This window comes from Microtus pennsylvanicus, chromosome 1 (assembly GCF_037038515.1).
Source record: "Microtus pennsylvanicus isolate mMicPen1 chromosome 1, mMicPen1.hap1, whole genome shotgun sequence".
In the NCBI taxonomy this organism is placed as follows: domain Eukaryota; kingdom Metazoa; phylum Chordata; class Mammalia; order Rodentia; family Cricetidae; genus Microtus; species Microtus pennsylvanicus.
Genome location: NC_134579.1, coordinates 133,840,293 through 133,979,196, shown reverse-complemented (window position 1 = coordinate 133,979,196; position 138,904 = coordinate 133,840,293). Strand labels below are relative to the sequence as shown.

The 138,904-nt window shown below is 50.0% G+C and overlaps 8 protein-coding genes and 1 long non-coding RNA gene across 17 annotated transcripts; 4 read left to right on the top strand and 5 right to left on the bottom strand.

Annotated features, from left to right (window-relative positions):
- Nucleotides 1–7,428: 7,428 nt before the first annotated feature.
- On the bottom strand, nucleotides 7,429–23,476 carry Cd22 (CD22 molecule). 2 transcript variants are annotated; one of them, XM_075985110.1, is made up of 14 exons: nucleotides 23,399–23,476; nucleotides 19,853–19,910; nucleotides 19,282–19,665; nucleotides 17,088–17,378; nucleotides 14,486–14,743; nucleotides 14,084–14,347; nucleotides 11,902–12,159; nucleotides 11,384–11,650; nucleotides 11,038–11,301; nucleotides 9,953–10,049; nucleotides 9,736–9,811; nucleotides 9,183–9,301; nucleotides 8,770–8,854; nucleotides 7,429–8,163 (listed from the first exon to the last, which is right to left on the bottom strand). In XM_075985110.1, the coding sequence occupies exons 2-14, from the start codon at nucleotides 19,887–19,889 to the stop codon at nucleotides 8,032–8,034; spliced, it is 2,532 nt and encodes an 843-aa protein (XP_075841225.1). In that variant the 5' UTR covers nucleotides 19,890–19,910; nucleotides 23,399–23,476; the 3' UTR covers nucleotides 7,429–8,031. The 2 variants fall into 2 exon arrangements, with proteins under 2 accessions (XP_075841225.1, XP_075841234.1); XM_075985119.1 differs by lacking the exons at nucleotides 14,084–14,347; nucleotides 14,486–14,743.
- A 19,181-nt stretch (nucleotides 23,477–42,657) lies between these two features.
- Nucleotides 42,658–43,124, top strand: LOC142857236 (small ubiquitin-related modifier 2-like). The gene has a single exon (XM_075985095.1). The coding sequence runs from the start codon at nucleotides 42,743–42,745 to the stop codon at nucleotides 43,028–43,030; it is 288 nt and encodes a 95-aa protein (XP_075841210.1). The 5' UTR covers nucleotides 42,658–42,742; the 3' UTR covers nucleotides 43,031–43,124.
- A 3,814-nt stretch (nucleotides 43,125–46,938) lies between these two features.
- Nucleotides 46,939–62,754, bottom strand: Mag (myelin associated glycoprotein). Of its 4 annotated transcripts, none has more exons than XM_075985071.1 (12): nucleotides 62,669–62,754; nucleotides 60,770–60,833; nucleotides 59,823–59,895; nucleotides 59,337–59,705; nucleotides 57,230–57,526; nucleotides 56,618–56,875; nucleotides 55,100–55,360; nucleotides 49,390–49,677; nucleotides 48,793–48,889; nucleotides 48,396–48,495; nucleotides 48,102–48,146; nucleotides 46,939–47,457 (listed from the first exon to the last, which is right to left on the bottom strand). In XM_075985071.1, exons 3-11 carry the CDS (start codon nucleotides 59,866–59,868, stop codon nucleotides 48,114–48,116), a joined length of 1,749 nt encoding a protein of 582 aa, XP_075841186.1. In that variant the 5' UTR covers nucleotides 59,869–59,895; nucleotides 60,770–60,833; nucleotides 62,669–62,754; the 3' UTR covers nucleotides 46,939–47,457; nucleotides 48,102–48,113. The 4 variants fall into 4 exon arrangements, with proteins under 4 accessions (XP_075841186.1, XP_075841194.1, XP_075841166.1 ...); XM_075985079.1 differs by having other exon boundaries at nucleotides 62,575–62,688; XM_075985051.1 differs by lacking the exon at nucleotides 48,102–48,146 and having other exon boundaries at nucleotides 62,669–62,742.
- Nucleotides 62,755–69,962: 7,208 nt separating this feature from the next.
- Nucleotides 69,963–73,360, bottom strand: Hamp (hepcidin antimicrobial peptide). 2 transcript variants are annotated; one of them, XM_075985021.1, is made up of 3 exons: nucleotides 71,535–73,360; nucleotides 70,246–70,401; nucleotides 69,963–70,159 (listed from the first exon to the last, which is right to left on the bottom strand). In XM_075985021.1, exons 1-3 carry the CDS (start codon nucleotides 71,619–71,621, stop codon nucleotides 70,055–70,057), a joined length of 348 nt encoding a protein of 115 aa, XP_075841136.1. In that variant the 5' UTR covers nucleotides 71,622–73,360; the 3' UTR covers nucleotides 69,963–70,054. The 2 variants fall into 2 exon arrangements, with proteins under 2 accessions (XP_075841136.1, XP_075841146.1); XM_075985031.1 differs by having other exon boundaries at nucleotides 70,246–70,305; nucleotides 71,535–71,770.
- Nucleotides 73,361–73,477: 117 nt separating this feature from the next.
- Usf2 (upstream transcription factor 2, c-fos interacting) lies at nucleotides 73,478–82,889 on the bottom strand. Of its 3 annotated transcripts, none has more exons than XM_075984996.1 (10): nucleotides 82,706–82,889; nucleotides 82,396–82,442; nucleotides 82,161–82,279; nucleotides 81,893–82,012; nucleotides 81,284–81,434; nucleotides 81,109–81,196; nucleotides 80,751–80,809; nucleotides 74,450–74,544; nucleotides 74,223–74,351; nucleotides 73,478–74,140 (listed from the first exon to the last, which is right to left on the bottom strand). In XM_075984996.1, exons 1-10 carry the CDS (start codon nucleotides 82,765–82,767, stop codon nucleotides 74,051–74,053), a joined length of 960 nt encoding a protein of 319 aa, XP_075841111.1. In that variant the 5' UTR covers nucleotides 82,768–82,889; the 3' UTR covers nucleotides 73,478–74,050. The 3 variants fall into 3 exon arrangements, with proteins under 3 accessions (XP_075841111.1, XP_075841104.1, XP_075841121.1); XM_075984989.1 differs by having other exon boundaries at nucleotides 81,812–82,012; nucleotides 82,706–82,888; XM_075985006.1 differs by lacking the exon at nucleotides 81,893–82,012.
- A 905-nt stretch (nucleotides 82,890–83,794) lies between these two features.
- Nucleotides 83,795–99,105, bottom strand: Lsr (lipolysis stimulated lipoprotein receptor). Of its 2 annotated transcripts, XM_075984970.1 has the most exons (10): nucleotides 98,752–99,105; nucleotides 97,536–97,880; nucleotides 91,748–91,867; nucleotides 88,425–88,481; nucleotides 87,717–87,863; nucleotides 85,171–85,335; nucleotides 85,014–85,073; nucleotides 84,789–84,920; nucleotides 84,007–84,635; nucleotides 83,795–83,923 (listed from the first exon to the last, which is right to left on the bottom strand). In XM_075984970.1, the coding sequence occupies exons 1-10, from the start codon at nucleotides 98,843–98,845 to the stop codon at nucleotides 83,888–83,890; spliced, it is 1,785 nt and encodes a 594-aa protein (XP_075841085.1). In that variant the 5' UTR covers nucleotides 98,846–99,105; the 3' UTR covers nucleotides 83,795–83,887. The 2 variants fall into 2 exon arrangements, with proteins under 2 accessions (XP_075841085.1, XP_075841091.1); XM_075984976.1 differs by lacking the exon at nucleotides 88,425–88,481 and having other exon boundaries at nucleotides 98,752–99,102.
- A 121-nt stretch (nucleotides 99,106–99,226) lies between these two features.
- On the top strand, nucleotides 99,227–100,292 carry LOC142857224 (uncharacterized). The gene is made up of 2 exons (XR_012911788.1): nucleotides 99,227–99,439; nucleotides 99,742–100,292. It is a non-coding gene; the product is annotated as an uncharacterized LOC142857224 (long non-coding RNA).
- A 2,748-nt stretch (nucleotides 100,293–103,040) lies between these two features.
- Nucleotides 103,041–103,757, top strand: LOC142841221 (protein FAM187B-like). Its single transcript, XM_075958038.1, has one exon. The coding sequence runs from the start codon at nucleotides 103,041–103,043 to the stop codon at nucleotides 103,755–103,757; it is 717 nt and encodes a 238-aa protein (XP_075814153.1).
- A 7,655-nt stretch (nucleotides 103,758–111,412) lies between these two features.
- On the top strand, nucleotides 111,413–118,477 carry LOC142841212 (protein FAM187B-like). The gene is made up of 2 exons (XM_075958027.1): nucleotides 111,413–112,137; nucleotides 118,090–118,477. Exons 1-2 carry the CDS (start codon nucleotides 111,413–111,415, stop codon nucleotides 118,475–118,477), a joined length of 1,113 nt encoding a protein of 370 aa, XP_075814142.1.
- Nucleotides 118,478–138,904: the final 20,427 nt, after the last annotated feature.

Below are 138,904 nucleotides of genomic sequence, written 5' to 3'. Positions count from 1 at the left end.
AACACTCTAACCTACTGAGCCAAATTTCCACACACCCCCAATTGCAAATTTAAATTTACTAAATGCTTGTCATACATATGAATAAATGGATTAGCTAGAGTATTGCTGGAATTCACTGTGAGTGTAAGAGCCTCTAAAACTTTATTTCATTCATTCAAGGTTTTTTTTTATTTAAATGTAAAAAAAAAGTAAAAAAAATTGGGGACATCCAGAGAAATAGCCTTGAAAAACATCAAGTATTCTTAACTGCTGAGATACCTCTCCAGTTCTCCCCTCAAATATTTATTTTTACATTTGTGTGTGTGTGTGTGTGTGTGTGTGTGTGTGTGTGTGTGAGAGAGAGAGAGAGAGAGAGAGAGAGAGAGAGAGAGAGAGAGAGAGCCATAGTGTGCACATAAAGCTCTGAGGACACCTTTTGGTGGAGTTGATGCTCTCTTTCCACCATGTGGGTCGTGGGGATCAAACTCAGGTTATCAGGTTCAGAGGCAGGCGCCTGTGACTACCGAGCCATCTACTCAGCCCTCCATTTAAATGGCATTTAAAGTTCCATTAGCCCCCCAAAGAAGTTAATGGTACTCACAGGAACTCAGTTGGGGACTAGAGGAAACAAGTGCCATGCTCTGGCACTTGGAAGGATGAGAAGGGAGAAAGGAAAGGAACAGAACCCTTTGGGGGACCCTCTGGTGTGCCCTGTTTGCACATTGCTTCCCTCTGTGGTCACTGAGCACACTTTGGGGGACCCTCTGGTGTGCCCTGTTTGCACATTGCTTCCCTCTGTGGTCACTGAGCACACTTTGGGGGACCCTCCGGTGTGCCCTGAGTTGCACATTGCTTCCCTCTGTGGTCGCTGAGCACAGCTTGCTCTGCTCTCTGGCTGAGTAGGTAAGCAGGTGGATGCAATGCTGGACCTGGAATCAGTGGAGCCTGCAGTGAACTGGGGAGGTCTGCGCTGTTTCTCTGGGTGGACTTGGGCTGTGGAAGAGTCTGACCGGCCCCCTGTTGAGAATGAGTCCATTTCCTCTCATTTCTTCTTTGCTGTTTTTGAGGTTGCATCTATGTAGCCCGGCTGGCTCCTGTCTCCGTGTTTCTGCCCTCCCAGCTCTGGTTTACAGGACTGTAGCTCAGCACCTAATTCTTTCCCTTTTATCCACTCTTCAAGAAATGTAAAAGATGGAATTTAAGGTTGAGGTTTTGGGAGATTTGCCTTCTACACTTGGCTTTAGTTTGTTGTTGTTATTTTTCAAGACAGGGTTTCTCTGTGTCAACAGTCTTGCCTGTCCTGGAATTTGCTCTGTAGCACAGGCTGGCCTCAAACTCCCAGGGATCCGCCTGCCTCTGCCTCCCAAGGGTTGGGATTAAAGCTGTGCGCCAGCCTGGCCATCTGCCTATGACTTCAAAATGTTACTCCATCGAATATGAGACTGAACTTTCCTTCCTTGAGCCACATGTGTAGTAGAGGGTGACAGACATCTGTCATGGAGAAACTGAAGTGGTGGTAACGTTTATTGGTTTTTGTTAGAGTCTGAGAGAAGCCCCCAAAGAAGCCTAACATCCACGTTTGCAATATCAAGAGCGCTTTATTGATTCCAACATTGGGCTGGCAATTGGCGACCCCTAAAGGTCATAAGCTCCTTTTAAGTGGAGTTAGGGGAATTCCAGAGAGGAGGGATTAATCTGGGGCTGATTGGTAGAAGGTCCTAGTGGTTAGGGACCTCCCAACGGCAGGGTAGGGAAAGCTATCTTTAGCCTGCAGAAGTCTGGGGCGTGTCTGCTGAGCTAGCAGAGGGGCTTTGGGGGTGTTTGCTGACGGTCACCCATAAGTTGCAGTTTTTATGAGACCTGCTTGCTCAGCTCTATCCCATTTTAGTGAAGTGAAACTAAGATCTGGTCTGTACCAGGACTCTGCTCTACTGCCCCTCCTTCCACCCTTTTCATCCCCCCTCCCCTCGAGTAGTGGGTCATCTCAAATCTTGGAGATGCTTTCTCTGGATCTGCAGGCTTGTATGGCTGTCTCAGAACCATCGGCGGAGCTATAGAGATCTGTGATGATCATCAGGTCCCCTGACCAGAAGAACCTGTGGGGCACAAGAGTCGGTGTCTTCTCACAGACTGCACACAGCTGAGGCCAGAGTTGTTTCCACACCTGAGACAGAACTTGTAGGGAGGAAAGAAATCATTGGTCATCAAAGTCAGCCAGTAATTCTGCCCTAAGATTAGGCTGAGTGGGTGGTGGCCTGACATACGTGACCTCAAATGGGGTCAGGTCTAGGGTATAAGAAGAATTGCAAACCTTGTAGAGAGCAAAGGGGAGGAGAAACACCCAGTCACTGACAGTTTCAGGGGTTAATTTGGTTAAGGTCTCCTTTAGCATCCGGTTTATCCGTTTTTACCTGGCCTGAACATTGGGGACGATGAGCACAATGAAATTTCAATTAGTCCCCATAGCCTTTCCTAGTGTTTGTGTTACCTGGGAGATGAATGCAGGTCTGTTACCTGAGCCCTAGAGCACAGGAAGGCCCCACCTTGGGATAATCTCTTACAGTAGCTTCTTGATCTTCATGGCAGTGTCTTGTGCTTAGCTGAGAAAGTCTCAGTTCATCCTGAACAGGTATTTATAAAAACTAGCAAATACTTATAGTCATACAAGCCTGGCTTTACCTCTGTGAAGTCAGTCAGCCAATTGGCACCAAGTTTTTCTGCCTCCACTCTTTGCACTGACGAGACAGTTTGTGGGACATTGGCCTACAGCTTCTGCTGTTTTGGCCTTAAGGTCAAAGACCTTAAGAGGTGCTCTTTTCAAGAGGCCCTGTAGTTTTCCTTTTTCCCAAGTGAGTGCTTTGGTGTACTGATCAAACTAGTTGAGTGGCAAAGTCTGATAGGAGCATGATCCATTTACCCAGGGTCCTGAGCCATCCTTCCTTTTTGTAAGTTTTTGTGCATAAGTGGATTTTTTTTTTTGAGTTCTTGACCAGCGTAGGTTGGAAATTCTGGCAAAGTGGGTGTCACCATCTTTGGTATGGCCAGCAGGATGGCTGCTGTCTGGAGGGCAGCCTCCTTCGCTGCCTTGTCCACCCAACTGTTTACCCTTGAGATTGAGTCTTTTTTTCCCTGGTGCCCAGGGCAGCGGATGACAGCTATGTCTTGGTAGCCATATGGCCTGCAAGAGGTCTAAAATCTCCTGTTTGTCTTTAATAGTCTTCTGTAGTCAACAATCCCCTCTCCCTGTAGACGGCACCATGGACATGTAGCGTGGCAAACATACTTGCTGTTGGTACAGACATTAAGTCTTTTTCCCTTTCCCAACTGCATTGCATTTCTTAGAGCTATCAGCTTGGCCCTCTGGGCTGATGTCCCAGGAGGTGGGGTCCCTGTCCATATGACTTCTTCCTCAGTTGTAACTGCTGCCCTGCATATCTGATACCATGTAGATGAAGCTCCTGCCGTCTCTATACCATGTTCCCTCAGCCCTTGACAAAGGAATGCCCTTGAGGTCTGGTCTGATCCCACGGAAATGGCTCAGGATGTCCAGACAATCGTGGAGAGGCTGATCCAGGTTCGGGTCTGAAAGCAGGATGGTAGGGTTCAAAGGCACCGCTGTGGGTGTATTTGATCCTGGGTGGGTTAAGAGCAAAGCCTGATCATGAGTCAGCCCAGCGTTAGGAAGCCATCTATCAGGAGGATGTTTAAGGACCCCCTTCATAGCATGGGGGTGTCCACTTTAAGAGTTAGTTTGTCTGGGTCTTTAACTAAAAAGCTGTTGCTGCGATTATGCAGAGGCAAGGAGGCTAACCAGAGGCCACTGGATCCAGCTTTCGGACAAGAAGGCTGCTAGTCATTTTTATGGCTTGCATCAATACCCCTTTGACCGTTCCCTTCTTTTCATCCATAAACACATAGAATGGTTTGGTGACATCTGGTAGATTTGGTAGTGCCAGAGCAGGTGTATTCGGTAGAGCTGCCTTAATTTCACTGAAGGCCTTTTCCATCTGTGGGGTCCAAACAAGGGGAGTCTTTCCCCTCCTCGTGGCCTCATACAGGGGCTGAGCTAATTCAACAAACCCAGGGATCCAGAGCCTACAGAATCCAGGAATTCTCTGACCTCTCAGTGGTTGCTGGGTCTGGAGACCCTCAGGATGGTCCCTTTAATTGACAAGATGAGCATGTGTAGTGCTTTCCCTTTGATCAGTTGTTGATACTCCAATCTGATCAAAATGGATGTAGGCTCCCATCTTAGTTAATAAGACTTCTCCAAACAGTAGGTATGGTGTTGGGGACCAGCCACAACAAAAATGCCTCTCACCAGGGTAAAGGCATGGGGATTAGAAATAAAGTAAAAAATATGAAGAGGCTAATGAAAATAATAAAACAGAGAAGCATATAGGATAGTATTGGGAGGGAATTCCAGTGAGTACTGAAAATTCACCTGTGTTTAATTTCCAACTGCTTAAAATACCCCTGACACAAGAGTTAGGAGTAAGACAAAAGACTGCATTAACATGATACAAGGAAATGAACATTACTAGAACAAAACAAGTCACCAAGTCACGCTCCCGCCCTAGAGCAAACTCTGTAGGCAAACCACTCCCTGGGTGGAATCCCAAATTATTTTCATAAAGGGAACTGGAACTTAGTTGGATCCTTAGACTTTTGTTTGAGGTGGGAACAGATCTACTTCTCTATTCCTGGAGCACAAGGTCTGGCAGTTAGCCACACCTGTAGACAATCACCTTGAGAGAGTAGAACTCTCTGGTCAGCATCTAGGTGGGGCCTTCGTCTGAGGTAGAAGCACTGTATCCTTGAAGGAGCTAGAGCTAAGCCCAACTCTCTGACCTTTGGTGGAAATAGGCTCCTAATTTCGGGCCTCCACAGTATGGGCACTCAGGCATGACCATAAAAGAGTGCGTTACTCAGTCCCATTTTATGTCCACTATCTTTGAGTTGTCCATGAGTACTGGTTCATCCCCGGAGCCCCTGGCACCCAGTATCATTTTGGTGGCATTTTGCCTAGGGTTTGCTTTAGAATGAAGTGTTGTATTCCTGTTTCCAGCAGAAAATCTATGGGTTTCCCCTCTGACTTTAGGGTTACTCAAGGCTTGGGGAAGGGCTCCCCTTTAATCATTTGTTTATTTTTTTCAGTTTTAATACCTTTGTTTTTGAACCCTGTCATTTAGGGCATTTATTTTTTCAGTGGCCCGACTTTTTACAGTAGGCACATTGGTCTTTTTGCAGACTAGGTCTATTGCACAGTCTCTGCTTTAGGCCTTTCCCTTTACCTGGTGAGTCTCCAAAGGCCAATGCCTGTGTTTTAACCTCTGGGCTGCCTGATGTAGCTACAAGGACTTTGGTGAGCCCCTGTACCTGTCTGTCTTCTGGGATCTCCCTATTATTGATACTAGCTCCGCAACCGCAGTGAGTTCAGCCAACCTCTTACCCTTAAAACCTTCTCTGTAACTTACGGCAGCTATCTGGTGCTGACTGATTGACAAAAGCCAGGCTGGCTGCAGACCAATTCTCTGGTGCTTCCGGATCCAAGGGTGTATAGGTCTTATGAGCTTCATTCAACCCTCTAGGAATGCTCCTGGTGTTTCTTCAGGCCCCTGGCATACCTGATTAACTTTAAACAAATTTGTGGGCCACCTCGCAGCAGCCAGAAAGCCCCCAGTTAGAGTCTGGTGGTAGACTTTCAGCCTCTCCCTACCTTTCTCTGTGTTGAAATCCCAATTGGGTCACATCACAGGAAACCCAACATTTATGAGGTCTACATTGGTGGCTGGTCTTCCTTTTGTGTCTGGAACCAATTTCCAAGCCTCTGTTCTAATCCAGTCCCTCTCCTCAGTAGTGAAGAGGACCTGGAGCCCTTGGAAACAATCATCCCATGTGGTCTGGTGAGTGAAAAGGACAGACTCCATCAGGTCAACTAGCCATGCAGGCTTCTCAGAAAACTTAGGATTTTGTAATTTTTAATTATAAAGCTTGCTAATGTCAAAGGACCAATGGCCTAGCTGCTGCCTGCCCTCAGCATCAGGTTGGTCCAAAGTGCAGTATGGAAGGACCATGGAGTTAGCTCCAGCTGGCAGCTCCTCCCCTGAGAATGTATGCCTATGTGGGGGGCTCCTCCACTCCTCCCCTTCTGCCCTCCAGGGCCTCTCATCCTGGGAGTGGGGTGGTGGCATAGAAAAGAACTCCTCCTCCAAGTCGCGTGGAGAAGGAAAGACAGGGTACAGGGGTGCGGCAGGCAGTGGTCTATCCTCCTCTCTCCTTTAAAGAGTACGACACAACTTTTTGTGGTGAATTAGCTTTGTTTTCCTTTTTTAATGAAGAAAACCAACTAGAATTAGCATAACATGCTCAAATCTCATCTGTGCTTTGGCCTTTTACAACTTACTCTACTCCTTAGTTCCTATCGCTGCCCCTCTGGTTCAGCCAGACATTTTTACTTTAGACAACTTTTTTCCCCCTCTTTTCTTTATTATTTTAGTTTACCATCTTTTTTTCTTTTTAAAAACAACATGAAAACTTTTATCAAAGTCCCTTTTGTGGTTTTCTTTAGTAGTCTAGAATATTGTATGGGTATAGTACTTTAAACAAGAACAGAAACATACATATACTGTAACAGAAATAACGCTACATAAAAACCTGTACCAACAAGAAACATCTGAGACTAGCAGTTTTTTTCTCTTACCCTAAACAATGATAATTTGTAACCAACCGCTATAATGATGACAAATATTTATAACCCATTGGATCAGAATGAACGAAAACTACACTTTTTGTGGAAACGAAAGCGTAGTTTAGTTAGGCTGTGTCAGAACAGGAAGGATAAGGGGAGTAACTGGCAGTGAGGATCTTGGTCCACAGTGGAGAATTTGACTCAGGAAGGAAGGGAGGGGGAAGCACAGCAGCTACTCCCAGGGGCAGCTTGCAGGTACAAAGCACCTGCCTGGCAGTCAGTATCCTACAACAACAACAAAAAAAAAAAAAAGAGGGAGGGGAAGAGGCTCAGGGTAATCTCATGATCAAATTGGGATACCATTGCCATGAAGTGTTGGTATTGAACTTAGGGCTTCATGAGTTACAGGCAAATATCCTAGAGCCTCACCCCAACCCTTCACTGTGGGATTCTAGTAAGAGATCTACCACTGAAACCACGCCCCCAGCACTGGGGGGTTCTAGGCAGGTGCTCTACCACTGAACCACACCCCAGCCCCTCACTGGGGGATTCTAGGCAGGGGCTCTACCACTGAACCACACCCCAGCCCCTCACTGGGGGATTCTAGGCAGGGGCTCTACCACTGAACCACAACCCTAACCCCTCAGTGGGGGATTCTAGGCAGGTGCTCTACTACTGACCACGGCCTCTTTCCCTCCCTCCAAGTTTCAAAAAACCATTCCCACCACAGGTTTCCAGTAGTCACCAGTGGGGAAGAATTCATGTGGACATCTGCGCTATTTTTATTATGAAGCACTTAGTGGATTATACATAGGTCCATGTCGTCCTGCCTGGTCAGTGCCCAGGACCCCAGAGGGAAGGCACCATCTGCACAGAAGGCCTGACTTACTGGTAGACATATTTGTAGAGGAAAAGCCAGCTGAGGACAGTGCCTCTTGCTCCCTTAGTTCTACGTTTCTTAGGGATTTCTCTCCAGGGCCAAAAACTGGGTAATAAGATTAGTGAGTGCAGGTGGAGTATCCAGGGGACAGAGAAGAAGAAATGTTGCTGACAATCCCAGCTGATCACAGCAGGAACACATCTAGTGGAAGTGAGGCTCGAGATGAAGTGGATGGTGGCAGATGGCTGAGCTTGGAGAAGCCGGCATTGTACATGTGGGTGATCATCATCAGTGCGGAGAAGGCTGGCTGGCTCTGGCCAGACCCAAGATTTTAAATGATTGTGCAGGCCGGCACACCCATGTGTGTGCCTAGGGAGCTGCCTTGGAAGTTATAGGTGACTTAGCAGCTGAGCCGCGGCAGATAATTAAGTTATAGGTCTTCCTTGAGCTCCAGAACCTTCTACTGCAGCTACTCCCAACATCAGTGCTTGAGGGTCACATATTCTACATCTTCCTTTGCCTCAGGCCGCTTCCCAGCCCCAAACTGAACCAACTCTGAGTAGTGGATGCTGTCATCCTCAGGGCAGCTTGGAGTCACATTCTCATAGTCACCCTGCAGAACAGATGAAGGTAAGCCAGGTCTCACGTGACCAACCTCTGTGCAGTCTCTTCCAATCCAATGCCTTCTCTCATTGGTTTCCCACTGCAGGGGGCCCAAATGTACAGATGGGGTCATCTTGTCTATAAACGGCTATGCTCTGTCCCTTAGACACCTGTCTTGGCTCCCAGCCCAGCTCTCTGCCTGAACTGCTGTGGTCTGAATGCCTGCCCCTTGAGTTTTCTGTGTCAGATACGCACAGATTGTGGGATCTGTAGAAGGCGATTAGATTGATGGATTAATAGATAATCAATGTAGAGACTTTTTTTTTTAGAAAGTTGGGTTCCCTCTGACATATGCCCCCTGGCATGAATGTTTTGTGTCACCTCAGGACTCTGCCATGAACAGATATAGCTCTTTGATCTTAGATTTCCAGAACCAACCATAAGCCAAAATAAACCTCGTTCCTTTATAAACCACCAGGGGTAGTCAAGTGTAGCAATGGAAAACGGACTGAAGACAGCCACCCTTCCCAACTTCACTATCTGCCAAGCATGTCCCCCGAGGAGCTCTTCATTGAGGCCCCAGGTCCCCCAGCTTTCCATAGCTCTGCCTCCTTACCACGTGACGTTTCTGTATCACCGAGTAAGTGACCGTGTCATTGTTGTTTGGAGGAGAACCCTGTGTGTCTGAGGTCCCTGCATCACTGAGAGAGAAAGAAGAGGGCTACACATGAGCTCTCGCTAGCAGCAGCACCTGGACTTCAACCCTTGGGGGGAAACGCCTTGTCTCTTGTGCTCACAGCACCACGGCAGCCGCCAATGAAAACGGGCGTGTGAATGCATCATGCAGCCGGGCTCGGGCACCCACTGCTGATCTAAGGAAACAGGTCCCGTTGTCACGGAGCGAGAATGATGCAACGAGTGTCTGGTGGTGACTGGCATGGGCTTAGCACAAGAGGGCAGGCAGGGAAGCAAGGTTTCCCCCCACGCTCCCCCTAAATCGCAGGTACCAAACTCCAGTATCCTCCGTACCCAGCTCTAGGTGCGCCAGTCTCTGGAAAGCGCAAGATGGCATAGCTAACGCTGTCATCCATCATCGGATTGTGGCAACCCTGGGACTGGGGGCCTTCTGAGAGAGGGGTCCTTCTAGCCTGGAAGACACAGGTTGCAGCTGTCACCCCCCCCACCCCGATCATTTCTTTCTCCTGGCCTTTGACCCCCAACAACTCCCTGGAGGTTTTTGGTTTGTTTGTTTCCAACAGGATTTTACAAAGTGTAACCCAAGCTGACCTCAAATTCGCCCTTCCCCTGCCTTATCTTCTCCATCACTGAGATCTCGGATGCCCATGTACCCTCAGCCTTTCCTCACCTCTTGTTTTCAAAGGCTACTCTGGGTTCACCTTCCTCCCGTCTTAACTTCTGTTTGTTGAGACAGGTTTTCTCTGTGTAGCCCTGTCGGTCCTGGAACTCGCTCTGTAGACCAGGCTGGCTTTGGACTCACAGAGATCCACCTGCCTCTGCCTCCCGAGTACTGGGATTAAGGGCGTGCCCCCCACCACCATCAGGTTCCATCTTCCCATCTTACCTTTTTATTCCTTACAAAAAAGCTCTGGCCACTGGAATTTTCCTGAAGCCCCTGCTGGCTCTGATTATGCTTCCATCTAAGGATCAAGGATGTGTGAGGGTAGGTGGGATGACCCAGCAGGCTAAGGGCTGGGGGTGGGTGGGGATGACCCAGAAGGCTAAGGGCTGGGGGCGGGGGGGGGGGGAGGCGGAGGGAGGAGGGACAGCGGACAGCTCACTTTTTCTGGAGTTTCATCCCCCAGATAGTCAGGATACAGACAGCGAGGCAGAACCCTAGTCCCAAGGCAACCCGCTTGCCGATGGTCTCTGGGCTATCTGATGAAGAAAGAGATAATGGCTCACCCCACCTTGTAAAGACGGTGATGCGCAGAGCATCCTCCCGTCCCCCTTCACAAAGTCTACTCCTTCTTGTCTGCAGCTCTATGGTAGAGTGTTGTGGAGAGAAGGGCCAATTCTTTGTCCTAGTAAGAGCTATTTCCCAGACAGGTCACAAAGTCTGTGACCCTTGCCCTAGAGCAGTTTGATCAGACAGTCAGAACTTCAAGGGCACCCAAGCAGACCCAGCTCCCCAGGAGACTGTGCCACACTCGTCCTTGCAGGCTTGCCCAGAGCAAGAGGCTCAGCAGTTCTCTGCCTGAAGAGGGTGCTAGAGAGATGGGATGGGCTACAGTCATTTAAAAGAGGCAGGGCACAAACCTAGCATGGTGACTCATCTTTGCAATCCCAACACCCAGGAGGCTGAGGCAGGGGGATTGCCTGGAGTTCAAGACCAACCTGGGGTGCATAGCAAGACCCCAATATCAAACAAACAGAAAGAGTATGGACAGGTTTCCTAGAGGACAGAGATGGGGTTGTTTTGTTTTTGAGGCAGTTTTTTCTACGTAGCCCAGGCTAGCCCTGTAGTTTCGGTGATATCCCTACTTCAGTCTCTCAAGCGTCTGGGTTCAGTTTCCTCTTTGTTCTTGAAACCGTTTTTAAAAACCATGCACTTGTATTATCTTGTTTAAAACACTAAAATATCACAAGATAAGCGAGGATCTTAGTCATCAAGGAGATACACACATAGAGGGAAGAAGCGAAGGAAGGCAACAGAGAGACAAGGAGCGCCCAGAGCTTCTGCAAGGCAGGCCTCTTGAGGGAAGAAGGAAGCCAGGCCCGTGGAGCAGGACAGGGTGACCTTCCAGCCAGGAGCTACTGGTTGGTCACAGGGTATGCCTGGGCTGAGCTGGACACGGGAGGGGTGGGGGAAGAGGGCTGTAGCCTCCAGGACAGAGGAGGGAACTAAGAAAGGATGGGAACTTACAGTAGACAGTGAGGGTACTGGGCGGCGACACGTCCTTGCCCAGCATGTTGCTCCCTTGGCAGCGGTAAGAGCCCGTGTGTTGGACCTTCAGTGGTTCCAGCCTCAGCTTCTGGCCCGAGACGTGGAGGTCTCGGTTACTGGGGTCAAACCAGACATACTGCGAGACGGGTGGGTTGGCATCACTCTCGCAGGACAGAGTCGCCTGTTTCCCTTCCATTATGCTGTCCCCGGGGCTAATAGACACGCGCAGCCTCCGAGGGGCATCTGTGAAGGGGAAACCGAGTCAGGCCAGGACTGCCGGTCACCTCATCTTCATTGCACGTGGCCCCCAGTTCCAGCCACTCACACAGCACGTGGAGGTACCAGGTCTGCGACGGGGTCTCTCCGATGGAGTTGTTGACTAAGCAGTTGTAATTTCCAGAATCCTCTGGGGAGATGGGGCTGAAGCTCAGGTTTCTCCCCTCCTGCACAAGATTCCCGTTCTTCTTCCAGAAGAAGCGGACCTCTGCTGGGTGGCTACTCAAGAATTCACATCGGAGGAGGACGGGCTCCCCAGCACGGATTTCTGATGACTGGGGCCTCACTTTCTGGACCCACACGTCTCTGGGGGCATCTGCAGGGCCACAACCTTGGGTGAGGTTTTCATTTCCTAACCTTCTTGATGTCTCCCCAAAATGTCCTGTTCCTTTGATTAGGACTTCCGACACCTTTGTTTGGTGTTCCTGTTCCCGAGGATCAGAACTTTCTGTCCTGAGTCCTACATCAATCCTCTCTCCCGACCTGTAGTCCAGGTTCCCAACCCCTCACCCTTCCTTCCCCATATCTCAGTGTAGCCTCCTGGTCACCCCTTGCCCTGTCACTCACAGTGGACATTCAGGCTGACGGGGGAGGCCCACGAACACCACTCGTTACAGGCAGCACAGCTGATGGGCTTCGAGTTCCATTCGACCTTCTGAATCCTCAGCATTCCAGGTGTGATCTCATCCCCAGAACCTGGAGGATTCCACCTATAGGAGGTGACTTTGGGATTGCTAGAGTTGTAGTGACAGGCCACGGTCACGCTGTCTCCTTCCCGAATTTGTGTAGAGGTTTGAATAACTGTGGTTACCGCCTTGGGGGCATCTAGGAGAGTGGAGAGGTTAGAAAGTGTGGGCCCTGTTGTTCCCCTTTGCAGTGCCAGAGAACAAACTCATGGCCTTGTACGAGCTACGCAAGAACTCTGCCACTGAACCACGTTGCTCCCAGGCCAGAGAACAAACTCGTGACCTTGAAAAGCTAGGCAAGAACTCTGCCATTGAACCCCGTCGCTCACCCTACCCTATTTTTATTTTTATTTTTGAGCTGGGATCTTGTGTATTTGTACAGGCCAGCCTTGAACTGTGATCACCCCTCCTTAGCCTCCTGCATAGCTGAAATGGTTGGGCATCCACCACCCTGAGCCATTTGCAAGGCTGGTTTTCATTAAAGCCTTTGCACACTATTGCCCAAATGAAACCTCTCCTGCATCCCTCTTGCAGCTCTGAGGTACAGGGCTGGAGCCCACGCTGTTTAAAGCTGTGTGACTGTGGGCTGCAGGCCTCCATCTACTCAGCTGTTGAGTGGGGGACCGCCAAGCTCTTCCTAAGGAATGCCAAACAATGGCGGGATAGCTCAGCATCCCTTCTGGCTCTTACATCTTTCAGTATTTCTTCAGGGCCTCTCCTGATGTTGTCTCCATGTCCCTGTGAGGCCCCTAGCATTAGCCCAGGTGGGCCTCGAACTTGCTATATAGCCAAGATGACCTTGAGTTTATGATGCTCCACCTTTAGGTCTAAGCATTCCACCTACTGAGCCACGCTCCCTGCCCCTCACTGGGGGATTCTAGGCAGGGGCTCTACCACTCACTGAGCCACGCCCCAGCTCTCACTGGGGGATTCTAAGCAGGGGCTCTACCACTCACTGAGCCACGCCCCAGCTCTCACTGGGGGATTCTAGACTAGTGTTTGGTTGCTGAGCCATGCTGCCAGTCCCTTCCTAGTATGTTGTATGAAAGTATTCTGTCACTGAACTGCATCATGGGTCCTTGCTAAGTGGCCTAGGCTGACCTTGAACTCACTCTGGAGCCCAGACAGTTCTCACGTTTGTGATTCTTCTGCCTTAGCTTCTTCAGGAGCTAGGATGACAGATTTGGGACACCAGGCTGGTGACGTTCATTCATTCATTCAACAAACATCTACTAAGTAACTACCACAAGCCAAGGCTCTGGTCTGCACATCTAGAATGCAACTATGACCTCCAGTTCCCTAGTTTTCTGTTTGTCTTCCTTTACACCCCCACAATCCTTACACCCCCATACCTCCTGCACCCCACACCTCCTAAACCCCCATGGCCCCTACACCCCCACATCTCCTGCACCCCCACACTCCCTACACCCCACACCTTCTACACCCCCACACCTTCTACACCCCCCACATCTCTTGCACCCCACACATCCTGCACCCACACACGTCCCGCACCCTCACAACCCCTACACTCCCATACCTTCTGTACCCCCACACCTCCTGCACTTCACATCTCCTACACCCCACACCTCCTGCACCCCATACCTCCTGTACCCCCACAACCCCTACACCCCATACCTCCTACACTCCTACAACTCCTACACCTCCACACCTCCTGCACCTCATACCTCCTGCACCCCTACAACCTCTAAACTCCCATACCTCCTACACTCCCACACCTCCTGAACCCCCACACCTCCTGCACCCCACACATCCTGCACCCCCACATGTCCCGCACCCTCACAACCCCTACACTCCCATACTTCCTGTACCCCCACACCTCCTGCACCCCCACACCTCCTACACCCCCACACCTCCTGAACCCTTATACCTCCTGAATCCCCACACCTTCTGCACCCCATACCTCCTACACTCCCATACCTCATGTACCCCCACACATCCTATACCCCCACACCTCCTGCAACCCCACAGCCCCTAAACAATGTTTTCCTTCCTTCTCTATTTCCTTCTTTCCTCCAAGAACCAGAAGTCAGTTGGCTGCTCACACTGGACATCCAGTTCAGCTTCCTCTTTTTTCTGTCCACGACCCAGGCGGTTCTCTGCCAAGCAAGAGTAAGTCCCAGCATGCCTCAGGGAGACTTTAGGAATCAAGAGCTTCTCCTGTGTCTCTCCAGGCACTTCTTTTCCATTGTGGTACCAGGTATAGTTTGTCGCTCTTGGGCTGGCCAGTGAGTCACAAACCAGCTCAATTGACTGCTCCTCTTTAGCAGGTGGGTGGTAGATGTGAACCCTGGAAGGTTCTGGAGGAACTGGAAGAAGTCACAGAGGCAAACGGGCAGGTGAGCAGAGCCCACAAACCCAGGCAGGCAGGCAGGTACCAGTGCCTCCATTATCATCCCTCGAGGATCCATTATCCCACCTCCCCTGCCAGCTTCAAGGGAACTCACACAGCACTGTGAGGGCCACTTCTTCTGACTGTCCTAGGCCCAAGTCGTTTAAAGCCCGACAGCGGTATTTCCCACTCATATTCTTGGTCACTTCACTCAGAGTTAGTGTGGGTGTCTGTTCCTGCAGGGGGTGCCCATTCTTGACCCAGGACACCGGCTTGTGTTCTGGGTTGCTGCTGGTGACTTGGCATGTCATGGTCACAGAGCCGCCCTCCATGACCTCTGTAGCACTGACCTTGATCATGAGCTGCGGCACGTCTGTGGGAAGAGAGGAGCAGTGGGGAAAGGACAGGGAATTCTCGGCGGCTCTTTTCATTCGGGTGGCAGCAGCTTGCACATCTCTGGTTCCTTTGTCCACCCAGGTAACTGTCACAGCCCCTCGCTCGTCTCCCTGCTCCCCTTTCTCCTCTACCACCTTGTCTCCGCCACCACCCATAGCGCTGTCAGAGAGCGACACCAAAGCTGGCTGCTGGGCTCTAGGAGACCCAGTGTCCTACTTCCTCTCTTACCTCAAAAGGGGGCTTGGTCCTCGGACACTGCCGTGAGCACACTACGCTTGCACCTCAGCCCCTTTCCACTTGTTCTTCCCCCTCCTTAGAATCTTCTTTGCCTGCCTTAGTCCCTCTGCCTCGTCAGCCAGGGTCTTCACCTTCTTCACAGAAGTCTCCATCCATCACCCCGCTTTCTTTTTAACTTTTGGAGGTATTTGTGGGTTCCCAAGTGGAGGTCAGAGGACAACCTCTGGTACTGTGCTGCTGGAGCTTCCCGTCCTGATTTTACGTTTTTCGAGACGGGGTTTTCTACTGACCTGGAGCTAGTCAGTTAGACTAGACTGCTTGGCTCATGCATCCCGAGGATCCATCCGGACCTGCCTTCCCAGTGCCGAGACCACAAGCTCATGACACCGCTCAATTTACATTTTGTTGTTCTTCCTACCCCTCCTCTTCCTCCTTCTCTTCTTCTCCTTCTTCTTCCAGATAAGGTTTCTCTGAGTAGCCCTGGATGTCTTGGAACCCACTCTGTAGACCAGGTTTGCCTTGAACTCAGACACCCGCCTGCCTCTACCTCCCCAGTGCTGGGATTAAAGGTGTGTGCCACCATGCCCAGCTTACACTGGATATTTGAATGTGAGCTCTGGGTATCAAACTCAAGTCCTCATTCTTGTCAGTCAGAACATTTTAACAAAGATTTGTTTTCTTTGTGTATGTTCGTGCTGGAAGGGCTAGAGGCTTCAGAGCCTGTGAATCTGGAATGCCAGGTAGTTGTCAGCTGTCTGATATGGGCGCTAGTAATTGAATTCAGATCCTCTGCAAGAGCAGTAAGTGCTTTTAACCACTGAGCCATCCCTCCAATAAAAAACAAAAACCAGAACTGTAACATAGAGGCTGGAGAGATGGCTCAGCCGGTGAGAGCTCTCACTGCTTTTCGGGAGGACTCAGATTCAATTGCCAGTACCCACATGGAGGCTCACAGCTGTTTGTAACTCCAGTCCTAGGAGTCCAACTTCCCCTTCTGGCCTCCAGGGAAACCATGCATGCAATATGTCTGTACATATATGCAGGCAGAACACCCACACACATAAAAATGAAAGTTAAAAAATATTTTTAAAAATTCATGTAGTACTAAGTTTTTGGTTTGTGTGGGTTTTTTTTTTAACTATTAAGAAGGGGATTTATTAGGTTGGCTAGAAATGCTCTGAATTATCTACCCAACCCTCTTTTAATATATACATCTCCTTCCGGCATTTCTGTTCTGTATTTATTGACTAATGTGTTTCTCACGTGTCTATTCCATTGCAATGCATACTCCACACAGACAAAACCTGGCTCAGTGCTGTGTTCTCTTCTCCACCTAAGTTGGCATCCAAGACAAGACCTGGCGCCTAATCAGTTCAGAGTTTTCTTTTTTGTTTTTGTTTTTAGGTAGGGTATAACCATCTCCTAGATTCACTACTTAGATCAGGCTGGCCTCCATCTCACAGAGCTCCACCTACCTCTGCCTCATGAGTGTTGGGTTTAAAAGTGTGTACCACCATGCCAGGCTCCACAGTAAATATTCATTGCATGGATTAATGACTAAATGAATGAACGGGGCATAAAATAACGCAGTGCAAACTTCCTTGTATGGAAAACAGAGAAACCTAACCAGATGATCCCCAAAGTGTGCTATGGCGTGAGAATTGATTGATGGACTGAGTGGTCCTGGAGGTTGACCCAGGGTCTTACACGTGTTAGGCAAGCACTGTACCCCTGGGATACATCCCCAGCCCTTAGGTTTCTGAGACAGTCTCTCACTATGTAGCTCAGGCTATCCTCAAACTCAAGAGTCCCCTGCCTTGTCCTCCTGAATACCCATTTCCAGGCCTATATCTTCATACTCAACTAGATTACTTTATTTTTTAGGTCAAGGCAGAGACTAAAACGAATCTGTGTCTTGAGACCCAGGACTGACAGAGGAGACAGTGGAGGAGCCTGTGCCAACACTAGAAACAGGTGATTGATAGCTGAACCTTCTATGGACACAGACTCCTCTTACCTTAGTGGGGCGCAATAGGATTTAGGAAGAAGGTGCCAAAATAGTGTCCTTCCACATAGAGACTCACGTTTAACATCCAGGCGCACTGTGTTCTCGGAGAGCACATCCGTATGGTGCAAGACTCGGCACGTCACGTTCCTTCCGTGGTCCGTCCATTTTGGTTGGAAGGTGAGCTTGCTCTCTGTGTAGACATTCTTAACAGAATAGCTGACGATGGTGATTTCAGGCTCTTTCAGAGACCACTCCAAGCGAATGGGGTACCGAGGGCAGGCATAATTCAGTGTACAGGTCAGAGTGACGCTTTGGAATGCCTGGATTTCTTCTGATGGCAGCTTGATATAAGGTGAGAAGGGTGTCTCTGGAAGAAAAAAAAAGAGGAGGCCTGGGAGCTGGGAGTAGGGCACAGACTAACCCTTCCACCCCTGGCTTCAGGCATCCTAAAAGCTGGGGAACAGGGTGCCCGTTAGCATTTGACTGCTGACTACAGGCATCCTTTGCGAGGCCACTCTATTCCCATTCAGTTCAACTTCTCTGTGGAAGGCCTTGGGGGACACTAAGCAAGCTAGGAAATTGTATTTTATATTTACTCTGTTTTTTACTTCCTCCTTTTGTTTACTTTCTAAATGGCCTCAGGATCACCCAGAGTGAAATTCTTTGGCTTGGTTCTGCATGCATGCTAAGCGTTGATGTCTGTGCCTGTGCTTGTTTGGCAGCCTCCTTATTGCAGTCAGGCAAGCAGACCTCCCTATGGTGGGGTGATCCTGAGACCCAGGACTCAGACCTCCACCAGGCTAGCCCACCCCACAGACGTGAAGTTAAGATACATAGCCCTGGCAGCTCTAGTATGGACTAATGATACTACCTAGGGTTGAGGCCTCTGGCTGTTGTCAGCCATGTCTGAGCCCTGTGCTCTTGTCATCCAGCCTAAAAACCAAGCCTTAGACTTGGTCACTAACAGGCTCAGAGATCTGAAAATCGAAACCTCTATCTTCTTTGGAAAGAAATATTTTTAAAAAAAATGCTTGTGCTGCCATTGATCTCAGTGCCATCAACATTTCCTATTTGAGTGAAAAAGAGAAATAAATAGGAAAGGATATGACAGTTCCCAGGTATGTATGGTGGAGGAGAGGGAGAGCAGAGGCAGAGGCAGAGAGACCTGGGAGAGTCCAGAGTGAACAGGACCCTGAGCCATGTGAGAGGGAGATGGGGAGAGAGAGGGCACAGAGGGGAACCAGGTGCAGCATCCAAGAGGGCAGAAGGCAAAAAGGTGAGTAACCAAAATGCCTGAGTTTCTAGGAAAGGGCCTGGGCGAGGGAGGGGGGAATGACGACAGCTCAGCAGCTGGGCTGGAGAGTTCAGGGTAGTGGGTGGGGTTTGCTGGCCACACCCTGGAGATGTGACTAGTAGAGACTGAGCGGGACAGACGCTGGGAGAACCTGGCTGCCATTTCCACTTAGATCTGTTAGTAGGCACCTTGCTCGGCCATTGGTCCCAGGGTTTGAGACTTCACGGTGAGCAGGCAACTCAGTACTCCCACCTCCCTCTTTGCCTCTGCCAGAATTGGGTGTGGTGTGCATTTACTGGGCTCAGTGCCACTGGGCGCAGCATCCTGCTTACACTCACTGGGCACAGTGTCCCGTGCACTCACTGGGCACAGTGTCCCCGTGCACTCACTGGATGCAGTGTCCCCCGTGCACTCACTGGGTGCAGTGTCCCCCCCCCCCCGTGCACTCACTGGGTGCAGTGTCCCCCCCCCCCCCGTGCACTCACTGGGTGCAGTGTCCCCGTGCACTCACTGGGTGCAGTGTCCCGTGCACTCACTGGGTGCAGTGTCCCCCCCCCCCGTGCACTCACTGGGTGCAGTGTCCCCCGTGCACTCACTGGGTGCAGAGTCCCCCGTGCACTCACTGGGTGCAGTGTCCCCGTGCACTCACTGGGTGCAGTGTCCCGCGTGCACTCACTGGGGCAGTGTCCCGTGCACTCACTGGGGGCAGTGTCCCGCATACACTCACTGGGGGCAGTGTCCCGCATGCACTCACTGGGTGCAGAGTCTCCCGTGCACTCACTGGGTGCAGTGCCCCCCCCCGTGCACTCACTGGGTGCAGTGTCCCGTGCACTCACTGGGTGCAGTGTCCCCGTACACTCACTGGGTGCAGTGTCCCCCCCCCGTGCACTCACTGGGTGCAGTGTCCCCCCCCCGTGCACCCACTGGGTGCAGTGTCCCGTGCACTCACTGGGCGCAGTGTCCCCGGTGCACTTACTGGAGATGTTGAGGTAAATGTGCTCCATCCACTTGTCATTACCCGATATCATCCTCAACCCCAGCGGCCCTCGGTCACTCTCGCGTATCTCGAGGATTTCCAGGGTACAGTTAGAGTTTGTGTTTCCCAAGAATGTTACCCTTTCATCCTTAGAAGGGGATGAAGCAATCTTTGTGTTGTTATAGAGGACAGTCCCGGTGAAGTCCTTGGTCTTATTGTCAAACTCGTATTTCTGATACAAGAGGATCTTGAGCTGTCTGGCACCGGAAGCTGACATTTTGTATGTGCAAGGAATCCAGATGCAGGCTCCCTCCCAGGCGAAGAGGGTTTGGGGATGCTCAACCACCACCCATGTCTGTGATGAGTCAAACAAAGCCACATGTCCTAAAGAACAAAGCACTGGTGAGAAACTATTATTGAGGGGTGAGAACTTTCACAGGAGGTAGGAGGGGGAGGAGGAGCTTGGCACCTCTGTGTGCACCGCCTCCCAGCAGTTCCCCTCATGCCCCAGATCCATTCCCTTTCATTGTCCACTGACCTCTCCAAAGCCAGGTGCTAGTGTAGGTCTTACCTAGAATCAGGAGGAGCCACGGGCAGTGGACATTCATGGTGTCACGTCTGGGTGGCACCTAAGGATAAAAGAGTTAGTCTGTAAACTTGGTGTGTGACTATCATCCCAGCATTCAGGAAGTTGAGGCAGGAGTGCTGTGGGACAATGGTCTTGTACCCTGTTACTTATATTGCATTGTTTTAATAAAACACTGATTGGATAGTAGCCAGGCAGGAAGTAGAGGCGGGACAATGAGAACAGGAGAATTCTGGGAAGAGGAAAAAGTCAGTCTGCAGTAGTCACCCAGACCAAGAGAAAGCAAGATGAAAATGTCTCACTGATAAAGAGTACCAAGCCACATGGCTGACACAGACAAGAATTATGGGCTAATGTAAGTTATAAGAGGTAGTAAGAAGCCTGAGCTAATAGGTCACCCAGTTTATAATTAATGTAGACCTCTGTGTATTTATTTGGAAGTGAATGGCTGCTGTACTGGGTGGGACAGAAACCTCTGTCAACACAGGAGAATTGCTACAAGTTTGAAACCAGCCTGGGCTCTATTCTGAGGCCTGTCTGAACAACAACAACAACAAAATTGCCTTTGAGCAACGAGGCTGCTTTTGTTCCATCCTCTGAACTCTGATCCTTTTTTCTGATTCTGGGTTGGGGGTCGCCGTACCCGGTTATAGGATGGAGGTGTTTGGGGTGCTCATAGTGCCTTTTCTGGGTATACTATACTTCTTCAAGCAGAGACCTTTCTTTCCTTTCTTTTTTCTCTACCTCTCCTATCTATTTATTTGTTTTTAACTTTTACTTTATATTATTAGTGTGTGTGTGTGTGATGTATGGGGCATGTGCAAGCTATACTACATGTGTGGAGATCAAGGACACCTTGGTGGAGGATTTTGTGGAGCTGAATCTTTCTTTCCACCTTTGAGTGGGTCCCAGGAACCTAACTCAGATGGTCAGGCTTACGCAGCAAACACATTCTCCCACTGAGCCATCTCACTGGCTTTTCTAACTACTACAACTCCTTATCCTGTTCTTAGGCTCTGTGGTGCCAGACTGTTGTATGCCTTCAATGCCAGGCCCTGGAAACAAGGATCTCCCAGGCTAATGGTGCAAGATTTTACATAGAAGACAGAGAGATGTAAAAGACGTGGGTGGGGGAAATCACATTAAACCAAATCTGAGCCAAGTGACTTAGGCCTGAAATTCTAGATGCTCCAGAAGCTAAGGCTAAACAATTGCAAGTTCAAGGTCAGCTTAACTACAAAGCAAGTTCAAGTCCAGTTTATTAATTTAATAAAACCTTGTCTCTAAACAAAAAGTAAAAAGAGGGCTGGGGGTTTATCACTGTGATAGAGGAATCTTCCAGTGGGGAAGTAAGTATGTGGTTCAGCAGTAGAGCCCCTGTCTAGAATCCCCCAGTGAGGGGCTGGGGTGTGGCTCAGTGGTAGAGCCCCTGCCTAGAATCCCTCAGTGAGGGGTTGGGGTGTGGCTCAGTGGTAGAGGCCCTGCCTGGAATCCCACAGTGAGAGGCTGGGGCGTGGCTCAGTGATAGAGCCACTGCCTAGAATCACTCAGTGAGGGACTGGGGTGTGGCTCAGTGGTAGAGCCCCTGCCTAGAATCCCCCAGTGAGGGGCTGAGGTGGGCTCAGTGGTAGAGCCCCTGCCTAGAATCTCCCAGTGGCTCACTGGTGGATCACTAATCTAGGTGTGGTCCCTAGGTCTAATCCCTTGTACTATCCCAAAAACTAAAACTAAATTCATAGTGAAGTATGACCTCAGGAGAACATTTTGAGGCAGTTAGAAAGCCTTAGAAACAGAGGATGCTTCAAAGGACGCCCTCCTGACAGGAGATAGGGCAAAGGTACTCCTTTTCTAACAGCACCAGCCAGTTGTTAGCAGGAGGGCATAGAACCTCCCGTTGTCCAGCCATCCACTGTTCGCCATAAGGAAGAAGGCAGATGGTCATGAAATAATACATAGGACCAGCTATGGTGGTGTACACCTAGAGAATATAAGTTTGGTGCTGATCTGGCCTCCCAAGCCAGACCCTGTCTCAAAAAATCTAAACAACAGGAATATGGAGTGCTGATCTGACAGAACTTAACTGTGTATTTAGGGGCTACCGATTTACAGCTGGTACCCATTATCTATCTATCTATCTATCTATCTATCTATCTATCTATCTATCTATCTATCTATCTATCTATCCATCGATCTATCATCTATCGATCTATCATCTATCTATCTATCTATCTATCACCTATCTATCTATCACCTATCTATCTATCATCTCTCTATCATTTATCTATCTATCATCTATCTATCTATCATCTATCATCTATCTATCATCTATCTATCTATCATCTATCTATCTATCTATCTATCTATCTATCTATCTATCTATCTATCATCTCTGAAATGAGTTTGCCCCCCACCGCCACCATCCTGCACTTTACATAGAGTTAAATTTAACTCTATTGGCGGGGCTGTGATATGTGTCAGCCCCCAGGGATCTTGCAGGATGTGCCAACCGAGTGTGTCTCCGGTGTCAGGGCAGAGCTGCGTCCCTTCCTCCCACCCTACCTCACACAGCCTCAGCACCTCTTCAACAATTTCCCTCCCAGGCAGCAGGGCACAGGGGGGGAGAGCTGTTGGGTGACAGGAGCAGGTATAGGGAACGCTAGCCCTCTGCCTGAAAGCCGGCTGACTTCTATCCCCAGTGCAGTGTTGGCCTGGCCTGGGTGTGTGAGAGGTGAGGGGGCAGAGGCTGGGGCAGGTCATCGGAGGCAGAACTGCTTGTGGGTTTCCAGGTTCAGGGAATCGTCAAGGTCACAGTCCCTTGGGAAAAGCCAAGTTCAACTGAGGCTTTACTGTGGGACCTCCCATGCTCTGTAAGTGACACATGTCACTAGACATGGAGTAGACCGGCAATTCTCCTTACTTCCTAGGCCGTGAGTCTCTTAACCCTTTGCAGCACAAGCTCTGCAGGGGTGTTAGCTCTGCTCCGAGGGACTCACTTTGAGGCCCTCGGGGATGTTACAAGGGTTGTGGCAACAATCAGGCCCAGGTGCTGGGCCACTGTGCCTCCCTGGCAGCACCTCCAGCTACACCTCAGCAAGGCTTGACTAGAGAACTTGATCAAGAAGGGGGCAGCTCCAGAGCAAAGCGACCTGCCCACAGGATTTCCAGCAGTCATCATAGCACCAGAAGCAGAGACCTGAGCCTGGGGGCTGGATGAATAAGGAGGTAGCGTGGGGTAGGGCATCAACAGTTACTAAGTCCAGAAACTTAGAAGAGGACCACACTGTTGAGACCTATGATCCACTCAGTTCAGACCTGCTGAGAGTCTTGGGGGTTGGCTTCCTGGCCCTACCATTCCCTCCTGGGCAGCCAACAGCTTCTTCCACCTCAGAGGACCCAGAAAACCTGGCTAAAGGGATGCTGTGCCTATTGTACATTAGGAAAACAGGAACAGCTGGTCTTCATGGCCAGCCCACAAAGGCTGCTCCATATTTACTTGCTGACAACAAGAAAAAAGATTAAAATGGTGTTTACCTGTCTCCTCGTGCGCTCTTCAGGGTCCCCAGCAGCCTCTGAGAGTAAAAGAAAGTGAAGTCTCCCGAGCTTGGCCACACCCCCTTCCTCTCTGTAGCTCTGAGACCAGCAGATGGGTGATTGGCGAGTGGGGAGGGAAGAGAGGCCATGGCGGAGAACAAATTGGAAGGGATGTTTGACTCTGCAGTCAGGTCTTAGTTTGTGGATCTGCTGGGTCTGTTGAGCCTCCAAGCCTCTATGAAAGCTCGCTCTTGAGAGCTCCCACCAACTGCGAAGGAACAAGTCTTCTTGAAGGTGGTGTTAGTTTGTTGATAGCATCTCACTGCCATCAAAGGCAGGAACAGGGAATCTGGCCCTGGGCCTGGATGCCTTAGCATCTCCACAAGCTGGGGAAGAACCAGAGCTCTGGGGAAGGAGGGGTTACTGGATGGAAGTCTTTTCTGCTTGACATTTATCTATCTATCTATCTATCTATCTATCTATCTATCTATCTATCTATCTATTTATCTATCTATCTTGGAACTTTTAAGGCAGGGTTTCTCTGCATAATTCTGGCTGCCCTGGAACTCACTCTGTAGGCCAGGCTGGCCTCGAACTTACAGAGATCCACCTGCCTCTGCCTCCCAAGTACTGGGATTAAAGACATGTGCCAACATGCCTGGCGCTTGATTTTTATTTCTTTGAAATGGTATATAGGCACTTGTATATGTTTGTGTGTGTGTGTGTTATGTGTTGTAGGTGTGTTTGTATGTTGTAGTATGTGTTTGTGTGTTGTGTATATTGTTTGTAAATGTGTGTGTTTGTATTTGTGTGTTTTGTGTGGTATTTGTACGTGGGGTGTGTGTGTATGTGTGTGTGTGTGTGTTTGCACCTTCACTTGTGTAGAAATCAAAGGAGAACTTGTGGTCAGTCTCCCCTTCCACCTTTATGTGAGTTTCAGGGGTGAAACTTAGGTTGCCAAGCTTGCCCACACCCACTGTCACCCACTGTAAGTGGGAAAGTCTTGAGACTGAAATCTCATCACTTGTATCCTGTTTCTTCTCCAGCAGTCAGCAGAGCGGTGCAGGGACGGGTGACATCAGAGGCAGAGCTGACCTCAGTCTTTTCCAGGCACAGGGACTGTGCTGCACAAAAATGTCTTCAAGGTCACGGCTGGTTGGGAAAAGAAGGCCACAGTTGTGGGGAGTGGGGGTGGGAGAGGATTGTGTCCCTGCAAGCCTCACAGTAGGTCCGCAGGAAATCAAACCACAAAGAGTCAATAAACTCTTTGCAAAGTACACGCACCTGTGAAGGTGGATTCTATAGCTTAAAGGCCTAGGAGCTGGTGCAGCCTCTGATTGAGAAAGCAGAGAGGTCAGCGGGGCATAAAGTACATGCAACATCTTCCCCAAGGACGGGTTCTAGTAACTGAGAACTGAGGAGGGGGAGTCTGGGATAGACAACCTGAGGGATTTGTATGAGGTGTGCCTCTACAGAGAGCAAAGGTCACCAGGATGTTATATATAACATCCACTCCTAGTTGTCTGGGTGGGAAACAGGAGACACCCCTGCGTGATTAACATTCCTGGTTGCTCTGGGGTTACCTGTGATGACCTGAAGACCTCGTATCCTCTCCTCATCAGGAGGCTCTACTGGGGGCCTTCTCACTCTATCTAAAGAACTCTACATAGGGTACATGTCACAGGCATGGCTCTACACGTGATACATGTCACAGGCATGGCTCTACACGTGATACATGTCACAGGCATGGCTCTACACGTGATACATATCACAGGCATGGCTCTACACGTGATACATGTCACAAGCATGGTTCTACACGTGATACATGTTACAGGCATGGCTCTACACGTGATACATGTTACAGGCATGGCTCTACACGTGATACATGTTACAGGCATGGCTCTACACGTGATACATGTCACAAGCATGGTTCTACACGTGATACATGTTACAGGCATGGCTCTACACGTGATACATGTTACAGGCATGGCTCTACACGTGATACATGTTACAGGCATGGCTCTACACGTGATACATGTTACAAGCATGGTTCTACACGTGATACATGTTACAGGCATGGCTCTAAATATGATGTGTGTCACTAGGCGTGGGAGTAGCCTGAGAATAGCCAGCCACGCAAACAGAATCAGAAAGGGTTAAGGAGAACTGCAAAAGATAGTGATGGGTGGTGGGAGTGGCCACAGAACTGTCTTTAAAATTATTCAGGAAGTTGAAACAGGAAGATCAAAAAATCAAGGTCAACCTAGGTTCCAGAGTAATTTCACAAGACCAGTCTCACCAATTTAATGAGACCTTGTCTTGAAATAAAAAATGGGAGCCTGGGGGCTGGAGAGATGTCTCAGAGGTTAAGAGCACTAGCTGCTCTTCCAGAGGTCCTGAGTTCAATTCCCAGCAACCACATGGTGGCTCACAACCATCTATAGTGAGATCTGGTGCCTCTTCTGGTGTATTTATGCTAACAGAACATTGTATGCATAATAAATAAATAAATCTTTTTTAAAAATGGGAAGCTGGGAGTGTGGTAGAAGAGTAGAATCTTCTACCTGCCTAAAATCCCCCAGTGAGAGGCTGGGGCGTGGCTCAGTGGTAGAGCCCCTACCTAGAATCCCCCAGTGAGAGGCTGGGGTTGGCTCAGTGGTAGAGCCCCTGCCTAGAATCCCCCAGTGAGAGGCTGGGGTTGGCTCAGTGGTAGAGCCCCTGCCTAGAATCCCCCAGTGAGAGGCTGGGGTTGGCTCAGTGGTAGAGCCCCTGCCTAGAATCCCCCAGTGAGAGGCTGGGGTTGGCTCAGTGGTAGAGCACTTTCTAGCGGGTATGAGGACCTACTTTTAACCCCCAGTACTGCCTCTCCCAAAAGTAGTAATATAGCAGGGACATAACCAAGGTGGAGAAACTTCACAAATCAACTGCAAATACCTGGATTTGATCCCTGACAAGAGCTGTGCTTGAGCCGTGCGGTGGTGGCGCACGCCTTTAATCCCAGCACTCGGGAGGCAGAGGCAGGTGAATTTCTGTGAGTTCGAGGCCAGCCTGATCTACAAGAGCTAGTTCCAGGACAGGCACCAAAAACTACAGAGAAACCCTGTCTCGAAAATCCAAAAAAAAAAAAAAAAAAAAAAAAAGGAACTGTGCTTGAAAAAGAGGAAATAACTGGGCATGGTGGTGCACACCTTTAATTAACAACCAGGAACTTTTCGGGAGTGAAGCCTCATGTGCCCCTCCCCATCAGGCTAGATTCTAATTATATTTTTGTCTCACTACGTAGCCCTGGCTGTCCTGGAGCTCACTCTGTAGACCAGGCTGGCTTCTAACTCACAGAGATCTGCCTCCCGTGTGCTGCGCCTTACAACATTTTTGACGCATGTGTGGCCGAGTCCATAGATTCCAAAGTGAGGAATGTGGAAAACTTTTTTTTTTTTTTTTTTGGTTTTTAGAGACAGGGTTTCTCTGTGGTTTTGGAGCCTGTCCTGGAACTAGCTCTTGTAGACCAGGCTGGTCTCGAACTCACAGAGATCCACCTGCCTCTGCCTCCCGAGTGCTGGGATTAAAGGCGTGCGCCACCACCGCCCGGCAATGGAAAACTATCTTTTTCCATATTTCTCTTGCTAAGTACAACTAAAAAACCCCAGCCCTTATTTAAAAAGAAAAAAAAAGCACAGGAAGGCACAGAGGAGCAGAGAGAAGGCTCACGCCAGTTAGAAACCCTGAGTGTTAGCCAGGCAGTGGTAGCATAGCCTTTAACCCCAGCACTTTGGCAGCAGAAGTAGGAAGATCTCTGAGTTCAAGGCCAACCTGGTCTACAGAGTGAGTTCCAGGATATCCAGGGCTACCCAGAGAAACCCTGTCTCAAAAAGCTAAAGGCGGGGGGGGGGGGGGAAGAAGACGAAGAAAATGAAAACTCTGAGCCCCAAGGAATAGTACAGCAGTTACTTCCCTGGCTCTTCGCTTCTTTTCTTGTACTTCAGGCTGACCCCAAACTTGCTATGTAGTCAAGAATGTTCTTGAACTTCTGATCCTTATACCTCCACTTCCCAATGCTGTAATTAGAAGTGGAAACCAGCACCCCTGCTTTCATGTGGGATTATGGCTTGAGCCCAGGGCTTCCCACATGCTAGGCAACCACTCTACTAACTGGGTCACACGTGCGGTGCTCTCTTTGCCTTGTCGATACCAGACCACATGCTGGTGAAGCTAACACATGGACAAAAAGCTCCAGCAAAACTCTGCTTTTTCAGTCAAAACGCAAAAAAAAGGGACACCCTCAGGGTCAGAACCCTGCATCAGCAACTTCTGTGGGTCAGCCAAGGAGTACAGGAAACCCCAACAGTGAATTGTTCATTTGTGTCTGTGCTGGAGAAGGTCCTGTGTGGGTCTCAACCTTTACCTGTACCAGGCCGGAACAAATATTCAAGAAAACTCTCCACACTCTCCAAGTGGCAGGATATAAAAGGGGGATATGGAAATGATAGAACAAAAGGGTAGATCGTTAAATCTACTTTAATCCAAAAATCAACTATTAATCTTAAATATTTCACAATGGTATAGATTTTGGTTTATTGATACAAATTTAAAGTTAATTTTGTTATACTGTATGTGTGTTTCTACTCTTGTTTGGGGTATTGTGCTTATGCAACTCTTTTAAAATGCAATGTATAATTAAAAATACAGATTATTTAGTCATCTATAATAGTCAAATTTATAGTCATGTTAGGTGTGTTTTCAAGGTCATACACAGATATTTAGATAGATGATAGATAGATAGATAGATAGATAGATAGATAGATAGATAGATAGATAGACTTCAAACACTTCAAAGATCTACAAAATATGGCATTGAATATGTTTAATAACTTAAGACTTTTCATGACAGTAAGACATGTCTGTTCCTGGCAGCACAATATACTACAAAGAAGATGATGGGCATCAAAGAAACTCTGATGGAGTTTGTTTTCTTTATGGCAAAAGCTAGCCATGTAGACAAAGAAACTGTCCTTGCCTCAGTTGCTGGCAATATACTATCCAAACTGGGCCAGCAGGACACAAAAAAAGGCAATTGCCAAACTTTGCCAAGACAACATAGGACATTACTTCAAAATTCCCTGCTTCACAGGAAAGTCTGTTAGATATACTAGAGCTGTAGGCCAGAGCTGGATACCCCAACGATACAGAGGAACTTTGGGTGACTGTCCAGGCAACCAGATGTCCCTGTCATTAGCTAACATTTCACCCTTCTGAGGTCACTGGTAGAGTTGAAGACTAGATATTTATAAACTTTTCCTTAGTTATGAAAGTAAATTAGGTATAAACCTTTAGACTCACAAAGATAGATAAGATATTTCCTCAATTTTGCTAAATACAAATAAACTAGGTATTGTAATTCTTACTTGAAAATTGTTTTTCTGTATAGAATTTTACTATGTTAAAGTTAAAACCTTCCTTTTTAATTAGACAAAAAGGGGTAAATGCTTTAAAATAATTCTTCTATACACTATGTGAATATATATTTCTATGACTGGTGTAATAAGCAAGCTGATTGGCCAATAGCTGAACAGGATAAAGTTAGGCAAGAAAGCCAAACTGAGAATGATGGGATGAGGAAGGACAGAGTCAGAGGAATCGCCAGCCAGATGGAGAATGAGTCAGACACACAAAGTGGGCTAGAGTTAAAAGCCATGAGCCTCAGCACAGCGCAAAGATTAATAGAAATGGGTTAAGTTGTAAGAGCTAGTTAGTAACAAGCCTGAGCTATTGGCCAAGCATTTATATTAAATCTCTGAGTCAGTTATTTGGGAAGAGGCTACTGGTCATTTGGGAGCAAGCAGTCAGGAGAGGAATTTTCACTTACAGTGTGCTGCTTCTTTGGAGCAATTGGGAGGGGATGAAGACTGCTAATAAGACCCCAGTGCTTACAATGCTGAGAGCTGCTCATCACAGCAAGACAAGGAAATCTCAGGCCAAGAGAGAAAAAGCTTTACAGATGCCGGTGTCAGGATAGCAATGGAATTGAATTATCTAATGTCAGGGTGTTTGGTGTTGCGTGAGTCAGTCAAAGAAAGAGGTCACTCCAGCAGGAATTATTTTTAAAGATTTATTTATTTTCAAGTTTATCTTCAAGGGAAAAAAAGATGTATTTATTATGTATGCAGTATTCTGCCTGCATGTACCCCTGCACACCAGAAGAGGGCGTCAGATCCTATTACAGATGGTTGAGAGCCACCATGTGGCTGCTGGGAATTGAGCTCAGGACCTCTAGAAGAGCAGCCAGTGCTCTTAACCTCTGAGCCATCTCTCCAGCTCTCCAAAATGAAATTTTAAGGCCCATGTGGACTGAACCTTGAACAGCTGTACAAAGATATTTTTAATGATTGCTATCAAAAGTTGTTTTTCGGGTAAAGTATTTCCTCATACTGAGGTCCCTGATCTATATGTCTCTCTAAAGGAAAGCATCACAGCCCCTCATGACTTTAGTCCTTTACTGTGTATTGATAGCAGAACACAATAATCCAAGAGTCTCAGGGGTGCCAGAGGCGTCTTGTGGCGAAAGTCATAAAAAGGCTGTAACACCCCGTCAGAAAAACAAGTCCACAAATCACAGAAAATAATCTCTATTTTCCACAACGATTCTTCCAGGCCAAAGTACTTCCAGAAAATGACAATGCACTCCAATGTTTACCCTGGATACAGTTGACTCTGCTAGATTCCTACAACAGTCTGATAAAGATTTCAAAGGACCCTTTATAAAAGAGCTTCGAGGAGCATCATGCCCTGACCAGGCTGAGGCGAGAAGGTGGCTGGCTGTCTTGACACTTTCATGGCAGTGTCAAAGCCCCGAGACCAGAAGCAACTCAGGAAGAGTTAGGTTTGGTTTAAGGTCCCAAGGGAGAGGTCGTAATGGTGGAGGAGACACGGCAGCCGGGAACTGGAGGCTGGAGCAAGAACGTGCATGCAAAAACACATCTTCAGCCAGAGAGAACCTCCTGGAAGTGGGACGAGGCTCTGAATTCCCAAAGCCCACCCCCCTCCAGTGACGTGCTTCCTCCAGCTGAGTTGCACTTCTTATGGCTCCATAACCAGGATCCTAAACAGAGCTACCAACTGGAGACCCGGTGGTCAGATACCTGAGCCTAAACGTATTTGAGGAAATAATGGTAGCAAATTTTCTCCATTTGACAACATCCCACACGATACAGCTGCAGCAGATTCAGGAAGTCGAGTGAAGTGAGATAAATCTCCAACAACATACCAAGACACCTCATAGTCAAATTTCTAAAAGTATCTCTAGATTTAAGAGAATTCTAGGAAAAATATAATCTTTTTTTTAATATTTATTTATTATGTATACAATATTCTGTCTGTGTGTATGCCTGCAGGCCAGAAGAGGGCACAAGATCTCATTACAGATGGTTGTGAGCCACCATGTTGTTGCTGGGAATTGAACTCAGGACCTTTGGAAGAGCAGGCAATGCTCTTAACCTCTGAGCCATCTCTCCAGCCCCCAGAAAAATATAATCTTAAAAGCAAAAGAGAAGTAACACCTCAGTGGGAAAATCGCACACACAGTGTTGAGGTTTTTGTAAAAGCTGTAGCAGCTGTAGGGAGGTGGCAGAGGGCTCAGTGGCTAAGAGTGCATATGGTCTTGCAGAAGACCCGGGGTTCAATTCCCAGCACCCACACGATGGGTCACAACCATCTGTAACTCCAGCTCCAAGGGATCTGACGCCCTCTGCTAGACTCCAAGGGCACCATGTACATGGTGTACATATATCAGGCAAAACACACATACACATATGATTTTTTAAAAGCAATCTTATTTAAGGATTACTGTAAAGCGGGACTGGAGAGGTAGTTCAGCAGTTAAAAAGCACCAAGAACTTTTCCAGGGAGTCTGGATTTGATTCCCAGCACCTACACAGCTGCTCACAACCACCTGTAACTCCACCTCCAGGGGATTTGATGCCCTCTTCTAGGCTCTGAAGAGGCTGCACGAATGTGGCATATACCCATATAGACACACACACATGCATACAAATAAAAATAACAAACAGAACTCTTATATTAAAAGAAGAAGAAAGAAAGAAAAGACAAAAGCACTCTCAAGACCCAGGCAGGGCACGCTCATCTATCACCCTAGCACTGGGTAAGCAAAGGCGGGGTTGCCAGAAGTTTGAAGCCAGCCTGGACTAGGTAGTAAGTTCTAGGTCAGCCAGAATTACACATGAAAGCCTTGTCTACACACAGACACACACATTCACACATTAAACATTAAAAACTCAATGTAAGCCTGGTGTGGTAGCTAATATGCCAGCATTTGGAAGGCTGAGGGCAACAGGCTTTCCATGAGTTCAAGGCCAGCCTCGACTACATCATGAGACCCCCCTGTCTCAAATGCTGACTTGTAAATTATCCCACCCCCCGCATCCTGCCCCTGTACTCCAGGGCTGAAGCAGGAGGGTTACAAATTCAACACTGGTTTGCCTCGAGAGAGAGAGAGAGAGGTGGTGTGGTGGTGCACATCTTTAAACCCTGCATTTGGGAGGCAGAGGCAGGTGGACCTCTGAATTTGCAGAAAACCTGGTTTACAGAGCAAGCTCCAGGACAGCCAGGGCTGCACAGAGAAACCCTGTCTCAAAAAAAAAATGAGATGGGGGGGGGGGCAGAGAGATAGTTCAGGGGTTGAGAGCACTGGCTACTCTTCCGGAGGACCTGGGTTTAATTCCCAGTACCCACATGGCAGCTCAACTGTAACTCCAGTTCCAGGGCACCTTGACACCCTCACACAGACATACACACAGGCAAAACACCAATGCAAATAAAAATAAATAAACCTTTTTTTAAAATGAGGGTTTGTGCCTGGTCTTGTCCCTTGCTATGCTGTGTTTGGTTGATGACCCCAGGAGGCCTGCTCTTTTCAGAAGGAGCGCTGGGTCTGCAAGAGAGGGGAAATGGGGCCGCGGCAGGGGCATTGGGAAGAGTGGAGGGAGGGGAAACTGCAGTTGGGAAGTAATATATGAGAGAAGAATAAATTAAATAGAAAGAAAGAGAACGTTTCGTTCAGGGATGAGGGGACAGGTTCATGGTACAGCAATTGCGCAGCAAGCCCCAGTTCTGCTAACAAAACAGGAAGAAAGCAACACTTGGTTTAAAAGCTCCCACCTGGATGTGGTAGTGCACCAAAGGCAGAGTCAGCTGGGTCTTTGTGAGTTCAAGGTCAGCCTGGTCTACAGAGCAAGTTCCAGTATAGCCAGGGCTATGAAGAGATATTTTACCGAAGAGGATATATAGATAGAAAATAACCACATAAAAATGTTAAGGTCAAACTGGGCGGTAGTGGTGCACATCTTTAATCCCAGCACTCAGGGAGGCAGAGGCAGGTGGATCTCTTTGAGTTTGAGGCCAGCCTGGTCTACAGAGTGAGTTCCAGGACAGCCAGGGCTACAAAGAGAAACTCTGTCTTGAAAAAAACACAAAAAAACATCATAAGAAAATTGTTAAGGGTGGGATGTGGCTCAGTTGATAGTGTCTGCCTAGCATTTAGGAAACACTAGGTTTCATCCCAAAACACTGCATAGTCTAGGTGCGCTGAAATTTCCTGAAATCTCAGCTCTCAAGGTGGGGACAGAGTTTCCAAGTCATTCTTGACTGCCCAGCCAGTTCAAGGTCAGCAGCCTGGGCGAGGCGAGACCAGGGGGAGAGTGGTCAACGGAGAAAGGCCCTGGTCACTAGCCTTTAGGAAATGAAAATGGAGTGTCACCAGAACACACTGATTAAAAACCACCAAAACAAGAAGTGGTAGGCCTATGAAAAGCTGGAGAGCTTGAGCAAAATGGCAGGTTTTATATGTGGCTAGTGTGAACATAAAATGGTCCCAGCACTCACTTCAAAACAGTTGTTCAGAGATGAAGCAGGGAGCTGCTGCTCCTCCCCCCCCCCCCCCCCCCCCCCCCCCGCCGGCTAGGCATATAAGAGAAGTGAGAATGTGCCCACCCAGAAACACATTGCACGCTGTGGCGGTGTTACTCATGAAAGGCAAAGGGTAGGAACAGCCAGGTGTCGTCCATCAAGCGAGACTGAAGGAACAAAAACATGGCATATCCAGACCCTGGAATATTCTTTGACAATGAAAAAGGAGCGAAGCCCTGAAAATAAAAGCAACAATCTGAATGAACTTTGAATGCAGTACAGGAAAGACACCAAGCACACGATACCACATATTCAGGATGCCAGTAATGTCAGAAGTCCAGAAAAGGAATGCAGATTCAGTGGTTAGCTGGGGGAGGGGTGGGGAGCAATGAGAGGAAATGGAGAACGGATGCTAATGGGACAGGATTGTTTAGGGGTGATCGAATGTTCTAAACTTGGAGATGGTGTTACTTTCACAACTCCATTTATATACTTTAAACCACTGAACTGGGGCTGGAGAGACGGCTCAGTGGTTAAGAGCACTGGCTGATCTTGCAGAGGAAGGTTCTATTCCCAGCACCCACATGGCATCTCACGACCATCTGTAACTCCAGCCCTGGGGATTTCAGTGCCCTCTTCTGACCTCTGAGGGCACCGTATGTGCTTATAGCACATAGACACACAAACAGACAAAATACCCACACATAAAATAAATACAAAAATCCATGTACATTGCCACCAACGTGTCCTTTTTAAATGGATGTGATGTATGGTCCATGACTCGTTAAGTCAACCCAGTCAGGAAATGAGCAAATGACTTGACACCTTTCACTGAGGAAGATGCACAGATGGTCCATCAGCACCAGGAAGGACATTCAGCACCATTAGGCATTAGGCAAATGCACACCAGGATGTGACAAGCTATCAGAACAGCTCAAAGAAAAAAAAATACTGAACTTTTGAGCTGGTCTTGGAGGAACAATGTGCAATCCCAGCACTTGGGAGATGAGGGTAGAAGGATTGGGTCATGAGTTCAGGCCCACTGCATAGTGAGACATTGTCTCACAACAACAGTAATAATGTTGATACATAGTCTCATTTATTCAAGATTGACTTTAAGCCTGTTATGTAGGGGAGGATGACCTTGAACTCCTGATTCTCCTGGCTCTACCTCACAAGGGCTGGGGAACAGCCCTGAACTACTATGCCAGGATGATGATGAAGATGACTATGATGACAATGATGTCAACGCTGTCGATGATGATGGCGGTGGTGATGATGATGGTGGTGGTGATGATGGTGATGGTGGTGATGATGGTGATGATGGTGATGATGGTGATGGTGGTGATGATGATGGTGGTGGTGATGATGGTGATGATGGTGATGATGGTGATGATGGTGATGATGGTGATGGTGGTGATGATGATGATGGTGATGATGATAATGATGATGGTGGTGATGGTGGTGATGATGATGGTGATGATGGTGGTGATGATGGTGGTGATGGTGGTGATGGTGGTGATGATGATGATGATGTTGGTGGTGATGGTGGTGGTGATGGTGGTGATGATGATGGTGGTGATGGTGGTGATGGTGGTGATGATGATGATGATGATGATGTTGGTGGTGATGGTGGTGGTGATGGTGGTGGTGATGATGGTGGTAGTGATGATGGTGATGGTGGTGATGATGGTGATGGTGATGATGGTGGTGATGGTGGTGATGATGATGGTGGTGATGGTGATGGTGGTGGTGGTGATGGTGGTGATGATGATGGTGATGATGGTGATGATGATGATGGTGGTGATGATGATGATGGTGATGGTGATGGTGGTGGTGATGATGATGGTGATGATGGTGATGATGATGATGGTGGTGATGATGATGATGGTGATGATGATGATGATGATGATGATGGTGGTGATGGTGGTGATGATGATGGTGGTAGTGATGATGGTGATGGTGGTGATGATGGTGGTGGTGATGATGGTGGTAGTGATGATGGTGATGGTGGTGATGATGATGATGGTGATGATGGTGATGATGATGATGATGATGATGGTGGTGATGGTGGTGATGATGATGGTGATGGTGGTGGTGATGATGGTGGTGATGATGGTGGTGATGATGATGGTGGTGGTGATGATGATGGTGATGATGGTGGTGATGATGATGGTGGTGGTGGTGGTGATGATGATGGTGGTGGTGGTGATGACAATGGTATCAAACACTGTTGAGGATGCAGAAGCCTGGATCATTCATACACTGCAGATGGAATTGTAAACTGCTACAAGCCAGCCCAGATGATGGTTTGTCAGTTTCTTGAAAGGCTGAATGAAATGTACCTGTCATTGACATAGCCATTATATTCCTAGGCATTTTGTTCTCAATAAAGAAGACAACTATGCCTATGTAGAGAAGCCTTTGTAAATTACTTATTGCTACTTTCTTTGTGGCAGCCAAACACTGGGAAGAAGGAATACGCCTTTTGATGGATGGGAAGTTAAACAAACCCAGTTGCATCCGTAGCATGGAATACAGCCAACCCTTATTATCTGTGACAACTGGGCCAGGGTCCTCTGCAGGAAGTCAAGTCTTCCAATGCTGATGTTTATTGTATAAACACTTTGTATACAACTTATGCACAGCCCCTTATTATATAGATTTTTGTCAATTTCACTTTTTTATTTCACTGTGGTCCTAGGAGTTAACCCCACGGCCTCATACATGCTTGACCACTGAGTTATACCGCCCTCCACTGCCTGCTTTAATTAAATTATTCCATTATAATATAGAACATGCTGTAAATGCTAGGTAAATTGTTATTGGGCTGTGGTGGCACATTCCTTTAATACCAGCACTCAGGAAGCAAAGGCAGGCAGATCTCTGTGAGTACAAGGCCAGCCTGGTCTACAGGGTGAGATCCAGAACAGAACAAAATAAACAAAACAAACTCAAATAGTTATCAAAGCCAATTGTTAGGGAGCAATGACACAGACTATGCTTACACAGTTTTAGCATCCCTGCCTGCAATTTTTATTTGTTTGTTTATTTTTGGTTTTTTGAAACAGGGTTTCTTAGTGCTCAGTGTAGCCCTGGCTGTCCTGGAACTTGCTCTGTAGACCAGGCTGGCCTTGAACTCACAGAGATTCACCTCAAGTGCTAGGATTAAAGGTGTGTACTACCACAGCCTGGCTTCTGTTTTTCTTTTTAAAAAAATTGTTGGGTTTTTTTTTTTTGAGATAATCTGTGTAGAGCCAGGTTGCCCTGGAATTCACAATCCTCCTCCCTCAGCCTCTCAAGTACTATGACTACAGGTGTGCACCACCTTCCCTGACTTTTTCAAATGTTTTTAATCCACGGTTTGTTGACTCTGGCTGTGGAATTTGCAGATACTGAGGTTGTACCTTGAAGCAATAAAAACTGGGTGTGGTGACCCAGGCCTTTAATCACAGCAGAAGCAGGGGTCTCTCAGTGAGTTCAAGGCCAGCCTGGTCTACACGGCAAATTCTATCCAGCCCAGGATTACACCGTGAGAGTTTGTCTCAAAAACCAAAACAGCATTCTGGGTAGTGATGGTGCATGGTTTTAATCCTAGCACTCTGGAGGCAGAGGCAGATGGATTTCTGTGAGTGCAAAGCCAAGCCTGGTCTACAGAGTGAGTAGACAGCCAGGGCTACATAAAGAAACACTGTTTCAAAAAATACAAAACAACAACAAAAAATATTTTAATTATATGTATATGAGTATTTTGTCTGTATGTATATATGTGTACCACATGCATACAGACCTTCAGAGACCAGAAAATGATGTTGGATCTCCTGGAACTAGAGTTACAGATGGTTGTGAGCCATGATGCCGGTGCTGGGAAATGAACCCAGGTCCTCTGCAAGAGGAGGCAAGTGCTCTTAACTGCTGAGCCATCGCTCCAGCTCTAAAAAGTGATTGGGGGAAGGGGGCGGGGAGGATATGCATTGAGTTGTGGGGATTTGGGTAGAGGACACAGGAGTTGGAGAGATGACTTGGCCAATATACAGCCTATAAATGTATAAGACTTTCAAAGACTGAGCACAGTTCTTTAAGATGAGGCATTGTGAGAATGAAAAGCTCTGGTAATTCTGAAGGTCTTTTACAGAGTGGGAGTCGGTCTCAAAGGGCCACAGTGATAGCACAATGGTGGAGATGCAGGTGAGACGGCTGGTTGCCAGGGCGCCAGGGCACTAGGACTGGGACGAAGGAGGGTTGAGCACCGGGGGCAGGAGTCTTCGTGGTCACAGAGTGACTCTGTCTGTTGACTGTGCTGTGCACACACCTCACCACCATGAGGTCCCTGCTGTGGATACTGTACTGCAATTATGTAAATCAGGTGACTGGCACACCGATCTCCAGGCTCTACAGTTGTAACTTCCTCTATCTATAATTACCTTAAAATAGAAAGCTAAAAGAAAAAAAGAGCTCAGTGGTGCAGGTGCCAAGGCAGAAGAATCACAAATTCAAGGACCACTTGGGCAGCAAAGTAAGTTCAAAGCCATCCTGAGTAACAGACTGCCACAAAATTTAAACATTTCAAAGTAGACTTTGGGTGTAGCTCAACAATAGCATGTTTTCCTAGAATCTGCCAGTCCCAGTGAGGGGCTGGGGCGTAGCTCAGTGGTAGAGCCCCTGCCTAGAATCCCCCAGTGAGGGGCTGGGGTGTGGCTCAGTGGTAGAGCCCCTGCCTAGAATCCCCCAGTGAGGGGCTGGGGTGTGGCTCAGTGGTAGAGCCCCTGCCTAGAATCCAGCAGTGAGGGGCTGGGGTGTGGCTCAGTGGTAGAGCCCCTGCCTAGAATCCCCCAGTGAGGGGCTGGGGTGTGGCTCAGAGGTAGAGCCCCTGCCTAGAATACCCCAGTGAGGGCTTGGGGTGTGGCTCAGTGGTAGAGGCCCTGCCTAGAATCCCCCAGTGAGGGGCTGGGGTGTGGCTCAGTGGTAGAGCCCCTGCCTAGAATCCCCCAGTGAGGGGCTGGGGTGTGGCTCAGTGGTAGAGCCCCTGCCTAGAATCCCCCAGTGAGGGGCTGGGGTGTGGCTCAGTGGCAGAGCCCCTGCCTAGAATCCCCCAGTGAGGGGCTGGGGTATGGCTCAGTGGTAGAGCCCCCACCTAGACTCTCTCAATTTGGCAATGAGATGGTAGAGGTATGGCTCTTCTGAGAAGTCACTAGTGAGGGGCTGGGAATGTGGCTCTGTGGTAGCATACTTGCGTTGCTTGTAAGGGGTCCTAGGTTTAATATCCCAATTAAGAGAGAGGCAAAGAAAGGGAGAAAAATAATAATAAAATGAAACCCTGATTTTAGAGTGGAGCCCAGGTACTCGGGTCACAACCTCCTCAGGGAGACTCTTGGAACTGAACCCATCTCGGGCCCTGGCAGGAAATCTGGGCCTTCTGCCTCCCAGGGTGCTGAGACTGTGCACAGTCCTGTCACCAGAGGAAATTAGGCGACAGGTCGTGGATGCTTCATGGTAGCCAAGGGCCACTAGAGAATTCCAGGGCATGGAGGCAGAACTCCCAGGAACAGCAGCTTTGATATCATCGTTTTTCCTTCCAATGACATAAATGGTCTCCACTGAAGGTGAAGGTGTCGGTTCCTCCCCCAGGGAAGCCACGGAGCCAGGCAAGTGAGAGAGCACAGGATGTCTCTCCAGAGCTGGTAGGGAGCCCCAAGCCCCTGGGCAGGACTTCGGGATGGGAATAATGTCGGTGCCCACCCACCCAGGATTTACAAAATCATGCATGTGGCATGCTCCACAACATAGAGAGAGCAGCACATGCGTGTGGCAAATAGACCAGGGTTTAGATTCCACTCTCCATCTGCCTGCTGAGACATCCCTGTATCTGGTCTAAGGACACGGCTGATGTTAGTGTGATCAATCTCACAGGAGTGTTGCGTGGTCACCCTTTCCAAATCACAAGCGTGTGAACCACTTTCCTTGTGTCTGTTGTCACTTTGTACGGATGCTCTGGAGAAGGGAGCTGTCGCTGCTGTGAATGTTGCCACCTGCTGTGCTGACTGTCACTCTGTGGTAGCTGTTATGTCACCACAGGCTCATATTTTGAACACGCAGTCTCTAGTTTATGGTGCTATTTTGAGAGGCCATGCCCGGAGCTTTAAGGAGATGGGGTCTGATGGGCAGAGCAGGACACTAGAGGTGGGTCTTGAAGGTTGCAACCAAGCCCTGGCTCCAGTCTCACTTCCTACCTCCTGGCCCTCTGACAACGCCATACCTTCCCCACCATGATGGACTGGAATCTCTTTGAAACTATCAGCCAAAGCAACCCTTTCCTCACTTGTGCTGTTTCTGTGGGTATTTGCTCACAATGACAGATCACACCTGTAATCGGACATTTCCTGTCCTGACTGCCTGTTTCCAATACCTGGCAGCCGCTTCCCAAATTACCACATAGAGGCTTATATTAACTATAAATGCTAGGCTAATAGCTCAGGCTTATTACTAACTAGCTCTTACATTTTAAGTTAACTCATATTCTTTATTTATGCTCTGCCACGTGGCAGTACCTTTATTAGCATGGCATGTCCATCTCCTGCTCCCTCTACATCTGGCTGGCAAGTCTCTGACTCTGCCCTTCCTCTTCCCAGAATTCTCCTGGTCTGGCTCTTGAACTCAGTCTCTTCTTGCCTACCTATTGGCCAATCAACTTTTCATTAACAATGAGTATAATCCACAGCACACACCTCTGACTACTGAGTTGGACAGAAAAACCCTTAAGAATAAAACATTGCTTCCCATTCACTTCCCAGGGAAGATAGTTCAGGGAGATTGAACTTTAGGGTGATGAGGGAATTCCTCCCTGCCTGCTGCCCTGCCTGTGAGGGGAGGTGACCACCTCTTGTATAGGAAGCAGATGAATCTAAGAGTGGGGATGATGGGGACGAATGGATGTGGGTACTTCTTGACTGTGAGTCTTCATCCCACCCCATTGTTGCCAGAGCCCAGCTCTGCTTAGCCATCCTATCCCAGGGAAAGTTCTAGATGTAGACATTGGTGGTCTGTAGCCTTCTTAAAGGCGAGAGTAGCTGAGGTGCCTGCCTGGGTCCCGTATCTAGGATAGGGGCAGGTCAGGGATGAATTGCACCATCTCAACCCAATGTAGCTCGGGAGATATGACATTAGAATCCAGACTATTCTGCTGCTCAGACCACAGCACCTGCAGTTCTTCTGCTCTCAGAGACACCCACAGGCAGCGCAGCGACTGTCTGAGGATCTCCGGTGAACAGACTTCCAGGTGTTCGGATCCTTCGTTTGGGAAGTGAGTTTACATCAAATCAGGTACAGCCAGCCACACATTCTGCTCCCCACCTCTCCCCTCCTTCTGGCTGCCTGGGAATCAGAGGTCCTGGCTGCAGGGTTGTACTGTGAAGCTCGCTTCCTCAGAAAGCTATGATAAGGTATGTGGGTCTGATTCCTCTCTTCGGGGATTCCAGTGTGTTGTCTATCTCTCACTTGGGAGCCTGAACTCAGAGTCCCTGATATGTTGTCTGTCTGTCTATTCATGGCATTAAGCCCTTCTAAAAAAACTTCTTACCCATGATAATCCATCTCAGTGTACATCTTGAACTTGTGTCCAGGACCTCTCAAGTGGGGCCAGAGGCACGAAGAGGCCCGTGCCATAACCAAGGTTTGGCACTGGGTGTCCTCTGTCTAGGACATGCAGTTCGGGCTTCCCAGTCTCTGAGACAAAGAGACCTCCTTGGTCAGCCCCTCCTCCAGTCAGCCCCACCTCATCCCTGGCTAGGTCTAGGGCTGTAAGTCAATGTGCTCTGGTTTCCTCTCCTGTTCGCCAGCTTCCTCTCCTGTCCCCAGATATGGCCCAGACATGGCCAGAGGAAACCACTCAACCCCATTCCTCTCTTTCTTAGCATCCAAGGAAGCAGCAGGGGCCATTCTGGACTGCTCTCACATCTCGCAGGCATTCTGGGTCCCATTGGTTCCTCCTCCATGAGTCCTGACCCCCTTGTTCCCTTTCTCCACCAATGACCATGAACTCTCAAACTCTCTGTCCACATCTGCCAGTCGGTCTTTAACACCCTCAGAACATTCTCCCAAGTATCCTGATCTGCCCATCCTGCTCAAAGTAAAATGTTCATCCTGCCCATGACCTTCACCATTCCCACTGTTCTGATCCCCTTGAACAGTCATGCCTGCTCCATCTCTCTGCTCAGACACATGATTCCCTTCTTCCACAACTACAACGTCATTCTGGCCGTGAGGCTTTGCCCTCGGTTGTGGCTCTCCTTAGAACTTCCTTTTCCAAAAATGAGATACGCTGCCTCTATCCTTCCTCCCAGGCTCCACGTGGACGGCCCCTCTCCCTAACACCTGACCTTGCATCATTTTGGCACCACGTCAGTGTCCTCACTATCTGTAGAAGAGCCAAGGGACCGCTGCTCATCTGAGTATCACCTGTCTCCTTACACTGTCAGCTCCCAGAGGTTGGGAGGGGCTGTTTGGGGGCCTGGCACTGGCTCACTAATCACGTGTGACTCTCTTCTGGGGTTCAAGAGATGTGTGGAGGAAGTCCCAGGCCTGACTTCTGGTCCTGCTAGGGCATCTCATGGGACATCAGCCTCCTGAGAGATGGCCTTAGGGCGTGAATGTGGAAACTCTCCCACGGGCTCCGGTGTTTGTTTATCAATTTTATTCTTGTTTTTTGTTTTAGGATCATGTGTTCGAACACTCTGTCCCCAGCTGTTGACACTCTTTTTGGAAGGATATGGAACCTTCGAAGTGCCGACCCAGCTATCAGAAGTGCCTCCTGTGGTCTCTCGGGCAACGTTTGAAGGTTTGTTTCTGGTTCGGGTCCACGCTGTCTGGTTCCTGGTCTCCACCATGTGCCCGCGCCGTGACAAGCATGGCCGCGCCTTCCCTGCCATGACATTCTGAAACTGAACCGAAAGAAGCTCTTCTGCCCTTACAGTGCTTCTGCCGGGGGTTTGTCACAGCTCTGAAAGAAGTAACTGATACAGGTGATTTTTTTTGTTTAACTTTTGGAGGTTTGTTCACAGCCTTCTTCTCTTCTGCCTAGTCCATAGATGACCTGAAATGTTTCCATTTATTATGTTTTTGTTGTTTTAAACCAAATCAACTGAGGGGCTGGAGAGATGGCACAGCAGTTAAGGGCACATACTGATTTTGCAGTGGATTTGAGTTTAGTTCCCAGCACCCAGCTTAGGCAGCTCACAACCACCTGCAGCTCCAGCCCCAGGAGCACTGACCACCTCTTCTGGCCTCCGTGGGTATACATACAGACGAGCAGGCAAGCACACAGACATATAAAAGCAAACCAATCCTTTAAAAATTCAACTCTGGGCTCCTTCAGTGCAGACCTGGTGCCTCTTTTGTGAAGCGGCAGCTGAGGCGACTCCTGCATTCGCCATGGCTGACGAGACACCCAAGGAAGGAGTCAAGACCGAGAACAATGAACATATTAATTTGAAGGTGGCAGGGCAGGATGGCTCTGGGGTGCAGTTTAAAATTAAGAGGCATGCACCACTTAGTAAACTAGTGAAAGCCTATTGTGAACGACAGGGTTTGTCAATGAGGCAGACCAGATTCCGGTTTGATGGGCAGCCAATCAGTGAAACAGACACACCCGCACAGTTGGAAATGGAGGATGAAGATACGATTGATGTGTTCCAGCAGCAGACAGGAGGTGTCTACTAAAAAGGGAACCTGCTACTTTGCTCCAGAATTGTGTTATAGACCAAGAATACATTGGCAATTAGAAAGCCGCAGTTTGGCTCCACCACATCCTGACTACTACACTATAGTTTTCTCTATTCTTTCATTTCCCTGTCCCCATTTCTTTATTGTACATAAAGGAACTGGTGTGTGTGCACAAGCATATTGTGCTTTTCTTTCTTTTTTCATTTTTAAACTAAATGACCCATGTTCTGTTTTGATTGACAGCAGATGGAGGTGGTCTGGGGGAAAGTACTGGTTCTGTGAAAATATCCCCCTGCTCCATTAGTGGCACGCGCATCAGCTCTTATCTTTATATTCCAGTAAGTTATTTTGTTCTCAATGTTTTAACAAAAGAACCCAACCACAAAATCCTTGCACACCTTGTTCAATTGGAGAATTTTAATGTTTTTCATTTATCATTGTAAAACCAAGGACAATTTTATAACTTTTTTGTATGTAGCTGTTACATGTAGGGCAATCTGTCTTTAAGTAGGGATAAATTACTCTTGAACAAAATGATCCTAGATAGTTTCCCCTTCAAGTCAAGCATCTTGTTGTTTAAATAAACTTGTTTAAAATGAAAAAAAATTCAACTCTATATTGTATTGTAACACCATCTTACTACATAGCCTGGCTTGACTTCGAGCTCAGATCCTCCTGCCTCAGCGCCCTGAGTGTTTGGATAACTAGAACGCACCACCACACCCAATTTTCTTTTGGTTTGGTTTTAACTTTTCTTTCTCTTCTATTTGTTTGTCTTATTTGATGTATATGAGTGTTTTGCCTGGATGTATGTCTGTATACTGTGCTGGATCCCCTGGAACTGAAGTTACGGATGGTTTGACCTGTGCCACTGCCATGGGTGCTGGGAACCCAGGTCCTCTGCCTGAGCAGCTAGTGCTCTTAATCACTTAGCCATCTCTCCAGCCCCTTAACCTTTCTTAACTGGGTCTCTTCCTGTGCTTTTATTGCTAAAGCAATCACTGGTTCAGCGTGCTGCTTTTGTTCCGGCAGACGCTAAATGAGGCAGCAACAAGGACATCCTTTCTAGATTATCTCCCAAACTAGCAGGGCTCAAGACCAGTGGTTCTCAGCCTGTGGGTCAGACCTCTTTGTGGGGTCAAATGACCCTTTCCCTGGGGTGGCATATCTGGTATCCTGTGTATCTGATATTTACGATTCATAACAGCAGCAAGATTACAGTTATAAAGCAGCGACCAAATAATTTTATGGTTTGGGGTAACCACAGCATGAGGGGCTTATTAAAGGGCCGCAGCATTAGGAAGGTTGAAAACCACAAAAGCAGCCTTAAGGGAAGTTGAGAACCACAGGCCCAGACTGCAGCTGCTAGGGCAGAGGCTATCCCGCTAACCCTACTTATTGATATGGCTCTTTTCCCAAGGGCAAAGTCCTCAGGATGCCACTTTACCAAGCCAGACCAGCTGGAGCCAGGGTCTGTTGGTAAGGTGTGTCAGGGTGTGCCCACTAGTGTATGCTGTGCTTGTGGGAATTGGAGCAAACGTCCACGCCAGCTGTCTCAAAAGACACTGGTTTATTCTCAGACTCACCTTGCCACGCTGCCCTTGTTTTAACTCCTGGTGTTGGAGTTGAGACAGGGTCTTCTTATGTAGTCCAGCTGGCCTCAGACACACTTTGTAGTTTGAGGTTAGCCACAAACTCATGGTGATCCTCCTGCCTCAGCTTCTGAGAGCTGGGATTGTAAGTATGTGGCACCACACCCGGTGTACAGCCTGAGATTTTACAAGCTGTCCTACCGCTTGTGGGGAAGGGTCTTGACAAAGATGGAACTCTCCTACAGGGCCCCTGGCCCCTAAAACCCCCAAGTCTCACTTGGGTCCTGTGCTCCGAAAGTCCCACATGTCTCCTTACATACAAGTCTGTTGAGCTGCAGTTCAGTCTTGTGTCTGAGCCCGGTCCCTTCATGTCTTTGACCCTGAAAGACTAAGCTGTAGGGGAGCAGGGAAGACCCAGGACCCTGTGCATTGCTAGTGGTTCAAACCAAAGTGTCAGGGTAGCCCAGTGGTGATAGAGTGGCCAAAGACACAGAGCTTGTGACTCAAAACTGGACTCTACAGGTACCAACGAATGGGGAGATTCAAAGAAGCTACTTAAACCTCCCAGGCTCAGATACTCCTGCTCTTCCAACACCGGAGACCATCAGCTTTCGCAGAGAGCAGCCACGTTTGAGTCTTACAATAGGGGTAGGGAAGGGGATGAATTTGCCTTTCTAATAAGTTCCCAAATCCAAATGCTGCTGGCTTCCCGAGCGCCCCCCCCCCAAGGTTATAGAGCAGTAGCAGCTGTTGGGGAGAGGAGACTCTCTGCCCAGTCATGCTGCCTCCAAGTCTTGAAACAATCCAGCTTTTGTGAGACACAGCCCGTGCTGGGATGGATTGTTCAGGGGTGCAGTTGTCTTTGAGTAACTCGATTCACTGAGCTGGGGTCAGATCGTTTGGTCTGTCCTGGCCGCCCTATCGAGGGTGTATAAATGTCTGTCCGCATCTCCCCATAAATAGTCACACACATTTCACAGCCCTTTTCCTGGGGGTCTCAGCCCTTCTCAGCACAGCCCTGTCTTTGTAAAGGGGTTCAGTATACAACTGGGACCTAACATTTGTTTGGAAAGCTGTTTGCTTGAAGTGCAGTGTAGTGGTGAGGGACCTCAGTGCAGCCAACACACACCTGTGAGATGCTAGGTCTATCTATGGTTCCCACCTTAACTGCAAGGGCCACAGAGCAAGGGAGGGTTAGGTAAAGCCAGCAGGGTGCTGGCTGCCAGGAGTGGTGGGGACTGAGGCATATGGGGAGCCTGCATGATCCTTAGATGACATCCAGGCGGCAGACCAGGACGAGTCTGTGGCTTGCCAGTCGTGAGTCAGGATCTTGCCCCCACACAGGGCCCAGCAGAGAGAAAAGAAAAGCTCTGACACAAGATGGCCAATGCCCATGGTGGTTCCTCTTCAATGTCAGTGTGACTCGATTTAGAATCGCCTAGGAGACACACCTCTAGATAGAGCTACGAGGAATTCCCAGAAGGTTTAACCGAGGGGGGACAACCTACCCTGAATGTTAGAGCGTCACACCGTGGGTTGTGGTCCTGGGCTGGATGAAAAGAAACTGCTTCCTGACCGACTGTAATATGAGCAGCCACCTCGGGTTCCCACTGCCGTGCCTTCCCTGCCATGATGGACTGTACTCTCAAACCAGGAGCCAAAATAACTTTAAGCTGCTGGGGTGATGTGAATGAAAACAGTTCCCCATAGGCTCATGGACTTGGACACTTGGTCCCCAGTTGGTGATGCTGTTTGTGGAGGTGATGGAGAGCCTTAGTGGAGCCTTGCCCCACTTCCTGTTCCACTTGCCCCATTTCCTGTGTGTGGAAAACAATGTGACCAGCCAGCTTCCTGCTCCTGCCATCATGTCTGCTGCCAAGTGTCTCTTACCATGATGAACTCTATGCTGGAACCATAAGCCAAAAGAAGCCCTTTCTTGGGGCTAGAGAGATGGCTCAGTGGTTAAGAGCACTCACTGCTCATCTAGAGGACCCAGGTTCAATTCCCAGCACACAAGCCACAGCTCACAATTGCCTGTGACTCCAGTTCAGGGGGGATTTGATGGCCTCTTCTGACTCTGCAGACCCCACATACACACATGTAAAACACACATACTCATAAAATGAAGATGAATAAAGCTTTAAAAACAAATAAAAGAACAAACCCTTTTTTCTCTAAGTTGCTTTTGGTCATGAGATTCTCTCACAGTTACAGAAACGTAACTACCAAAGTTGTTTTTGCCTAGTATTTTGTTGCTGTCATGAGAAAAATAACTGATATACCCCTTTCCTCCAAAGGATGGGTCTAGACTGGTATGTGACATTAGGACATTTATTTTATGTCCCTTTTGTACAGGTCCCAGGGCCAGGTAGGGGAACAGGAGACAAGGAAAGGGACTGCAATAAATAACATGGACAGACAGAACGCCCCTCTAAACAGCTGAGGTTAAAAGGGGGGTAGAGGGGAGCTGTAATATGGGCATGGTATGTTGACATGGAGGAACAGCTGGGAAGGAGGGGGAGGCCAGACCCCCAGGACCTCACTATCTCCTGCCCTGCCCCTTCCTGCCCTCACCCCTACCACTTTCAAGAGGAAGGGAGCCCACAGCCAGTGGGGGCCAGCGAAGGTCCTGATGAGGGGGTGAGCCACAGGGCCAGCCCCCCAGCTTCACTTGACTCGGATTTCGGCGTACTCAGCCAGTTCCTCTGTCAGGGTGTAGCTGTCCTTGGTGGGCTGTTTACCCAGGTCTGAGTGGGAATAACTGAGGTCCAGCTCTGGGGGCTCCCCCCGAAGGCCCAGCAGCCTCCTCCCAGATCCCAGGCGCCTCTTGCTCTATGGAGGGGAGAAGATAGCCATCAGCAGAGTTCTTTCTGACTTCCCCATGCAAAGCCTGGGGCGCTGGCACCCCTTTCTGCAGGGCCACCAGCTCAGGGAGTTCCACAGTCACAGAGTCCCATTCAGGTTAGGGGCCTTTGCAAGCACTGGCACCTACTAACACCGCTATCTTCTGATTGCGAACCTTGACATTCGCCTAGGAATTCCAGGCTCCAGGAAGCCCTCTTTGAGAAAGTAACCTTAGGGTGCAGGATTTAACCCAGAACACCTCTCTAGATTATATCTTGGTGGGACCACCCTTATGGGAAGTTTCCAAGTTGCCTGGTTCAATAAATATTTATCTCTGTGGATGTGGCATGAGGTCTCCTCATTGAGGAGATCCTGAGGGTGTGACCCCCCCCCACTTCCCCAGCTCTCTACTCCCACCCCATCAGCATCTAGACACACAGTAGGACAGTGGCCACAGACAGAAAAAAGGAAAACAGCGGAGGGACAGACTAGACAAGGCCAGGGCTGCTGAGCGAGGCTGGGATTAACCAAAGAGCGCCACAGATGCCTGACTGGTACACACACACAAGCACACCAGCCCCAAGTCCCGGCTAGGGCCCAGAGGCTGACACACTGAGGCCCCTGGAACCTACCTCCTGGGGCTCTCAGTGACTTTCCCGGGTAGAGACCTCTCTGGACTATTGAAGAAGGAAATGAAGTCACAGGCACAGGCCGGGAGGGCGAGGCTACCCAGGCCCCACCTCTCCAGCCCTCTGGAGCCTCCAAGGTACCTCCTCCAAACCAGCCCTCCAAACACCCGCCCATGAGGCTGGCCTCCCTTCTGCTCTGACTTCACCGCCCCCCCTTCCCCCCCAGCCCCAACCTTGGCAACCTTGACATTATGACATTCCGTAGCTAACCAGGAGCCACAGCGGTGTGGCTCTCACCTCATACTTATCAGGTGCCCCAGAGATTCGGAATTCGGGGGTGTACAGGACGTGAGGGTTGTCCCCCGCCGAGAAGCTGGGGTTCTCTGTGACGTTCTTTCTGCAGGGAGGCGTGACACATCAGTTTTACTGGGGACTCCTGGGTCACCCTCTCCCCACACTCGAGTGCCTCCCTTTCTAGCTGCTTCCAGGGTGCCTGGGCTTGCTCACAGGCGGAGAGCTTCAAACAGGCCAGGAGGTTGCAGCATACAACATGGCTGAGCATCCGGGGGAGACTTCCCAGTACAGCATCTGTTCTGCCCACGCACACAGAACTACCTGGCTTGCTCATCCCAGCCTCCCACAGTCTCCCCCGACCCTACCTGGAGTCTCCACATCTCCAGACCAGCGTACTCACTTTCTGCGTGTCTGGGTGATATAGCACACAATGGCGATCAGGATGGCAAAGGCGACCACGGCACCCACGGGCCCGATTTTGGCCCACATCAGTCGGTCTAGGCACAGAGAAGGGGCAAGAACTCTCAGGCCCATGGATAGACCTGAGGATGCCTGGGAGTCAGAGACCAAACTTTTAGGCAGCCTCTGCTCACCGGATACAAAGTGAGCTTTCTTAGTACTGGTGTTTGAACTCCATGTCCACCCAAGTATTAAGCAAATGCTTGCTCCTTGGGCCCCAACCCTTCACTGGGGGATTCTAGGCAGGGGCTCTACCACTGAGCCAAGCCCTCAGCCCTTCACTAGGGGATTCTAGGCACATGCTCTACCCCCTAGCCACTTGCAATCTTAGTAAGTTGCCTAAGCAAGCTTAGAACTCATAATCCTTTGACTCAGCCTCCCAATAGCTGGGGTGACAAGTCTGGATAACATCTTTTGCTGTTTTATCAGTCTACATGATTGGCCCATGGTTAGCGGCCTGATCATCAGCAGGAATTGGAGTGGGGCAGATCCAAGAGGCCCCGCCCTGTGGCTCCCACTCCCAGATCACATCACTCACGTGCTCCCTGGAAGGGCAGCTCTAGGCTCTGGGTGCCGTAGAGGTTCCTGGAGGTGCAAATGACCCGGGGTGGGGCCTGGGCCTGCCCCCGTAGCGTAAGGATGCTGGTGAGTAGGAGGCCGCTGCGTTCCGAATACACGAACTCCCTCTCCGTCTCATTCACAGTCACGTTCCGGGAAGGCAACTCAAATGCCACGGAGGGTTCTGGGTTCGATTTCACCACACACAGGCACTGCACTGTGTCTCTGGCCGCGGCACAGTGGGACTCCAGAAGGATTATGGGAGCAACTGCAAGATTAAAAACCAAGGCTGAGGGTGAGACCAGGCCTCCAGAATGCCTTGGTAGGGGCAAGTCCAGGGTGTCCAGAGGTGGGCGGGCTAGCTCTGTGTAGTCCTGGCCTAGAAACATGGACTCCCAATCCCTCTGTAACCCTGCCCACTACAAGTTGTCCCTTCAGACTGAACACGATCCAGCAGCAACATGGGATTTCACAGCCCCTGGCAAAGTCCTTAGATTGTCCCGAAGCGCTAAAATACACTAACCAGAGCTGGGTATGATAGTGCATGCCTGCCTTTAATTCCAATACTGGCGAGACAGAGGCAGGTGGACCTCTGTGAGTTCGAGGCCAGCCTGGCCTACTTAGAGAGTTCCAGACCAGCCAGGGCTCTAGAGTGAGACCCTGTCTCAAACAAGCAAGTACACCAGTCTAAACCAACATCCCCACACTGTACACACCATCAGGCCTCCTGTGCTCGATGACAGTCATGGGGAGATTTAAGAGAGAGATAGAGAGTCGAGTCTGAAATGGCAGGCACCTCAGAAGGATACTCGTTTCTCACTCTGCACTCGATGGGGGTCATAGCCCCCTCCCCCGCACACAAGTTCTCCTAATAGATACCTTACATGGACCACCATAAAATCCAATATGGGAATCTGGACCCATATTAGCCCGGGTGTTTGAGATATTCCCTGTGAGACCCTCCTGCCTCTACCTTTGACCTTTGAGGTGACTCCAGCCTTGGTAAGGGGACAGAATAGCCATGTTCTCCCACCTGCGCCATCTCTAACTTTGGCCATGGACTCTCATCATGGTTGGGGGGTGAAGTTTTCCAAAAGGGACCTATGGGCTCTGGCCATTTGACCCCTCCAAGCTACAGCGTCCTTCGGCAGCTTTCCTCCCTCTCCCCTGGCCCTGATGATGCTCTCCAACTTGCTTCCTCACCTGGAGACTCCTTGAATCCCCATCCCCTTTCTCATTACCACCAACAACCCTCTCCTCCCAGGCTTACATGGTTGAGCCTTGCTTCCATAGCTCTGATTCCACATTTAGTCTAGGGTGTTTTTTTTTTCCTTTCATTTTTTCAGAATAGAAGTTATACTAGAACATTGAGTAATGCTTTTTACTTGTTTGTTTTCATTTTGTTTTGTTTTGAGACAGAGCCTTGTTATGGAACTCTGAATAGCCTGGAACTCGCTGTGGTTTTACATCTCCCAAGTGCTGGGATTGCCAGGCTTGTGTCACCATGACCAGTTAAATGATGCAGTTAAATGAACTCTGTGAGTTCGAGGCCAGCCTGGTCTACAGAGCTAGTTCCAGGACAGGCTCCAAAGCCACAGAGAAACCCTGTCGAGGAAAACAAAACAAACAAAAAAGAACGAATACTAGAGGTCACCAATTGGCCACCAAGTCCCCGGACTCCTCCTGTCTCTGCTTCCAGTAGTAAGATTGCAGGAGCCTGCCTTGGCTTTCTTCTTCTTCTTCTTCTTCTTCTTCTTCTTCTTCTTCTTCTTCTTCTTTCATGATGCATGTGATTTGAACTCAGGTCCTCACGCTTGTACAGAAAGCATATAACACACCAAGCCATCTCCCCGGCCCCTAAAGTATGCTTTTAAAACTATGCTCATCCAGGGCCTGGAGAGATGACTCAGTTAAGAGCAATGGCTGCTCTTCTAGAGGTCCTGGGTCCAATTTCCAGCACCCGCACAACAGCTCATAACTGTCTGTAACTCAAGTTCCAGGCCATCCAGTACCCTCACACATACGTACATACATGTAGCAACCAATGTACATCAAATAAAAATAAAATAAGTCATTAACAAAAGCCAAAGAATTAGAAAAAGAAAAAACTATGTTCATCTGTCATGAACTATCTGACACCTCTCTGCTGGTTCTAGACCAAGTGCTGGTACTGAGTGACTTCTGACCCAAATCTGTTCACACAGGCAAAAGACCTTCTGCTCACTGACTCCGCCCATTCCCAAACCTAGAGGACCAGCACCCGCACAACAGCTCATAACTGTCTGTAACTCAAGAAGAGTAGGCCAGTAACAGCAATGGGCAGAAAGTCACAGGAGCAGATGGATCTGCACCGGAGACTGGTCCTTCCAGCTGGAGCCTCACTGCGCATGTCTCTAAGCCTGCAATGCTACAGCCAAGCCCGGTCCACACTCTGCTCGCTGTAGTGCTGATCAACAGCTCAGCCCAGAGGAAATGAGTGACACTGAACCTGAACTAAAGGAACGTTTCTGAAATGCTGGCGTTCGGGACATCACAGCCAACACGCTGCCGACAAGTGCCCACTCCGGACGCCAGAGTGCCGGCACCCTAACAGTGTGTGTGTTCACTATCTTTTCGGCTCCTCAAAAGTTTCAGAATAACTGTATGAGCCTTGGGGGTGCGTGGCTTTGGCAACGCAATTCTGCCATCTACTGGCTGTGTGTGGCCAGGGAGCCTTCGAGATGGGAAAGTAAAGATGGAGGGGGAACTTAGGTGTCAGGGTTTGGGTTTTTGAGTCAGAATCCTGGGTACCCCAGTGTGATAGCGGTCAGCACTGTGGAATTACCTGGGCAGGAGTCTCAGTGAGGGCCTGTCTAGAGTAGGCTGGCCTGTGGGCATGACTCGAAAGCGAACAACATCGGTTCAAGGGGTCATCCATGCCCTGACACACACTGAATGAACAGCAGAGAGAGAACTGAGCTTGGCGTTAACTCTTCGCTCTCTGCTCTTGACTCTGGATGTGTCGGGACCAGTTCCTTCAAGTTCCTGTTAACATGATAGCCCCGCAATGACCGGCTGTAGCCTGGAAACACAAGCTAAACAAACATGTCTCCCCTAACTTGCTTTCAGGAGAGTATTGTATCAACACACACACACACACACACACACACACACACACACACACACACTAAGATATCCAGGCTGGCCTCAGGCTCCCTAGGTAGCCAAGGGTAACTTCTGATTCTTCTCCCTCCACCTCCTGACTGCTGGAATTGGGGGTGGTATGCCAACCTACCTGGCTTATGCAGCACTGGGGATGCAACCCAGGGCTTCATACATGCTCACTAAGTGTGCTACCAATGGAGCTACATCCCCAGTCCCTGGAGAAGAAGAGGTGCTGTTTGCTCACAAGAGGCTATGGGACTCCAAAGACAGGTAAGCGAATGAGCAGGTATGAAGTTCTTAGCATCCCAGCCAAGTGCTCACATCTGTATAGATAAAGCATCTAGCAGAGGAAGCATGCAAAGCTTTGGCTGCAGTCCCAGGCTTGAGTCCCGAGGAAGAGCCAATGGGACAAGACAGTGATATCTAGGAATGCATTGGACACATTCCTTTCATCCTCAGTCATCTTAGCTATGAGGTGTTTTTGTTGTCTCTTTTTGCAGAAGGAGCTTTGGGCATGGGGGGTGTGGTTCAGTGGTAGAGCCCCTGCCTAGAATCCCCCAGTGGGGGGCTGGGAGCAATTGCTCCACAAGCATTAGGCCCTGGGGTCCGTCCTCAGCACTGTTAAAGAGGTACAGTTTAGAGGTCAGTTCTATAAGTCAGGCAAAGCTGAGAAAGAAACCTGGGAACTGGAACAAGAACATGGCCTCTGGGGGGCTGGAGAGATGGCTCAGAGGTTAAGAGCATTGTCTGCTCTTCCAAAAGTCCTGAGTTCAATTCCCAGCAACCAAATGGTGGCTCACAACCATCTGTGACAGGGTCTAGTGCCCTCTTCTGGCCTGCGGTCATACACATAGACAGAATATTGTATACATAATAAATAAATAAATATTAAAAAAAGAACATGGCCTCTGTTGTTGGGAAATTCTTGGAAAGCAGGAGGAAGAGGTGTCAAACCTGGGATTTGGCTGCTACCTCCTGTAGTGAAGACAGGCATAGGGTTGGGCAGAGTGGGGGAAGCGGTCCTCAGTGAAATCAGGCCAGGTGCTAGTTGGCTGTGTAATAATTACTTTCACTCTCAAGACATTAGCTAATAAGATTGTGGGGGAAAGGGAACACTTCTGCATTGCTGGTGGGAATGCAAGCTGGTACAACCCCTTTGGATGTCAGTGTGGTGATTTCTCAGAAGATTAGGAAACAACCTTCCTCAAGACCCAGTAATACCACTTTTGGGTATATATTCAAAGCATGCTCAATCGCGCCACAAGGACATGTGCTCAACTATGTTCATGGCAGCTTTGTTTGTCATAGCCAGAACCTGGAAACAACCTAAATGCCCCTCGATCAAAGAATGGATAAGAAAAAATGTGGTACATTTACACAATGGAGTACTACACAGCAGAAAAAAATAACGACAGCTTGAATTTTGCAGGAAAATGGATGGAGCTAGAAAACATTATTTTGAGTGAGGTAACCCAGACACAGAAAGACAATTATCACATGTACTCACTCATAGGTGGTTTTTAAACATAAAGCAGAGAAAGCCAGCCTATAAACCACAATCCCAGAGAACTTAGACAACAATGCGGACACTAAGAGAGACTCACATAGATCTAATCTACATGAGAACTAGAAAGTAGAAAAAGACAAGATCTCCTGAGTAAATTGGGAGCATGGGGACCTTGGGGGAGGATTGAAGGGGGGAGGGGAGAGGCAGGGAGGGGAGCAGAGAAAAATGTAGAGCTCAATAAATATCAATAAAAAAAAAGAGGAGCCGGGCGTTGGTGGCGCACGCCTTTAATCCCAGCACTCGGGAGGCAGAGGCAGGCGGATCTCTGTGAGTTCGAGACCAGCCTGGTCTACAGAGCTAGTTCCAGGACAGGCTCCAAAGCCGCAGAGAAACCCTGTCTCGAAAAAAAAAAAACCCAAAAAAAAGGCATTGGCTTATACATGTGTCCTTAGCATTCCCCTGCCTGTGCTGTGTCTGCTAATAAGCTTGGCGGCTCCCTGTCCCCATCCCCCGCCACTCCAGCGCACATTGCGACAGCTCAGTCGGTGCATGAGCTCAGGGCAGTAGAGCCTAAGCAGCGCAGAGTAGAGCAAGGCTGCCTCGGTCTGATTCTCAAAATCTGCTCCTTCTTAGCTGCATGGCCTTGGGCAAGTGTCCTAATCTCTCCGGGCCTTAGTTTCCTTCTCTGTAAGGTGGGCATCGATGTCATGAAAATGAAATGGGACCCTGCACAAAGCATCTCCAACAATGTCTGGTACCTAGCAATACTCTCCAACGGACAAATTCCAGAGTTACCATTTTAATTGTACAGATGGGCAGTGACCAAAAGATACTGAACCTCGGCTCGCCCTTGGTCAAAAGCTCCTCCCCCTACTCCCAGAATGCAGTTAGCATGGATTCAGCTTTCCTGCCGTTCCCCATCCTTCTCAGGGAGCAGGGTCAGGCAAAGCAGGCCCTGGTGGGATGCATGGGTGCCTCCCAATCACCCAGGTGTCCCCACTGAGCCCTGTGGTGGAAGCCGTGGGGGAGGGGCACTCACACTCCACAGACAGGTTGAAGGCAGTGGCTGTCTGGCCGTACTGGTTCTCAGCCACACACCAGTACTCGCCATCGTCCTCGGGCGTCACTGCAGGGAGTTCCAGCTGCAGCTGACTTTCATAGATGACCGTGGCCAGGATCTGCTTCTCTTTGAAGATGGTGAGAATGGGGTCCGGGTTGCTCTGTGTGGAGCACAGGATGGAGACCGTCTCCCCTTCTACGGCCACCACCGTCCCATTCACTGTGGGCTTCCAAGGTGCATCTGGGGGGAGACAAAATACCAGAACCCATGGGAACTCTTCTATTTGCTGGCCAGTTCCCACCACTAAATGTGACCCGTGACACCTCAGATCTACAGCATCCAGTCCTGGCTGTCTTATTTACATGAATTGCCATTCTGTATGCAGAGAACCTGTCCCTTTTTAATTTTTTTTTAAAAAATGCTGTTTATTTATTCATTTGCTTTTGGGACAGGCTCTTGCCCTAGCTGGCCTTTTACCTCACTATATAGTCCAGGTTGGCCTTGAACTTAGGGCAATTTTCCTGTCTCCACCTCCTGAACATTGGAATTACATTTGTGACCTGGGAGTTTGTCGTTGGATGCTAGCACTACCTACTCCTTCCCAGCAATGCAGACTCGTATCTTAACTCTGGGACTCACTTTTCCCATCTTGAAGATGAGCTTAGGAATTCCAGCTTCATAGAACAGGGGTGAACATCTAGCATAGGATGAGACCCTTACGAGTACCAGGCACTGCCGAGCAAGGCCCTTGTGGGAAGGTGCTGTGTAAGGAAATCAGGCACATTTTCAGCCAGAGGACTTGGGCTTAAAAAACAAATGCTTATGGAGGAGGAATCGGAGGGCCATGGTTCTAAGGAGGATGGGGAAGAAAGGCTTGAGGGAGCTGAGCAGAAGGCGTAGGGGACGCCAGGGCAAAGAGCATGTGTATGAAGCAGCCAGGAAGTGCTGAGTGAACATTGGCTGGCACTGTCTTTATTATCCCCAGCCCTGGGCACTGTGCCCCAATACATATTTGTGAATGAATGAATGAATGAAGACATGCGCGAATGACCTGTGCTTGCTTCCCAGTTGAGTGGCCTGCTCTAACGGTGTCCATCTCTTATCACAACCAGGTCCATGCCATGGGCTGATTGACACCTGGGGTCCCCTCAGTCTTCCCATTAAACTACAACCGGGGCCAGCCAGATGGCTCAGCCAGTAAGGAAGCTTGCAGTCAAGCCTGCTGGATGACCTGAGCTGAATCCCTGGAACCCATATGATAGAAGACCAGGACTGAACCTCCACACGACAGACATCCCGGCATGTACGAGCTACCCACCCCCACGCACACACAAATAAAAATTAAATACATGTTAAAAAAAAACTTTAGCTGCAACTGTCCTTATTTTAAAATGTAAAAAAGCCCCTGGTGTTTAAAGCTGGTCCCTCTGAGAGTGGCACCTTCCCGATGTCTGTTCCCTGAAAGGGTGTATGGGTACCCCGGGTAGGGGGACTCACACATGACGCTCAGCTCCACCGTGCGGTTGTCCTGGCCATAGGCATTCTCTGCCAGGCAGGCATAGACGCCGTCCTCCCCTGGTGTCACCTCCTCCAGATCCAGGTACAGGCTCTCAGCCACTGCCTCCCTCAACACCATCCCATCCCGCATCCAAGTCAACAGAGGCAGCGGGTTGCTGTCAGCCCCACAGAGCAGGCTGACATGGGAGCCCTCAATGGCCTCCACAGACGAATTCATCTCCACAATCACGGGGGGGTCTGAGGCCCGGGATAAGGCAAAAGGTCAGAGTCAGATCCGGACCCCTCCACCAGCCCAGGTCCCACTTTACAGGCCCCTTCATCGGGTCCTGCACCTTGGGACCCACCAACCAGACCTAACTTCACCCCAGACCCTCATCCCTCCCAGCCTGCTCAAACAGCCTGGGTCCCGCCCCAAACCCTACCCTCCAGGTCTCACCCACCAGACAGGTCCCACCCAAATACACCGCCCACCAACAAGGCCCCGCCCTAGTCCACACCCACACAAGCCCCTCTCACATTCTCCCTACCCGGCCACTCCCCGTCCTGTCTCTTCCAGGCCCCGCCCCTGCCCCCACCCGCACCCAGGCTCACACTTGACATCCAGGCTGGCGTAGCCCTCGAACTGCAAGGTGGTATTGGGGAAGGCGGCCTGGCAGCCCAACCGGTGGCCGTTAGCCTCTCTAGTGGGCACGAAGTGTAGCAGCGACACCTGCACCCAGGTGCCTTCATCCTCACGCAGCCGACCCAGCACAGTGGGCTCCCCCAGCCCCTCATGGCCCAGCCAGCTAAGCTCCGGGCGCAGCTCCGGACAGTTGTCTGGCACCATGCAACTGACTTCCACTTCACTTCCGGCCACCACCTCCGGGGGCACCACGATATTGGGAGTGTCTGTGTATGAGGTAGAGAAAAAGGAGGGTTCTGGAAGCAATCTCAGGCTGAAATCATACCCGCCTTATCCGGCTCCACTCCACCCCAGTGCCCCCACAGCTCTCTCTCCCCTGGTGTTGGTCACCGTCCTACCCACACCACGCCGGCCCTAAGCACTTCACAGAGCATATCAGGACCCTAGAATAAAGCTCAACAGTACTAAAAGGGCGCTATTGCTATGTTCACTTTGCCTATGAAGACGCCTAGGCCACAGCTCAGGCAGCATTAAATTGGGCTTCAGACTTTGTCCCCTGCTTTGGTGGCATCTGTGGGTTCTATTTTATTAGATTCCTCTCTGGATTCCTCTCTGTATGCATCCCCTACCTGAGGTGTTGGGTGGGGGAGGGGGAGCAGTTGGCAGGGTGCCGTGCATATGTGTGAGGATATGATATTGTCCTGGCTGGCTTTGTGTCAACTTGAGTCATCTGGGAAGAGGAACCTCAGATGAGAAAATGGCTCTGTCGGATGGATGGGCCTGCAGGTAAGGCTATGAAGCTTTCCCTGATCGATGATTGGTATGGGAGGATTTCGCCACTGTGGGCTGTGGCGTCTTTGGGCAAGCGGGCCTGGAAGGTATGAGAAAAGCTGCCGAGTGTGAGACTGAGGAGGGAGCCAGTAAGCAGCAATCCTCTGTGGTCCCGGCTTCAGGTCCTACCTCCAGGAGGCCTGGAGTCCCTGCTCTGGCTTCATCAACTGTAATACCCTCCGCCCTCCCATGGTGCTTTTGGTCCCTGTGTTTATCACAGCAGTAGAAAGCACATTAAGACAGGTGTATCACAGAGACGGGGAGCTGGCCTGTTTTGTGGGCCTCTGTGCATGATTTGGGTGTGTGATAAACGGATACTCTGCTGTGCTGTGTGTGTGGCGTGGTTCCTTTCTGTGTTAGGGCTACCCACAAAGACCAAATGCTGCTGGAAAACCTAACCTAAGAACTCTAATTAGGGAGGCCTCTCATGGATCGGGCAGTGGGAGTCCCTGAAGCCAGGCAGGGGCCTCTATTTTAATCACCAAACCTGGCCATAGCTGCCAGCAGATGGTTTTCCCTTTTCTTTCTCTCTTTTTCTCCTCCACAGTTTTGAGGCTTGACCTCATGCATGTAGTCAACACTGTACCACAGAGCTACATCCTTGATCTGTGTTGTCAGACTTCGGGGCAGGCACCACTATCCACTGAATTATTTTGTGATCCCACCTGCCTCTCTCTGTCATATTAGGAATAGAACCATGCAAAACCAGTACAAGAATTCAGCCATTAACCCGAAACCTCTGATGTTGGTTTCTATGGCAAACAGTGTGCCTGACAGCTCTGGTCCTGCATCTACCAGCCAGAGATTAGATCTGGTACTGCAAACAGCTCCCAGCCTTCAAACCGTGCACCCCCCGCTGTGCCTGCTGTTCTCGGTTCCACTTCACACGAGGAAACCAAGGCCCAGAAAACTTAATCAAGGTACCCAAAGTCATCCAACCAAAGAGGCATCTACAGGCCTCACCCCTGACCCCAGGTCCCCTCTGTCTTTAGCTCTAGATGTCTCTAGAAGAATAAGAGCAACCTCAGAGGGCAGCCAGACTACTCAAGGCCCAATTTGTTTATGGCTGTCATCCATGTGACCCACGTGGGCATTGGGGTTTGCACCCACTTAAATCAACCTCTTTTGGGTCCTGCATTCAAAACTGGCGGCACAGGGGCTGAGGACGCCCACCTGTTCCTCCCTCTCCCACCCAGCCTTGCTGTAGCCCCTCAGAGCCCACCCAGCGCTGGGGGACTAACTCACTGATGATGTCCAGAACGCTGTGCTCTGAGAAGGTGTACTGGTTGTAGCCGCCCAAGTCCCCACGGAAATAGTACTTGCCCCCCAGCTCGGGGCTGAGTGTGCTGAGAAGCAAGGTGCAGTTACGGAGACCCAGGTCTCCCAACAGACGGCTGCGGCCCTGGAAGCTCTCGTGGACCACTTGTGTGCGGGACTTGAAGACCACGGGTGGGTAGTTCTTAGGGTAGGGACTATTGAAGTACCAGACGCCGTGTACCACAGCCGGTCGGAGCTCATCGGGGAAGTCAAAGCGGCACGGGATGGAGACACATGTGCCCTCGAAGGCTGAGATGGACGAGGGCATCCAGGCACCCCAGTGGCCTCCTCGAGAAGCTATGGGGGGGGAGCACAGAAGCTGAGGGAGAGAGCCCACCCATTATCTCCAACAGTGCCCAACATGGGCCATTGGGCTGGGATGTGGGGGCTGGGACACGTCTCCCCGGCCATTACCTGAGATCATTATCCAAAACAGCGGCAGCGTGGTGAGGAATATCATGGTGTCCAGCAAGTGAGCGAGCTAGGGCTGAAGAAGAACAAGAGTTTTTGGCGTTGTTGTTTGTTTGTTTTTCCGAGACAGTTTCTCCTGGAACTTACTCTGTAGACCAGGCTGCCCTCTAACTCACAGAGAGTCATCTGCCTCTGCCTCCCAAATGCTGGGATTAAAGGTGTGGGCTGCCTCTGCCACCACCACTCAGCTAAGAGTGAGTTTTAAAAGAGCCACAGAAGCCAGGCGGTAGTGGCACAGGCCTTTAATCCCAGAACTCACTATCTCTGTGAGGCCAGCCGATCTACAAAGCTACAAAGAAAACATATCCTGAAAAAAAAAAAAAAAAGACAAGGGCACAAAATGGAGGGCCTGGGCCAAGGCTATCTGCTATTGACATTTATAAATACCAGACCTCACTGCCTAGTTCTACAATGATCCCCCACATTCTGCTAGTCAAAGTGGGGTGCCACAAGCCAAGCTCAGCAAGCTGCCTGAAGTTACCCAGCTCAAGCAGGGGCCCAGACACCTCATTCCTGCCTCCATTTCTCCCCAGATGTCTCTAGAATAATAGGAACAACTGCTCTTCAGTGGGCAGCTGGATCATTTAGGGCTCCGTTTATCCATTCTGATAGCTCAACTCTGGTCTCTTTGAGATAGGTACAATTACTGGTCACCTCCAAAGTCCAGAGGGGTACAAAGCTTGCCCAACGTCACACCACAGTTGGTCTGCAGACTTAGTGGCCAAGCTGTGTTGTCTCTGGGTGGTAGTGGTAGGTTAACAATGATCTAAGCACCATCATCCTGCTTCTCCACCTCTCAGAGAGTTCTAGGCAAAGACAGACCCAATACTCCTTCTGCGGTAAGAAGCGGGTTGTCAGGCTTTAGAAAACATTGGTATTTTAGCCCTTACCTCAGTCTCCCTGAGTTGAGAATATCTCCTGATTCCACTTGAAATGGCCAGTCAGCCTAGAACACTAATCAGACACAAGTTAGGGGGCGAGAGCCCTAGCGCCCATCCCCCTTGCTCTTCCGTGTGTATTATGGGTTGTGTCCTTGTTGTAAGAAGAACCTTGTGGTCTCTGGTACCCCTGGATACCCGGGATGCTCCCACACAGCCTCAAAGATACTGCGCCATAACAACACCCCCACCCACCAAAGCTGGGGTGTGGGAGAACTGAGGGGTGGAGGAAGGGAGTGGTAGTTCTGGGCTTGGGAGAGCAGCGTGTGGTGAGTGGGGTGAAGGAGCAGATGAGGCCTGGGGGTGGCAGGCAGGGACCCGGTACCATCAATGACTCGGTTTCACAACATCAGAATTCTCAGCATGCCGTGTGAATTCCTGCCGCCCTCTCCCACCCGCAGCAGGCCCCGGGTGTCCCCACCCTCACCAGAGGCCAGTGGCCAATACAAAAGGGCCCTGTTCCCTTGGGGGTGTGGGTGCCCCATCCTAGGGACCTCCTGAGGGTAGGTGGGGCATGAGTGAGAACTTGGTCGTTCCTGTTTGAGCTCTACGAGGGGCCAGAAAGGGCCTTGGTTCCCCGCTGCTCTGTGGGTCCTTTGGGATTGGAGCCAGGATGTTGAAGTGGCTGCTTCCCCACCCTGCCTTCCCCCCCCCCACTCCCCGCACCCGGCCTTGACTGCCCTCTTCCCACTGATGCAGATGTTCAGCCAGAAACATGCGAACGCTCGTAGGAAATGTGGCAGCCAGCAAGAACAGACTCACACAATGGCGATTCGCGCGGATACAGCCCCACCTGTTTCTACAAAGAAGAGTCTGTGCACCGGCAATGCAGAGACCACCTGACTGCCCTCGGTCTTCGACATGCACGCCTGGGCAGTCATGGCTCTAACTGTCACGCTCACAAGTCACAAGGACCTGCACACACACTGAGGTGTGACTACAGAGCTCTCCACCTATGGGCACAGCACAGCTGTGGCTGGAAGGACCTGGAGATACCCAGAGGTGAGAACCAACCAATGACTGTCACGGGTGTGCACACAGTGCATTCTCTACTGGGGCAAACTGTGGTCTTGGGGTGTCTCAGCTAGGACAATGATTTGAAGTTTTCTAAAGAAGCTAGTATTTGTAAAACAAACAGATTCCACATCTGTAGGGTTAAATTTCCTGCGGCGAAGCCAGGCAAAGTGACAGCACACCTGTCAACTCAGAACATGGGAAAGGAGGCAGGAGGATCAGAAGTTCAAAACCAGCCTGGGCCCCTTTAGCAAGTTGGAGGTTAGTTAGCCTGGGCTACGCATGGTCCCATTTCAACAAGCAGAAACAAACCCAAGAAAGGGGTGGAGATAGGGGGGAAAAATCACACCTGCAAATCTCTTTAGAGAAGTATAATGAAAAAGAGTCAAGGAGCACTAATATAGAGGGCTCCACGGGGGAGGGGGACACGCACACTCACCCTTTCACCCCCACCGTGGCTTCAAGTGTCTGACGGCTCTGCGACCTTCCCTTCTCCCCCAGCCCAGACCACTCTCCCGTCACTCCCAATTTTGGGAACCCCAGAGGAGCTGGCACTGCGGAAGCCACCTCCATCACGAGGTGTGCCCATGATCGAGGTCCCCTTGTCTCTTCTTCCCAGTGCCCCGTTGCTGTCTCCACCCTGTCTCCATTGAGATCCCAGTCCGTTCCAAAGCGACACCCTGCCCCATTCCAAATGAGTGACCCTCCAGTTCACAGTGACACTCTTCAGCTTCTTGGCATACCTGGCCTTGCTCATGCCCTGGCTGCCAGTGCTCCCGACCCCCTGGGGGCGGTTTGCCCCTCCTTCGCCTTAGCCATCTCTACCTCAGTACTCACTTGGATGGTCTGGCTTCTGCGCCCTCTGCTCCGCTGGCCCAGCTCACACACAGTCCCTTGGCTTCCCAGGGTCTAGGCCCCCACTTGCCAGCCCCTCCTCTCCCCCCCGGGTGCCAGGGGCCGCCTGCCTCCAGGGCCCAGCTCCTCCCTGCCCTCGGGGGAGGGGGGGTACAAAGGGGCCCTTGTCACCACAAAGCTGGGACCAGGCAGTCCGACGCCTGGGTCCTACTAGCTCCTTCCTAGAGAAAATGGGGGTCTGCCTGTCTTGCTCCTCCCCCTTCCTCCATGAGCATATACCCTAATTTTGGGCTTGGGGACAGACGTAGGAGTGGCCTCATGTTTCTGAAAGTTCCTGGAAAGGTGGAACCTGTTGTCTTCGAGGAGTTGGTAGCAACATTAAGTGTAATGTTGGTCCCAAGAGTCCAGTAGAGAGAAACTGGTCTCTAGGAGGAGGAGGCACGATGCCCTCTCTCCGTTTGGCTCCAGAGTCACCTCCACCATGTTGAGTCCCCTCCATGGGGTGCTTCCCTTCCTGGTCTGTTTTCTCCTTTCTACTTCTTGTCTTTCTTCAATGACCTTAGCCTCTGTCCCCTGGTGAGATCACCACCTTCCTCTGGTGAGATCGCCACCTTTCCCTGGTGAGGACAAGGGCTGTCTGTGTCGTCTGAGTCTCCACTTGCATATGTTCTGCTAAGGCCCTGTGGCATTTGGGACTCAGGTTATTCTTGACCCTCCTTGCTGGAGAGCTGTCCCCGCCTCATCCTTCCTGACCCCAGCCCTGCTCCCCCAGACTTAACGCTAGAGGCAGTGGCTCCCCCTCTTTAAAGTCACATTTATTGATTTGCTTATTTTTGATTTGTTGTGTGTTTTGTTTGTCTGTACATCACTTGGCTGTGTGGTGCTCATGGAAGTCCCACGAGGCACCAGGTCCCCTGGATCTGGAGTTCCAGACGGTTGTGAGCTACCATGTGGGTGCTGGGACCTGAACCCAGGTCCTCTGGAAGAGCAGCAAGTGCTCTTACCTGCTGAGCCACCTCTCCAGCTCCTACTTTATTTATTTATTTAGTGTATGTGTGTGGATTTGTAAATGTACCTCAGCTGGATGTGGAGGACAATCTGTAGGAGTTGGTTCTCTTCTTTCCTCATGGAGGATGGAGGTCCCAGGGATCCATCTAGGGTCATCAGGCTTGGCATCAAGTATCGTTGCCCACTGACCTATCTTGCTGGCCCACTCCTCTTTTTGTTTCTCTCCAATTTGTTCTTAAAGACTGTCTTGATATATTCAGGCTGACCTCCAGCTCACTATGTAGCCCAGGCTAGTCTTGAATACCACATGCCCAAGTCTCCAGAGTGCTGGTATTATAGGTGTGTGCCACCACATCTGGCCCCTGCCCTCCATTCAAAAATTGTCCTTTCTTCCCATAGAACTCAACATGACTGAAGCTGGCCACTTTGCCCTTCGGGATGCTGTCTGGTCCCTAACCTGACTCTACCTTGCCTTCTCATCTAGCCAGGAGCTCTGAAGAGAGCAGACTTCCCATGGAAGCCTGCCTGTGGATTTGTTTGGGATCTTTAAGAACCAGGCTTTTGTGCTCACAGGGCCACGTTAGCTCTCTGAGCTGGGTGAGGACCCTCTGGGGTGGAGTCCACAATGGTCCTGAATCAGGCATGAGCTTTGCAAAGGGGGCAGAGTGGTTGAGGTGGCAGGACACAGGAGTTTCACTGCCATGCAGAGGCCAGAGCAGGTGAGGGGTGTGGTGTGCGGGAGGAGGAGTCCTTTTCTCCAGGAGTGTGGGCAGGGAAATCCCTTAGACTAGGGAGCAGGTCAGGAGTTAGGCCTCCCCCACCTCAGGCTTCATGACGTCAGGCTCTACCCGTGCCTTTCCCAGTCGGAGACAATGGTCCATTGAAAGTGGGGCGGGGCTTGGAAGCCTAGGTTCCGGAGAATAGAGAGCTCTGGTGCCTGGACTCTGGGGGTAGATATGAATATTCCGGGGTGCCCTGTGCCACAGATGTCTAACCAAACAGTGCCACCGAGTTGGTGTTCCTGTGCAGAGGGGGGTGGTCTGTCCGCTTCGGGTGTCCAGAGGCAGCCCCTAGAGAAGGGAAAGGGGCAGGTGAGTCCCACTGAGAGAGTCTTTTGTTGAGCCAGGGACTGGGCACCCACCCATAAGGGAGGAGCAGATGGAATGAGAGCCAGAGAGGGGCTGGGTAAAGGGGCTACCTGTCACACAGATCAGCTGAAGACATCAAGAAAGCAGGCTTTCAGTCTGCAAGGGCTGGGGACAAATTTCTAAACTAGAATGTCTCATGTCACATCCTTTCAGGCATCAATTTCAGAATCAAGCTGCCAGCAGAGTTACTTCCTATTGAATTTAGAGAAAAAGCCCTGCTGCAGTCCCCCAGCCTCCCAGCCCCCCAGCCCCCAACCCCTCCTCCACCCAGCCTGGGACTTGGAGCTTTGCATATTCAAACAGAATTCTACCTGGATCTGTCTTTGTTCAAATCTCCCCTTTTGCAAAGACATCAATCATGTTGGATTAAAGCCCACCATTATGATTTCTTCTTAACTGTTACCCTCAGGAAAGACCTACCACCAAAACAGGTGTCATGGCGCACACCTGTAATTCCAGCACTTGAGAGGTGGAGGCAGGAGGATCAATAAATTCAAGGTCATTCTCAGCTACATTAGACCCCATCTTATCCTCCCTCCCTCAAAGAAGACCCCATCTCTAACTACACATTCTGAGGGACTGAGTTTAAGACATCAGTATATAAATGGGGGTGGACATAGAAATTTTGTGTAGTGTAATGATTTTTGCTCGTTAGCTCAATTTTTTTTATCCAAAATAGCATGCAGACTAGAGAAGACATCTCCAGACGCGTAGAGCTGTTAGTCTCTTCGTATCTTAGTGTTACCTTCTGCCAGGGCCTGGGCTTAGCCAACCCAGAGTCCCTTTGCTGCCAAGGGTTATCACAGTGCGGTTCTCAGGTCAGCAGCAGTACAGGGCTGTATCCTGCTAGTCAAGGGACTACAGTTCAGTTGGTAGAGCGCTTGCCTAGCTTGTATCAAGCCTGGTGTTTGAGTCCCAGCACCACATATACGGGGTATATTGTCATATGTCTATAATTTCAGCACTCAGAAGGTAGAGGACGGTGGATCGGAAGTTCGAGGTGGTCCTCCCAGGTAGAAGACTGTGGATTGGAAGTTTGAGGTGGTCCTCGCCGACCTAGTCCGAGACGAACCTTGGCTACCAGAGACCCTGTCTCAAAAAAGGAGGCAAGGGGTGGAGAGATTAAGATGGGGAGTGAAGTCGGGCAGTAGTGGGTACCTTTAATCCCAGCATTTCGGAGGCAGAAGCAGATGAATCTCTGTGAGCTGGAGGCCAGCCTGGTCTACATAGCAAGTTGCAGGTCAGCCAGGGTTACACAGTAAGACTTTTTCTCAAAAGCAAATATTTCTAGGTCTAGTCTGTCTGCTGAGTGGGAAGCCCCGGGGATGGGGCTCAGCAGTGTGCACTTGAATAGGCTTGCATACGATCCACCCTGATGCATACTAAAGTGTTTGTTGGTGGTGGCTTTTTGGTTTTTCAAAACAGGGTTTCTCTGTCCTGGAACTCTCTCTATAGATCAGACTGGCCTTGAACTCACTGAGATCTGCCTGCCCCTGCCTCCCCTACCTAGTGCTCAGATCAAAAGTGTGTGCCACCACACAGGGCTTGCACACACACTAAAGTTGTAATCCCTCTGCTTTCGGTGCCACAGCGCTAGGACCTTTTGGAGAAATGTATCCAAAAATGAGAGAAGGGTACCCAGAGCTGTTCCCTGTAATCAGCACTGCTACGGGGTAGTTACTTTTTTGCCAATGTAGCAAAACACCCTTGGAAACAGCTAAAAGGAGGAAGAATGTGTTTCAGCTTATGGGTACAGCGATTCCTGTAGTGGTCAGTTGCCTCCATCGGGGACTGTGGGCCTCAGGCAAAGCATCATGGCAGGAGCAGACACTTGTTTCCAACATGGAGCCAGAAGCAGAAAGCGAAATAGACGACTTTCAGAGGCTTCAAACGCACACCTCCACTAATCTGTATTTTTAATTTTTTAGGTAGCAAGAAAGCTTAAAGATGAATTATACTTGGCCACAAGTAAGAACAGAACTAGTCCAGCATGTCCCAGGTGCGGGGCAGGGTGCCAGCGGGACTGTCTTGGTTGTAAGGAAGCTAGTCTTTTTGGTGGTCTCAGTGAGCAGCCGGTGATGTACCAGATCCACTGAGACTTATTACCGACAGCAGCATTCAGGCCAACAACTTGATCCAGCGTCGCAGCTGTCAGCACCCCTCACTTCTGCTCCTTCAGCCTTCTTGGGTACACAAATTTACTTGGACCTTGGCATCCTCTTTCTTCGCTTGAGCTTCAGTTTGCGCATGCGCCTTTTCCTCCCCTTTGCTCTCTTGGCGCAAGAGTTTCAAGGAAGATGTTGCCAAGGCTGAGACCTTCTTTTTATTTTTAAGATTTACTTTCATCAGCCGGGCGGTGGTGGCGCACGCCTTTAATCCCAGCACTTGGGAGGCAGAGGCAGGCGGATCTCTGTGAGTTCGAGACCAGCCTGGTCTACAAGAGCTAGTTCCAGGACAGGCTCCAAAACCACAGAGAAACCCTGTCTCGAAAAACAAACAAAAAAAAAAAAAAGATTTACTTTCATCATTTTAAAATTGAGTGCCTGCACACGTGCAGGTGACTGCGCACATGAGTGCAAGTACCTGCAGAGGCCAGAAGAGGGCATCAGCAGCCCTGGAGCTGGAGTTAGAGGGGGCTGAGTGACTGGACCTGGGTGCTGGAAGCTAAACCCTAGACCTCTGCAAGAGCAATCAATACATGCTCTTATCTATCATGTCACTTCTCCGGTCCCCTAGTCTACTAGCAAGCTCCAGGACAGCTGGGATTACAGTAAGACTCTGTTTTTAAAACAAAAGAAAGTAGGGGGTGAAAGAGACCTCACCTCTGCCCTGTTAATAATGCCTTTGCACATTTTGGGGGCATTTGGCAGTTTTCAAAAACATTCCTATATTCCTGTCCTTGGCTGAATTCAGCAAACAAAAGCACTAGTACCATGAGGAGCCAAGCACTCTGTAGCAGGGTCCTCTCTCTGTCCCTTCTGTCTCCATTCAGGAAACCCCTAATTAGCTTCTGGTCCTTGTCCACTACAGCTCCTAGGCTGCTTGAGTCTTAAGACCTTTCAGTGAGCCCAGCAAACTGGGAATGTAGGCAATATGGTGACCTGCATTCACCCTGGGGTGATTGATTGGCTTATATGGAACCCTGGACCACCTTCATTCGGAGATGCTCGAGTCATACCCTTACATTGTGGGTGAGGAGAGAGGGACTTCTGAAGAGTGTGAAAGGGTAAGCCAGGGGATGGAGCACTTCATGAGCTCAGACATTTTCCAGTCCTGTGTTTTGCTCCGTGTGTGTGTGTGTGTGTGTGTGTGTGTGTGTGTGTGTGTGTGTCTCAGTCATATAACCAGGGGCTATGATGTCATTGTTGGGAGGGGTTTTGCTTTCTGCTGTTCTGAGTACACTGCCTGACCTGGACTCAACCCTACCAGAGGTCGTGATCAGTGCCTCTGGTTTTAGTGTCTCATAACGCCTGCGTTTGTGAGGTGGAACAGAGTAACGGCAAGAGAAGCCAGAGTGGCAGGAATTACACGGTTGTAGAAAAGGAGGCTATGAGTGGGGGTGTCCTCGGTCTTCTCCCCTCCCTCAGATGTGTGGCCTCTTACAGTTCCTGAAGGTAAACGGTGGTGTTGCATGGGATCGATGCTGACTTTAGTTTGACTGAGTTTGTCCTATGGACTGAAATTTTTCTTGTTAACTTCTAGTTGGGCTGAGGTAAAAGGAATGCAGGTTTAGAAGCCAGCCTGCGTACACAGTGAGTTTCAGTGTAGCCCGGCCTACATATAGAGATAGAGAGGTAGGCAAAGTGGGAAGAGTGCTTGCCTAGAATGCACGAGGCCCTGATTTGATTCTCAGCACTGCACACAATGGCACATGCTTCTAAAACCAGAACTCGGAAGGTGGGGGTGAGGGTCAGAAGGGCAAGGTCATCCTTGGCTACTTCGAGAGTGCAAAGCCAGGCTAGACTACTTGATACCCTACCTAAAAAGATAAATAAAAAGAAGTCTCTCTGGGCTCAGGATATAACTTAGTGGTATAAGCATTTGGCTGTTCTGTGTGAGGCCTGCGTTTGATCATCCAGTACTGGAGGAAAGAGGGGACAATTGAGAAGAACTTTCTGTTGTCATTACTGCTACCAGCTTGAACTGCCTTTCCAGCGGAGGTGCCAACATTCAGAGTATTAGTGTATCTCACAAGAAGGGTTTCCAGACTCTCATGACAAAGGTCATGCCCTTCTCAGCAAGGACCTCTGGACATGGTGGCTGGCTCAGAGGGTTCCATGTATTTAGGCTATTATTTCCCTTCTAGGATACAACAGCAGCCACGTAATCAATGTCTTTTCTCAACATTATGGTTGCTGTAGTCATAGAAGCTGGGACGACAGTGAATTACATCTCGTGTCTATGTTCCTATTAAAAGAGAAATTGGGCTGGAGAGATGGCTCAGTGAGTAACGTATTTGCCATACAAGCATAGGAACTGGAATCCCAGCACTCATATTACTAGCTGGTGTGACCGCACATGTCTGTGTCCCCATTGGGGAGGAGACAGGTGGATCCCAGAGACTTACTGGCCACACAGTGAGCTCCAGGCTCAGTGAGAGACCTTGTCTCAAAAACAAAATAAAAGGTAAAACAAACTAACAAAAACAAAAAGCAAACAAACAAAACAAAAACTAAGTGAAATAAAAACTAAGAAAAACAAGTGACCTAGATATGGTAGTACACGCCTTTAATCCCCACACTTAGGAGGCAGAGGCAGGAGGATCTCTGTGAGTTTGACAAAGCAAGTTTCATACCAGCTGTGGCTACTCTGGCTGCTACATGTGTTCACATGCACACACATACACACACGACTTAAAAAATGTTTGTCGATAAATATCTTCTAAAACGAAAGGAAGAACAAGCCTGAGGAGAGCAAGTTTATTCAGCTTTCTTCCTGGGTTGTTACATAAACTCCAGACCTTCTGAAGCAGGAGACACATTGAAGAATAGACAACAAATGCATTAGAGCCGCATCAGACCCTCAAACCCTCCCAAGTGACTGTCCCTGGGCATCAGGGCTTGTACCAAGTCCATGAGCCTTTGTTAAGGAAAAGCAAAACAAAACACCAGACACCATAGTTTGAAAACAAAATCATCACATTTATTTTGAGTTCATAAATAAATGGGGGCTGGGGGAGGCTAGGGGTGCTGAGAGAACTGGACACATGGCTCTATGTTTTGCAACAGATGCCACAGCTAGGATTGTTGCAGCATCGGCAGCAGAAGACGCAGACTGGGAAGTAGGTGTCCCGCTTGGTTCGCGTTGGAATCAGGAGCTGCATGCAATGGAAGAGAAGTGAGCTGCCCTGCCTGGGCATGGGAAAGGTTGGGGGGTCAGGAAGGGAGCCCCAATTGCTCTTACCGTCTCGTCGGCCCTGCCTTCTGCCCTGTGCCCAGGTTGTAGTGCGTCAGGCTGTCTTGCCTGTGAAAGCAGAAAGGATACCTGAGTATTGCAGTCTCCAGCATAGCTTTCTGATTCAACTCTGCCAGCTTGTTCTTTCCCCAGGGGCTTAGGGACCTGTGTTTATATGGAATTCCTGGAAAGGCTTCACTGCCCTGATTCTCCTACCATTCCTTGCATGTTCTGCTTCCTAAAAGCACCCCACCTTTTTTGATGCTGAACCCTCCTCCTGGACACTACCCTCCCAACGGGTCTGCCTGCATCTTATAAACCCTTATAAGCCAACCATCACATAGCACAGGAACTTCTCACCATCACTGCAATGTGGTTTTCCCTTTCTCAGCAACCCAAGGACCAATCATCGTCTGCACAGCTGTCCACAAAGCTTGGCTCAGCCGGAACCACCACCACCACCCTCTCCCTACTCCCAACACTGACTCACTCTGCAGACCCTACAGACCCAAGGATCCTGTGAGTGCCTTTCACCCGAGTGCCCATTCTCCTGTCGCAGCTCCAAGGCACAAATCTGGTGTCTTTGCTGTTGGTTGAGACATGGTTTTCATAGCCTAGGTTGGTACTGAACTTGCTATGTAGCCAAGGATGACTGTGAACTTCTGGTTCTCCCTCCTCCACCTACCAGGTGCCCACACCAAGCCTGGTTCTGTAGCATTTTCTTTCTTCTTACACGTGTATGAATGTTTTGCCTGCATATATGCATGTATACCACATTCATGTCTAGTGCCCATGTAGCTCAAAAGGCATCAATCAGATGCCCTGGAAGTGAGTTAAGGAAGGTTGTAAGCCACCACACAGGTGCTAGGAACTGATCCTGGGTCCTCTGCACAAGCATCAAATGCTCTAACTGCTGAGCCGCCTCTCCGGCCCCTTCTGTATCATTTTCTTATAAAATACTTTTGCTTGGCATTCTGCATCTCTGCCCCAGCTCTGGTTCTTCCTCATGACAGTCATTCTGTCCGTCATCTCTTGCGCTATCCACAAATAAGTGTTTTCTAAACAGTCATTGAAAGCCAGTTTAAGAAATGCCCTGAAGGGGATGGGACAGCCAGAGGAACATTTTGTCTGACTTTCCAGCATGTTACTTCCCATCACAGCTGTGCAGCTAGAGGGGTGCCTCAGCCCTTCCCCTCAGGACCACCCTTGCCCCCTCAGTAGCTGCCCCGAACACTTGGTGCTGAGCCCCTGCCTCCCGGGGAATGGCTCTCCCATTGTAGTAGGCCTGGGGTGCTCACCAGCTGCTGGAGAAAGGAGCTGCTGGCCAGGCTGGCGATGAGGAGAAGCAGGAGACAGGCAGCCTGGATCTTAGTGCTCTGTGCCATCGTGCCTTCTGTCCTGTTGTGCAGTCTAAGGACTTGCCTGGTGTCTGGGACCCAGTCCTAGTCCTTTTTATGGGACCAGTTGGAGGAGGGGACGCCTGAACCCCCTCCCCTTTGCCCTGACCCATTTCCAAGAAGATAGTGGCGCCGAACAGGCGGGAGAGATAAGCGGGAACAGAGTGACAGGGGACAGGGTTGTGTCACCCTCAGCCAGCAGAGGTGCACCCAGGGGGTGGGGCAGCTAGGGCCATGGACACAAGCCTCCAGCCAGCCACCTGTGATGTCACCCTGTGGCTTTCAGAAAAATTCCCCTTTTTTCCCCTAGACACTGCCCCTCACCCTTATCAGTGTCTTCAGTATGGCTGTCACTCACTGGGCTCTTCAGGACACAGCAATGGGGTACACACGTGCAGGGTGCATCTTAGAGTCAGGGCAGCAGCCAAAGGACTGGACAGATGCCCAAGCATAGGCTGCACCGTGGTGTTCAATGTCCAGACCATAAGATGTAGCTGTCTGTTGAAGTCACCTTGTGCCTAAGGTGGTGGCGGTCATTATTCATAGCCAGAGCCAACTCATTTCACAGCCCAGCATATGAACTAGTTCAATCTTTTGCACGCCAGGGTGCATATTAATTCACTGTCTTTCACACCAGTACCAAGTCATGTTCGTGTTAACAGCTGATGCCACTTGGCTTCCAAGTAGATGCCTGTGTCCTCTTGGGCTTTATTAGTGTTTAGGCTTAAAGTCGCCTTCTCGGCACCAACCCCAGGGGCCTGGCCTGATCCAGTCATCAAGCTTCCACCTCTCTCTAAGCACAGGAGACACAGGAGCACGTTAGACTTGGCTTGGCAGAGCAGACTACACACATCACGCAACTCCCAAGTGCAGTGTTTACACCAGAACCTTCTCAATTGCCATGCTGGGAGAATTTACACCACAGAAACTGGTACGCAGATACACCAGGGCATTTGTAGTTTGTTTTTGGGGTACTATCGAATCCTGGATGCCCTTGTTCTGATCTGTTACCTGGATCCTTTGGTGTGCATGGCCATGGAGACATTGTAACAAACTTGACTCCAGAGACAGGCTACTGGACACCATGCCAGACTCACACAGGGACAACCCAGAGTCAATCCTGTATAAAGCCCTGGGGACGATGCTATTCTTCTATTGCTGCTGCTGCTCACTAGGGACCCTCACTTCCTTCACATGCCCCTCAAAGAGAGCATTAGGGAGTGGTAAGACCAAAGACAGGGTTCTCAGAAACCAGAGACCATCAGGTAGGTGTACTTAGGTTGTGGCAAGGTCAAAAGGGCAGCAAGGTGAAACTGAGAGGCAGTCCTGGATCCTGGGAACAGGTGAGCCAGTCTCTTGGGAACATGATGGTATCCCTCAGGCCTGCCAGGCATCACTGTGGTTACTTAGGACAGGTTTCATCATCAGCTGAGGGCAGGGGTCACACACAGGCGCCAGAGAAACAGTGTGAGGCGACAGACTGCCGGGCCAAGCCTCGCTTTCTGGCCATCTGCCCTCTCTTGGGGGTGGGGGGCTCAAGGCCAGGGCCCATCATTGGCTGGTAGAGAGGGGAGGGCTTCAACCCCAGAGCCTAGGGATGCTCACAGGCCCTGTTTTCAAGAAGCTCTGACCCAGGAGACTCCGGCCCCCACCAACACCAGGGGGCATGTCCTTGATCGCAGATCCCACACCCCTAATCTGTACCCCAGGGCCTCAGTGAAGAAATTCAGTCCTTAATTCTCCAGCCATTTTCACACAGCCACAGTATAGCTGAAGCTTAAACCTCAGGACGGCCCTAGGACCCCTGCCTGTCCCCATGCCCAACATGGACCGAAACACAGACAGACAAGGCGGGGCCACACTGGCCAGTTTATTGCAGTTAAATACCTCTCTCTCTATTTTTTTTGTCCATTTTTCCATAAAGAAAATTAAAACACACACACACGCATACACACACACACACACACACACACACACACACACACACACACACACACACACACACCCAGAGGGAGCAGGGATCCAGAAACAAGAGGGATGAGGGACGTGGCCTCCCTGCATAGGTCCAGGCCCCAGGGAAGGCGCCCCCAAAGCTCCCTCCTTCCCATAAGCACCCTGTCTCAATACCCCTAGAGACCAAGGAGGCAGCGGGCAGCGGGGCCTCTGTCCTCCTCCCTTGCTCCTCCTGGTGAGGACTGAGAAGGGAGGGTGGCGGACAGGTGGGCAGGTGGGCATCATTTTCGCAAGGAGGAGGGTAGTGGGCAATGTATCCACAGAAATGCATTATGTCTCCTTGTTTTTGTTAAAAATCTACTATAAAAAAACGCAGCTTGGGGAGGAGCATCTCCCTCTCTGTGCTAAGGGCTGGGGGAGGGGCAGCAGAGGCCGGCAGCAGCTGCAGGGTAGGTCAGTGGGCATCACTGCCGGGTGCTCTCGCCCACCATTTCCAGGTTGTGCTGCTGCAACTGAGCTCGAAGCAGGGCATTCTCATTCTTCAGCTCCTCAATCTGCAGGCACCACAGAGGACACATGAGCCAGGGGCTAGCCTTGGCATCCTGGGCTCCCAGTGGGTTCCAGGTCTGCACCCACCTGCTGCCTCAGGAGCTCATTGTCCATCTGCAGCCGCTCGGCCTCCTTGAAGGTCTCCTGCATTCGCTGGTTGGTCTGGCGTAGCTCCCGGATGTAATCACAGGCCTTGGACAGGATGCCCCCTTTACTCTGAAGAGGGGAGCAGGCAGGAGTCAGAGGACAGGACAGCTCCTGTGCCTGGTGTTAGTTAGACTTCCTGGAAGGGACGGGACACCCGGGCCACTCACCGCTCCTGTCTTGCTGTTGTCTGCATGACAATCTGGAATGATTTTTGAAAGCTGGACGATCCAGTTGTTGATCTTGTCCCTCCGTCTCCGCTCCACTGTAGGAGACAGTGATAGTCATGGCACTAGTAAGGATCTCACAGGGACTCTAGGCTGCCACCTCCCCATGGGCCACATTGCTTCATGAGAAGACCAACCAAGTCTCAATTCTCAAGGGCCACACTGTCGGGACAGGAACCCACACTAACAACTGCAGGCTTGTTTTCACTGCCTGCCTAGCACATGCTACACACTGGAGCCAACACAGAAAAACTACAGCGTCACCCACACTCTGAAAACGCGGCTCTGGGCACTGGGACTCACACCTTTTTTTGAGGGGCAGAATCCCTTCGTGCAGGATCCAGCAACTGCCATAGCTCCTGTAATCCTTGCATTTCATTCTCGGAATGTCCTCAGACTTTGGCTTCTCTAATTTTGCTTTTCCAATCTTTTTTTTTTTTTTTTTGGTCCCCTTGGGGATAGGGTCTCATGTAGGTCAGGCTGGCCTCAAACTGTGTAGCCAAGGACAACTTTAAACTTCTGACCCTCTGGCCTCCATTTCCTAAGTGGCCGGCTGCTCTATATGTGGTTTTCTTCATTGTTGAGATGGAAGCCCACACTCTACAACTGAGCTACAGCCCAGCCCCTTCTCATCTTCAGTGTGAAAACCTGATCATGCCTTCTCTGTTTAAAATTCTACTCCACAGCCTTGGCAAGCTGCACTCTCCAGACCAGGACTATGGTTATGAGGCCTGGCCTTGTGAACCCCATACCTCGAAGACAAAGCATGGCAAGTACAGATTTCACTTCAAAGTGCAGACTCGAGCTTTAATGAAACTCTGCAACCCTACTGATAGCTATACTGAGTATCAACTGTCTACAGACAAGGCCTGTGCCTTCTTCTGGCTTCTCATATGTTCAGGATGCCTGCCAGGAACCACCTGACTTGGAACCAGTTCCACAGCTTGTTGGAGCAGGACTTTGGGGTCCTTCCTTACCTCCAGAGCACAGACCTCCTACTGTTGGGGCACAAAAGACCCTGGCACCCCCAAGTCTCCTCTTAGCCCCCATCCTCTTACAGGAGGACTGGAGACACCTGTCAAATTTGTAGAGGGGAGCTGGGCGTCGAACCTGATGGGCTGTGGGAAAAGGGCAAGAGGGCCACTTCCTAATGAGGGCAGTGAGGATGGAAAATGGGAAGGCTTGAAATGAGAGGGGTGGGTAAGGAGGGCTCCTTTCTCCTCAGACCTGAACTCATACCATGCCCATGACATTCCCTGAGAGGATCTCAGGGCCCAGGAACAGGTAGAGGCCACTGCTTCTGCCTGGTTACTTCCACTCAGGCATGAATGATTTCATTTTCCAAAGCAGACTCTCCCACTCTGTCCATGCCCTCTTCACAGCAATGATTCTTTCTCTGAGATCTCCCCAATGTCCTGCCAAGGATGCAGCTATGCCAAGTTTGGTAACGGCTGGGCTATCTCCACTAGGCTTAGGGCTAGCTCACTGTCACCATCAAGTATGATGGACTCTTCTGGGAACTTGGTGGCAGACTGCAGCAGTAAAGTTGGGTCTAGCTAGGGCCTAGAAGCACTACCACCACATTCCCTGTCAGAGTGCTCTACCTCGGGCTCTACAGGGCTCACTTAGTGCTTCCCCATCTGCTATGTCCACTGTTCTAGAGCCTGGGTATCTGACAACCACACCTCAGCCCGTCAGGGTTAAGGGTAGATGTGTGTGACAGAGCTCCTTTGGTCTGCATTTAGTTCTGCAAAATGTAGCGGTGTGTGGCTTTAAACACGGTGGATTCAACCCTGGCTTTGTCCTGGTGGTGCTCATGACTGAGAAGATATGTGAACGGGGGTACTGTGCCCACGGAAGGGAGGCGTGGAGCAGCACTCTGCATGGGGCCTACAGTAGGATGAAGCAGAAGCAGGCGGATCTCTGTGAGATTGAGGCCAGCCTGGTCTACAGAGTTAGTTCTAGGATAGCCAGGGCCAGGGCTGGGCTGTTACACAGAGAGACCCTGTCTCAACCCGCCCCCCCACACACACAAAAAGAAAAACATTTGGGTTTCTGAGAAGGGTCCCAGACACACGGATAATAAGATCACACAAAAGATTACATGAACCACTTGTCGGGTGTGTGTGTTGTGTTTACATAAGCTAACTACAGCTTGTGTCCAGGTAGTAACATGGTTAGGCCCGTGGCTTGGAAAAACTATTAGGACACACTGGATTGGCAGAAGGCCGGTCTCACAGAAGCCCATAGTTACAACAACACTTAAAATACATCTCACAGTCAGGGGTGGGGGCACATATCTTCAATCCCAGCACTCAGGAGGCAGGGGCAGGACAGAACTCTGTGAGTAGTCTGGCCTACATAGTGAGTTCCAAAATAGCCAAATCTACATAGAAAAATCCTGGCTCAAAAACCAAAATAAGCTTGGTGGTGGTGGTGCACGCCTTTAATCCCAGAATCCCTGAGGCAGAGGCAGGCGGATCTGTGGGTTTGAGACCAGCCTGTAAGAGCTAGTTCCAGGACAGGCACCAAAGCTACACAGAGATATCCTGTCTTGAAAAACAAAAAACAAAACAAAAAAACCCCACATGTTACAACAGAACCTGTCAGGATGGAAGGAAGGATGGGACCAACAGTGGGAGATGTTAGCATGCCTTTCTCCAAAAACAGCAAGAAAACACCCAAGTCGGAAATCCCCAGCCATCTCAGCCAATCCGCCCTCCCTGTGGAGGGGACCTTTCCCAGCAGCAGGCGCACATCCACTAAGGTACACGTGGCACCTTCTCCAAGTTAGACTGGACACAGAGTCCAAGGTAAGCTCCACATCCTCAAATAATTGGAACCACATCAGCTATGCTCCGCATACAGAGATCTGAGAAATCAAACAAAAATGAGATCCTAAGCTCCACATGCCTGGAGTCAATACACTTCCTGAATAACCTGGGTCAAAGAAGAAGTCATAAGAGATCTGAAAAACATCTTGATATAAATGATAATGAAAATATTTGTCCAAATGTGAGAGACAAAAGTCTGCAGCCACAGATCTGCACGAGGAAGGAAAAAGTTTGTCTGTTTATTTCATCTTTCTTTAAGACAGGTTCTTACTATGTAGTCCAGGCTGGCCTCAAACTCACGATTCTGCCTCAGCCTCACCTGTGCTGGGATTATAAACAGGCACCATATCCAGCTTTAAAAAGTAAAGATTTGGAGATCCCTGCTACTAGGGACTATGAAGCAGGTTTCCAAGTTCAAACTAGCGTGGACAAATTAGTTAGACTGTCTCAAAAAGGTTAAAAAAAAAAGTGAAAAGGCTGGGAGCAGTAACTGGAGAGCACTTCCCCCCAGTACCTGGCCCTAGACTCTACCCCAGGGCCATCAGAAAAAGAACCCTCCACAAGACCACTACCATAAATTAAGACCCCAAGTAGAAAGACTACCACAGTGAAATTAACAGAAAAAGCAACCAGGCTCAGCATTTAAAGTAAAGACTGCATTTCCACCTCCAGAAACAAATTCTGCTACCAGTAACAATAGTCTCCCCACATACCCCCTTGGAGCAGCCAAAGGTTCACCGCTCCCTTAGGGCCCTGCAGGCACCCTCTGGAGCTCCCAACCCCCACCCTGCAGAAAAGCCAGAGGGAGAAATGAAAGAGAAGTCTCAGGGAACTCATGCTAGTAGAGTCCTGGGAAGGCAAGGGCAGAACTCTGAAAGCAGCCTCGCCTCATTTGTGGCAGAGAAGCATACATGGAGGCTCTTGGGAGGGCAGACAGCATGTTCTGTGTGGATAAGTTGGGCTAAGTCTCACGGACAGCCAACGTGGAGATTCTGAGTGGCAATTTCCAATGCCCAAGGAATAGAAAGAAACTCCATCCTGTGGTGCCATGGTGCGGGGTGGGGGTGCGGGGGTGTGTGTGCAAGCCCTAGGAGGGTGGGAAGAGGCAACTATCACCTTTCTGGAGAAAAAAAAGTAAGACTTCTGGGTGCTGGGGATGAGTCTTAGGGGAGCTTTTCTGCACCTCTGGAGGGGGGGTAGGAGTGGGAGTGCTTACTAGTAAATGGAAAAGGGACTCAGACCTAGGCCTTCAGGAACAGCCAGTCAAAGCCAGTTCCCAGTTCAGGAGGAAGTCTGCTGTAAGACCTCCCTTCCCCTCTGACAGCAGTCAGAACCCCTAAGACTCAGCCTGGAGAGCAGGTGGCAGGTTAAATGCAGGTTGTTGTGGGAATGGGTGGGGAGGAGAAACAAAGACATTGGAATAAGAGTGAGCAGGAAAAGAAGAGACAGTCCCAAAAGCAGAGGGAGCAGACCTGGGGTTAACAGGCAGGGGCAGATGCTTGGAGCTCACACAGAAAAGGAAGCCAGTAGATTTGGCAATGAGGTCGTCACAGGTGACCTTCAGTGAAGCCAGTCCGGTAGGCCAGACTGCCAAGCCACAAGGAGGACAGGCAGATGGTGGTTCAAACCTTCTACAGGTTAGAAGCCAGAGGGCTGGTTGTAGCTGGAAGGTGGGGGTGGAGAGGTTATGAAAACTGCTTGCTGGAGGATGAAAAAACAAAGGCTCCAAGCTGGATGAATCCAGGGTAAGGCAGAATGAACTGGAGGGCGGGTGGCTGCCCTGCTTAGTGGGAGGCTGCAGATAGGGGTGGGGGTTTAGGACCACCAAGGGTCTTAGTCATTTTACAGGACAACACAGGTGCCAAGGTTGAAACCCCAGCCTGAGTTGGATAGATGGGCTGTAAGGCTGTAACTGCCTGGGTAAAGCACTGGAGGACCCTCAAATGCCCCTGCCTCACTTCCAAACCGACCGCAAGCCCCAGTTCACCCTTTCCTTTCAAAGCCACCTGACCTGGCATTAGGGCATTAAGCATCAACCAAGCTGCTCCAGAGTCTTCTCCTTATGCCCATTCTCCACAGCCAGACCAGCCAGACCTCAGACCAGGCCTCCCCCTTCCCAGAAGTCATCTCTAACATGTGACTTCTTAGTCTCTAGTTTCCCATCACCTTATCATCCTGCTTCCACACACAGACCCCACACTGGTGTCCCCATCACCAGACTATACCCCCAGGGTCAGGACAACTGCTCTGAGAAGAGCTAGAGACCCAGTGTGAGCCAGCCTGGCAGGTCCTTTCCCAGCCCTAAGACCTTCCTCTTTCCCTTCCCCATCTGCTCTTCCTCAAACTTAAGTGTCTATAGCTGAGGGGCCTGGGCATTCCTTTGTGTCTCCTCGGGTCCGGAGAGGACTCTGAAGTCCTCTGCTGCACCCATTCAGCGATCTCTTTCCAGTGCTCAGGCACGCTGAGGGCAATGGTAACTGTACCTCGTCTCCTCCCAGCGATGCTGAGAGCCCAGACCTTGTCTCTGCTGTTCCACTGCACTTGAGGTCTAGATGGGGTGAACGCTTGGCCAAAAGCTTGCCAGCCGCTTAGAACAGCAGTAACCTATACCCCTATTTATATCAAAATACCCCGGAATCTCAGGGTCCGAGGCCTCCATCCTGGTTCAGTCTCAAAGGAACCACACAGAAGCTCAGTGACAAGCAAAGAGCATCACTGAAACATCTTGACTTTCTTTCGCCTGTGTTTCCCTCTACTTGCTAAGTTCCCAGAAAAATCTTCCTGGGGCAACCTCCCTTCTGTGCCTCGGCAATCTTTCCACCGTAAGTTGTCCTTCGTTAGCAATTCTGACTGAAACCTCTAGGACAGGCTGAGTGAGGTCTTGGCACAGGGCCTGTGCTGCTGCCCTGACTGGGATCCAGGGTCAGTAAACATTTGTTGAGTGATGGAGTTTGGGTGTCAGAACTGCCTTGCCTTGAGGGCCTGTTACATGCTTTACAAGGCTGGGAGACCAAGGAACAGCACTAACAGGCAAAAGACCTCAGGGTGAACTGCGTAGCTTCCCGGAAGAGTGGGAGGCTCTGGCTTCAGCTGGTCAGAGGAGCAACTTCCTTTCACACAGGTGGAAGGCAAGGGAATGCGAAGGGTAAAAGCCACATGTGGATGTGAGGTCAGCCATTTTAAGAGGCTGGCCAATAGAACAAATCAAGATCACAGGCTGGGCTTGAGAAAACATCTGGCCAAACCCAATTCGTGTCCTCTATCTTTCCTAACAGCTTACTGCCCCTTCACCCACCAGCCCTTACCCACGCACTCAGCATACACCTCTCTGGCATCTGGGCATGCCACACAATGGGCTCAGAGCACCCTGGAGCCCAGGAGCTGGCCAAGGACCACACCACCATCCTTACCTTCGTTGTGCTGAGCTCTTCTTCTCTCATCTCGAGGAGTTCTGGTTCCATCGATTTTTCTAGAATAGAAGGGGAAATGGCAGATACCCAGTCTCTTCAAGTATTTACCAAGCTATCAGACTTGCAAACACCTTTGATTTCATGGTACTGGGGTAGAGCCCAGGGCTTGCAAAACGTGAGCGCTCCACTACTCAGTCACCTCTCCAGTCCACATTTCTTTTTTTTTAAATGGGTACTTCAAAAGCAAAAGCTAACAAAACCCATACCCCATTCCTGCTCTGTACTGACAGACCCAGCTCTTAGGCCAAAAACACCCTCCCTTTCCTCGGCCCCCCGACAATGGGACTACGGCACATACGGAGAATAGGGGTGTGTCCGGGGTGCAATTGTCCTCTGTGTTCCTGTCTGAAGCACATCCTGGGGTGTCATCATGACATAGAACTGGCCTGCAGGAAATGTGCAGCGAGCATCAGTGAGAGGTCAAGGCGGAACTGCTTAAGTGACTTCCCTAGCTCTACCGTTCCTCCCCTTACCTCCGGCCTGTAGGCTCTGGTCTGTGGTCTGTACAGACACAGCGGTGGTATCTCCCACACTGGATGCTGGGAAATATGCAAACCGTGCCTCCCCGCTGACTGCTTCTGCGGCTGGGCTGCCACCATTGCTGAATGGATTTTGAATTACAGCCTAGGGACGAGGACATAGGCCATCCTTAGCCAGGGTTTCCCCCACCTTTGTTGCTGGGGTCGGTGTTTATTTACTAAGCTGTGAGGCGAGGGGGAAGCCCGCTGTGGTTACCATTCTGTCCAGTATCTCATTTCTGACGGGACTCAACTGTCACTAGCTCAGCTACTCTACTTCTTTTTTTTTCCTAAGTTTTTCCCTGTCTTATAGAGAAAAATAAAATTCAAGAGTCCTGTCCAATGTCTGTGCAAGACATCAGCCTTACACGGCTCGACGGCCTGGAGAACGTGTGTGTGTGTGTGTGTGTGTGTGTCACACACACCCGATCCCCTGGGGCTTCCCCCTCCCCAACCCCTCCCCAGCAACTGCGGGCCACCTACCAGCGGGAAGGGTGCCGCGGGACCTGGGGGTACAGAAGCAGCGGCCGGGCCGGGGCGCTGGGCTGCCCCGTCCACACCCACCTGGGTCACAGCCTGTTGCCCCCCCGCGAAGGCAGCTGTGGACACGACGCTGACGGCGCCGGCCGCGTCGCCCTGGCCGTCCAGCTGACCGTCAGTCACCTGGACTACGCGGTATGTCACCTGCAGGGGGCGGCAGAGCGACGAGACCGACGCTAGGGCCCCGGCAGGGGCCAGGTCGGAGCCTCTCCCTGGCCCGCCGCACGCGTCCACCCTCCCTCGGTTCGCCCCGGCGCTGGCCCTCGGGGCTCCCGGGCCGCGGCCGCCTCACCTGGCCTCCATTATTCTCTGTGCGGAACTGGTACTGGATATTGTGGTCGCCGAACGCCGCCTGCTGGACGCTGGCGATGGCCACCGCCGTCTGCTCCTCAGCCCCCGGGCCGTCCCCGCCTGTGGGGGCAGCAGGGCAGGGGGCACGTTCAGCGGGGCGCGCGGGGGGTCCCCCGGCGTCCCCGGCCTGTAACCCCGGCGCGGGCCGCAGCCCCCGTGGCCCCGCAAGCACTCACCTTCCTGCAGCTCGACGCCCTCCTCGGCCTCGGGTCCCTTGTCGTGGCTGCGGGGGCACACGAGGGGCAGGGCCCGGGGTCAGTGAGGCCCGCAGCCCGGCCGGGGCGCAGCGGCCCGCCGGTCGCCCCTCCAGGCCCGGGCCCCGCCAGGGTCAACAGTGTTGCCGAGCCCCCACCCGGGTCCCCTCCCCGCGGCCTCCATTTTGAGCCGGGCCCGGAGGCCGCTCGGGATCATGGCGGCCCCCGCACGCGGGGCTGAGGGGCCGGGGCCCAGGGCGCGCGGAGGGGCGCGAGCCGCCGGCGCGCTTACCTGGCGGCGGCAGCAGCGGTGGCCGAGGAAGCAGGATCCAGACCCGGGTCCAGCATGTCCATGGGGGGGGCGGGGGGGGGAGGGGAGGGGAGGGAGGGGAGGGGGCGGGCGGCCGGGGGGGCCCGAGCCCGGCGCTCACGCCGCGCGGCAGGAGGGGACGGAGGAGACACGGGAGCCGCTCGCGCTGATCACGGGGACAAACAGTGGGGTCATGTGAGGAGGAGATGCCGCCGCCGCCGCCGCCGCTCCTGCAGCCGCCGCCTCCTCCTGCCGCCTCCGCCCGCCGCCGCCGGCTCCGGGCGGCCTGAGGCTCCGGGCCGCAGCTCAGCTGCCCCCCGCCCTCCCGCCCGTCGGTCGGTCGGTCCGCCGCACGCGGCCTGGGGCCTGCTTCCCTGAGCGCTCGCCGCCGCCGCCGCGACTTGAGCTTTTTTTTTTTTTTTTTTTTTTAACACGGCCCAGCCCGGATGGCGACCGCCCTGTTCCCTGGATCACCGGCTCGCTAGCTCGCCGCCCGGCTTGGCCCGGTCCGGCGGCGAATCGTGGCTGCAGCCGCCGCCGCTTTCTATCTACCCCCCCCCTTTTCTCTTTTTTCCTTTTTTTTTCCTCCTTTACTGGAGCTGCGCGCGCGCGGTGGTGGCGACGGCGCGATCCCGGGTCGGGCGGGCGCGCGCGCAGGGGGAGGGGGAGGGCAGGTCCCGGGGAACGCGCGCGCTGTCTGTCTCTTGGTGGCGGCCGGGCGCGCAAGCGCTTAGGCCCGGGAACTCTACAGGGACCACCGCGGGCTGGAACGCGGGCCGGGCTAGAATGCCCGGCTACACGGACGCGGGGCTCAGATCGCCGGGGTCACAGGGTTTCAAGACTGTAAAGTAGGTCGTGGGGGTAGCCCAGACGATGGGGGTGGGGGGAGCGCGCGTGCGCGCTCCCGGTTGCGGGGCGCATGCGCACGCTGGGGCGGGGCAGGGTGGAGGCGGCATGGGGCACGTACTCCAGGCGGCAGGCCAAGGAGAAGGCAGAAGGCCTGTCTGGTCCTTCCTGCGCCGGTCAACCCCCCCCCCCCCCATGTCGCGCAGCAAAACAGACGCTCAGAACTTGTGATTAAGTACTTTATTAGGCTTGGTAAAGAGTTTCATCAGTACTCCAGTTTTAAAAAAAATGTATAAAAGCTACATACAAAACGTGGAATCAGACGACTAAACTTTCCCGACTCAGGGCCAAATTCTGCAAAAAGAAAAAAGAAAAGAATGTGAACTGGATGGGCTAGAGGAGGGGGGGGGTTGTGAAGTCAGAGGGACCTAGCTAACCTTTTTCATCCTCCGCTCCCGTGAGGCCTGCGAGTCAGTCTCTGAGTAAGGTGGAGGCGCTGGGGGGTAGTGGCCCTCCTCTTCCTCGTCTTCCTCCCTGTAAAGTCTCCTTCTCTCTCCAGACCCCTTTTTCTTTAAGGCCTCTTCTAAGAGTCGTCCATCATACTGAGGGTCCCGGGACCTGGAACCAGCATCCCGAGGATCCCGGGATCTCTGATGAGATCTGGGGTCCGTACGCCGGTCCCTAGACCTGAGGTCGTCATTATAGTGGGGATCTCGGGAACGTGGCAAGTCCCGAGCATCGTCGGGGTCATAGAGATCATCCCGGCTGCGACTTCTGGGAGGTGCATAGGCCCGTCCTCTCCTCCCACTACTTGGGGGAGAAGACCTTCCTGATTCAGTGGAGCCGGGCCTGTTGATGTCATCCAGAGCATCTACAGAGCGGGCCCGAGGCCGCCCGGATCCCCAACCACCCCTTGGCTGTTCCTGAAGGGGTTCCTGCTCCCACATCCTGGGACTTCGAGGCGAGTGGTGACTCCACTCCTCATCCCGAATTGGGGTAAGAGCGGGACCCCTGGAAGGCCGAGATCTCCAGTCATCTTCATGGAGGGAAGTGACTTCACTCATGGCTGTAGAGAAGGGAGATGTCAGTGGGACTAAGGTTAAGTCCAACCTTGTCACCCATAGGCGCACACCCTCCCCTGGGAGTACAGCAGGCAAGGAGTGCATGCAAGATTGTTATCAAGCATGCATCCTCCCCTAGACTCAGGTCTGCAGCTCACCCCGTTCCACTCGGCCATTGGGAAGGCCAGGCCGGGAAGGGTCAAAGTTGGCTAGTTCCTTCTCCATATAGTACAGGACCCTCATGGAGTCGTCCTGCTGACTAGCCTGTATCCTGTAGCCACTTCGTACTTCTGTGGAAAGGAACAAGGTGGTTGTATTTTTGGGGGGGGGGGGTGCATGTGGATCAACTCTCCAGCCACATTCACCTCAAAACAGGCTCTTACCTGAGGATACACTGCCATCCACATCACGCATCAGAGGTACCTGGGAGCTGTGGCCACCGACTAGTAGAGATAGGTTGTCAGTGGTTACTCTTTGGAGCAAAGCAGGGTGCTCCCTTCTAGCCTTACCCCACCCCATTTAGCCTCCCCCAGGTCTTACCTGAGCTATTTCTGTCAAAGTCTCCAGGGTACCTGCCGTAGGTAGGGCCCATGGGAATCATGGCAGGCGGCGGTGGCGGGGTCTTGGCAGGAGAGAGGTGGGTGTAGATGCTGGGGGCATAGATGCTGGGGACACCTGAGGTGGCTGCTTTGCCGGCAGCATAAACTGGAGGGCAAATTGGCACGAGAAAGGTGATTGGGGACTGTGCTGTCTCATGTTGGAATGGGATTCTGGGGGAACCTGAGTTTGCCCTTCATCCCATTCTTGCAATACTGTAGGTTAGGGGACACAGCCTTCACCAAGTCCCCACTTCCTATCTGACTTCACATGGAATTCTGAGAATAGGGGTGCACACTGGTAGATCAGGCCCCCAATTTCATGTGAAACTCCAGGGTGATCTTGTGTCTGTGTTCTGTAAGGATCCCAGAACTTTAGACTTCCTAGGTAGTGGCTTCACCACTGAGCCAGGTTCCCAATACCCGCCCCCTCCTTTATTGTCTTGAGATGAGGCTTCATAAATGACCCAGGAAGATCTTAGACTCATTCTGTAGTCAAGACAGACCTGGATAAGAATGACAGGCTTGCTCTTAAAGGCCATAGTAGGCAAAGTCACCCCCTTTAAAGATCCCCCCATCCCACCCCCGCCTTCTGGGACCACTAGTGTCTCCATAAACTGAGGCACTGAGGCCATACTGGGGAAAAGCTGTGGAGTCAGGCAAGCACACAGGAGCCTTGGAAGTTTACCTGGCCCACACCCTGGAGTAGTACGTACCTCCAGGGTTTCCAATTGCTGGCCACACCCACTCCTATCCCTGCAGCTCATTCCAGTAAATCCTAGGTAAACCCTAGAGGCCGTCCTGGTGGCAATTCCTAACTCAACTCACTGGGTCCATCTTGGCTTTCTGGGGTAGTACTATAATACCAGCTACCTAGGAGGCTGAGGCAGGAGGGTCACAACATGTTCAACGCCTATCAGAGGGTTTTTTGTCTGTTTATTATCAACATTTATGTCTATTGTGTGTGCACCACGGCAGTCTGTGGAAGTCAGAGGACAACTTGCAGAAATCTGTTCTCTCCTTCCACCAAGTGCGTCCCCTTTACTAGTGGAGCCATCTCACCAGCCCTGGGTCCTTGTTATTTCTGGTTTGTTTTAAAGAGTTACCTCTGTTATTTGTCATTGGTATGTATGTGTGTTGGGGATGGGTATGTACATTTGAGTGTAGGTGCCCATGGGACCAGAGGAATAAGATACTCTGAAGCTGGAGTCACACAGTTATGAGCTGCCTGACATAGACCAGGCTGACCTCAAGCTCAGAGATCCACCTGCCTCTGCCTCCTGAATGCTGGAATTAAAGGTGTACTGGATTAATTATTAATTAAAGGCTACCATACTGGATTAATCTCTCCAGTCTTACAGGGTTATAAAGTTTTTTGTTCTTGTTTTTCAGATTTTTAAGACAGGGTTTCTCTGTTAAATAGTCCTGGCTGTCCTGGAATTTGCTTTGTTGACCAGGCTGACCTTGAACTCACAGAGATCCACCTGCTTCTGCTTCCTGAGTGCTGGGATTAAAGGCACGCACCACCACCACCTGGTGGGCTACAGAGTTTTTAGGCCAGTCAGCCTGAGTAATTGAGGAAGTTTTGGGGCTTTTCAAGGGGCCCACGCAACGTGAAAACCCTCAAACTCCTGCTGGGCCCAGCTCTGCCCCAAGCTGCCTCAGCCCGTCAGGCACCGAGCTAGCCACAAAGCCCCCTCTGGCCTGTTCTTTTCTTTGGGTTAAACACCAAGGGGCAGACCTATCTGAACAGAACAGCCTCCCAGGGAAGACTAAAGGGCCAGCAGCTTTGTCCCCTTTGTCTCCTCTTTCCCTCCGCTTTAGGTAGGTGCTTCCTTCATTTCTGGTCCCATTTCCCCAGCCCTCCACAGGTGCTCGCCTGGATGTGAGGGCTATGTCTCAATATAGAGTCTCCATGTGAGGGCAGTTTGAGTGCTGTGTGCTGCTTAAAGTTAGCTGAAATGATGTGCCCTACAAACCCTGCTTGGTTTCTTACCTTGAGGTTTTTGTTTTGTATGTTGAGACAGCTCTGTGTAGCCCAGGCTAGCCTGGAACTTCAGCTTTTCTTGTCTCTACCTTCTCTTTCCACAGTGCTGGGACTGCCTAGGAAAACTGTCAAACCCACCTGGATTTTGTTTTAAAGGGGTCTTTACTTTCCTGTGAATAATATCTCGTAATGTTGGACATTATTACTTTTGGTGATCTTGTTTTTGAGCCACAGCCATAAATTACCCTCTCAAAAGAAAACAACCTCAAGAGTTAGGGCTGTCGTTCAGGGGCAGCTTTTGCCTAGCATGCGCAGGGCCCTTGCTTCAATCCCTAACACCGTAAGAGAAGCCTCAAAATAAAGGAAATGGAAAGCGGAGTTAGGGACTGATAGCGGAGAGTAAGTAAGTAACTGGTCTGCGCGGCCTGCTCCGCACATTGCCTCAGTCTGCAGAGCGGGCGGGCAGGCCGATGTGCCCAGTAGAGTGGGAGAGGGGCACTTACGGGCCTCCGGGCAGCAACACTTGTCTGGGCAGCAGGGACATCTGACATAGCAGCAGCAGGTGTGGGGACAGCACTGGCACCAGCAGATGCCCAGGAGGAGGAAGAGGAGGAGGCTCGCCAGGCAGACCACGACCACGAAGAGCCAATCTGCAGAGAAAGAACAGGCCCTGAGCTGGGAGGCCTGATTAATGATAAAGATGGACAGGGATGGGCAGGGCACCCAGGCTCCACAGGGTGGTGGTGTGGAGCCAACTCTGGGACAAGGGACTAGTTGCAAAGCTCCTCAGAGAACCTGCAACTACCGCTTGGTTCTCTGTGCCCAAGACTAGGGCATAGCGACAAAGGGACACAAACCCCACTGCAGTCAGGTTAAGTCACCACATGGGAGACCTTATCCTGAGTTCAGACAGCCAAAGCAGGAAGCAGGAGGGAGCCTGGCTGGAGCAACACAAACAAAAAGTAGCCTTCAGGAAGGGAAGGAGCCACAGCCAATACCTGAACCCCAGAAGAATACAGCAGGTACCAGTCACTCGAGTCCCTTGCCTGCACCCCGGAACCTGATCAATCAGCCCAGGCCACCCCGAGCCCACAGCCAGGCCACTAGATGTCAGAACGGGACGGGTTTAGTGGAAGTCCACAGCGAGAAGAGATTAGGGGGAGGGAAAGTACTAGAAACAGAAGCAATCTAACGGGGGTTCCACCCCATACCTTCCAAGGGCCCCGCCCGAAAACCAGGTAGGAGCTCAGGGACCTCTGAGGTCCTGCCTGAAGGGACAAAAGAGAAACAAGGTTATGTTGGCCATGGCCAGCCAAAGCCAACACCCTTAGAACGGCCAGCTTCAACAGTGGAAAACATGCCTGGAGCAGAGACAGAGACAATGGTCACCTAGGACAGTCCTGACCGGAGGTATTTGCACGCCTTCCACCCTGCCACAAGGGCCCCATCCGAAGGGTTTGACCTCAGCCTGGCATTCCCATCTCCCATGTATATAAGTCCTGTCAGGCACGGTAGGTATACTCTAGAGGCCACCAAGATATTGTCTATTGTTTGGTTTGAAACAAGGTCTCACATGGTGGCTCAGGTTGTCTTGAACTTGAAGCAAGCTTGCTGCCTCCGCCTCCTTGGTTCCAGGATCACAGGCAGGAGCCACCACTCAGGGCTCAAAATGAGGAACTTTTGGCCAGCTTATAGCTGCTGGGGAAGTCAGTCACTTTTCTTTGGGGATGTGGCTACAGAGCGGGTTTGCCCACACACCCATGAGCGTATAGTTACTAATAACAAGACTCAGGTTAGTTTTGAAAAACAGGTGAATTTGGGAGGGGAGCGGGTTGGGGGTATCTGGGGCAAATTGAAAGTGGGGTGTGGGGCACATGCATGCATATAACCAAAACATTATATATTTGTATGAAATATCAAAGAATAAATAAAGATTATGTCAAAGTTAAAATTTGAATAGTAAAATATTAAGATAAAATGATACCAAGTCCATCATAATAAATTATCTGTACAGCAACATAATTGTGAAATACAATTAGTATATTTTTGAAGTGCTGGGGGTTGAACCCAGGGCCTCATGAATATGAAGCACGTGCTTTACCACCCAGCTACACTCGGGCCCACAGTAGTTTTTCCCAGTGTAGTAAGGAGCCATGAAGGCACGTTAAAATCATATCTGGTCCTACACTTCAAGACCCAGGTTCCATGAGGCCCTGTGCCCCACATACACACAGGAGAGTGCATACGCATGCGCATGCACACACACATGCAGGAGACTGTGGTTCCACATCAACACACCTCCCTCCAGGGCACACCCACTTGGTCGAGGCAGGAGAAACAGGAGTTTAAAGCAGCCTTAGCTACCTGATGAACTGAAGGTTACAGGAGATCCTGACGCACAACAAACAAACGAGTTAAAAACCCAAAACAAGGTGTGGGCCAGGAGGCCAGAACTTGGTCTCATGACACTAAGTGTACTCCCCTCTCCTGGGGCACAACAGGATTTCCACAGACTCCCTGACACCACCATCACCTTGGTGGCTAGTGTCCAATGCCGAGTTACCTTGGGATTTTAAAAACTTGCCGGTTTCCGCCAGTTGTGTGGCACATGCTATATATAATCTAAGTACTCAAGGGAAGAGATACGGGAGGATTGCCACTTTAATTTGGGCCACATCGCCTGTTTCAAACAACATTCCTAGTTCAATTTTAACATAAGATATAAACCACAAACATTGTGAGATCCCGAGTAGCTCTAAGACCTGTTGATGGCACATGCCAATAAAGGTCCCTAGGTCATCGGAGGGCGGATTCCATCACTTGCCCTTTGTCCTGTGGCTCGAGCTCTCTCTGGACCTGATCCCACCATGAGGATAGCAATGCACAACCGAAGCTTCTCTCACATCCAGCAAATGCCATGTAAGACTATGGGATGGCTTCTGATTGGCCCATGCAAGGAAACCACTTGGCCAGACTGGAGACCCTGGGGACACTCTCCCAGGCCCCTGCCGTCCATCTTGTTTAGACACACTCAAATTTCCACACACCGCATAAAGCACACACAGCACCACCCCCAAAAGAACAGAAAACAAACATTTTATTTGGACGAGGGACTCATGGTACACCATGGTCCTGGGAATGTGGCCGAATGTAGGTCCAACTTCGGTTATACAGAGGACCTGGGATCAATTCCCAGCACCCACGTGGCAGCTCATAACTGCAACTCCAGTTCCAAGGGATAGGGTACCCTCACACAGTCATAACATGTAGGCAAAACAGCACTATACAAACTAAATCTTGAAAACAAAACAAAAACAACAAAAAAAGAAAATGCCCCCACTCCCTTTTTAAACAGGCCTCATGTAGTTCAGGCTAGCTAGAGATTCACCGTGTAGCTCAGACTACCCTGAAATTCAATATAGCCTAGGTTGTCCTGAAAGGAACTATGTGGCTTAAGACTAGGCTAGAACTCTTGATTGTATTGACTCAGCCTCCCAAGGGCAGAGATTCCAACGTGGGCCACCTCCCTCTCAGAATACACCCTTTCATCCAAACACCTGTGGACTTTTCTTGCTGTTGTCCTCTCGGAGACGATGTAACAGCTTGCACTGTAACACACTTGCTTTACCAGGAATTCTAAGTAACCTTGAGCAATGGAAAGGTTACGTTTCCTAGCGCAGGTGCGTGCATCCAGGTCACAAGGGACTCAAAACCAACCCCCCCACCCCATTGCGGTCAAGGAAGTTCTCGCTGCAAATCAGCTCTGCCCACCTTCTACTTTTGTTTGTTTTTGAGGTAGGGTTTCTCTGTTTTGTAGATCTGTCTACCATGAAACTCGCTCTGTAGACCAGGTTGGCCTCAAACAGAGGTGAGTCCTGTGCCACCCCCCACGGTATCAAGGCGGTGACCAAAACAGGACAGTCCCTGTAATCCAACTGAAACATATCTAGACTTACCCAAATATTATCCAAAGATAAAAAACCCAAAACTTGAGCCTATCGGAGATGTGCTAATATAACTGCTGCCTGCTTAAACCAATTATGTTTAAGATGACCTAACTATTCCCCTAGCTATGGAATTCCGCTAGCTATACTTTAATGGTGCCTGTGTATTCCTCTCTGGATCGTCATTTTGTACAAATGGTTGACCCCACATGCTTGTTATTTCTATAAAATAAATGCTCTTTGTTTCTGCATATTATTCAAGTTTGGGGTCTTCTTCAGCATTTCTTGGACCCTTACACCACCTGCCTTTGCCTCCATGTGTGTGTCTTTAAAACCAGAGACCAATAGAGTCCTCAGTTCTCTCCACTCTGACTCTGGCTGATTTGAAATGCCATACAGGGAAGGGTTCTGTCCGGGGTGCAAGGCACAGTGAATCCCAAGTGACTGGCAGTGCCACAGAGGGTAGCAAGCAGGCGACAGGGCCCAGCATGATAGCTGGATGACAGAGGGTGAACACACAAGAGGGGACAAAAGGAGTACCGGCTCCCACTCCCCCCACCCCAGGACCCTGGGAACCCAACCTCACTCACCAAGGACAATGAGCTCTGCGTAGGCCTCGTTGTTACCATCCAGATCCTGAGCCGAGACCACAGAGCAGTAATACACCCCACTGTCCCCCCAGGCCGTCTGCTCGAACGTCAGGTCAGCATCTGGGTCAGGAGGAGACAGTATGAAGACACCTCAGGGGGGTGGTACTGAGATCAAGAGGGGCTGGGTGTCCGTCCATCCGATCCCCCCCCACACACACCATGGGAAGGGAGCAAAGGATGGGGCTGCAGAAATGGCTCATCCGCTAAGAGGGGGGACTTGTTGCTCTTGCTGCGTTCCCTGCACACACGCAAAAGAGCTCACAAACATCTGTGACTCTAGTTCCAGAGGCTCCGGTACCCTCCCTGACCTCCCCAGGCACCGGCACGCACATGATGCACAGACATTATAGACGAAAATCATCCATGTGAAGTACTAAATCATTAGGTTTTTGTTTGTTTGATACAGTAGCTCACTGTGTAGCCCAGGCTGGCCTTGAACTAGAGATCCTTCCAAACTCAGCTTCCCAACTGCTGGGATTGCAGACACTGCCCACCCAGTTCAATGGCATCGTTCATCCAAGTGCACACTACCTTTTATGTACGGCTCTAAACACCATACATGGGTTCTTTGAAAATATCTGGGTGCCAGGCATGGTGGCACAGGCTGCTCATCCCGCATCCAGGAAACGGAGGCAGCATGGTCTCAAGCTGAATGCAGTTTGGGCTATAGTATGACCTTACCTCAAATAACACAGGCGAGGGCTGTGGCACAGTGGTAGAAGGTTTGCCTAGCACACAGAGCCCCTGACTTCACCCAACACTGACACAGAAACAAAACCAGCCCAAACCAAGCCCAGGAGGGGGGCACCATTCTCACTGTGGTTTGGGGGTGAGATGTGTGGTGTGGAGTGATGACCAAAGGCAGGGATGGCCTGACTCCAGTGTCTGTGCTTTTGACTCAAGTCTTACCAAGTCTCAAAGCCCAAGTCTCTCCTCCCTCTGCAGGGCAGGCCTTGAGGCTGGGCGCATAACAAGGAAGCCAAACTAACTAGGCCAGATCCCAGATAGGAGATGCCTGGGCACCAAGGAGTGGGTGTGACAGGTGTGGGAGAGACCTTCCCAGTTCCAAGCCCACCCCCCTCCCTTCCTGCCCCCACATTCCAGGCCAGTCCCAGGGCTTGGGGACGCTCTGGTCTGAAGCAGCCCCAGGCAAGGAACCTGCTAATTACACCGCTAATGAAAGTCTTTCAGCACATCCGGTTTCCTCTGGACTCCTCAGGCCCTAATTAGTTACATCCTTTCATCCACCTGACTGGGAAGTCTGGCTTGGAGACTCTGCCCTAGTGGTAAGCATTTTTTCTAGCCAGTAGAACCCCAGGGGATCATGGCTGCGGATCCTAGGCTCCTAATGACCTGCCTGCCACTGGCTCCCATGGACCTAGGAGCCTGCATGACAAACCTGTCCACCACACCCATGTTAACCATGGCTGCCCAAATCATGATACCTGGCACCTACTGGGATACCAGCTACTAAGGGCTAAGCTTCCTCAAAAGAAACCCTTTTCCAGAAGCTACCTAGATCATGCCAAGCACAGTCCCCAGGCCTGCAAAGCCCTTAGCATATTCTCTGGTCACTGGCTATGTCAATGTCACCCCCATGATCTCACGGGCCTTCAGCCATCTTTTCTGCCTACTCCAGCTAGGTTCCTTCCTCCATCCACATAGGCTGCTTCTCCATTCTCAAGCCTCAACCAGGAGGTGCACTCTCACCGCAACTCACAAGGCTCCCCTGCTCGCTCACTGAAGCCTGGCGCCCACTCTTCACCTATGACAATGTCAGAAGAACAGAGTCGGCCTCAGTCACCTGATTCCATGGAGGGCCATCCCTCTCCTTAGCTTTTACTGCTTGTTCCATTCACTCAGCATTCAACATGGCTGGGGGTATGGCTGGCACATGCCTATGATCTCTAGCACTGGGGAGGGTAAGCCATGAGGATGGAGAGTTTGAAGCCAGCCTGGACTACATAGGGAGACCACCTCAACCCCTGCCCCGCAACAAACTGCACCGAATGTTCCGGGAAGTGTTTAAGTAACTTTCACTAGAGAGCAAAGGTTGAACTGAATGTGATGATGGCAAGATGCCTTTTAAAACAAAATAAAACAAAAAAAAAAAAGCGTGAAGGTTCTCAGTGTGGCCAGGGGGTACCCTGGGGTTCCCTGGCCCTTCCAGGGATTCCAGGGTACACTTATTTTACAGAACTAACAGACAACCAGCCTTAACCTCTCAGGAACATTCAAAGACATTTTCCACGTGATATGTAATCTCATAGCAAACCAAAGGTGCTTGGAGAACCTTGCTTTTACTGAGCTCGGCCAAGGAAATGCATGGGAATAAAAAACAATGCCACTTAGCTCATTTAAATAATTCATTTTTAGTTTGGATTTTTTTTTTCATAAAAGGTACATTTAGTTCTTTATTGGCTGACTTGGAACTGACTGTGCAGACCAGGCTGGCCTTGAACTCACATGTTAATTTGTTAATGATAAAAACAAAAGCTTGAGCCAGGTATGACCGCACAAATCTATACAAATATGTTAATTACAGTACTTGGGAGGCTGAAGTAGGATGGTGAGATCAGTGCCCGTCTGGGCTGCTGAGTGAAATCCTGGAGAAGACAAGGCCAGAAACCGTCTCAAGAGTTCTCCAGTAATAAGATGTTCAGAGGTTCTGAGAAGAACCTAGAAACTTCATGGAGCAAAGTTGTCCTTAGAGGGCTTCCGACCAGAGCTAAAACAGGCTCCCTATCAAATGGGGAGCACGGTATAAAGCACATGACCTAGGAGGGATAGAAAGTGCCAGGCGTGGAAGCGGGGAGCCGTTCAACTCTGGGAAGGCTGCCTGGGGGTGACCTTGGAGGAGTGAAGACCGTGAAGACCTACTCGCCCTCCAAGGTCAGGCTTCTGGCCGCTGTTGACTGAGGTTGTCTGCGTGCAGATTCCTCCAATGCAGACTCCCATCCTTTCACAAGGCCCTCAGAAACTCAGACTGTCCTAAGCATTCCAGATTTTTCTGTACTACTCTCTGGAGGATTTCCCATTTATGTATCTGGGGTACAACAATGGGTGTTGGGTGCCGTGAACTGGGGCACCCATGGTTAATGCTCTTGGAGGGGACCCTGGATCCAAGGGATTGTCTGGCAGGGAGGCCCACTGGCCACAGTGCCCATTCCTATGGACTCAATAGCTCTTCCCTGAGCCATATGCTTTATAGCAAGTCCTGTCCAAAGATGAAGGAGCGAACAGGAACCCCCTGGCACAGGAAGTGATTACATAGGCCAGACATTACAACCAAGGGCCTCTAGGACCAGCTCTGGGCCTTGCTGTATTGTATTTGGCCCATTTAATGTTTTCAGAACCCATGAACAGCAAGGCTTTCCGGCTTCTTTTGATCACTCCTGAGGCCTGGGCCCACCTCCTTCCTGTGGGGCACACCCTGTTCCTGGTCCCTGCTGGCCCCTGACATCACAGGGGCTAGGCACTGGTTCCACGGGGGTGAGGTGAGAGGCCAAGATACTGGTCTCCAGTGGGAAGAAGGCTAGGCTCCTCCGTGGCTATGTCCTGACTCCTTATTTGCACACGGCAGAGGGAAGAGTCAAGATTTCAGGTCCTTAGGGTCCTATTCAGTGCTGCTGAGAATGGGGGCACGGTGGCTCTAAGCAACCTGAAGAGATTAACACTAGGGCCTCTGATAAAACACCCCACAACCCCAAATCTGGAGTGGAAGAGAGGCACTGGGAGGTGGCGGACATTTACTTTTCCCATCACTTTTTTCTTGTGCAGCTCCTGGGGACCTATGCCTAGACAGGTACAGTGCCACCAGCTGCAGCTCAGCCCTTTTACTCTTCGCTTTAGGAGACAAGGTTTCACTAAGTGGCCTTGAACTTCCGCTCCCCTGCCTGAGCCTCCTGAGTGGCTGGGGACAGGCCACAGTCACTTCCACTCTTAAAACTAGGAGAGTGGATGACCCTAGGGATGCCACCGAGAGGCCCACCTCTCCTCTCTTTATCCTCAAGGATGAAGAGGAAAGACGTTCCCATGGTTACTTGAACTTTCGGAAGGATGGCCACTTACCTACCACTGTTGAAATAAGCCAGTTGGAGACACCCAGTCTGGTCACGAGGGTCCTCCAGGGTATATCCTGATGGACATTCCCAAGTTTTGTGTCCCTCAGAGCAGACCCAGGTCCAACCAGCCTTTAAGGACAATCTCTGTCTGTGGTGTCCTGATTAGGATTGGGCAATCAGGCCCAGAGTGAGCCCCCAACTTCAAGAAAGCTTAGGATTTCCATGGAGATTCAAGGCAATTCCTTGAGACCTGATTCCTTGGGACCCCGCCGCCCACCTGCGGCCTGATGGGGAGAGGGCATACTCTACGGCCTGGTTTCCAGGGATCAGCTAAGAGTCACCCCGCTGCCTGTGAGGCAAGGAACGGATGTACACATCCGTTACCTGGGATGCCTGCACCCCTGGCCCGCTGCTGTCCCTATGTCCTTCCTCTACCCATCAGATCACACTAGCAAAGATGGCACATCCAAGTAATTAACATCGCCAAATGCTACCTTCTTTGGACCTTGTAAAACTACTGGAAATCTCCCATACTTAACAAAACTCCCCAAGACAGGGGCTCATGTAGTCAGGCTGACCTCCAACTTGCTACATAGCTGAGGGTGGTTGTCCGCCTCCCCAAGGCTAGGTAGGATTACAGGTGTGCACCATCGTGCCCAGGGCTGCCAGTCTTCCCAAGTCTTTTCACTGGCAGTGTTGCTTCTGGAAGGTAATGTGAGGCAGGGACAGGGTCTGGGGGCTGTTCTGCTTACCACTGTATTCCCAGTGAGTCTAACAGCACCTGGGACACAGCAGACCATGGTAAACACCAAGGCAATTGCTGTGGATATAATTCAGTGGTAGAGCCCCTGCCTAGAGTCCCCCAGTGAGGGGTGTGGGTGGCTCAGTGGTAGAGCCCCTGCCTAGAATGTTCCAAGCCCTGGGTTCCATCTACAGCAACACCAGAGAACAAGAATGAATGAACGACTGAAGACCTACAGTGGTGGAGTTAGGACACAGCTGTTATCAACTGGGCGACACCCCAGCAAGTCACTTGTCTCTAGGGGGCTCTGAAAAAATAACAATAATAGAACAGAGTCACTCAATTGCTATGTGGTCTCCCTGAGTTAATCCACTCTAGGTAAATTTGAATCAGGCCCCGGGTCTCACTATACGTAGCACAAGCTGGTCTTGAACTTGAGATTCTTCTGCCTCAACTTCCCGAGTGCTGGGATTACGGTTGTGAGCCACCATAGCTGGCGGAAGTATTATTTCGCACTGTTAGCATGTTTAGTATCAATTATAAAACAACAGGGTTTTGTTTGTCTTAAATCTGCAAGCTTTTGACATTGTATGTTGAGTCTTTCTCCCTTACAACACTGTGAGCTTCATAGGAGAGTGATTGGATGGTTTAATTCTATCTGTGTTCCCGGAGCCTGGAACAAACCTGGCACAGGGTAGGGACTGTATTGTGGGGTAATGGGATAGAAGGCTAGATGGATGATAGGTGATGTGTGGGTGGATGGATGTGTGGGTACATGAATGAACGGATAGGTGGAGGGATAGGTGGATGGACAGGTGGGTGAATGGAAGGATCCCTCCCTTCATTATCCCATCGAGACACTCAAACCCTCGCACTCCCCCCCCCGCCCCCAGCAAGCCTCCTCCAGCCCTGCCCCACATACTTCCTGTGATGGTGATCCTCCTGCCCTGGTAGTAGTCTCCAAGGGTCACGGCGTTGCCCTGCTTGGTGGCCACCACCCTGACAGTGCGCACACTGTCCTGGCACTCCACATAGGGGTTGTAGCCAGGGTTGCCAGCTGCCAGCTGGGCATTTATCTGGTTCTCCACACTGGCGGGGGAGAAGGCGTCGGCCACACGGTCTCTGCAGAATGACTTGTACTTCCAGATCACGATTGGGGTTGAGATGGAGCTGCTCATCTGATAGGTGCAGGGCAGCGTCACGGGCTGGAACAGGATCACCACGTGGTAGGGGTCCGACACAGTCACCTGGATGGTGTTGGCCGGAGCTGGGAGCAGAGGAGCCAACAAGGAGAGCTGAACTCAGTGGGTCCCGCAACAGCAAGGAGCCATGCCACTTAACAGAGAGTGTGTTTTTTTTTTTTCAGAGCACTTGGCATACTGCTCCTTAATCCCTTAGACTGGTGAGGCAAATTGGATGATGTGCCCATTTTACACACCCTTGGGGCTGAAAAGTGATATATATGTAGCCCCATAGGCCAGGTTCCTGGAATACTCTGTCCACCTTTTCCTCCCCAGAGACTCTCCTCAAAATGCACACCCAGACACAAATAGAACCCTTCCTGAGCCAATATTCAATGTAAGCGCGCAATGGCCAGCGGAGGATGGTTACAGGTTCTAAAGTCCACCCTACAGATACCCGGGAGGTGCGTGGGGTAGGGAGTCCCCAATTCCACACCCACTCCAAGCCAGGACTACTATTTCTCGAGCTCTTCTTTCAGGGACCGTCGGATCTAGCCCTCGAGTGCCCTCTCCCCGTTACCCCAACACTTAGAAATCTTGGGATGTGCCCAAGATTCCAGTGCCTGGCCTTTTCCGTGGTGGTGGGGGGGGGCATTGCTCCTGTCCCACAAAGGGTACAGTTCTCAGGCTTAGAATCCCGAGTTTCACTTCCTGTTATCTCCAACAAAGGCGGAGGAGCGGGCTGGACGCGGCAATAAAAGAAATTCCCTTCCTCTGGCACACAGAGGTCTCCCCAGCTAGGCGGAATCTGGTGGTCTCGAATCTGCACCCTCGAACTAGCCATCACCCCCGCCTCTTGGTTCCAGCTCCTCCAGGACCGGTGAAAACCGCAGCCCTCCATCTACCTTCTGTAGTGCCCTCCCGCCGTCCCACAGCACCGGGGACCCCATTCCTTACCTGGACTGTAAGTGATGAGAAAGAGCCACACGAAGAACATAGTGGTCGGGCGAGAGCCAGGCGCCTCAGAAGGCGCGCTGGGCGCCGGCGCCATCGCGGCCGTCTAGCAGCGACGGAGCCCGCGTGTCCCCTCCCAAGTATCCCAAGAGTAGGGGGCGCGGTGAGCACCAAGGCCGAGAAGGGTACTTGATCCGCCCGGCCCTCAATTCAAGTCCATTTTCTCTACACTGAAGGAGTTCTAACCTACAAAAAAAACTTGGACGAAGCTCATGTCTTCGGCTCTCCCGGGACAACTGACCCAGTGCGCGACGGCTCTCTGGGTCACTCCACCCCCTGTGCACTCCCAGGAATGGATCCGCCCAGGTACACAAGGGTGGGAGCCCTGGGGCTGGGCTTGGGGGTGGGCGGCGGAGGAGGGGCTTGCGGGCCTCCCTCCCCGGAAGTGGGCTGACTCAGGTGCGCTCCTGCCCCCAGGGCCTGAACCAAGTGACCACTTAGCCCGGAGGGCGCCCGCACCCCAGGCGACGTGTGCAACCACCTGCTGCTCTGGGCAAAGTTGATAGGACCGTGCTCCAGGAAGACAGAGGCCCCCTGAGGGTGCTCCACCTGCCGAGAGGGGCCGGCCCTGCTGCGCACCTGTTCGCTGCCGGTCCCCACCCCTGTCTCCGGCGCCGTTGGATCCGCCTAGGTGCGCCCTGCGGGGAGGTGCCATGCCCAGCAAGGTCCGGGCTGGCAGAGGCGTGTCGGTGACGCTGCCTGCCTTCCCACTCTCGTCCCGGTTGGGGAGGTGTCGCGGACTTTCTGGGCTCCTAAGTTGGATGACTCAAGTATCAATGAGCGCCCCCACCCCCCTCTGAAAGTGATGCTCTGGCCCCTCAGGCGATGCTCGTGGGGACAGAACTTTTGAAAAAGTTGCAGTCGTTCTTCGGCAGTTTCCTTACTTCCTTGTGGTTCCCTCTCCACCTCCCCTTCGGTCATCCCTTACTCTAGGTCAGGCTTCCGGAAGTTCTGACGCTTAAAGGCGCTGTGCCAAGACTGGAGGCCCGGAGACTTGTTTCGGTTCAAAGGTTCCCAGATCGTCACCTGCACCCCGGGAGCGGCCAGCGCCTCTCGGCCTTCCCGGCGTTACACTGCTGCTCCCTGCTGGCGTCTAGGGGACGCGCATTCTAGGAGATTGTGAACTGGCCGGTGGGTTGGGAGTACTATCATTTTCTTCTCTGTCTTGTAAAACTCGGTCACTTCCTTCTGCTCAGAAATGTCCCGTAGCCCCTCCTTACTCCCAAGAAAATTCCAAAATACACATACCGGGCCTGATTGTCCCTCCCCAACTCACTTTGCATTCTTCGCTTAGTTGGCTTCAGCCACACTGACCTGGCGTGTCCTGAATCGGACACTTGGCTGGTGTTGCTACCAGAATCCCCTTCCTGCTGCGGACACCTCGTCCCATTTTCCTCAGGGCCGCATTCAAAGGCAAACCCTTCTCATAAAATTTCACCCTGCTCATGAGCCATCATGATTAAAAAACAGAGGAAATCATCATAGCCATCATTGCTAGCGTTTATAATTCTAAACCAGTAATACGCATTACCTTGTGTTTTGTACACCCTCGCTATTATCAATATTATCGATACCTAGGAACTTGGTCATCCATCATCTTCAACGTAGGAAAGAGAATCTGTATTAGATTAGAACCCATCCTAATCACCCCATTTTCACTCGACATTTTTACATACCCCATCTCTACACAAAGATAAGATGTGTGCTTCCTCCCAAGGCAGGCTTATTCCCAACTTGTCTCTCCCACTTTTTCCTCCTGTCATCTGATATTTTACTAGCTCTAGTTTCTCCACCTATCTTTTCCTGTCCTAAAGACAACGTTGCTTAGTAAATATTCCACCTCTATATTTCCCGGCCCTCCTGTAGTTATGGGGGGCTGCATCAGGTCAATTATAGTTAGTAGCATCTATACAAAAGTAGAGAGAGAGGGTTCCCCTCCCAGTCCAGAGCCTTTAATCGACAGTATGCCTTCCCCTGCCACCGGAACCAGTGTGGTTTCGGGTGGCATCTGTGGGGACCCTGTAGAGGAGCCCTCTCCACTAACCAATGCTGGGTATGAATGTGAAAAAAGAAGGGTGTTATGGAACTAAGATTTCGGAATGATGGAATCTAGACTGTCACGATTAGTACATCCCTTTGACACCAAGGAGATGATTTAATGATGATTTAAGAATCTGTCCTAGGGGGCTGGAGAGATGGCTCAGTGGTTAAGAGTATTGCCTGCTCTTCCAAAGGTCCTGAGTTCAATTCCTGGCAACCACATGGTGGCTCACAACCATTTGGAATGAGGTCTGGTGCCCTCTTCTGGCCTGCAGACATACACACAGACAGAATATTGTATACATAGTAAGTAAATAAAGATTTAAAAAAAAAAAGAAGAATCTGTCCTATGGCCGGGCAGTGGTGGCACATGGCTTTTATCCCAGCACTCAGGAGGCAGAAGCAGGCAGCAGATCTCAGTGAGTTCGAGACTAGCTCAATCTGCAAAGCAAGTTCCAGGACAGCCAGGACTGTTACACAGAGAATCCCTGTCTTGAACCCCCCCCCCCCAAAAAAAAATCTATCTCTAGGAGAGGTGGTCCTTGTCATGGCTTCCCACTGGACTTCAGTATCTGTGTGTCCCCCTTTTGATGGACACGAAGCCCTTGTCCCATTCCCATGCCAGGCACTTTTTGTCTCTGAGACAAAGGCCTGTGAGAAACAGGGTTTTTATTTGTTTTGTTTTGTAAAATCTTTATTTTTTTGACTCATGTTTTCAAAGGTTTTGGGGCATGTTTGGATGGCCACATCATTTGGGGCTTGCATTTGAAGGCTGGTGAGGCCGAGAACTAAGCATGTTGCTTGCTTCACGGAGGCTAGGAAGCAGTCAGGCAGACAGGAAGGGCCAGGGACAAGAGAGACCCAAGGACTGCCCTACTTCTGCCAACTGAGTTCTGCTTCCCAATGATGGACCAGCCTGACTCCATCTTAAGATTAAAAGCCATACCTGTTTTCTGTAAAACTTGAATTTGACCAGTTGACGTGTCCCACACCTATATCCTGACCCCCACCCTGATATGATGTTCTGCCAAATAATATTGAGATGTTCCTCCATGTTCCTACATAACCAAGAATCCTTGAAAACCCCTTGGCCTTGAAGTTTGGGGCTAATATAAACCTAGCTTTCTCCCATGTTTGATGCTAAGCCCCACCTCTAGACACAGAGCCCTGATATAAAATAAAGCTTGTGTAATCTGACCCAAGAATTTGAGTAATGGTCTTTCCTATCATTTGGTGGGATAAACACTAAGGTTTTTCAATACCATCAAAATCAGTACCACCATCTGGGACTCAAACGTGTGGCCTATAGTGTATGTTTGGATTCAAAGCACACACTGTCTTCATGTACTGGATGTGTGAGGGTGGATAATTTGCCTTTTGAGTTCATCCTATCTACTTCCTGGGGATATGTAAATTATTGTTGGAGGAAGCCACTTGTTGGTTTCCAGCTACTCAGCCCCGAAATAATCACACAGAAATCATATTATTTAAATCACTGCTTGGCCCACTAGCTCTAGCTTCTTATTTGCTAACTCTTACATCTTAATTTAACCCATCTCCATTAATCTGTGCATTTACTGGTTGTGGCCTACCAGTAAAGTTTCAGTACATCTGTCTCCGGCGGCCGCTCCATGGCTTCTCCCTAACTCCACCTCCTTTCTCCCAGCATTCTGTTTAGTTTCCCCACCTAGCTCTGTTCCCCTGTAGCTCTGCTAGAGGGCCGAAGCAGTTCCTTTATTAACCAATGATATTCACAGCATACAGAGGGGAATCTCACATCAAGTTATATCTTACTCACATATAGCTCAGTTTTTGTTTTATGTTCATGTGTCTGCCTACATGCATGTCTGTACACCACATGTGTGCCTGGTGCCCACAGAAGCCAGAAGAGGGCAGCAGGTCCTCTGGGATTGGAATTGCAGACAGTTGTGAGCTGCCGTGTGTGTGTGTGTGTGTGTGTGTGTGTGTGTGTGTGTGTGTGTGTGGTAGGAACCAATCCCGGGTCCTCTGGAAGAGCAACCGGTGCTCCTAACTGCTGAGACCTCTCTCCAGCCTGATATGTTCTTATATATTCGCTCTTGTATGTCTTATATGTTCAATGTGTATTTCTGAAAACTTGCTGGAACCCAAGTTCTATGGGTGACATCACAGTACCCAAGAAGGTTCTTGAGTTCTTTCTGTAGTCTTCAGCCATGCTGGCCACTCTGTGGCTGGCTAGTCTTTCTCTTCCCGTGCTGTGGTCACAGAAACTAATCAACTGTCCCCATAAGAATGTATGCCAGTACGCTTTACTCTCGGGTAATGACGTGATCCTGCAGTGTAACCACCCCAAAGCACTATGGTATTTTTCTTCATCTCTGGAGGACAAGCTGTCCCTGCTCAACTCCATGCCCAATGTGAAGATACTGTTTGGGAGCAACCTGCAGTTACCCAACCCTCAGCCATCCCAGACAGGGCTTTACCGCTGTCTGGATAATTACAAGGCCCGTGTGGTGGAATATGAGATTGACTTTCAGGATATAACCCTGTTACGTATCACACACAAAGACCTGGGCCAAAGACCCCTGGAAAATGAGACCATGAACCTAGGAGGCGAGGTACTCGTTTTTACCCGCTGGGATCCTTGGCAAGACTGTAATCGCTGCGAAAAACCGGGTGAGCGCAAACGTCTGGGTTACTGCTACGTGGAGGAGCCGCTAGGAATATCCATGCCCTGCTGGCTCTACCTGGGAAAGGAGAAGGTGACCCACGTCCGCCTGCGGCCTGAACTCCAAGTACAAGCCTGCCAGGTGCCCTGTGACACCATCACAGAAATCACCCAGCCATACTTCATCTTTGACACTCATCAGCTGGACAAAACCGCCACCCACGGGTGGCTCAGCTGTCCCTTGGCCTCCATCTACAGGTAACCAGAGCAGGGCCGACAGCCTTTCTCTTGGCCCTCCATCAGTCCTGGTCTCTGGGGTCTATCTGCTGCTAGGGGGAGGTCTCCATCCAGTAGATAAGTTCTTCCTCTACACCTCGAAGCCTTCATGGTCAGTGAGAGCCTAGAGTCACTGGTTTGCTTAGATATTGTCACACCAGAAATCTCTGAGGTGCTGAGGAAGGTGGTGACTGAAAAAGGATCTGTTTCCTGCCCACACAGGCAACCTGGAGCCAGATATTCAGGCTCAGGATGAGCCAGTGTAAAATGGATGTGGGTCCTGTCTGCTGACTAGACCCTGAAGAACATGGTTTGCCCCTCTCTCCTTGCACCAGCAACATGTGTCCTAGTCCTTTCTCTTTGGGGTTTGTCGAGACAGGGTTTCTCTGTGGCTTTGAAACCTGTCCTGGAACTAGCTGTGTAGAACCAGGCTGGCCTTGAACTCACAGAGATCCACCTGCTCTGCCTCCCGAGTGTTGGGATTTTCTTTTTCTTTTTTTTAAAAAAATATTTATTTATTTATTATGTATACAATATTCTGTCTTGTTTGTCTGCCTGAAGGCCAGAAGAGGGCACCAGATCTCATTTCAGATGGTTGTGAGCCATCATGTGGTTGCTGGGAATTGAACTCAGGACCTCTGGAAGAGCAGTCAGTGCTCTTAACCACTGAGCCATCTCTCCAGCCCCTCTTTTTCTTTTTTGAGACAGGGTTTCACTATGTGGCTTTGGCTGGCTTGGAACTTGCTATAGACCAGGCTGGCCTTAAACTCACAAAAGATCTCCCTGGCTCTGCTTCCTGAGTGTTGGCCTGAAAAGTGTGCACCACCACACCTGGTACATGTTTGTTTCTTCCTCTGTCAATATTTTATGTAAGTAGGCAAAGGGTCATGGTATGACAAAATAATTATTTGGCAAAGAAATATCAACAGTTCTAAGTGCTGCATGCAAAAACTATTGGTAAAAACAGATTTACCAGGACAGCCAAAGCTATGTAGTAAGACCCCATCTCAAAAATAAATAAATAAAAGTCAAAAACAAGCAAAACAAACAAGCAAAAAAGCCAACCCCCAAACTTGCCAGAAGATGATTTATCAAATGTTTCCTGGTGACTGCCCTTGGTTATTACAGCTGTGGATGATATTTCGGTTTCTTTTCATTGGTTTTTAAATCATCATAAAAATCTCATAGTTACTTCATTTTTAATGTAAGATTTATTTTTATTTTATGTGTATGGGTGTTCTACCTGCATGTATTCATGTGCGTGCTATGTGTGCAGTGCTCACAGAGGCCAGAAGAGGACGATAGATTGCCTGGCACTGGAGTTACAGAGGTTGTGACCCTTCTTGTGGGGGCTGGGAATCAAGCTTGGGTCCTCTGGAAGAGCAGCCAATGCTTTTAATGGCTCAGCTACCTCTCAAGCTACCTCTCAATCAGTGGTTCTCGACCTTCCCTGATGCTGTGACCGTTAATACAACTCCTCATGTTGTGGTGACCTCCCCAACCATAAAATCATTTTTGTTGCTACTTCATAACTGCGACTTTGCTATTGAGTGATGTCTCAGTTCCTAAGACCATTGGAAATATGTGTTTTCTGATGATCACGACCCACAGGTTGAGAACCACTGCTCTAAGTGGTTCCTAGAGATAATAAAAATGCTGACTTCGAGCATTTATGCTTGCTGTTATGCATCCCCTCCACAATAGTTAGCCCTCTGGGACAATAAGCCCAAATAAACTTCTCATTCTGTAAGTGCCTCTGTCACTGTTTTCTCACAGCAACTGAAAAATACCCGACACGGTTTGATTCCAGGGGCCAAAGTCACACTTGCCGTCGAGTTCCAGAGGGACACAGTCAACTGTGGTGGGGAGGACATGGTGGCAGCAGGAAGGGAGGGCGTGTTGGCAGGAACAGAAGTTTGGCTGGTCGCATGGCATAGTGTATGGGAATACAGTGCCACATGGGAGTTCAGATCCGGTGTGGGCAGGTTCCGTGGTGGCTGGATCTCCTCACCTCATATCTTGGGATGGGAAGCAGAGAACAGTTGGTGGTAACATATTTGAAATAATTACCAACATTGTTGACTGTTTCTGGTCTTTAGTTTGTGTGTGTGTGTGTGTGTGTGTGTGCACTTGTGAATATGTGTGTACACAAACTTGAAATTCCTGAGTTAATTTCTTTAGTTGTAAATATAAAACAGTTTTTTTTTCTTGTGCTATGTTGTATGAGGAAGGTGGCTCGGCTAGCTTACACCCTAAATAACCACACAGAAATTGTATTAATTAAATTACTGCCTGGCCCATTAGCTCTAGCCTCTTATTGGCTAACTCTCACATCTTGATTTAACCCATTTCTATTAATTTGTATAACACCACAAGGTCGTGGCTTACCAGGAAAGATTCAGCATGTCTGACCTGGAAGCTCCATGGCGGCTCTCTGATTCTGCTTTCTTTCTCCCAGAATTCAGTTCTGTCTTCTCCGCATACCTAAGTTCTGCCCTATCAGGCCAAGGCAGTTTCTTTATTCATTAACAATTGAAAGCAACACACAAACAGAAGGACCTTCTACACCAGTGCTAGTGTTGTTAAATTGTTTTCTTTCTCCCACAAATTTACCCATTCCATCAAAGCATCAAGAAGCTTTGTCTTCAGCCAGTTGTGGTTTGAATAAGAATGGCCCCTAAAGGATCATAGATTTTAATGTTTGATTGTAGTAATATGGGCGGTGGCAGGGCTGCGTCCCCAACCCCCAGCCGCCTGCCCGGCTAGTTTATGCCCCAAAATAATTACACAGACACTGTATTCATTTAAACACTGCTTGGCTCATCTACCTAGCATCTTCTAGGCTAACTCTCCCACCTGGACTAGCCCATTTCTTATCATCTGTATAGCACCGGTCTTACCGGGCATATTCTAGCCTAAGTCCATCCTGGGTCGGAGCTTCATAGCGTGCGTCTTCCCTGGAGCAGGTAGCATGGCGTCTCTCCTGCGTCTGCTCCGGAGAGGAGAGCTGTGGAGTCTGAGCTCACTTCCTCTTCCTCCCGGCATTCTGTTCTATTTACTCCACCCACCTAAGGGTGGGCCTATCCAATGGGCCTAGCAGTTTCTTTATTGCTTAACCAATGAGATCAACAGATTGATATATGACACTCCCCCATCATTTGATCACCAAGGAGTTGCATTGTTTGAAAGGACTAGGAGATGTGGCCTTGCTGGAGGAAGTGTGTCACTGGGTGTGTGTGTGTGTGTGTGGTGGGATGGGGGTGGGGTGGGAGGTGGGTGGGCTCTGAGGTTCTCAAAGCCCATGCCAAGCCCAGAGTCTCTCTTTTCCTGCTACCTGTGGATCCAGATGTAGAGCTCTCAGCTACCTCTCCAGCACCATGTCTGTCTACACACCACTATGCTCCCTGCATGATGACAGTGGACTGAACCTCTAAGCTGTAAGCCAGCCCCAAGTAAATACTTCCTTTGTAAGATTTGCTATGGTCATGGCGTCTCTTCACAGCAATTGAACACTGACTAAAACACGCGTATATAGCTGTAGTATGTTTTTGTTTTTATTTTGTTTGCTGTGGTTATCAAACTCGAGGCTTTGAGCATTCTAAAACACCCTACCTCTAAGCCACATCGTCCCCAGCTCTAGGTATTTTGAGACAGGGTTTCATTATATAGCCCAGATTTGTCTTGAACTCAGTATCTTCCTGCTTCTGACTCCTAAGTACTGGAATTATAGGCACACGACATCATTGTTAGTTCCATTCATTATCTTTTCATGTCTGTAGGAGCAGTACTAATGCCTCCTTCTAAATTATTTTAAGTTAGTCCCAGCACTTGGGATGCAGAGCAAGTGTATCTCTATGACTTTGAGGACAGCCTGGTCTACAAAGAGAGTTGCAGGTCTGCTAGGGCTACACAGTGAGACTCTGTCTCAAAAACCAAAATAAGGTCTTCAAGATGGCTTCGTGGGTAATAGTGCTTGCCACCAAATCCAACAACCTGCGTTTAGTCCCAAGAACACACATGGTGGAGAAAGAGAAATGACTTTGACAGGTTGTCCTCCGACTTCCACACAGGTACCATGCTCCGTGTATGCCTGCATATGTGTGCAGGCACACCCACTGTTGTGTACTGGTCTCACAGATTGAAACAATCCATCCCATAGGGAAGCTCCTTAAGCAGGAAGGTAAACAACTCAGAATAGCTTCAGGAAGTCCCTGGAACTGACCAGATTCAAAGGTCCCTTCCTGCCAGAGTAAACAAAAAAAGCTGCGAAGATTCTGAGACCAAACCAGCTGCCTGGAAGAAGTGGAAAGCAGCTGAGCTGTCTGGAAGAGGGGTAGACCGTCTGAGGCCGCTGGAAAGGCCACTCTCCAACCTTATGAGCTGTCTGTGGCTGGGCAGTGGGCTCCAGGTTCCCGGCTTTTATGAGTTGTCACTGGTGCTAGGGTGAGTTTTGTTGATGCAGCTGTCTTTGAGTCATTTCTGCTCCTGTAAGCAAATCCAATAAACTCATTCATTCAACACACACACGAGAATACATGTAAGCAACAACAAAAACCAGATTAAACAAACACCCCCTCCCCCCCAAAAATCAGGTAGTTTTAAAGAAAAATCTCCACAAATGCACAGTTCTTAAGGACTAGCTGAGGACGTTTGAATGGCCAGAGGCTGTTTCCCTTAGGAACAGTTAATCCGTAGCCAGCATTCTCAAATGTAACTCCCTGACTGACAGAGATAGTAACACGTGACCTTGTGTGATGTGTGCTGCCAGAAACCTTGTTTCTTTATTAAGAGTGATGCCTGGTGCAGGGCAGTGGTGGTACACTAGGGAGGCAGAGACAGGAGGATCTCCATGAGTTCAAGGCCAGCCTGGTCTACAGAGCGAGTTCTAGGACAGGCTCCAACGCTACAGAGAGAAACCCTGTCTCAAAAAACCAAAGAGTTGATGGCTGGCATTTGAAATTCACCAACTATCTCTGCAGTGAATGGACCACAGAAAATCATGCCTTGCACGGTGTTTTGTGTTGTGTGGGTTGGTGGTAGAAAGGGGTCACTCCAAGACTCAGGGAGAAAGTTTCTGTGACTTGAACCTTGAACAATCATTAAAGACTGATTGATTGTTATACAAAAGTTGTTTTTTTGGGAGGGAGGGTAAATCAAGTTCCTCATACCAAAGCCCCTGGTCTACCCTCTATGATTTTCTAAAGGAAATCATCATGCCCCCCAGGTCAGTCCTTATTGTGCACTGTGTGCTGTGCCCAAGAATCGAGGACATCCAGGTGTGCCAGGAACGTCCAGTGACTAAAGCCATGCAAAGGCTCTCCCGTTCCTTCAGAAAAACAGCTCTGTAGATAGCAGAAAAGAACTGCTGTCTCCCACAAGGACTCCTTCAAGGTCGAAGTACTTCCCGAAAAGAACTATTCATTCGGAGGTTTGCCTCAGACACAGTAGCAAACAACTATTTCATTCTAATGCTTACCCCAGATACAATGATCCTACTGGATGTCTGCTACAATGTCTGGATCATCTCAGATTTCCTGTCTGAGAAGGTATTTAGGGAAAGATTTGGGCTAGAAGAAACTGTGAACAATATGTATTTATTTAAGATCAATTGAATTTTGCAGCTATCTTGGAAAGTTAGAGACCAACATGTCCAAAGGTCCTGAAGCAGGAATGCCTCTGCTTGGTTGGAATGTTCTGGAAAACGGGGCAGAAGTTAACATGAATGGGGTGCCAGAGAGATACAGAAAATCAGAACCTGCAAGGATTTGGCCACAGCTCTACCCTTAAGAAGTGTGTCAGGGAGCTCAAGAGAGGGCTGAGTGGTTAAGAGCTTTGGTTCTGTGACTCCAGGAAATCCCGCGCCCTTTTCTGGTTTCCTTGGGTAAAAGGCATGCATGTGGTAGATAGACATACATGCAGGTAAAATACCTACACATGAAATTAAGACTTTTTTTTTCAAGGATTGGAACTGGAGAGTTGGCTCAGTGATTAAGAGCGCTGGTTACAAAAACTCCCTTCCCTCTCCTTACCCCTTACCCCTTGCTACCTCAGCAGCTGAGAGAGCAGGCCCTGAACCTTACCTGGGCAGCACACTAAAGCTGACCCTGTTAGGGGGGCACAGGTGAGTCAGGCCTGTGGGCATGAGAGCAGAAGAGATGTCCCCACCCTGTCCCTCATATACCATGGAGTGGCAGGGTAAGAGAAATATGACCTCCACACACATCCCTTGCCACTGTGACAGGTGGGAGAGCTGGCTATGGTGTAAGTGTGGGTGAGCTGGACTGAGGGTGTGAGAGCAGGAGAAGTGGCCCCTGTCCCTGCTGTCTGCTGCATTGGGGGAGCTAGCCGGGGCAGGGCTGGAGAGCTCACCTGAGTGGTGACGGCGAGGGAAGGCTGGCAGGCTGATCAGCCCAGGCCCAGAACCAGGACTGTGGGACAGCTATGAGTTAGCCCGCCCCAACATCCACCTCATCTGTCAACTGCTGGAGCAGGTGAGGAGGCCGGACCTGAGATCCTAGGCTGCAGATCTCCATGACACAGGGCAACAACAGGATCCCCAAGAGCAGTCCTAAGGAGGGCTCAGTTACTGATAGAGCAGCAGAAGCCAGAGGCCTTGAACCAGACCAGTGACTCCTTGCAATGAACACTTAGAAGTAAAGATGTATGGACTAAAGACTCTATATGCTGTGTGACTCACTGGCCACACTACAGCTTCCATGCCGAGATTTTTTTTTTTAAAAAATTGTTGTTGTTTTGGTTTGGTTTTTGATTTTTGTTCTTTTGATTTTACGTTTACATTTTGATTTTTGGGCTGGGCGATGGTGGCGCACACCTTTAATCCCAGCACTCAGGAGGCAAGAGGCAGGTGGATCTCTGTGAGTTTGAGGCCAGCCTGTTCTACAAGAGCCTAGTTCCAGGACAGGCTCCAAAGCTACAAAGAAACCCTGTCTCGAAAAAAAAAATTATTTTTTAATTTTTGGGGAGGTTGCAAGGGCAAAGGGCAGAGGTGAATGGAACTGGGATGCAAATGATATGAAATCCACACAAAATAAAAGTTTTTTGTTTTTTTTTAAAGAACACTGCTTTTTCAGAGGACCCGAGTTCAGTTCCCAGGACCCACACGGAGGCTCACAGTTGTCTGTAACTCTAGTCCCAGGGGACCTGACATCTCTTCTGCTCTCTGGGATCCTGCACACATGGGACACAAAAACTCAAACATACATACGCATACATGAAAATAAAATTTTTAAAATTTATTTAATTTTAATCCCACCATCAGGAGGCAGAGTCAGGTGAAGCTCTGTGAGTTTGAGGCTAACCTGGGCTACATAGTTCCAAGGCAGTCAAGGCTACACCGAGAGACAATGTGTCTGGGACATAGTGAACACATACAGGAACAGTGTGTTGAATGTTCACATGTGTGACACCGGTGGCACTCCCCAGACATGAAAATCACCTCTTGGCAACACAAATGACAGAGAAAGACCCTGACTAGACAAATTACATCCCAACTTGTCACAGTGGGAGGTTGTGGCTTCGAGCCTCTTTGCTCACCTCTCTGCTCATCAGAGGCGTGAGTTCATGAATGACGTCACAGTGTCCAGGCTGGTGGCCAGTACACAGCCACCTTCTCAGTCCACCATGCTTACCATCCTGTGGACACTGCTCAACTTTGCTCTCCCGGTGTTGGGGCTCCACCTGCCTGTCACATGTCCCCAGGACAAGGAATGTCAACTGGCCCTTCTCTCCAACAATGATGTGCTCTTGGAATGCAGCGTCTCCAAGGCACGCTGGTTCTTCTTCGGGCTGGACATAGATGACAAACCCGTTAGCGTCTCCGGTATTTCCAGTGATCCAGAGAGTCACCTCCTGATCCAAAACCCATCACCCTTCAGCACAGGCCTCTACGAATGCCAGGACGAGAATGGGACCCGAGTGACGGGGTATAAGATTGATTTCCAGGATGTCACCAGACTGCATGTCACGCACCTAGACCTGAATCAGGAGCCCCTGATAAATGACACACTGAACCTGGGCCACGGAGAGATACTGTACACCCGGTGGGAACCTTGGCAGGAATGCAACAACTGTCAAAACCCGGGCGAGCTTAAACGCCTGGGGGAGCGCAAACGCCTGGGTTACTGCTATGTTAAGGAGCCCTTGGAGGAGCCTGTACCCTGTGGGATCTACTTGGGAGATACAAAGGCACTTTATGACCGAGTAAGGCCGGAGATGCAGGTGGAGGTCTGCTATGAGATGTGCCAAGACCATATGTTTGGTGGAGACTATGTCATCTTCGATAGCTTCAGGCTCACGGAGGAGTCAGAATCCACACAGATCTTCTGTCCCTTTGCATCCATCTACAGGTGATGGGACCCTTTTGCCGGTTCAGACCCTGGTCCCTAGTCCCAGGGTTCTTTGTGGTGGACTCTGTGCCAGGCTAGTAGGGGTGTCTTGGCAGGTTAGCTCCATTGGCAGTCATCAGGAGTCAGTGAGAGCATGAGAGGAAGCCAGGGATACTGGAACATACCTTTCTGAAACACATAGCTAGAATAATATGTGTCCCAAAGTATCCTGACTGTATGGGAAGAGTATTTTTTAAACATCCTTAAGAGCCTCACACTGATTAATTTCTCTCTTATTTGAAACAAGAGTCTTCAAAGATCCAGGGAACCGTGTTGCTCACTGACTACATGGCCTTCCAAAGACATCAGTAAAGTTTTCTCTGGAATTGTGGATACAGTTGATGCCAGTCTTGGTATAGATATGAACAAAGGAAGAGCAGGCGCTAGTCAGGGTTTTTTTTTTCCCAGTTGAGGTCTTCTGGTTAAATCACACTTTTCCTCTTGCCTCTGGTGATTTATCCACTCAGCTTGTAAGAGTCATATAGAGGAATCTATAGGATTAATCTCTGATAAAACCATTTTAATGGAGCATTACGAATGAGATAGTCCATTGATAGTTATGTGTAAAGTCACTAGGAATGTAGGAGAGCATTTTGTGAGTGAGGATTGTGAATATTTTGAAAACAGTGTGACTATTTTAAATGTACTATTGTTTCCTCTTTTTAATTATATGCTATAACTATTGAACATTTTATTAGAACAAATAAAGCCATTGTACTCAACATGAAGAAAAGCAATCTCACAATTCTAAATAATTATGCTAAAATATGCTTTAAATGACAAAACTTTTTATTAATGTGCTTTTGTGATATTTAAATATTTAGAATTAGTGCCAATATTTAAGTTTGCATGTGTGCACGTGTGTGTGCGTGTTTGTGTGTGTGTGTGTGTACTTGTGTGTACTTTGTCGGAGTACAGCACTGCAATCAAAGGTCTGATCCAAAGGGGTAGAAAGCTGAGTCAGGCATGGTGGTGCACGCCTCTAATTCCAGCACTGGAGATGCACATTCAGGCAGATCTCTCAGTTTGAGGCTGTCCTGATCTACATAGCGAGTTCTAAGCCACATAGGGCTGCACAGTGAGACTCTGTCTCAACAAGAGGAGGGATTGGAAGCTACTTTAGACTGATAAGGATGCTTGAAAGATTCAGTTGCTGCCTGATAGATGGCTTTCTGTCTGCCAGTATTCACATTTTCTTTGTATGTGAGAATAATCAGAAAGAGGCCCAAGTTAATGGAATCCCAGAAACCCCTTTTTTAGTTTTTTAGAGATGTATTTTTATTTTATGTGCTGAGTGCTTTGTCTACATCTGTGTATGTGCACCACGTGTGTGCAGTACCCTTGGGGTCCAGAAGAGGGCATCAGATCTCCTGGAACTACAGCTACAGATGGTTGTGTGTTGTCATGTGGGTGCTGGGAATGTACCTTTAGTCCTCTGAAAGAGCAGCCAGTGTTTCTAACCAGTAGCTGTCTCTCTACCTCTGTTGCCCCATCTTTAAAGAGCAAGAACAGGTATCGCCAAAACTCAGCAAACTGTTAGGTCGCAGTGATTTTCCAGTAGGCCAATTTTTAAATTATTATTACTTTATATTAATACATATAAAGTAAAAATATATGTTTACTTTATATGTATCGTGTTTTGTCTGCATATATGTATATGCACCATGTATGTGCCTACTGCCTGAAAAGGCCAGAGAGCACATAGAATTCCCTGGAACTGGAGTGACAGATGCTTGTGAGCAACCACTTGGATGGACCTCTGGAAGAGCAACCAGTGCTCTTAACCACCGAGCCATCTCTCCAGCCTGATAAAAACCATAATTATATGCGCCTAAAAGTCCCCTGAGTTCAAGATGTACATGAAGTGTTTCTTCTCCCTAACTTCTTTTGCCACCAACCTTTTTTAAAAAATCATCTATTTGACTTTCATTTCTCAGGTGTAGAGCAGAGGACTGAGTGAGGGTAGGCAGGAAAAAGATTTTTTCCCATGATTCTCTGTGAACTTGTGTTGCGGTTAAGTGTAGACAGACATTATATATCCCTAAAGACTAAAACGGCAGCAATCAGGTGAGACCCACAAGCCCCAAAGGCTTCCCCGTGTATTCTGTGGGTCATTTTCCTCAGCATGCCCTTAACAATGCACGCATAAGACTTTATTGGTAAAGGCCTGGTGTGGCCCCCAGAAGACAGTCACCACCATGGAGAGTTCATTTTTCAGGAAAGTTGTGTCCACAGAAGAATTTTAGTCAGGCTTCTTACAAAATCACCCACCCTGGCAAGGCTGCAAAGAGGCAATTGGAGGATCAAGGTAAAAGCCACAACCACTGGCCTGAGCCATTGTAGTCGGCTGCCAGGGGATCTTTGGGTGTGCGATGACCCAATACTGGGAGATAGCTTCAATGCTGTCACAGTGTCAGCAAGACTCACTCTGTGGAGCTCAGTTCTAAAGTCACGTAAAGCCGGCTCACACAGAAGCATGGTGAATTTTCTTCTCTGGGCCCTTGAGATTCTAGAGCATCTGGAGGAAGGTGCTTGGAGTAAAAATCAGGGAGGAGAGAGAGAAGGGGAAGAAAGACATGCATGTATGGAGTCTGAGGTTCGGGAATAATACAAGTATATTGTTTCTGCCGTCAATGTCAGAATGTAGGCTACAGAAAAGAATCATCTCCAGCTGGGTCAGAAGAGTCCATAAGATAAAAACCTTTTAGGTTGCTAAAATTGATTCTCTTCATTGGTTTTTGTTGACTGTGGCTTACATGTCATAACCTCTCACTGAGGGAAGTCAGTGCAGGAACCGTGGGAGAATGCTCTTTGCTGTCTCATAGGTTCATGCATGGCTAGCTTTCTCATTCAGCCTAGGACCACATACCTAGGGGATGGTGCTGCCCTCAGTGGACTGGGTCCTCATACATCAGTCAACAATTCCCTACAGGCACATCCACGGCCAGTCTGATCTGGGCAGTCCCTCTCAGGTGATCTTAAGCTTTGTCAGACGGACAGTTAAAGCTAACTAGGGCAGGACCTTTCACCTTAGACTTAAGCTTTTTGATCAATGCTTGAACTGATAAGATCATAGAAGGTTGGGAAGGTGGCTCAGCCCGTAAGGAAGTAGCCAGTGGAGACCATCTCCCACCTCCAACCTGGTTCTTGTCCTACCCTCCTCCAAGAATGGATTGGACAGAGCGGGAAGTAGATAAAGTCTAGGAACTTTATTGTCAGTCTTAAAGTGTGGAAACAATGTGGCAGTCTGATCAATGGAGCAGGCTGGAACTCTTGGAGGCAGCAGGTGCTAAGGGTTTACAGCAGCACTGGCAGGTCTCTGCAGCAGCAGGTCTCAGCGTGGCACCGCTAGTCTCAGAAGCACGGGTCTTAGAGGATGGAAAGCAACGGAGGCACAAGTTCGTTTCTGTGGGGTCTCAGAGTCTGAGGCAGGAAATTGCTTCTCTGCCTGCAGTCACTGCCAGAGTCCTGGAGTGCCTTGCTTTGGGTCCAGGGAGCCCCCAAGAGTCTTGGAGACAATCTTCTCCGTCCTCCTCTGTTGACTCCTGCAGTCATCCTGTCCCTAAAACTGCAGGGAGTCTGATTTATTGTTGTTGCTGTTTCGAGACAGGTTTCTCTGTGTAGCCCCGGCTGTCTTGGAACTCACCCTGTAGACCAGACTGGTCTTGAACTCACAGAGATCCATCTGCCTTTGCCTCCTGAGTGCTGGGCTTAAAGGAGTGCGCCATCACTGCCCGGGAGTCTGATTTTATAGAGGTGCCAGGGAACCATCTGGGTCCTGATTGACTGAGTGTACACATACAAACATGCATGCACATGCACAGACACATGCGTGCACATACACAGAAGCATGCATGCAGTACACAGTCACATGTATGTACATACACAGACACATTCATGCACATGCACAGATGCATGCATTCACATACACATGCATGCAGTACACAGACACATGCATGTATATATACAGACACATGCACACACGTACACAGACATGTATACACATACACATGCATGCACTACACAGACACATGCATGCATATATGCAGACACATGCATGCACGTACACAGACACACGTGTACACATATACAGACACATGCATGCAGTACACAGACACATACACATGATGGCTTAGCAGCTAAGAGCAATTGCTGCTTTTACATAGGACCCAGGTTCAGTTTCCAGCACCCATATGACTACCCACAACTATTCGTAACTCCAGTTCTAAAGAATCCAATGACTTCTTCTGGCACCCATAAAAATCAGACACACGTGGTACACTCTCACTACCATGATAGCGGCTTGCCTCAAAAGCAATAGATCTGGCCAATCTATTGACTGAAACCTCCAAAACCATGAGCCAAAATTTTCTGTCTTTTTCATTTGTTTCCTCCAATATGTTGTCCACTGATGATACTTCTGACCACAGGAGTTGCATTCATTTATAGCTCAAAGCACCACAAACTGGGGTGGCCTAAGACAATAAAACCGGCTGGGTAAGTAGTACATGTCTTTAATCCCAGCACTTGGGAGGCAGAGGCAGGTCGATTCCTATGAGTTCCAGGGTACATCATGAGACGAAGACAACAATGACGATGATGATGATAATTGTATTCTCTCACTACTTTGGAGCCTGGAAGTCAGAAGCAAGTCGTTAGGAGGCTGCCCTTCCTCTCCACCCCTGATTTTCTAGCCTCTGTGGGAGCCAGAAATCCTCTGACATTTCCGAGCTGGAAGCTTCATTCCCCATCCCCGCCTCTATCACTTCTTGGCCTCCATCCCGGGTATCTTTATCTGTCTTGGCTCCAAAAGGTCACCAGACTCTTTGGACCTCAAGGCCACTCTACTCCAATATGATGTCATTGTAACGCATTGACAATAACCCAGTTTCCAAGTAAGGTTGCATTCTGAGATTCTGGGAAATACAGAGATTTCAAATGGGCACTGTCCAACTCAAGACTGGTCTGGGCCTCATGAACTAACTGTGATGTTTGAGAGGGCTACTGGCCACAGGATCTGGTCTGGCAAAACTTTCATGTTCTACAGAGGCCTTCTTAACATCACTGTCTGCTCAGGATCGCCTCTGTCATCCCTGGACACGAGGACCCGATTCATCCACCCACTCAGTAAGGTGCCCAGGACACAGTGAAGAGCATATAGCCTCCTACTTACTCCAAACAATCAACTCTCCTTTTCTTTCAGGACAAATAAGACCACATGACGTTTTAAACTGATGAGTTCTCTTTTTGAGAATGGGGATTCTACTTATGTAGCCCAGGCTAGCATCAAATTTGTCATCCTCCTGCTTCAGCCTTCTGAGTGCAAGGATCCCTGGTGTCCACCCATTTAGCTTGAAAATGCAGTATTTTAAACGTTGCTAAGGGCTGGTGGCAGTTGGGAGAAATTAAAATTCTAAGTGGAGAGGCAGTCAAGGAAGGCTCTTTTGAGAACTGGTCACTCCTGCCAAGGCAGAAGGAGACGAGAGAAAGCTGTGCTTTGAGGGACGGTGCTCCAAGTAGATGGCAGAAAAAATATGGATGCCCGGGGCAGCGTGGCTGGAAAGTCCTAGCACGCTAGTGTGATTGGGCATTCATTATATGTGGAGGAAGCAGAGGAGAGGCAATGCCGATGGAGGGGACGGTTTTCCAAAGTCTTTCAAATTACCCCGAGGCAGGTGCCACCACTATAGCCCTGCTCTCAGAAGAAGAAATGGAAACTAGTGGCCTTGACTTAGGCCACCCAGCCAGTCAGAGGTAGAAGTCTAGAAGCTTCCCGGGCCGTACCTCCCCAGAAGCCCCCTGGTGACGTTACAGGGCTCCATGGAGGGAACAGGGAGCTGTTGTCTCCAGCTCCCTTCAGTCCCCCGTTCTCTGCAGGACCCTGAAGTTTGACTCTTTGTTTCTTCCATCCAGGCCTGTTCACTGGGAAGCCAATGACACTGCTCTGACCTGGCAGGACCAGCTTTCTGGTAAGGTCACGGGCAGCTTAATGGACCCCATCAGCGGTGGCCAGCAGCTGCAGATCTTCCAGCCGGCCATTTACAGATGTTTCGTGGAACAGGAGCTGATAGCCCAATTCAGCCCCACAGCCTCTGTGGAACTGCTGGAGGCTGAGAGACAAACCAAAGGCCAGGGGCGTTGGCAGCACAGGGCCCAGCTAGGCAAAGCGGACTCCGTCCTCAGGGGCCTGAAGTTGATGCTGCTGATGGTCTCTTTCCTGGTTGTGGGGGGGCTTCTCTGTAAGGTGGTCTTTCGTCCCACCCGGGGCAAGAAGAGGAATCTGGTCCTCCTGGTGAAATAAACTGAGCCCTCTGTACCCAAGGGGACCTGGCCTCTCTCCACTGTCCCATCCTTAGCTCTAGCTATGCCTGGCAGCCCCGCACTAGCCCGTGGAGGTGTGTGAACTGACACAGACCTGGATTCATATTCAGTGGTCACTTCACTCCTTGTTCTATGCCCTGCTCAGCTAATTGGTTGGTTGCCCCAGTGCACAGATAAGGAAACTAAGGCAAGACTGTCTAGACAGGAGAACTGGGACTCTGGGGTTCCTCAGAGGGAGGAAGGGAAGGAGGAAATCTTCTCAGGCTGTGTGGTGTGACTTTCTCTAGGGAGGTGTGAACAAGCATCTATTCATCCTGGACTGGACACTAATGACAGACTAAAGAAATGAGTCCACCCTAGCCTGGTTTGGTGAACAAGTGAGTTTATTGGGGTTCCTTACAGGAGGATGAATGATGTGGGTGCTTATATGCATGAGGGTGACTTTAAAGCAGCTGCATCATCCAAAGGTCCAGCATGGATAATGTCACTCTTGAGGCCCAGCTTTGTTGACAGAGGTTTCTATCCCACCTGGTCCCACAGCCATTCAGCCCCAAAGAAACACACAGAGGTCTACATTAATTCTAAACTGGTTGGCCTGGTAGCTCAGGCTTCTTATTAACTCTTACATCCTACATCTGAACCCATAATTCTTTTCTGTGTTAGCCATGGGGCTTGGTACCCTTTATCAGTGAAGCGTTCTCATCTTGCTTGCTCTGTGTCTGGCTTCCTTTCTGTCTGGATGATGACTGCAGACTGACTCTTTCCTCTTCCCAGAATTCTCCTGTTCCTATTGTCCCGCCTCTACGTCCTGCCCGGTCACCCACCTATACTTCCTGCCTGGCTACTGGCCAATCAGCGTTTTATTAAACTAGTACAAGAAACAAATCTTTACAGGGCAAAACTATTGTCCCACAGCACAGCACATGTGATGTCATGAGATCCAGCACAGGTGATGTCATGAGATCCAGCACAGGTGATGTCATGAGATCCAGCACAGGTGATGTCATGGCTGGAAGCTGCTTTCCTAAGCTTTCTGTAGAACTTGTAGGCAGCTCCACCAGAGCTGCCTGTTCCCCAGAGAATGGTTACTGCTTGTGTAACCACGGGGCGGGTCTTGTGAATCATGGAACTTTCCAAGCTTCCCGAGCATTGTCTATGCCCTCTGCTTCCTGAATCTTTCGGTCTCCTTTCTCTCTCCCGCAAAGGAACATGTCAGCCGGAAAGGAATATTAATAGCTTCACAACATGGTGTGTCTATTGTGGTATATTGTGGCCTCTTCATTCAACCTTGTCTCCCAAGAACAAGATGGAGGACACACAGGCATCTCCGTGGCATCCCTAGTCTGCACTGGTCCTCTGAAGCCTTTCCCTCCCTGTTCCTCAGGACATCTTCCTCTATTGTGCTACAGCCTCAGACTCAGCCACACACCTCCTGCATCCTTAGATTAGACACATACTGTTCCAGGCTCCTGTGGTGAGAGGAGAGCCCTCCTGTGCCACGCTTGGACAAGATACTGGGCCTTGCTCAGCTGACCGGCAGGAACAGCTGGGCCTGGCTGTTCCCAGAAACTACACACACGATTTAGCAGAACACCAGAGCAAAGCATGAAATATTAATGCCTCTTAAGACTCATTGCCCTAAATTTGTACAGTGAAGTCCTGACAGGGCATATAGGAAGGGCTCCCAGGGCAGAATGTGGGCCCAGGAAGACGGGGTAGAGCTCCCCCCATGTACCACACACCGAAGGCTCCCCGTGATATCTGCAGATGCAAGGTTTCCTGCAGAATGAGAGAAGGTTCCTCCAGAGTAGTTTGGAACTGACTGAGGCAGAAGCTGAGAATAACAATGATAAAAATAGTTAATATATTTGGCCCTCTCCATGTGTCAATATGCAGACTTTTCCATAAACATCACGTCCCCACAAGCCACCACTAGGCTGCTGAGACGATTCGCCTCCTCTTGTTTTATAGCTGGAAACATTAAGGCCCAGAAGGGACAAGCAACTGGCCTGAGGCCACACAGTGAGCTTGGGGGAAGGGCGGGTGATGGACGGGTATTCAAAAGAGACCTCAGGGGCTGGCAAAATGGCTCAGTGGGTATGAATTTAAGGAGCTGGTTTGGGCCCACGTTAAAATAAGGGAGGTGTGTGTGGCCATTGTGTGCCTATAACCTCAGAGCTGGGACTCAGGTTAGGCAGGAGGGGTCTATGGGGTTTGCTGGATGCCATCCTAGCTCCTGGTTCAATGAGAGACCTTGTCTCTGGGGAATAAGGTGGAGAATGAGTGACAGAGCAGGACATGCAGTGCCCTATGCACGTAGGTGTACATGTCTGTACATGCATGGACACACATCTGTACACACACACACCTGCACACACACCCGCACACACACACACGCACATCTGTACACACACCTGCACACACACTTTTACACACGCACATCTGTACACACACCTGCGCACACACTTTTACACACACATCTGTACACACACCTGCACACACACTTTTACACACGCACATCTGTACACACACCTGCGCACATGCACATCTGTACACACACACCCGCACACACACACGCACATCTGTACACACCTGCACACACTTACACACACATCTGTACACACACACCTGCACACGCACTTTTACACACACACCTGCACACACACTTTTACACACACACCTGCACACACACTTTTACACACGCACATCTGTACACACACCTGCGCACACGCACATCTGTACACACACACCTGCACACACACTTTTACACACACACATCTGTACACACACCTGCACACACACTTTAACACACGCACATCTGTACACACACCTGCACACACACTTTTACACACGCACATCTGTGCACACACACTTTTACACACGCACATCTGTACACACACCTGCACACACACTTGTGCACACACATATGCACACATCACACACACTTACACACCTGTACACACACACCTACACATACACACCATAGCACCCTCCCAGCAGGGACCCCCAGGTGTCCTACACCTGCAGTAGCCCCAACTGTGGCAGCTGGAGAAGAAGCAATGACAAAGAACTAAAGCCTCTTCATTGAGTCAGTGGCCCGTCTACACAGCACAGAAGGTGCAAGTCAAAGTGGGAGGTTTGGCACCCCAGGGAGACTGCTGTGACTTCCTACCTCCTGGTGTCCACACCTTTGTGTGGTTTTTCCTTTGAATGTGGAGTAGACTTGATGCTTGAGCTTGATGGTCAACTTGAGGGATTTAGGGCCACCTAGGAGACACATCTCTGTGTGTGCCCACGAAGGGATTTCCAGGGACTAACTGTGGGTGCTTGTCTTTCCGGGGAAGGCAAGTGTAGCACCAGCGTCCATTGCTGTCTGCTTCCCGACTGCAGATGTGATGTGACCAGGTGCGGCATCTTTCCTGAAGTTGCCTTCACCAGGCATTATGTTACAGAGAAGAGGAGAGTAGCTCCCTGGACCTGGGACCTGGCTTCTCATAAAATACATTTATTTTACATAAATAGGTGCTTTGTCTGTACCTATGTCTGCACACCAAAGAGGGCATCGGATCCCATGGTATTACAGTTATAGATGGATGTGACCTGCCATGTGGGTGCTGGGATTTGAACCCATATCCTCTGGAAGAGCAGTGAGTGCTTGTAACTACCGAGCTGTTTCTCCAGTCCCTTAGGTCTTGGGCCATCATTGTCATGGTGATGTGACACTGCACAATCCTGTCTCTGATGTTTGCAGAGTCTGATGGCTTGGTGTCGTATATAGCTGATGTGGTTTCAGTCCACGCCCCACAAAGTGCCACCTGGTCAAGGCTGGCCCCCACAAAGTGCCACCTGGTCAAGGCTGGCCCCCAGCCTGTAGCACTGTTGGGAGATGGAGGAACCTTTAGAACGGCCGGGGTGTGCCTTTGAAGGGGATTTGGTGCTTTCCCACCTCTCTCTCTGCTTCCTGGCTGCTATGAGATGAGCAGCTTCCTGTGCCATGTGGCCTTGCATGCTCCCTCGCCACTGGCTGGACCAATCAATTGCGCATCGAGGCCTCTGGAACTGTGAGCCAAATAAATCTCTCCCGATAAGTTGATCGTCTCGGACATTTTGTCACAGTGATGGAAGGCCAACTCTCTCAGCCGTGTGACAACTGCAGAGCTGTGGACTGTAGGAACACCTGCAAGTGGTCTCTAGGTGACAGTCAACAAAATCCTGAGTCCTCAGTCATCCAGCCAGTAAGAACTGAGTTGCCAATAACACTGAGTCTTCCCATCACATAGAAAGTTCCAGAACAGTCCCTGGAGCAGCTCCAGGACTTCCCTGGCTCTCTACCTCCTCAGCATAGGATAAGGTGATTTCTGACCTTGTTAGAGTACAGGAGGTCATGAACCAGCCCTGGTAGACAAGCTGTGGGAAGGAATAACATAAGACATTTTCAGACTACATCAAATTCCAGAGAGAGAGAGAGAGAGAGAGAGAGAGAGAGAGAGAACCCAGGGTTCTTTTGCTTTCTGTGTGACGGCCCCAGTATCAGAGATGAGGCTGTCAGCCACCCACAACAGACATGTACACAGAACATAAGCTCATGTGATTGTAAGTCACTAAGACACAGGAGATGTTTGTTACCAAGCATAGCCTGGTGCATCCTGACTAACAGATGTTCCATCTAAGACTCTTACTATGCATATCATTCTTTCCATTTCTATCTGTCACCATAGAATTAATATTTTTCTTTAGTTAGCTAAACAGAGTTCTGGGTCAGAAATTTATTTTTCCTTGAAAAGCCCAACTTCTGAAAGAGTTGCAACATAGGAACTTAATAAAAGTACAATAACATTCAGAAGGGAGCGGAGACCCAGAAGAGTGAATTCCTTTCCCCATGGTTGAAACGGTCATGCACCAGTATAGCTGCGAAGTCAAACACATCCAAATCAGAGGTTTCAAATAGCAGTAAAAATGCATTTTACATGTTTACAAGTCAGCAAGACACCCCTCCTGGAATGCGCATGCTTCTCTGGTCAGCAGCAATTGTGGGTTCTGTGTTAGATTCTTAGTTTTGTCACTGAGGCAAAAATACCTGAGAGAATTTACAGGCTATAACATTTATTTTGCTCCTGACTTCAGAGGCTTCAGCCTATGGCCTGCTGGCTCCATTGCTGTGAGGGCAAATAGCAAGGCAGAAAGATTGTCACAGAGGGGTATAACAAGACGACTGTAACCCTTATGCCAGCCAGGAAGCTGAGAAGAGGAATAGGGAGTGCAAGACACAACACACCTCTCAAAGACATTCCCCCAAGCACCAATATCCACAGCCATGCAACCTCCTGATAGTCTATTTATTTTTTAAAGTGTGTGGCTCTGTGTGTGTGTATGTGTGTGTATCTGTGTATGTGCATGCCTGTGTGTGTGTCTGTGTGTACTTCTGCATGTATGTGTGCACGCACGTGTGTGTGTGTGCCCTTGAGCATATGTCATGTGTCTGCAGGTGCCAGTGGAGGTCAGAAGAGGATGCCATATTCTTCAGAACTGGAATTCACTTGGTTGTGAGTTGTCCAGCTTGGTTGAAGGGAGCTGAACGCAGGCAGGTCAGCCAGTGCTCTTAACCACCGAGCCATTGCTTCTGTTCTGTCGTTTCACATGCTAAATCCATCCCTTGGTTAAACCATGGCTGGATCGGACCCTTCACAAACTGTTCCTGGAAATGTCCTCACAGACACACTCTGAGGTGGGCCCACTAATCTACAAGGTTTTAGCCAATGAAGACAAGAGGAAGGCAGATCTCTGTAAGTTTGACGCTAGCCTGGTCTACAGAGCTAATTCCAGGACAGCCAGAGCTGTTACACATAGAAATCCTATGTTGAAAAACAACAAGCAAATAAAATAAATAAATAAAAGATAAAAGATTAGCTATCGTATCATACATTGGCTTCCCTGTGCTTGGCAGGACTTTCTTCATCTGGAAGCTGGCTTTCCGCAAGTCAGACTAAATGTGATTCCCTGAGTTTTCTTTCAATGTGGTCTCTCCAGCAGGGCAACCCAGACTTGTCCACAAGGTGGTGGCATAGATCCAAGAAACCAAAGAAAGTTGCAAGGCCACACATGGGGGTGAGGGTCAGGGAGCAGGCTCAGTGCAACCTAACACAGAGTCTCCAGGGAACAGCCTGGGACTAAAGTAGAGTATTTTAGAAAGGGCCCGACGTGAGAAATGACATACATCCCTTGCTTTGTAGTAAGAGTATTAGAGACTCAGAAGAGAAAGGGAGCGGTTTTATTTACTGTCATGTAAGGCGTCCTCCTAAAACGGTAGGGGTGATGGCAGGGAACAGTGGATAAACCCTCCCTGAGGCCCTTGCTCCCATTCAGAATAACCAGGACGGTAGAGTCTTAATGTTCCTCTTAGCTTACATTTGTCTTTTTCTCAATAAAGAGCCATGCGTGGCTTCGTTGCTATACCTCCCATCCTGTTCACTGTTTTAAGATATTTATTCTGTATTACTGTGTGTGTGTTTGTGTACACGCGTGCACACACGCGCAGCTGTGTTCAGGTGCCTGCAGAGGCCAGAAGCATTGGGTCTCTCGGGAGCTGGAGTTGCGAGCCACCCAGCATGAGTGCTGGGAACCTGTCTCACTTTGCAGTGTGGGCTCACAGTCACTGAGCTATCTTTCCAGCCTCATGTTTACTTTATTTTATAATTATCTTTTGAGATTCTTCTCTTTGTCCGAGACAAGATCTTACTATGTAATACAGTCTGTAGACCAGGCTGGCCTTGAACTCATAAAGCTCCACCTGCCTCTGCCTTCCCAATGCTGGGATTGAGTGTGTATGTCACCACCACACCCTCTTTATTTATTTCATGTTTATGAATGTATGTCTGTGTGCCATGTGCATGCAGTGCTTAAAGAAGCCAGAAGAGGGCACTGGATGCCATGAGACTGGAATTACAGATGGTGTTATCAATCATGTGGGTGCTGGGAATTGAACCCTGGTCCTCTGCAAGAGCAGCCAGTGTTCTTAAATACTGAGCCATTTCTCCAGTACCACTATTTTATTTTAAATATTATTTTTTTGAGACAGGGTTTCTCTTTGTAGCCCTGGCTGTCTTAGTCCTCACTCTGTAGACCAGGCTGGCTTTGAACTTACAGAGATTCACCTGCCTCTGGCTCCTGAGTGCTGGGATTAAAGGTGTGTGCACTACTGCCAGGAAGATTTTTGTTTCCATGTGTATGTGTGTGTAGCCTCATGAATTTATGTGCACCGAGTGCATGCAGAGCCCACAGAGGCCATGGGAAGGCATTGAATCCACTGGCAGTGGAATTATAGGCAGTCGTGAGCAACTCCATGCGGGTGTTGGGAACCAAACCCAGGTTCTCTGTGAAAGCAGTGCCTGTTCTTAGCTATTGAGAATTTTTCCAATTCCATGTTTATAAACTTTAAAATCGTTTATCAGATACATGACTTTGTAGGTGTTCAGTTGGAGCCTCCAGCTCACCCCTGCCTGATCCAGAAAGCCCCATTTCTGTCTCTCCAAACCCCGCCCTCTCAGAGAATCTCTGAGCAAAGGGAAGGCACCAAAAAGCCCAGTTTCCCATTCTTGGTGGCCACTGCAGCTTCCTCCCCTGAAGTTGACAGCTGCCCATGTCCCTGCCTAAAGCATTCAGCTTTTGGCCACACTTGGGCATAGATGCAGCTTGTGGCGGACACGTCATCACCCCTCACCCACAAGCTGTAAAAGCTCCCTGCTTTAGATCGACCCTGTGACTTCTCTGGCCTCCATCTCTGGGACTGAAGAACTCACCCAGGAGTTGCTTTGCTCAATATATATTTGTATTCTTTCACGTTTCCGATCTGGGTTACTGCATCGACAGAGAAACCTATTTATTTGGGGGTTACGGAAAATCTATTACTAGGCAAGCTTCACTGTACTTTTCTACTCCCAACTTCTAGGGGTGTGTGTGTATGTGTATGCGTGCGTGCGTGTGTGTATGTGTGTGCATGCGTGCATGTCTGCATGTGTGTGTGCTCGTGCGTGTGTGCATGTGTATGTATGTGTGTGCATGTGTGTGTACGCGCTCGCATATGTGTATGTGTGTGTGTGTATGCGTGTGTGCGCACACGTGTGTGTTGGGGTGAGTTGGGGTCTTGCTTAGTGGAGTTTGGGTAAAAGGAAATAGCTAGACTAGCAAGTGTTGGAAGCAGCCTTGTGTTTTCATTTGTTTGGCTCCAGGCACCTTTGAAAATAAACCGTCAGATGATTTTTCTAACATCTGACAAAACTGGGATGAACGAGATGTAATAACCACCTACTGCTACCTAAGAGACCAGCCCAGATCAGCGCCTTCCAGCAGCAGCGAAGTGCTTCCCTGCCTTGCTGCAGGCTGAGCTCAACTGGTAACGTGCATTAGACCTGAAGTGTCCCCCAGAAGACCCGGACCCCAGTGGTCAGATGCAATCACAGGGAGGTGACTGGGTCATGAGGGCTCTGAGCTGATCAATGGACTCATCCATGGATGACCTTATAAACTGTGTGTGCACGTGTGTGCATGAATGCACATGCATGTGAGAATATGGGTATGCACAGCCTTCTACATGTGTACAGAGGTCAGAGCAGGAGTTGGGGTTTTTCTTTATCACTCTTCCACCAATTGCCCTGAGGCAGAATCTTAAGCAGACCAGGAAGCTCCAGGGTTGAGCCCCACTGACTGGTCCATGAGTTTTCAGGATCCACAGGCTCCGCCCACCAAAGCTGGGACTACAGGCCCAGGTGGTCACATCCAAGTTTTTTGTTTTTTGTTTGTTTTTTTTTTTTTACATGCATGCTGGGGATTCAAACTCAGGCCATGAAACACACAGAGTGGAGCTCTTTCTCCCTCTTTCCAGTGGACAGAAATGAATTTCTAAATAAATTCTTAAGATGGCAGAAACTAGAAAGCAGGGCCTCATCTGAGTGAGTAGCTTGCTTGCAAGGGTGTCCTGGGGAGATATAAATTGTTCTCTCTTCCCTTTCCTCCCCTCTCCCTTCTCTTCATCTCCCCCATGTACCCACCCCCGGCCTTTCTCTTTCCTGACTGCCATGAACTAAACATCTCAATCCTATTCTACACCCCAGCCACCATGAGGCTGTGCTTTGCCATGAGTCTGAAAGCAACCCGGCCAGCCAGCCACAAACCAAGAATGCTCAAACTAGGAACCAAAACACATCCTCCCCCTGTTAGGTTATTTTTCTTAGGTATATGTCACAGGGTCAAATCCTGGGTCACTCAGTTAGGCACTTCTCAGGGTCTTGCCCAGCTCCTCATGCCTCCTCTGTCATCTCTGGGTGACTAACTAGATACATGGGCACTTGGATGGGGAGCATCCAGCCCTCCACCTTCCCAACAGGCCAGCCTGGTTCTATTCAGAAAGGTCATGGCAAGTGACCAAAAGAGTAATCAGGGCTGCAAAGTTTCTCACAGCTCGAGCTTGAATCCCACGCAGCATCTCTCTCACCACAGTCTGTCGGCCAGATGACTTACAAAGTCAGACAGGGATGAGGAAATGGACCCCCACCTCGTGATGGACAGACAGTCAAAGTCACACGGTGAGGCCGTATCAGGGGAGAGAAGCTGTGTGCCTTCTGCAGGCACTCTCTACAGAAAGGAAGTGGCCCAGCTGGGACCTCCCAACACAGAGACACACTGCCTCACCATCCTGTTGTTTTTGAACTGAGTCCCTTCCCTGCTTCTTCTGCCTCCCCTGTGGTCTTCATCTATGTTCAGAAACCCTTCAGAGAAAGTGGAAAGATGGCTCAGGCTTGCATTGAGTTTGCCATGAGCCAAGGATGGCAGTTTGAACCTCTAATCCTCCTGCCTTCACCTCCCATCAACTGAAATTAGAGCTATGCACCACCTCATCTGTGTTATAGCACTTGCATTTGAGTACCATATAGGGCTAACTAAAAACAGTCATACTAATTCAAGCAGGGTGGCATATACCTATATACCCAGCACCTGGGAGAGTCAGGATCACAAGGTCTAGATCAACCTGGGCTATAGTAAGACCCTGTCTTAAAATAACAATGACTGGAGAGATGGCTCAGTGGTTAAGAGAAGTTGCTGCTCTTACCAAAGACTCAGGTTTGATTCCCAGCATCTACATGGCAGCTCAAATCTTCTATAACTCTAGTTCCATGGAAATCCAACATCCTTTTCTGAGATGTTCTGACACTGTATGCATGTGGTGCTTATACAGACAAGCTGATGCACATGCGCGCACGCACACAGACACCCCCCCACCTACACATAAATAAAAATAAATGAATAAAAATCATAACATAGAGCATGGTTGTGCTCAGCACTCAGGTGGATCTCATGAGTTTGAGACCAGTCTGATCTACATAGTGAATTCCAGGCCAGCAGGCAGCTACATTGTAAGACACTGTTTCAAAATTAAAACAAAACAATGCTATGGAATAATCCTTCTGTACACTATGTGAATATATGTCACTATAATTGGTTTATTAAACAAGCTGCCTGGCCAATAGCTAAACAGGATAAAGTTAGGAAGAAAAGCCAAGCTGAGAATGATGGGAAGAAGGAGGCGACATCACCAGCAGACAGAGGGAACAAGAGATGAACATGCCATGCCAATAAAGGTACCGCCACATGGCAAAGCATGAATAGGAATATGGGTTAACTTAAAATGTTAGAGCTTGTTAGTAATAAACCTGAGCTATTGGCTGAGCATTTGTAATTAATATTCAGCCTCTGAGTGATTGTTTGAAAGTGGCTGCAGGACAGGAAAACTCTTCCTACAAAACAAATGATAGCGGTACACCCTTCTACCATCCAGAATAGATACTCTATGCTGAGAGCCAGGAAATTCCCTTACCCTGTGTAGGAGGTACTGTTATTTTCTGCCTTCTACAGATGGGGAAACTGATGCAGCTGGGACTTCAGCCCAGGCATTGGGAGACCCACCAGTACTATCTCCAGAAAGTACTTCTGAGTATCAGGGTGCCAGGGTGGTATCCACTTTGAGCTCTTCCTGGAGTCAGGTGGGAGGGGACCTCAGGGCAGCCCAGGCTCTCCTGGAGCAATGTGTTGCCTCCTGCTCCTCTCCCCTCCCCCAGTGCTTATCCAGAGTCTCAGGACTCATTACAGACAGGCTGACCTAATGCAGGCTGGGCCAGAGGGGTGAGTCCAGGCAACCGGGCCAGTGGCCCAGCCCCAGTCACTGGGCAGGGCTGTTGCCAGGGCTCAAAGTGCTGGAGGCAGTCTGTGTCCAGGAGGGACATCACCTGCTCTGAAGTCCAGTTCCCGCCTTCTCTACTGCCGGTGACATTGACACCCAGCAGACCCCTGCAGAGAACAGTCCTCACCCACTACCCTAACAGGAAGCCTGGGCAGGACGCCAAGTCATATTTAACCCGTTTATGAGAACTGAGACATGTCTATTTATAGTCTTTTGATTTGTCTGCCAAGCGTGAGCTGGGTGGACGCAGTGGCATCTCTGTGTGGAAAGCCGCCTGCTGCTCCACAGAGGCAGGAGCGTGTTTGGCTGCACGGACTCAATTCTCCAGTCATGCTGCAGACATGGAGACTGTCATCTCCATTTCCAGAAGGGAAACTGAGTTTCAGAGAGGCGTGGTTGCTTCCTCATAGCCACACCACAACCAGTTGGTGAAACAGAAACCATGTAGACAGCCTCTAGCTCACCAAATAACCATCAGCTCCTTGGGGGACTGAGGTCTTTCTCCCAGAACTCTCTGGAAACATTCTGCCATGCCAGGTTTTCTTGTTTTCCTTCACCTATCTTCAGCCTCCCTCCCATCTCATCCTCTTCTATGTTGGTAAAATGCTGCCCTCTGTCTGTCTATATTCTTCTCTCTCTCTCTCTCTCTCTCTCTCTCTCTCTCTCTCTCTCTCTCTCTCTCTCTCTCTCTCTCCCTCATCTCACTGTGTAGCTCAGGCTAGCCTTGACCTCAGAATGGTTCAGTCTCAGCTTCTGAAATGTTGGAATTACAGGTGTATTTTACCACATCCAAACTGTTCCTTGTTCCTCGGCATTTAAATATGGTTTAGTTACATTGCCCAGGGTTGTCACTGATACGTCTGCTTCAACCTCAAGAGTAGCAGCTATGACTATAGGTGCTATAGGTGTGGGTTGCTCTGCCCGCTTACTTATTTTATTGGTCCCAACGTCCTGTTTGTCACACATCTGGTATCCGAGAGGCTCATGGGTCTCAGCTCCTCCTCATGAGGCAGTCACCTGGCTTTGGTGGACTCTGTAGTAAGCAGCACGGGTAGCCCCACCTCACAATAGAGGCTGGGCACACACAGAGCCATCAGATGACTGTGTAGCCTGTCCTTGCTGTCTCTGGTGCCCTCCGGATTGCACAGTCGCTGCTTTTACCCATGCCAGGTTCTGTGTGGCTAAAGGTCAAAAGAGGGCAATGAGGAATGAGCCAGCAGTCCCCACCATGGAGGGTCTAATGCTAGGCGATCCTCCGAGGCAGGATACATGGAGGGGTCCCTGGTACAGTGGCTTTCTGTAGCATCTCCTTTCTTTGTTCCTGAGTTTCTGGTGTGAAGGAAGGTCAGTGCTTGTGTTTGCTTCACTCTCGTGTGGGAGGAGGGGAGGGGAGGGGGGCACATGTGTCAAGTGATGATGCCTCCGATGCCAGGCACGGACTTCAGAGGCGTTTCCTGTAGCTGCTGAGCTGTGGCTATTCAGCCTGGCTCTGGAGAGCTTCAGGGACACTCGGGAAGGCTCTGCCTAGCTAGATATGGGGGGGGGGGGGGGGTATTCCAGGTTTTATGAGGCTGTGTGTCTCAGCTTCCAGGCTGGTCCCCAAGCCTCGATCCTCACTTCTGATTTTATTGTTTCTGGCTTCAGCCACCACCAGGAGGGTGTGGGTGTTTAAGGAGTAAGGCCAAGGCCGAACAAGGGGAGTCCCGCCGGTTCCAGGCCTCATAACCTCGGCCTCCTGTCCTTATCGCAGGCCATGCCACCCCATCTCTTTTCTAACCACCCCTTCCTTCCTCTCGGGCCAACAACAGGCCCAGCTTCTGTGGTGAGAGATCTTCGTAGCACGATGTTTACACCCCTGGGGTGTGATTCATCGGTTACCCACAAAGCCTTTCTTTGTTGACTTCCTGTTTCGGAAGGCAGGTTTCCACTCACTGCCCAGCCCTTCCCATGTATCCTGCTGGGGCACACTGCCTGCCTCTGTGGAGGACCCACACTCACCTCTCAGGTTAGACGTGAGGAGAAACGGGTTAGCTCACACGAACCTTCTTGCCCTCAGCTGTGTTTCATCAGGCTAGTGGGTTGGTGGGGACTCTTCAAAGTTGATCATACTTATGTTTCCCTATTAGTTGTCCTTGTAATGTTCAAGAATGGAACTGGACTAGGGCTCAGTGGACTGTGGCTCAGTGGTAGAGCCCCTGCCTAGAATCCCCCAGTGAGGGGCTGGGGTGTGGCTCAGTAGTAGAGCCCCTGCCTAGAATCCCCCAGTGAGGGGCTGGGGCCTGGCTCAGTGGTAAAGCCCCTGCCTAGAATCCCCCAGTGAGGGGCTGGGGTGTGGCTCAGTGGTAGAGCCCCTGCCTAGAATCCCCCAGTGAGGGGCTGGGGTGTGGCTCAGTGGTAGAGCCCCTGCCTAGAATCCCCCAGTGAGGGGCTGGGGTGTGGCTCAGTGGTAGAGCACATGCCTAGAATCCACCAGCGAGGGACTGGAGGCGTGGCTCAGTGACTGAGTCCTTGCTTAATATGTGCAAAGCCCTGTGTTTAATCCCTAGCACCCCCAAAATAAAACAGACAAGTACACAAAAAAGTAGACACTGACTGAGTTCTGATCTAGCAACCATTTACATAATCTAAACACTGTTATGATAGCATTTCCACCAGCAATAAAGCTGTCGTATTTCGTCCAAAATAATCCCCCACCCTAGTGCAGCCCAAAGGCTCTTCATGATTCTGTTTTTTATAACTCTACTGTTGAATTATCGGGGTTGATAACAAACTGTTCTAGGAATGATCACAATTAGACTTTGTGTGGATGGTGATTTATCTAGTTGTTTTTTGTTTTGTTTTGTTTTTTCAACTTGACATAAGCAAGAGTAACCCAGGAAGCGGAACTTCAGTTGAGAAAGTGCATTTGTCAGATTGGCATTTATACAGTCCTTTGAGCATCTACTTCATTAGTCACTGAAGTGGGAGGGCCCAGCCCATTGTGAGTGGTGTCATCCCTGGGCTGGCGGTCCTGGGTTCTATAGGAAGGCAGGCTGAGAATGCTATGAGGATCAAGCCAGTAAGCAGCACTTCTCCATGGCCTCTACATCAGCTCCTGCCTCGAGTTCCTGTCCTAATTTCTCTCAGTGATGGACTGTAATCTGTGAGGTGAAATTTACATCCTCCCCAAGTTGCTTTGGTTGGGGTGTTTATCCCAAAAGAAAGCAAACACTGGCAGTGCTAGGAAAACACACTTACGGTTCCCTTCTGTATGGGGGTCCCCTCTGTCACCCGCAGCTGTGACTGGGCTTAGAGGACGACAAGGATTTTCAATGTGGACAGGTAGAGAATGCTCAGAGAGGCCACCAGTCTTGGCCACGTGTCTGTCTTCACTACACCAGTTTACCCACACCTTATGGTTGTCACCCACCTGCCTACACCGTGTGAGAAACTCTTGCCTGCACATGAGGGAGGAAAGAATTTCAAGTCTTTGAGAACTAAGGAGCTTCTTATAATACAGTTAGTTTCACAGAAGAAAGAAAGTACCACCCCAGTGATGAGTACACCAAGTGCAGATATCCGAAGGGACTCAGCCTTTTTGCCATGTTGACTTGTCTTCCCTCATGGTGCCAAATGTCTGCCATGGTTCCAAGTCATCATTTTGTATAGATGCAAAACACTACACACACACACACACACACACACACACACACACACACACACAGACACACAGACATTTCCCCCTCTCTTCTTCTTCTTCTTCTTCTTCTTCTTCTTCTTCTTCTTCTTCTTCTTCTTCTTCTTCTTCTTCTTCTTCTTCTTCTCCTCCTCCTCCTCCTCCTCCTCCTCCTCCTCCTCCTCCTCCTTCTCCTCCTTCTCTTCCTTCTTCTCCTCCTCCTCCCCCTCCTCCTCCTCCTCCTCCTCCTTCTTCTTCTTCTTCTTCTTCTTCGTTTTTGTGAGACAGGGTTTCTCTGTAGCTTTGGAGCCTGTCCTGGAACTAGCTCTTGTAGACCAGGCTGGCCTTGAACTCACAGAGATCCACCTGCCTGTGCCTCCCAAGTGCTGGGATTAAAGGGGTGCGCCACCACTGCCTGGCGCCCCTCCCATCTTCTTGACAAGTAGGAATGACAACCTTTCCTAGAGCCAATCCCCACCAAGGAGACAGGGATGTGGGGGTGGTGATCCCAGGTCACACAGAGACGGAAGTTACCTTTCCTGAATAGTGGCCAGAGTTAATAAGCAGGCTAATAAAGTTAGGGCTGACCCTACAAAGGCATCAAAGAAAATGGATGTACTCATTAAAGATGCAAATCCAGCCCCGCCCTCTGCCCTCCTTTTGCTTCTGCAGGCTTTGGCCTCTGACCTTGCACTTCAATTCTGCCTTGCAGCCCAGGCTCAGGTCTCCAAGACCTGGAGTCCCTGGAGTAGGAGTGGTTTCTGAGAGAAGGAAGCCTTTGCCCACATCCCTCCAGGGTAGGGTACCTCGGCTACAGCATCTGCAGATCTCTGAGACTGTATCAGGCCTTTAGCAGGACTGGTGGAAACAAAGCAGAAAGGGAATTCATTGGTTTTTATGAAAAACTCAGGGGCACATGGGTCTCAGAATTGGCTGGATCCAAGTAATTAAGTAATTCACTGAGTTCCCTCCTTCCCTTCCCTCCTCAGTCCCCCTCTTTCCCTCTTTATTTTATTTTTTTAATTAATTAATTTATTTATTTATTAAAGATTTCTGCCTCCTCCCCACCACTGCCTCCCATTTCCCTCCCCATTCCCCAATCAACTCCCCCTCCCTCAACTGCCCAAAGAGCAGTGAGGGTTCCCTACCCTGTGGGAAGTCCAAAGACCTCCCACCTCCTTTCAGGTATAGTAAGGTGAGCATCCAAACTGCCTAGGCTCCCACAAAGCCAGTACATGCAATAGGATCAAAACCCATGCCATTGTTCTTGACTTCTCAGTAGTCCTCATTGTCTGCTATGTTCAGTGAGTCCGGTTTTATCCCATGCTTATTCAGACCCAGTCCAGCTGGCCTTGGTGAGTTCCCGATAAAACATCCCCATTGTCTCAGTGTGTGGGTGTACCCCTCGCGGTCCTGAGTTCGTTGCTCGTGCTCTCTCTCCTTCTGCTCCTGATTTGGACTTTGAGATTTCAGTCCGGTGCTCCAATGTGGGTCTCTGTCTCTGTCTCCTTTCATTACCTGATGAAGGTTAATATCCAGGAGGATGATGATATGTTTTTCTTTGGGTTCACCCTCTTATTTGGCTTCTCTAGGATCACGAATTATAGGCTCAATATCCTTTATTAATGGCTAGAAGCCAATTATGAGTGAGTACATCCCATGTTCCTCTTTTTGGGTCTGGCTTACTCTTTCCCTCTTTAATATTGATTTCCTGTGCTGGTGTATTCTCTTCTCCTATGGGCAAACACGGCCTCCAGCAACCCCAGCCTTACGTTAGCAGCAAAAGGAGAGCTCCACTTTCCAGATCTTTCTTGCAGTCATCTCTCCCGTCGGCTTACCGTGAACAACTTGCTCATTTTGAGATCTAGGGATCACGTTACAAAGGGGAGGGAAGGCTGTGAGAAGCAAATGCACGCGGTGGGCAGATTTCTCACAGAAACAGCATAGGCTATATCCTGTTTGAGCAAGAAGAACTAGCAGACACATGGGACTAAGGTAGCTGCAGTGGTCAGGGAAGGCTTCTCAGAGGAGGCATCACAGGAAGAAGAATTAACTGTCTCTGACAAAAGTGCCCCCAGGGCAAATGATCTGTGGAAAATCAATAGGGGCTGATCTGTGGGGAAACATGGTGGGTGGCGCATGTGGATGGATGGATGATGGATAGATGGATAATAGATGAATGGATGCTGGATGGATGGATGGGTGGGTGATGGATGAATGGATAGATGGATGAATGGATGATGGATAGATGGATAACAGATGAATGGATGCTGGATGGATGGATGGATGGGTGGGTGATGGATGAATGGATAGATGGATGAATGGATGATGGATAGATGAATAACAGATGAATGGATGCTGGATGGGTGGATGGGTGATGATGGATGAATGGATAGGATGGATGGATGACAGATGATGGATTGATGGGTAGATGGGTGGATGATGGATAGATGGATGGATGGGTGGGTGATGGATGGATGGATGGAAGGATGGAAGGATGGATGGGTGATGGATGGATAAATAATATAAATAATAGCACAGGCTGTGACTGTACAAAGATCCTTGACTGTTCCGAAGGAACTTGTGAGCTGGGTGTAAAGCGACACTAAAGGGGAAGTGGTGAGAGCAGACAAAATTGTGTGCAAGGACAGGAAGGGGGAGGGGAGCGCTCTTCATTCTCTGCCCTCCCATCTCTTCCTGTTCCCTCCTTCCCTTTCTCCTCCCCTTCCCTTGTCTAAGATAGGGTCTCACCATGCAGCCCAGGCTGGGGTCAGACTCATACCCCTCCTCAACATCTCAAGTACCAGGATTACAAGTGTGCATCACACATAGAGGAGCTGAGCTACCTGAGAACATCCTTTGTAAATTCTCCCCTCCCCTTCCCTCCCTCCCCTTCCCTTCTCTCCCCTCCCCTCCACTCCCTGCCCACCTCGTTCTCACATCCTTTTTGTTGTTGCTCAAACTCTCCAAGCTTCTTCCCACCTCTGGCCTCTGTGCTTCTGTGGTTGTTGCTCCATTTGCCTGGAACAACCTCCTCCAGATGTATTAGTGCAACTCTGCCCGGTCCACCGAGCCCCTCCCCCCAAGCCTCAGAGCCACACCCTTGCCCATGCAGCTCTTCCCTTGCAGGTCACAGCACCCTGCTTCACTTCCTCTCTTGGAAGTCATCGTGTGGGGGACCTGCTGTGATCAGAGCTGTCACCACAGCGTCTGGCAGAACCCGGGGCAGAGAATCCAGTAGCTCAGAGTTCCTCCACAGCAGACTCCTGGTCCTCCAGGAGCTCAGAGTTCCTCCACAGCAGACTCCTGGTCCTCCAGCAGCTCAGAGTTCCTCCACAGCAGACTCCTGGTCCTCCAGCAGCTCAGAGTTCCTCCACAGCAGACTCCTCGTCCTCCACTGCAGACTCCTAGTCCTCCTGTGTTGCTTCCTGAGTGACTTCTTGCCCTTTGTGCCCCAGTTTCCTCCTCTCTAGATGTATTTATTATTTTTAGTTATACTTATTCTCTGTGTGCACGCACACGTGTGTCACTGCGCTCATGTGGAGGCTGGAGGACAGCCCGCAGGAGTTGGGTCTCTCCTTCCATGGAGATTGTGGGGGATCCGGGAATTGAACTCAGATCATCAAGTTTGTTAGCAAGCACCTTTCTCCCACTGAGCCATCTCGCCAGCCCTCCTGTTCTCTATAACAGACATTTAAAAGCTTTTTTTTAAAAAAAAAATGAAGTGTTAGACCCACAAAGCCACTAAAGCAAAGCAAGGTCAACACTGTCACACTCTTATGTGAACCTGACTTGTCTGTCTCTGTCTCCGTCTCTTTCACTTACGCAGGCCGTGGTGTAGGCTTAATGACCTCATCATGCAGACACTAGTCTGCTGCAAGATTCTGGGTGGAATATCAAAATGATTTATGATGTAATTAGTTCAGCTAAATACAATCTACAGAGAGTTCCCGGTACGTCACATGACTTCGCTCACAGCCTGAGTCTGCCTTCAATTCCAGCCAAGTTCAACCTCTGTATTCAAGGGTCAGCTGCTGGCTGTCCCCTGCCTGCTTCCCAGCCCACCACGATGTCCTCAGGGGAGGACAGCTAGATGGAAGCTGATCCCACAGCTCTAGACTGGACACTCAGCTCAGGGAGTTAGGCTGAGGATGTGGCCTGCTGTTGGCCTGGGCAGCTCCACGGGCTCCTCACCGGCCTCTCTGGAAACCTCCCTTCCCAAAACTTGGCATCTTGCCCCAGAGAACGAGAGACATGGACTTATCAAAGGGACTCCCAACCTTGTTGGTTTTCTCTCTTTCAGTCAGGATCTCAATATGTAGCCCAGAGTATTCTTCCTGCCTCAGCCTGCTAGGTGCTGGGATTATGGGTGAGACCATTTGTGCCATAAGGTACACAGGGAGGCCCGAGGACAGTTTCCAGGAGTCGGTTCTCTGCTTCCGCCATGTGGGACCCAGGGATTGAACTCAAGTCATCAGACTTGGCGGCGAGCATCTTTACCAGTCACGCCATCTCAGTCTCCCAGGTGCTGATTACCCAATCAGCCCATGACTTTATTAACCCCTGGGTGGATCTGGCTGCTTCTTCACACTATTATCTCCCATCAGCCTCCTCTGTTCTTGTTTCTCAACACTTTCAGCAGAAACTAAAATTGGCCACGTCTTGCCTGAAACCACAGCACTTACTTGATGATAAATATTTGGGGAAAATTCTGCATCTTTTCTTTTGAAAAATCCAATTTCATCCATGTGTGGCAGCTCACGATTTTAATCCCAGCATTTGGGAGGGAAAGGCTGGTAGATCTCTGAATTCAAGATTAAGCTGGTTTACAGAGAAAGTTTCAGGACAGTCAGGGCTACATAGAGAGATAAGAGAGATCTGGGAATACACACGAGAAGAGGAGCCTCCACTGTGAGGAATCCATCCATCCATCCACCCACCCACCCACCCATCCATCCACCCATCCACCCATCCATCCACCTACCCATCCACCCACCCATCCACCCACCCACCCATCCATCCATCCACCTACCCATCCACCCATCCATCCACCCACCCATCCACCCACCCATCCATCCACCCACCCACCCATCCACCCACCCACCCACCCACTCACCAGTCCATCCATCCATCCATCCATCCATCCATCCATCCATCCATCCATTCATTTCCCGCTCAGTAAAGCTGCACCAGGTCATGGAGAATCCCAAGAAGGCTTCCCTAGGACAAGGAATTCACTTGAGACCTGAAGGATGAGGAGATTTAAGGAGATAAAGAGCATAGGGAAGCCAGGTGTGGTGACGCACACTCAGGAAGTAGAGACAAGAGCATCAGGCGTTCAAGTTCATCCTCAACTATATAGCTGAACCAGCCTGTGGTACGTAAGTCCTTATCTCAAAAAACAAAGGGGCTGAGGAAATGGGTCGATAGAACATTTGCCATACAAGCCACAGAAACTGAGCTCAGATCCTCAGCCCAGTGTGTAGGAAATGCTGGGCCCTGCAGCATGTACCCATAACTCC

Bases quoted from the DNA above. Each gene is read 5' to 3' on its own strand.
- LOC142857236 (XM_075985095.1), top strand. From the start codon at position 42,743: ATGGCTGACGAGACACCCAAGGAAGGAGTCAAGACCGAGAACAATGAA.
- LOC142841221 (XM_075958038.1), top strand. From the start codon at position 103,041: ATGCTGGCCACTCTGTGGCTGGCTAGTCTTTCTCTTCCCGTGCTGTGG.
- Usf2 (XM_075984989.1), bottom strand. From the start codon at position 82,767: ATGGACATGCTGGACCCGGGTCTGGATCCTGCTTCCTCGGCCACCGCT. The intron at 82,013-82,160 runs GTGAGGCGGCCG...CGCCCCCTGCAG, and splicing joins CAGAGAATAATGGAGGCCAG to GTGACATACCGCGTAGTCCA. The intron at 81,197-81,283 runs GTAAGGGGAGGA...CATTTCCTGCAG, and splicing joins CCAGAGCCTACAGGCCGGAG to GCCAGTTCTATGTCATGATG.
- Cd22 (XM_075985110.1), bottom strand. From the start codon at position 19,889: ATGAATGTCCACTGCCCGTGGCTCCTCCTGATTCTAG. The intron at 14,744-17,087 runs GTGAGTCTCTAT...CTCTTCCCACAG, and splicing joins AGTGCGCCTGGATGTTAAAC to ACGTGCCGCAGCTCATGATC. The intron at 9,302-9,735 runs GTAAGATGGGAA...TGTGTCTTCCAG, and splicing joins TTTTTGTAAGGAATAAAAAG to GCTAGAAGGACCCCTCTCTC.
- Hamp (XM_075985021.1), bottom strand. From the start codon at position 71,621: ATGGCACAGAGCACTAAGATCCAGGCTGCCTGTCTCCTGCTTCTCCTC. The intron at 70,402-71,534 runs GTGAGCACCCCA...ATATAAACACAG, and splicing joins GCTCCTTTCTCCAGCAGCTG to GTCCCTAAGCCCCTGGGGAA. The intron at 70,160-70,245 runs GTAAGAGCAATT...CATTGCATGCAG, and splicing joins AAGGCAGGGCCGACGAGACG to CTCCTGATTCCAACGCGAAC.
- Lsr (XM_075984970.1), bottom strand. From the start codon at position 98,845: ATGGCGCCGGCGCCCAGCGCGCCTTCTGAGGCGCCTGGCTCTCGCCCG. The intron at 97,881-98,751 runs GTAAGGAATGGG...CTCTGCTCCCAG, and splicing joins TCTCATCACTTACAGTCCAG to CTCCGGCCAACACCATCCAG. The intron at 83,924-84,006 runs GTTAGCTAGGTC...TTCTTTTTGCAG, and splicing joins GGGAGCGGAGGATGAAAAAG to AATTTGGCCCTGAGTCGGGA.
- Mag (XM_075985051.1), bottom strand. From the start codon at position 59,868: ATGATATTCCTCACCACGCTGCCGCTGTTTTGGATAATGATCTCAG. The intron at 56,876-57,229 runs GTGAGCCTGGGT...CCCGGGCCTCAG, and splicing joins CGCCAGCCTGGATGTCAAGT to ACCCCCCCGTGATTGTGGAG. The intron at 48,890-49,389 runs GTGAGTGATGTG...CTCTGTGCCTAG, and splicing joins GCTGCCCTTCCAGGGAGCAC to ACCGACTGATGTGGGCCAAA.
- LOC142841212 (XM_075958027.1), top strand. From the start codon at position 111,413: ATGCTTACCATCCTGTGGACACTGCTCAACTTTGCTCTCCCGGTGTTG. The intron at 112,138-118,089 runs GTGATGGGACCC...TCTTCCATCCAG, and splicing joins CCCTTTGCATCCATCTACAG to GCCTGTTCACTGGGAAGCCA.